The 144,179-nt window shown below is 37.6% G+C and overlaps 2 protein-coding genes across 2 annotated transcripts; both read right to left on the reverse strand.

Moving 5' to 3' along the window:
- Window positions 1–10,086: 10,086 nt before the first annotated feature.
- On the reverse strand, window positions 10,087–63,511 carry LOC129249364 (homeobox protein Hmx). Its single transcript, XM_054889156.1, has 3 exons — window positions 62,562–63,511; window positions 21,318–21,427; window positions 10,087–10,889 (listed from the first exon to the last, which is right to left on the reverse strand). The coding sequence occupies exons 1-3, from the start codon at window positions 63,389–63,391 to the stop codon at window positions 10,099–10,101; spliced, it is 1,731 nt and encodes a 576-aa protein (XP_054745131.1). The 5' UTR covers window positions 63,392–63,511; the 3' UTR covers window positions 10,087–10,098.
- A 72,821-nt stretch (window positions 63,512–136,332) lies between these two features.
- On the reverse strand, window positions 136,333–137,332 carry LOC129252879 (salivary glue protein Sgs-5-like). The gene is made up of 3 exons (XM_054891019.1): window positions 136,876–137,332; window positions 136,621–136,803; window positions 136,333–136,562 (listed from the first exon to the last, which is right to left on the reverse strand). Exons 1-3 carry the CDS (start codon window positions 137,120–137,122, stop codon window positions 136,528–136,530), a joined length of 465 nt encoding a protein of 154 aa, XP_054746994.1. The 5' UTR covers window positions 137,123–137,332; the 3' UTR covers window positions 136,333–136,527.
- Window positions 137,333–144,179: the final 6,847 nt, after the last annotated feature.

The following is a 144,179-nucleotide window of genomic DNA, read 5'->3' on the forward strand; positions in this document are numbered from 1 at the left end:
ACTACAATCGAACTTGCTGGTTCTGTAGGAAAGAAGCTGAGACAAACAAACCGCTGATATCCTGCTCAGCGCTAATGTATAAATAATACAAATACATACCTACTAAAATGTACATAAAGAGGAAGTTGGGCACAGAGAAATGTTATGAGATATGTAGGTACAACGTTGACGAATTAATCATCCAATTTTGTTTTTGAATAACTTTTTTGCTAAATAAAAGAAAATAACTTTGAGTGATGGAAATTTTTATTTTAATCTTTATGCTTGTCCATTGCTTACCTTTTTCTATAAGAGCTAAGAGCAAAACCATCTCTTGAACACATTCAAACCTTTTAATGCGTAATTCGTAATACGGTTTCCATACAAAGATTGCATATTCCAACTTGGCCCGATCGTAGAAAGTGCCGCATGTTCCAGGGGTAGCTTAATATCTAAAGGAACGCAAAACTGGTATGTAATCTCGCATCTTGTTTCATAAGCTACAGTTTAGAAGGATATGAATATTTTGACTGTTAAGTGAATAGGTTTTTTTTAACCCAAGCACGAAAATATTAATATGAATAATATTTATTTATTTTGAAAAAAAGCTTTGTTTTAGCCCAAATTTCTTACCATTTTAACGAAATCTTCAAAAACATAGTTACATTGCATCCTCTGAATTCCTATTACGAAGAAATATAAAAATTAGAAAAACAGAAAAGTGGTTCTCGACCGGTTCTTACGAATTGATTAAGCTTTAATTAAATTTGATTAATTCGATCGTACAAATGGTTGAAAAAAAGACCTTTGTTGATTGATGGTTTGAACTCAGCTGCCTAGTTTTCCTCACTTCTTCTCACGAACTACATATTTGAATATTTACGCACAGTGCGCGTGATATGTATCTCATTTGGGCCAAAATTTCTTTGCAATAATCATTCAATTGTGGCAACACAACACTCACTTTGGAACTAATATTCTATTTCTGGGCAAGAAAATAATCGTCCATGTGCCGGCCCGGCTTCACAATTGGACTATTACAGCGGCCCCATTTTCGACATCCATTTTACCAGAACCAAAACGTTCAACTTTTTTGGCTGCTTGCATCAACTTTTCATCTTTATTTAAGTTATAATGAAGATTTCCTCAAATTCTTTCTTTTCCTATCTATAATACCCAACTTGTCGATGGCGGATCGACATAAAATTTTCACGGCTAACTCATCTGACGATGTTCTTGATTTTATTAGGTGCCTTATGAAATGAACGTTTACTTCTCAGGGAAGAAAAGAAATGAAAGAGACGGCATAGGCATCGTAAAGAGGATAATTACCGAAACATTGAATTGTAGTCATTTTAAAGCATATTGGGGTCAGTTTTCAAATGTCTTGAAAGTTTTTAGAGACTATTAAAGTTATGCCATTGGCTAAAGAGAGGTCAATAATATTCTTATTCTGTTACTTAATTTAAAAATAGGCCCGGCGAATGGCAGCATTAGCAATATCATCGGCAGCGGTGTCAAAATACAATAATAAAAGCGGATTGACCCAACCCTGGGAAAAATATTTCAGAGCACCAAATGACTTAAGAACAAATGAATAATGACATATTGTGTTTAAAAATCAAATGACGGAGGAGCAAAGTTATATCATTTTGCCGGTTTTTAGAATGACCAAAAATAAATTACTTTTATAGTAGTACTTACGTGCCGTACCATAATGTGGACCACTACCTGTGCAAAGAAAAATTATTGGGAAGAGAAAACCTTCTACAGCCATCCAGTGCTGTTGATGTAGTGGAGGAGAGAAAAGGGATCTAGGCTAGGGAATTTCTTTAAGTCATCCCCAAAGGGCACGCTAAGGAATCTCAAGCGCCTAGCCGCCAGAGCCGGAAATTTGCAGAGAAAGGGTTCAACAGTCTCTTTCTCTGCAGGATCCCCACAGCTTCTGCAATAGGGGTTGTACGGAATTCCAAGCTTCTCCGCATCAGTACTGATCACCCAGTGGCCAGTGAACACCGCAATGGGTTTGGAAATTTAATGGCGGAGGGTTCCCATCACCCTAAGCGTTCTGTTTGTATCGTATTGGCGTCATAGTGTTTTCGAAATAGCACACGATGAAACAGACCTCCACCTGTCTTGCGCTTTTTTAGAAATAAAATGCTGAAACCAGTTCTGTCGACCCCTTCCTTCCAAGCTCGTTGGCAATTTCATTTCCCTCTATATTCCTGTGCCCAGGAATCCAGATAAGGGAGATGTTTACTGCTCGATCGAGATGTTCGAGTTCCTCCTTACAGGAGTTCACCAGAAGAGAGCTGCAATACGGCGACGACAGGGCCTTGATCGCAGCTTGGCTATCGGAAAAAATATTAATGTCTCCCTCCCCTCGCTAATTGGATTCTGGAAGAATCACCACTTAAAACAACCAACCAACCCTCCTAACAGCGATCCCGAAGCATTTTGCATGCCTGCAGGATTGGGAAGACCTCTGCTTGAAAAAGGCTGCTCGTTTCCGGCAGTTTAAAGGAGACCGAAATGCTTACTGATTTAGAGAAACCTCCCGCACCCACTCCAGATTCCATCTTGGCTTCGTCAGTGAAAAGAGAGGTACCTATATCCGTGCCGACTCTCCCCTCCTTCCAATCTCGCCTGCTCGGAAAGATAGCCCTAGCACAACCCTCAAACCCCAGTTTGCGGATGGAGAGGTCAGTGCGAAGAACAGAGAAGGAAGGGGATTTCTACTTCAAGATGCTACTATGTCCTACAGAAAATTTTCTCCTGAGGGAAAAGCTCCTTCAACCTAATAGCCCTCTGAGCAGCAATGGATTCAACTTGAAGATCTACAGGAAGTAAGTGCAGAATAACGTTGAGCGCAGCGATGGGACATGTTCTAACAAGCACCAGTGATGCCCCCACATGCAGCTTTCTGCACTCTCTCTAGTTTAATGGTGTTGTAGCCCTTCTAAAGAGCTACCCACCAAACTAGGCAACCATATTTGAAAATTGGGAGAACTACTAAGTTGTAGATCCAAAGTACGGCCGTGGCTTGAGACCCCATCTTTTGTCGAACATAGATTTACAGGCGTAGAAGGCTATACCGGTCAAGTATTACACCAAGATACCTGACTTCCGATGCCAGTATGAGATACTGGTTGTTTAGTCTTGGAAGCTTAAAAGGCGGAGGCTTGTATTTCCTCGTGAATAGCATCAAATCCGTTTTGGCAGAGTTTACTCTGAGACCGCAACTGGCAGCCCAACTACTGAGTGTAGCCAGTGCACCTTCCAAAATATCAGCCATTACTGAGCCCATTAGAACCAAGTAATGGGCGTATGCTACCACCTTTACTCCTCCCCTGTTTAAGCGAGATAAAGCTTCATCCATAGCTACTAGCCAAAGGAGAGCCGAGAGGACGCCGCGCTGTGGTGTACCTCTATGAACGAACCTAGTGATTCTAGCCCCTCCTGCCACAGCATTTATTTCCCTACCGCCAAGCAGGGACGAGATGCAGAGGTAGATAGGTCTTTCTACCCGAAGCCTATTTAGAGCAGTGACAATTGCCACAGTCGTAATATTATAAAAGGCGCCCTCTATGTCTGGGAATTGTTTTCCCTCCAGAGATTTCTCTACAGTCCCTACTACCTCATGTAAGGCTGTCTCGGTAGATTTCCCTTTCCCTTTTGACTAAGGCTGAGAACTTTAAGTTGGTGGACAAACACGGACAACAGTCACGGTAAAATCAAGCTACTCGTTTTCTTTGATTATCATGGTGTTGTGCTCTCGAAATGTATTCCAAATGGTTCTACGGTAAATAAAAAACATTATTTGGAAGTTATGTGACATAGAGCGAGTGTGCGTAGGAAATGGCCCAATTTATGGAAAGAAAACTCATACATCTTGCACCATAATAACGCGCCGTCTTACAAGGTTCATGTTGAGAACACTTTTTTGACCAAACTCTCGACAAATATCATCGAACAACCACCGTATTCACCGAATTAAGCCCCCTCACTGTGGGCCAGAAGACCAAAAAATTTGGCCAAAAGTCATTGAAAGATTTTTCAAAATGCAATATAGTATCATCATATAGATAAGTGAAAGTAGTTATTTTGTAAATGTTATAAGTTTTAATGAAATATTTAAGCTTGTATAATAAGTTAATATAAGTGTAAGGCTTAAATGATCACCATATAGCTATTGTTCTAAACTGTCACTGTTTTACTGAAATGTAGTATTTGTCATTAATTATATTGCATTTTCTCATTAGTTGCGATCATGTAGTATGTGAAAATAGTCAATAGCTGAAAAAATAAATCTGATGTTAGAAATATTGAGAATAATTGTGAAAAATTTTGTTTTTTTTACTACTTGTTAATACGCCGATTGAGCCTTGCGCAAAACTCCAGAAGCTATTAACAATTTCTTTACATTAACGTCTTCAGTAGTTCATGTGTAACAAGCTAAAGGTGCGATTTGCTGCGGTTTTTCATTTTCTTTAAAAAAAAAATTAAGTTTTACTGATCTATGCGTGAGTTGACTGTATATCAATCATTTGCCAATAGGGTGTAAAAAGTTAACCAAGTATTAAGAGTCACACAATTTTAACTTATTTAATTCATAATGACTTCATTGAAGAAAAAAGAGGTTCTTCAAATTATGTTAGGTAATAATGACATGAATATAACCGTTGATTCAATTTTAACTAAAATTGGTATCAATAAATCAGATGTAGGTTGTAAAGGATTGGAACGCTTGAAAAATTCTTTAAATAGTTTAAAGTCAAAAAGAAATGCAAAATATCAGCATTGCAGTAGAAAAATAGCTGTCTTTGAGTCACAAAATTCAGAGTGGTTAGATTCTGAATTTACTATTCCCGACTTAGACCTCACAGCTAAAATAAGTAAGACTGAAATACTTAAAAGAGGTCGTCCATCGCTCGATTTTGCAGAAAAATCTACTAGATCGAAAAGACGAGAAGTGTCTAAAATCAGTGAAGAACATGATAATGATCGTCAGAAACTATTAATGGCTACTAGTCATGCGGCACGAGTTTCAGGGGAAGCAGATTTGCGATCGGTACTTAACGAACTTTCAAAAAGCGAGGAACAGGCTATGAAAATTAGAAAAATAATGACAACACCTTTTCCTACAATAGAAAAGAAAAGCCCTGAAGTGGCTTTAGCATTTCTTTTCGATAATTCTATGTCTAAACAAGTCTATCAGAATATGCGATTAGCGACCAAATCTAGTGGAGCAGACATTTGGCCTGCGTATAATGCGATTAGAGAAGCCAAAGAAAAGTTAAGACCGTCGAAAGAGTCAATTAAAATTTCTGAAACGTTAGCTGAAGTATCACTTCAAGAACTTTTAAACCACACGGTGAATAGAATAATAGAACTACAAAGAGAAGTTTTACACTGTCTTATTCAAAAAAATAAAATTACTGAGCTCAAAACTGTTCTGATGTCTTCTTGGGGATTTGATGGGAGTAGTGGGCATTCGCCTTACAAACAAGGTTATGATAGTGTCAATGAGAAACAGACTCCTACAGATGAAAATCTGTTCATTACTACACTTATCCCCTTAAGGTTATCAAGTGAAGTGGATGTAATTTTGTGGAATAATGTTACATCTCAACCTCCAAGATTTTGTCGCCCTATTCATATTCGATACGCAAAGGAATCAACAGAAGTAATTCTTGCCCAAAAGAAGGCCATCGAAGAACAAATTCTGAAATTACAAGCCTTTGAAATTTTGATTGAAGGCTGACGTCTTAAAGTACAATATACATTATTAATGACTTTAATTGACGGTAAGGTATTAAATACGATCACCAACACGCCATCAATGAAAACTTGTGCTATCTGTCATGCTGTTCCTAAACAATTTAACGATCTATCTAATATAAAGAGTGTGAAATTTATGCCTCATGAGGAGTCACTGTTACATGGAATCAGCCCTTTGCATGCCTGGATAAGAATTTTCGAATTTTGCTTACACGTTTCTTATAAATTGGTTATCAAAAGATGGGATGCCAGAGGCGCTAAGAATAAAGAACAGGTAGCATTAAGAAAACAAGAGGTGCAATCAATTCTGTGGGGAAAAATGGGACTCAGAGTGGATAAACCAAAGCCTGGAGGAAGTGGTACCAGCAATGATGGAAACACAGCTCCCAGGGCATTTAAAGATAGTAAACTTTTGTCTGATTGCCTTGGTCTTAATCACGAATTGCTTCAACGTTTTAAGCTAATTTTAATTAGCCTCTCTTGTCATCTTCCTCTCGATTCAAGTCGATTTGAAGAATTTTGCACCTCTACTGCAAAACTGTATGTCTCGCTCTATTCGTGGTACCCTATGTCTCAAACGGTTCACAAAATTCTTATTCATAGCGGAGAAATAATAAAAAACAGCATCTTACCGGTAGGTATGCTCGGAGAAGAAGCATCTGAAGCGAGAAATAAGGACTACAAAAAATTTAGACTCCAGCATAGTAGAAAGCATAGTAGGATGGCAAATTTGGAAGACTTGTTTTGTAGAGCTATGGACACCTCTGATCCTCTTTTATCGAGTTTACGTTGAAAAGAACGCCTTCAACAAAAAGTTCAATTATCTCTTCCTAAAGAAGTGCAACTTTTATTGAAAGAGGTTGAAGTAGATTCTAATCAATCAGGAAGTACCAATTACGTACAGGTAAGTGAAGAACTAGACGAATATGAAATTGAGGAAATTGATTTTACAGAAAAAATCTTATATTTAGATGACATAGAATTATCCGAGGAAGAAGACTCACAATCTGATGTAAATGACGATATTTGACCTCGTAGAGCAAGCAATTAGTATTTACCTATTTTAAAAAAAAATTAATAAAAAAAAATAAAAACCAATAAAATAATATTTAAAAACTTAAAAAAAATTTAAAACAACAAAAAATTAAAAAAAAGAAGGAGTCTGAAGTCGCACTGTAACCTCCTCGTGGTAGATTCCGGAAACTACAACTTTTTATGTAGGCTAGCTGCAGGCGTGTCTCTTTATCTGACATATTGGATCCACCATTTTCAATTGTTTAAATCTAATTGCAGATTTGTCAACAGCGATACAAAAAAGCCCGAGTAACAAGTTTCAAATTAATCAGATAAAATTTAATAAAAAGATCCGCATAAGGGATTCGACATTTTTAATTTCTAAAATCTGGCAGCAGATTCGCCCCCAAAAACCCCTAAATACTAAGTTTGGTAAAAAATAATTAATTTTAAAAAATGTATGTCCGCCATATTGGATCCGCCATTTTGAATTGTTGAAATCTGACTTCATATTCGTAATCAGAGACCATCAAAACCCCTAAATACCAAATTTGGTGAAAAAAATCCAATTTTTTAAATTTCATGTCCGCCATATTGGATCCGCCATTTTGAATTGTTGAAATCTGACTTCATATTCGTAATCAGAGACCATCAAAACCCCTAAATACCAAATTTGGTGAAAAAAATCCAATTTTTTAAATTTCATGTCCGCCATATTGGATCCGCCATTTTGAATTGTTGAAATCTGACTTCATATTCGTAATCAGAGACCATCAAAACCCTAAATACCAAATTTGGTGAAAAAAATCAAATTTTTTAAACTTCATGTCCGCCACATTGGATCCGCCATTTTGAATTGTTGAAATCTGACTTCATATTCGTAATCAGAGACCCCAAAACCTGTACATAGCGGTATTAAAAGTTATAAATTGTTGGTGTTTTGGGAATTATGAATTTTGGCCACTTATAAGGGTCTCCTGGCCCACTGTGCCCCTGTGACATTTTCCTTTTCTCAAAGCTTAAAATGCCACTCCGCGCACGCCGCTTTGAGTCGATAGAAGCCATTAAGGAGAATTCGCTGAACGAGCTGAAGGTGCGTTGATGACTGGACTAATCGTTGGCATATGCGTATTGCTTCGAATGGAGCCTATTTTAAAGGCGACAAAATAAATTTTGATGATTAAACAATTATTTTACATTTTATTGAACAGTTCCCGTTACTTTTTTGACAGAATGTAGGCACAGACTCAGCACAGTAATCTCAGTTATAACGGGGCACTATATGTAGGCACGCCTAGAGAATAGGTTTTGTTTGCACCATGACTTATGCAGAGGCTGTCGAGATGAGGCAGAGGAAGAGACGACTTCGAACCTTCTGTGCCTTTTTGTGCTCCACCCAGTCGTAGGTTTACTATTCTATGTAGACAATTTTTTTGGTGCATTAGAAGATCTCAGTTCTGCAGAAATCAGGAATATTCTAAAATGCTAGAAAAGCACGCACTGGTTTTAGGAGAGGTAGGAACAATTTCCCACAGGACAACCACTTCAACATATCCTAATCTATTTTTGCACGAACTTTTCAAACGAACCTCGTACTGGAAGTTTGTGTGTAAGAAGCTGTCAGTGGCGAAACAAGCATGATTTATGGTAAATTTTATACTTCCACTCCTGCTTGTCCTCTCTCTCTGTATAAATTTCTTGAACTGTGTAAATTCCTCATACGATTTAATGAAAACACGATTAGTTATTTTTTTTTTAATTAAATACTTTACTTTTTCATAAATTAGTAATTAGTTATTTATTCTAGTATTTTTTATTAAATATTCTTTTAGATACGATATTAACATTTATTATGGCATAATTTAGCTACATGCTATCTGGGGTTGTTATAATTGTAAGTAATTCTCGTTAAGGTAATTAAGTACTTGTATTAATTAGGGGAGTATTTATGTATATATGTATATGTATGTATATATAGATGCATATATGTACATGTAAATATACCTAAGTTTATGTAACTACTACTTTTTGGCTTTGGACACGTATGTATGTACCTACATATGTATGTATGTGCATACGTAAATTATCGACGTTTAGGTGAATAACTACACAAAGCCTTACGCAACTAATTTGTTAGATTTAATGCTATGCGCTTCGTATCATATTGAACGAAGGATCTTTTTCTTAATAAAACATACATACGCACATATTTTACAAACACGAATTTGAGTATTTTGTTATATTTTTAACAAATTGCATACATTTTTTATAATATACAAAACCTATCTTTTATAAGAGTATTTTCAGATTTCTGTTTTCTGTTTTTTTTTTATTCTTTTGTTTTTTTTTTTTTGTTTATGGCTTTTATAAACTAGTTATCAGCGCAAATATTGAGCAAAGAGAATTGGAACGCCAACTTTTATTTACACATTTACATGCAGAATGCAGAAGAAGAAGGAGAAGTGGGCAGAGCAAGTATTTTTTACAAAGGAAAATTATTATTTTTCTAATATTCATTACTTTTATTTGACAGTTTTTATAACGTATATCGGAAACCTACACATTTGAACATTGATTACTATCTGTAGCTTACATTTATAAATATTTAATTAAAGAGATGTCCTGATTTCCAATTCTATTCTATATTGTACAAGTAATTACATCGCACTTTTGTGCACTTTTTAACGCCATTCTTGTTACATGAGTTTGTATGTACTTATATATACTCCATATACATATACTCTGCATCTAGCGAAATTCTTTGTTTGTGAAACCAATTTTTCTTTCTCTTCTCCGCTGCAAATTTTCACTTTTTGACACTATGACTTCGATAAAAATTTACAACACTTTTGGGAGTCTTGCTGTCGCATCGGAAGCCCACTGACGCCACTTCATTTCGTATGCCTTGTACGCTGTTATGATTATTTCAACACCCTACGTACTAACGCCACCAACGCTATTGGCATTCAGCTCCTTGCCTCCGGTACTGTTGTGCATCTCCAGGCAGTTGACACTTTTCGCCAACAACTCGAAAGGTGTCGTCTTCCGCATACTAACACCGCCACTACCACCACCAGCTATGCCGCCAATCGACTCTGCATTGCCATTTGCCGACGGCAGTTTAATTTCACGCAAATCTTCTTCATCCTCATTAGCCTCCACATCGATTGCGTCCTCCTCCTCTGCATCCGAATCATCCATGTCGTGTGTCGATGGTGGCGTCGGTGTTGGCGTTGAAGGTACGTGGTTGGTATACGGTGACTTCAATAGTGGAATGGGACCGCCGCAGTTGGATCCCACCGCGGCCGCCAGGCACCCCACACCCTATACCAGCGACGAAAGTGGCGGACGTGGCGGGCTTGTATTACGCGCTGCTGCTGCCGCATAGTACTGCATAGGATGATGGTGTGGCGGTGGTGGCGGCACAAATCCCGTGCCAGAGCCGTCGTGATAGAGCACTGGTACGCGTACTAAACGCTGCGCTGCGTGTGCCATATTTGCCATATTGGCTGCCTCCAATTCGGCCGCCAATTGGCGTTTCCATTTGTTGCGACGGTTTTGAAACCAAATTTTCACTTGTGTTTCGGTTAGACGCAATGAAGCAGCCAAACCGGCGCGCTCCGATGAGCTGAGGTAGCGTTTCAGATCGAATGTAGACTCTAACTGAAAGACTTGTGCACGCGAAAAAACGGTGCGTGTCTTCTTCTTGCGTTTCGTCTGATTTCCATCGCCGCCCTGCGGCGAGGAGCCGTCCGATGGACCATCATTGCCATCGTCCTCTTCGATGATCTCTTCACCATCGTCATCCGACTCGTTAGAGCTGCTGGGTAGCAAGTAGCTCGAGTTCGAATGTGAACTGTGATGACTAAGATGCGGATGTCCGGCACTGCCACCGCTACTACTAGTGGGCGTTACGGGTTGGTGCGGATGTGCCGAATGTGGATGCTGTTGTTGGTTGTGACTGTAACCATGTGGTGAAGGCGATTTGGTGCCATTGTTATTGCCATTGTTGCCACCGCTGCCGTGGTTGTTGCTACTATTATTGTTCCCAATATGATTTGGACTCAGCGATGTGGGCGAGGAGGGATTCTCCGTTGTGTTAGTGGAGGAACTATCTGTAAAGACAAAGAGAAGCCAGAGAAATATGTATAATTAGTGTGAGTGGCTATAGGTATTCCATTGCTATGAGAAAGTGATGATAAAATGAGTTGCAATTGAGAATGAGAGTTGTTGGTTAGCTTGGCTGGCTGCACAAAACCAAGCAGACCGAACCAGTAGCTGTATCTTCTGGGGTTGCTACTAACACATTTCTTATGTCTGCCCGTGTCAATATATCTTTTGCTGGCAAATTGAATTTGCAGCGCTTAACCTCACTCGCTGAACGCTTCTCCGCGAGTTCAGCGGGCATTCATTGCGCAGAAGCAGTGAGTGAACGCGCTCCAATGGGCATCCAGCACCGAGCATCGAGCGGCAAGTGGATGTACCAAAGGCGTTGGAAACCATATTGCACGCGAGCTCTATATATTTGGTGTAAAGGTAAGTTTATATTTATGTGTGTGTGTGCACATTTGTATTTTGTCTGTCAGCGTATCTTAGTGGTGGGAAATGCAATTAAGTTGCAGCCAGTGGGCGTTTGTTTTCCACTTCTTTTCATTTGTGCCGCCACTAAACTCAACGAGCCTCTGCGTACATACGACGCAAGTGTTGGTGTTGAATTACTTTTTAAAATGGCTGTCAGTCGGTCGATTTTTGCAACTTTAACTTGCAAGTTGAACAAAAGCAACTTAAACAGAAATTTTATTTTCAAGAATTTAAAACAGAATGATGAATGATTTCTTCGCCTAAATGTAAATGGAAGACTCAAATCAAACTGATGAACTCTTTGTTTTATTTATTAAAGACTTTAATGGGAATTATTTCATATTGGAGTGATTGCATCACTAACCCATTCTTATACCCGCAGAAGTATTAGAAGAGTCGAATTAGCCATGTCCATTTATCGGTCCATCTCGCCGGATGCATGTTAGCTCAAACAAAAATTAATATATTTGATTGAAACTTTATCGAAGGTTGGTTGGTTGGTTTTCAAAATGGTAGAAATCGGTAATTTTCAAAAAAAAAGTAGACAGATGTAAAATTTTAGATGATAGAACAACGAGCTAAAATTATTGAAACTTATTATCAAAAAGGTCGACCTTTAAGAACAACAGATCGCAAAATCCGTGATTTTGTGGTGGAAATAATCATCCGAACGAGTCAACATTTCAAAAGTTGGTAAACGAATTTGAAGAAACTGGTTCTGTCGAGGATATATATAAAAGAGTTGCCAGGATTGCCACATGAGTGTTTCACAAATAATACACACAACCGCCTGCTTTTCGCAAAGTATGCATAAGACCTTTTCCTTTATTTATGAAAGTTCGATTCTTTTTAAGAATACAAAAATGTGTAAGCAGCTGTTCGCAAGGGCCTCACTGACGTTAACATAGGCTCAAAAGTTTCGGCAGGTCTCAACTTTTCTGTAACAGTCACGTACCGTAACAAGCCAGTCTTTGGTTTTCTCGATTTAAAAGGTCTTCATCAGAGACATTGAATATTTAGTTCAACAAGGGTCATCATTATCTTATATGTTCCGCAATTGTTCCGCAACTTCTTTTTCTTCTAAGCGGTTTGCACATATTCGGGTTTCGTTATTATTAAAAATTGAATATTCCACAAGGTCTAGGTTTATGCCGCCTTCGAACAGCTTATGAGGAGTCTTTCAGGGCAGAAATACTGTTAGAAAAAACTTTTTCGATCATTTGGCGTTTCATGCGCACAGTGAGCTTCAAACTGAATGGTAATCATGCTCAAGCTCATTAGGTTAGAGGGGCCACCAGTATTAGGCGAAGTAAACAATTCTGAGGGTATTCCTGCTAGATTTCTCGAGTGAGCCGTTCCTTCCAATGTACTCATTGCATCGAATCAGACTGTATGGTTGTTTAAAGAAATTTTATTCAACGATTTTGTGCATGATATAGTCAGTTGTGTTTTACTGCGTTCTAAAAAAGATATAATTTTAGACATTATTCGTTACCACGCAATCAATGTAAAAACTCAGGGGAGGCGACTAAACAAATTTGTGCTATTTGTAACACCAATAAAGAATCGAGCCCAACAACGAAGTGGTGGTTTAAACTCTTCCGATCTGTTAATATGGATGTCCAAGATAAACACGCGCTACAAGCATCACAGCAAATCGTACAAGGAATCTATCAATACAAAATTACCAAAACAAACGAAAGTTATAAAGATATCCTTGACAGCCTTAAAAAAGAGCACAGCTTGCTCATGGCTCTTCTTATTACAATTGTTATAAAACTCTAACATGGAAGTAAGAGGAATAATTGATGTATTCTTTTGTATTCAACCGGCAAAAAGAGCACCCGAAAATCAGTTATTGTTCCATTTTGTCTCGTTTCATTTGTGTATCCAACAGTTTGCCGTTTAGATGAAATATCCCAAGCACTTTCTACCGGCCCATATACAACACATCTTTTTCTATTTTAAAACGCTACTAAGCAGGACGCATAAAGTTATGCGTTTTCAATTGGAATAAGTTGTACAGGGTGACCGATGTTAGAATTAAGAATTAAAGGCTAAATTAAAAAAAGAACTAGGAAGTAATGTTAAAAGTTTATTTCAATTACTATTTATTGCGTAAAGGGCAAGTGGTCAAGAAATATCACCGAATTGTGAAAACGAATCAGTTTGTTAAGGAAGGAATCACGCAATATCGCCATGGTCTATCTAGGCGTGTGCGGCGTTGGTGTGTATGGAAGAAAAGATGTTTCCTTATTATTGGCAGAAAATAATCATTCAGCTTGCTTGCTCTCGACGATGTTCAAAAAAAAAAGGTTCAATTATTCCACTGCTTGGTCATGCACATCAAACAGTCAATTTGGGACTGTGAAGTGACTGTTGATGTTTCAATAGTGGGCTCTATCCTGATGATGACCACTACGACATGACCAATACGATGACCAATACCGAATTTTTTTTTTTTTATTTACATTTCCATTTAAACGAAAATGGGCTTCATCAAGATAGTACACGAAATCGGTTCAACATTATCCCGTTCCAAATGTTTACACAAATTTTAATTATTAGGTTTCAGCGCTTGAACGATTTAAATTTTGAAAGAGTGAAGTTTAAGATACTTCCTGAGTATTTCATCCATAATAGTGTAAGGAAATCCCATGGCAGCCGGTGTCTTGTACACAGAGTGACGCGGATTATCGTATAAACTTTTAGCAACGAGTTCAATATTTTCATTTGTTCTCGATGTTCGGCTGAGCCTCGAACGTGGCCTATTTACTACAGAACTTGTTGCCTGTAACCTTTACGAACAAATCAAATCTGCACTTGGGGCATCACGTAAAAGCCGAACACTGTTAAAAAAAAATATATATAATTGGCGCGTACACTTCTGTTAGGTGTTTGGCCGAGCTCCTCCTCCTATTTGTGGTGTGCGTCTTAATGTTGTTCCACAAATGGAGGGACCTACAGTTTCACGCCGACTCCGAACGGCAGATATTTTTATGAAGAGCTTTTCATGGCAGAAATACACTCGGAGGTTTGCCATTACCTGCCGAGGGGCGACCGCTATTAGAAAAATGTTTTTATTAATTTTGCTTTCACCGAGATTCGAACCAACGACCTCTCGAACACTGTTAAGTGAGCAAAATCTACGAAGAACAGTTGCACACAAGCCATTGGCCTTGAAATACGCTTAGATTGCGAACGTACGTTGTTCACCCGTCACTGCGTCCACTGCGACATCATGACTAATTAGCCCGCTCAGATCACGAAGCGATTAGAGAGAAACTTTAAACTTAAAACCTAATTCTGCCACCAGACACCCTGTATTAAATCAAGTAGAAACTTTTGAGTTGTTGCTAAGTTCGGATGCAAAAAAAAAATACCGCTAGTGTGAAATGTGAGTGAACGACACCCAGAGTTAGTGACTAAAGTAAAGTAATTACTTGTGTGTTTGCAGAAAATATGCAAATTCTTACATTTCTGGTTATCTCAGTGTATGCGATGTGGGTTAATGTAATGTAGGGTTAATTTGAAATCACTTTGCACTTAAGTGCATAGTTTTTGGTCTCAATTAGTAATTAGCAAATGCAAATGTGTACACACTTACCCATGCATGTATGCATTTTGCACACACATTACCACACCCTCTAAGCGCTTAAAATTCGGAATGCTGAAACGCTTAAGTGTTACTATGCACGTAAGCATTTCCATAGGTAAATCTATACGAACGCATTTATATGTGAATGCCCTGCAGGAAAGTACGGTGGAACGTTTTTGTGCAGTAGTGAATTCATAAAGTTGGCTTACGAGTATTTCTCAATGCAGTATTCAAGTAGTGCAATCTATTACTCAATTACTGTACAGAGGAATTAGGTTGCGCCCATCTCATACCGCTATTATGATCTCAGTGAATTTGACAGAAGCGCTGCGTGGGTGAAGTCACACTGGCGCAATTTATTCGTGGGTTGTTTATGTAATTGCTTTTTCTTGTCGCGTTTTTGCTCGCATTTTAACATTTGCTCGCATTAACATTTCTCTTACGCAACTACACCAATGGTGAAGAGAAAGTAGATTTGTAAATCTATCATCCTTGGCTACATCAGTGTGACATAACGCAAAAATTACTCTCAAAAATCCGCTCGGATGGGCGCAATCTTGTATCCCACAAGTTTTGCTACAATACTTTATAAAGGGTGCTAGATCTAATGCTCCCTGCATTCTTTATTTGATGGCTTGACGCTCAACGGTAAGGGCTGTATTAAGTTCTGAGAAACCAAATACAAATAAGGAAATGAATTTTATTCTTGCGACAAAATAAATAAAGACTAGAAAAATCTTCGTCATTTCGAGCAGAATGTTAAATTAAAAAACTCTTATTTCACATACAGAGAAAAGTTGATTATTTTTCTTAATATTCTTTCATCGCAAAATTGAAAATATTGTGATATTTTATATATTACAATAGTTAACAATTAAATTCAAAAAGCTTAGCAATACAATAACTAAATGTCATCATAATTCGTTAATGTCATGATGGCAGATCACTTTCACTATTAGAGAATAAAATTCATTTAATAACTCTTTCAAGTAGTACTTTGTAGAAGAAAAATCTAGGTCAATATGATTTGAAAGCATATAAAATTCTCTGAAAGTTCTAGAAATCGGAGCATTGGAAGCATAATTAGTTCTGATCATCCATAATCAGATAAGCTAATATTTTTGAAAAGAGAATCTAGAGTCAAATACCACATCAAGATCAATAATCTTACTTGGATTGGAGAACCACCAATGCGGTAGGAAGTAGATGTAAGAGAACAAGATTTGGAATAAGAGACTTAAAATATTTAACATATTTCTTGTACACCAAGCAACGTCGTTATCTAAATCATACTGAAGATTTATAGAGTCTGATGTACTTGCCATCAACGAGTATATCTTTAAATTATCAGCATACAAAAGAAAATGTACGTTATTAAAACAACCCTAAATATCACTAACAAAAATAATAATAAGTAGGGGGCCCAGAATAGTTCCCTGAGATACACCAAAGAAAGCAATAAAAGAAATAGATGACGCACCATCAACATCAACAACTCATTTCCGTGAGGAGAGATAGAATGCAATCCATTTTAAAAGAGTGGAATAAAATCAGGCAGCACTCAATTTAGAAAATAAAATCATATAATTATCCTTATTAATTTGCGATATACCAGCTGGAAAAGAGTAAAAAACAAAATAATGTGAACGATTTTGTGTTGTGATTTTGTATTTGTAATAATTGAAATGCAGTTGTTTTTTGTGTGAAATCATACATTTCCCATAAATTTTTGAAAAATACTGCCTAGTCGGGTGTAAATCCGGGTTGTTCTGATAACATGGGCTTTAGTGTATTGTGAACGTGAAGTCCTTGTAATTTGTTGTTGCTTTTGGATTTAAGAAATAATTTTAATAGTTTTTAATGTCAGTTTTTTACGAAAACTCGGCTTCAACAACGCACAATATGCAAAATTAATTACCAAATTTTGTTTTGGAATAACTTTTTTACTAAATAAAAAGATTATTTTGAGTAAACATTTTTATTTTGACCCTTACGCGCTCCACTGATTGTCTATTCTATACTGCAACTGCTTTTTCACAAGTGTCAAATATGATGGATGTACAACGCCATTTGCAAAAATTATAAATCTGCCGAGAGGGAGCTTAATTTTGCCACACCATGATTAAGTAGAAAACTAAAAGCTGGTAATTTTGATGGTATCTTAATATGTTGACGCTTTAAGAACACCATGCACTAAAAGTTTTCTACGACTTAAGTCACGAGGAAATTATGTGCGAGGTTACTCGGAATGAATAGGCCAATAACTACGTGGACTTGGTGAATGCCACACTTATACCTACTTAAGTACTTAAAGATTTATGTTGTAATATGAGTATCAGGAGGCATAAGAGAAATTGGCCCACTGTTTTATTTTATTTTATTTTATTTTATTTTTTGATTATTTAAAAAAAATACCTCGGTTTTGAGATTTTCATAATTGCCATAGTTACAATCAGATAATCGCTTCATTGCACCAAATATCGCGCCCTTCTCCGTGCCCTTATACTCCGTATAATTGGCTTTTACATTTCTATAAATAGGCGACCTCCATAGCCGGATCATTTTGCGGGTAACTATCATTCACTTGGTCCGGGTCTGACGCCCATCGCGGACATGAAACACGAAATAAGAGAATAAGTTTTTTCTAATAGCGGTCGTCCCTCGGCGGACAATGGCAATCCTCCGAGTGTATTTATTTCATAAGAAAGCTCCTCATATGGCCAAATATATAACAGAAAGAAGAAAAAATATGTCTACACCACTTCGAAATAAATACCACAATTTTAGATTTATAAATTTTATTCATAAAATCGGCATTTATTTTCTTAATTTTTTTCCTAATTATAAACTAAAATTATCAATTCGTCAATCTGTGATATTATTGAATGTCTATATCCCACTGCACGCCTTAGCCGTAAAAACACTATTTATAAGTTTGAAATTTGTTGCATTACCTCAGGTTTTCCCTACAGGGCAACGAGAGTGCAAATAGGTATTTACATATGTGGGTGTGCCATTTGACTAAGTACATTCCAACGGCGATAATAACGTGCAAACTTAAGGCCAATTTACATGAACAAATTCAATTGCAATTGCATAGTTACTTAATTCAAAAGGCCAATTAAATAGGCTTAAACTATTGGTAATACGCGAATTTGCAGTGTGTTCCGCAAACCCCGTCGCTGTACACAAATTCCTTCACACACACACATACTCAAACACACGTAACTAGCATTCCACGCACAACACTTCGACCGGACAGACAGCCGATCCACCCACTCAACCGAACAGAGTTAGCCAGCTGTCCATTTTATGGGCGAAAAAACCTTAACCAATTCGATGTACTTAAGCAACGTAACTTAATCCCTGATACAAATTGCAATTAATTGAAAACCGAGTGAAGCACCGGGAGTGCAATACGAGAAGCAGGGGAAAGCGGAGCGCTGCGATATCAGGTGGTGGCTGAATGGGCTGAATGGGCTGAATGGGCATCTACCATAGTCGCTAATGAATTCGCGCGTACACACACAGCTACATACTTGTACATACTAACGTATTGGTATGTGTGCGTATAGCGTTTGTATGCTTCCAATTGCTAGCAATTGAAGAGCAAAGTGGCGAGCAAAGTGGCGAGCGCCTACCTACACAGTGGCGGTGGCGTTGAGTCGAAGGTGACACTCAAGAATGCCACAAAGAATTCGACGATTATGCAAAGCGGCGATTACGCATCGAATAGCGGCTATAAATGGATTTTCCAATACCATTTGAGAATAAAGTACCGTTACTTTGTGTCAATTCACCTGTCAAAGACATTGTGTGAATTCCTTAAAGTATTAAAGTGCACTGCATAATTGAAATGCAAGTAGATTTAGGGTAAACACGGAAAACGAGCATACAAATGAATTTCAACAATGTGCAGCGTTTGAAATTTCCCACACAAAAAAATACAAATACAACCAAGTCTTAATAACCAGCCAAAAAGCAAAATAACATTTCAGGTTAATGCAAAGTAATTCCGCTGAAAAGTTATGGCAAACCGAAAAGACTTTTTTAACGGCGTCTAAGTGCCGTGCTGTGCAACAGTACTGATAAAAGCAACAAACACTGTGTGTGCAGTTCAATGCATGCAGCTCGAGAGAAGGCAAAGAGTAGCAGTGGCCACATTGAGTGTACTGGGCTACGAAAAAATATAAATGTGTATGCGTAAGCGGATTTCAGGGCATTTTCGCCAAAGCTTTCACTCTTACACTTGCATACTCGTCTTGCTGTTTATTTGTGTTCTAGAACTTTTATTAAGTTTTACGTTTGTATTTGTAAATATTTGTTGTCCCTGCAAGTGAAAATTGTTTATTGACCGAGCAATGTGCTCGTACATATATACATTGAGCGCTTGGGATTTAGAGGGCTAATGAAGTCGCAATTATGAATTAAAAAGACATACAGTGGATACTAGGGCGATAGATAATATTTCAGTAGCAAATGTAATGAAGCAAGGCAATACGTAGTTAAATATTTTATTCGCCCCTCGGAAGATGATGTCAAAATCCTCAGGCCTTTTGTGATACGAAAAAATGTTAAAATGTATTTTTGGGAGATCTCGCCAAAAGAGAGAAATTCATATTTCAGAAAACAAATCATGCTGAGGTAGTATATTGGTAGACACCTCATAATAATCGCGACAAAAAGTACCGGGAATTGGTCACTAAAATATTTATTTATTATTCATTCAAATTTACGGTCTAAAGTACAGTCGTTGAGAAATTCTTAAGAAGAATGCGTTGGCAACCATATCTACCCAGCTTTTACCGAGTACTTTTTGCGCTTGAATATATTTTCTCGGTTCATATTCATTGAAATGCGTTCATTTAACACATGGGCTGAAAAGTCCCGGGCCTAACACATCCATGACACTAGTTTGACTGCATTTATCTCTTTTTCAGTTACTACTAACCATGAAACTACAGTTGCTAAAATTTCAAGATATTCCATTTATTAGTTCGTGAGTTATTGTGCTAAGGGTGAGGATACTTTTGTTATTTTCGAAACAAAGGTTCAAAAATAGTTCGTATTTTAATTTTATATTTTTGGGGAAAAATGCCGTTCAAGCGAAGCAGTGGCTTGAAAACTGTTATGGGGACTCCGCTCCATAAGAAACAACAATAAAACAGTGGTTTGCTGACTTCAAACGCGGTCGGTGCCATAGAGACACCGATGATGCACAACGCAGTCACGTCCAAATGAGGCGGTAACAACTGAAAAATCGAAAAAGTCCACAAAATCGTTTTGAATGATGGAGAAGTTAAGTTGCGTATGTTAGCTGACATCGTAAAGATATCAAAAGAATGATTGGCTTTATATTGCACGAGCATTTTTGACTATGACAAAGTTCTGTTCAAATTTGGTGCCGCGTTTGCTCACTCTTGACCAAAAACAAGAACGTCACAAGTCAATCAAAACAATGGCAAAAAAAATGAGTTTCTAATTGCTCCCACATCCACCGCATTCACCGGATTTGGCTCCCTATAACTGCTGGCTGTTCGCAGACCTAAATAAAAATGCTCGCCGGTAAGAAATTGCGCTCGAATGAAGAGGTTATCGCTGAATCTGAAGCCTATTTGGAGGCAAAAGATAAATCGTTCTACAAAAGTGGTAGTGAAGTGGATTGTTAGAGCGGCGCTGGAATGATTGCGATGTTCTAATTTTAAACAAAAAACGGGGTTTCTTTGCTAGATCCGGGGATTCTCAGTTCATGTGTTAATCGAACAGGTTTTGTAATTCACTTCCGAGTGAGTTTCAATGCATTTGCCAGAAAACCTCAATGAAATTCACTGTGAAGTGGATTACAGAAGCAGCCCGAACAATTCGATAATTTTTCGATGAAAAGCGAAATCTGTTATCACACAAAAAATTCTACAGTGTGTGAATAATAAACAAAAAGTGATGCCACATTATTAAAAAACTAGAAATAGATTAAGAAATGAAAAGGCGGAAATAGGAATATTAACATAAACTCTCGAATAAATTTTTAAATTCGGTTTATGAAAATCAAAACCACCACCCTAGTAGAAACGGTAAGTGCACTCAAAAAAAAAAAGTACAAAAAATTCTGGACCAATACGTTCCAGCGCATTAATTCGATTCATGCAAAAAAAATCAAACGACGTGATCTTGCAGGCTGCAGTACTTGGTTGTTGGTTTTTTCAATAAATAATAATTAAAAAAAAATTAATAATTTTATTAATTAAATATTAATGTTGGTCGAGCTGAAAATTTTATCTGGGACGTGTAATCTCCGGCAAGAGTCGAGGTGGATTAAACTCAAATAAAATAAAATGCATTTCCTATAGATATTCGAGTCACTTACCGTGTGTGGGACTGTGGAATGGCATACGTTGCGGCGCCCACGGCCAACCTGGAGGACATAGCGCTGCGTAACGGCCAGCTAAAGCGCCCCATTGTGAGATGAAACCCAATCTGCAATTAACAAAAATAAATGAATAGAGGTGATTAGTGAGCGGCAGGAAGTAAAACTGTTTCAGTAATTGATTAAGCAATGAAAAAGTGGAATAAAAGATTGCAAGCATAGCAAGGAGTAATAAAGGATATTCCAAAAGCCACGCCTGGATGTTGTTTTAAAATAAAACAAGTAAAAATTTATATTCTTTCAGGTTGCACTATTTTATTTGAAATGCGGCTCCTAACAATTTTATGTGAAAATTAACATCATTCAAATATTCACTATGAGCATTTCCACCTGTCCGCCAAACAGTAGATACATTATTGTCGAGAACGTCGCGATATCGATGCTGAAAATTGTTCAGCAACACTGTGCACTACAGCAGTAATATTATCAACAGTTGGTCTGCCAGTCTTTTTTCTTCTCGACAGAACCATTTTCTTGAATTTTTTTCCACCAACATTTGAATTGTCGACTTATTCGGTCGATTATTTCCACCAAAAAAATTACGAATTTTGCAATTTATTGTTCTTAAAGATCTACCATTTTCATAAAAAGTTGCAATAATTTTAACGCGTTGTTCTATCGTATAAAATTTTACACTATTGAACTACTTGACACATGTCAAAGATTACATAAAAAGGCATACTACGAATTATTCGGCGTCACTTTCGAAAGACTCTTTTAACACCCGTTGAAAAAGCAAACCCACGCACCCCTTACAAATTATACACTTTCAGTTTTAGTTTTTTTTTTCATATCATTTTAAGTAATTTTTAATAAAAATATAGTTCATTCTTTAACAAAATGCATACGAATCAAAGTGGTGACTTCTGTACAAAATTCAGAACAATTCGTAAAATTTTCACCTTTGATGGGTGTACATAAATATGAATAGGGGAGACCGGAGTAAGGCAATGAAAAAATGTGCTACAAATTTTCGCGATGAACTCCAAGATAATTTTGTATTATTATCAGGTTTTCGTATGTTGGTAGGCCTTGCGATAAACTTAAGGAGATTTTTAAAACAAAATATAGAAATAATTTTGCCATGACGAAATTTCAGATGAAATGTGAGGAAGGACTGCAAAAAAAGTAAGCAGTACTACAAAGTTAGGTTAGAATAATATAAACATGGAAGGAAATATGTAGAAAGAAAATAATTTTTTGTAAGCAAAAATGAATGTGAATAAAAGTCCCTTAATAAGCTCAAAAACTGATTCTGTGAAATTGCTGAGAGCTCAATAAGAAGCCATAAGATATGGTTGCTGCTTTTTTATTTTCTTTTTTTGTAAAGGTACAACATTGAGAAATGGAGTTTTAAATTAAATTGAGTTTATAAAAACCACCAAATATTATTTTAATATGATAACAATTTGAGAGTCTAGAGATATTCGGAATAATTTTAAATAATAAATATTTGCCCTTAATCATGGCAGAGGAGTGTATTTAAGCAATAAAATGTTACAAAAGTGGTTAAGAGGGACTATACAAAAGAATATCTATCTCAAATTTTCATGGCAGAAGGAGTTTTGGAATTTTAAGGAAAATTGCTGGCAACAAGCGAAAAGTGAAAAAAAAGTATGGATTTTTTTTTTCATGCAACTAACAACTAAATGCATTTATGTGTTCCATTGTGACTTGAATTTAATTTTTTTATTATAATTGTTTTTCGAATTTCGAGAGAATTTCATATAAATTACATCTACCTACCAAATAGAGTTAATTGCCAATAATTCCTAAAATTCTGATATACCTACGCGAAACTAAACTGCAGAAAACAAAATTTATAAAATTATAGAACGATAGTCATAGCTACTAGTGCCTTTCGTAATGTGATATAACTATTTAAATAAATATATTTCTAATAAATAAATAAATAAAATTAGTACAGAAAAGAAAGAAATACGTTTGTGTAAAATTTTTGTTAAACGGGCAGGCCTTTTTTAACTATGCGCATTTATTTCACAAACTACTGCCTCATACCTCATGAAAGGATTGAAGTTGGTTTTTTTTTAATATGATCTGAAAATATCAAGATTTTAAATAAAATTTTGTGCTCGCATTACATTTGGTCTCGTCTAATCAACATGGAGTGTAACCACTTTTATACGATATTTCAAAAAACTTTAAAATTATGAATATGATGTTGTATTTGTATAAGCCCTTGACTGTGTAATATCACTTCAAAATAAGCGCAACGGATTCGCCTCGAATTTGAGACGAACTCGATTTTTCTCACAATTTTATGGCAGCAATACTTTGCTACGATAGATCGAAGTATCCGAATTCTCAGACGAGTCATTTGTAGTTATCGATTCAAGTATTTTTACTTTCCCAGACCGTTGGCAATTCGAGACCTTTTCTCTTTGGCGATTCGAGTATTTTTACTTTCTTGCACCATTGGCAATTTGAGATTTTCAAGTACTTTTATTTTCTCAGATTCTCGACAATCGATTCTAGTATTCGAGACTTTCGCTCGTTGGCTATAAGTATTGATGTAAACCAAACTTTAATAATTTTTTATTTATTTTATTATTAATGTATTAACAGAAAAATGTATTAATGGAAACATTATCTAACACTAATTTTCAAATTTGACCATTATTATCATTAACGTTTTTAGTAGTCAACTTCATATAATTATATTTTTTTAACTCTGAAAGAGTTTTTATTTATTTTAATGAAATATGATTCGGAACTGAAATATCACAGAATCAAGTGTTAGTGCAAATTTAAAACAGGAGGCAGCGCTTAAGGTAAAACGTACCGATGGCATACAATTTTCTTTTATTGGCACTAAATCGATGTTGGACTAAACGGAAGTTTCCTTTAATCATTGAAATAATATTTGATATGATGATTTAATAATAATGACGCTTTTATTATTCAGCCTATGGAAATTTGAAATATGTGTATTGAATTTATGATAAAGCGTGCGCCTAGCCAAATGGAATGATTCTGAATACCATTCGGAAGTGCTTAGGGCCTGAAACACCAAAGTATAGAACCATTTTTTCTAATAGTGGTCGCCCCTCGGCAGGCAATAGCAAAACTCCGCGTGTATTTCTGCCATGAAAAAGCTCCTGCTAAAAAATATCTGCCGAAGAATATAAAATATATCGAAGACGGCTTAAAACTATAGGTCCCTCCAAACAATCAATAAAGAATGTAAGCGCCAACTAAATAAGGTCGGTTTCGAAGACAAATATAAGAAAATATGACATCCATAACAAAACTGATCATAAAAAGGCGATACTTGAAGAGTGGAACCAACGTAGTCCAGAATACACAGAAACATTGGTTGAATCCATCACTCGTAGACTTCAAGCTGTAATTGATGATAACATAAAGAATACCAAACAAAGTACTAAATATCTTGATTTTAAAATTTAGAAATAAATATTTGCTCTTTTTTAAAGGTATCGGTTAAGCTACGGAGGGAGTTATCTATATGCTTTTGTTCGTTTTCCATTACAATAAAATAAGTAGACACTTTTTTGTATTTTATGTTGTGAAATAAAATAAATAAAATACCTGCATACTCTGTTTTTCCATTTTTGCAAAATATTATGAAATGTAGAACACTTTACAAAAAAAAACGCGTCTATATCAAATAAGCTGTGAGTGACTGCTTTTATAAAGCATTACTACCGATAATTGTTCCTTTTCCAATTAAATTGTGAATGGCAAATTTCATAATTTAACATTCAAAACTATATAAACTGGTACACTTTTCACGAAATAACAAAAGTCTCTCAAGTAACTTTAAGTGAAAATATTTATTTTGTTCTGCTGCTGCAATAAATAAAGTTAACTAATTTCAAATATTTAATCTTTTGTTCTTTTCATATACATACATACGTATTTATTTTATTAAAAATGGATTTTCTCCCGCTTGCCTCGAATCCGACACGAGTTCGAAAAATTACCGTCGAGAAAGCCTACTTTTGTGAAACCGCCTCGAATTCGACACGATGCCAACCTCGTTTTTATGGTTGATGGGGTTAAACATGCAACGAGTATGCAAAACTCGATGCCGTCCGATTGTTTTTATTAGTAACAGAAATAAAGGGTGGTTTCAAGGGCCGATATTGAATGTGAACCACATCTAAACGTCAAGTTTTTTTCTGAATTTCCTTTGAAATTTTTCAATTTCAGACTAAGTCAATTTGAACCATGGAAAGACACAATCGGGCAACGCGTTAAAGTTATTCAGGCTTATTATGCAGAGATGAGGCACATTTTCACCTCAGTGGATTCGGCAATAAGCAGAATTGCCGAATTTGGGCGAATGATAATCCAAGAGTGATTGCCGAAAAACCAGTGCACCCACAAAGAGTGACTGTTTGGTGCGGTTTATGGGCCGGCAGCATCATTGGGGCGTATTTTTTCCAAAATGAGGCCGGTCAGGCAGTTACTGTGAATAGTGTTCGCTATCGCTGAGATGATAACGAACGTTTTATGGCCCGAATTGGAAGATATGGATGTGGACGATGTCTGGTTTCAACAGGACGGTGCCATTTGTCACACAGCTAACGAAACAATGGCTCTTTTGAGCGAAAAATTTGATGACCGAATAATCTCACGTCGCGGCGATGCCAATTGGCCGCGAAGATCATGTGATTTGACACCGTTGGACTTCTTTCTTTGCGGTTATTTGAAAGAAAAGGTGTAAGACGCTAAGCCAGCAACATTTCAATAGTTGAAGGATGAGATAATTTGGTCCATTAACGGCATAGAACCTCAATTATGCCTCAGCGTCATCGAAAATTTGGACTGTCGGATGGAGGTGCGCCGCCGAGGCCATTTGGCCAATATTTTGTTCCACACATAATTGAGCCATATCAATATTATCATAATAAAGAGAAATGACAATAATTTCCTAAAAAAATTGTATTTTATTCAAAATCAACACCGGCCCTTGAAACTTAACCACCCTTTATATCATGCCAGGAGTAACATATGTATGTAGACACACAATTTTGATGAGATATCAGGTGGATAGACTGGCAGACGGTCATCGATTTTTCTACCCCTTATTCTACACATCAAATTAATTGTGTACTGGATAGATAAGGAAACGATTTCCATATTTAAGATTTCTCATACTCACATACAAACATATTATCAATATAATATTTGTAAGTACCTTCTGCTCAACTTCTCCTAATGAGAGCATCTTATACCTCGCACACACATATATACATAAGTATGCAGTATACAAACTTTGCAATTAATAAATATGTAGGTATGCATACTCAAGAGTTCTCCTTTAACACATTTCGCCTGCGGCTTCTATACATTCAGTGCTTCGTTCATTCATATGTAGTTATACAATACAAAATCTGTGCGGTCTTAAAGGAGAACGAAAGCGAGGGATCTCTAACAATATTTTTACTGACATCTTCATCCCTTATACAAGTTGCTTAGACACTTATAAGTCCAAACTCATGCACACTTAATAGCTCCTCCCCAATGTGCCATGCTAACAAAACGAGTGCCTCACACTCGCTACTTTTGTGCATACATCCTTATTACCAACCACTTCCCCACGGTGCCTGCTCTGCCACACACTCATCGTGAACAGCTTCTTCGCATTATAACGCTTTTCCGTCCCCTTCCCGCGAACAAGAAAGCATCTTAATAAACACATTTTATTTATTTATATCATGTGCTAAATCAAACTTTCAACTTGAATCATTCAACACGCATACACAAGCGCACACAAACAAAGCAAGCAAGGCAGCTAAAGATTGTGCAGCAGTCAAAGTGGAGCAGAAGTGAATGTAAGTGGCTATGCTTGGGGTAATTGAGGGTTTGAAGGTTGTGCCGTAGATGAGAGTGAGGGTGAGTTTGGTTGGTTTTTGATTTCTAATGGCTGAGGCACTTAAGTGATTTCGTTAAAGCGAGCATACTTTGTAGGTGTGGGTGTGGGTGCTGGTGGTGAGCAAGACGTCTGCTCTCTGCTGGCAGCGAGGTTAGACGGTTTTATATGACAGCTAAGTATAAGTAGAATGTTGATTGAGATATTTATCTTATTTGCTTTGATTTCTTTTTTACTGTAGCTGAGCGTAGCTGTTCCGGAGGGGAGGAAAATACTGGTATAGCATACTTGGGAGGGTTCTATTATGTACACGCTATTGTTCATCGAACTGTAGGTTTGTATGTATATACCATATATGTATATGTATATGCATAAAACTATTTAATCTATGTGTATGTATATGCTTGTATATAAAAGCTATTTATGGCATAAGAATTTGCTTTCGCTATCAAAGGGTTACCTTTTCGCTGTTGCTATGGCAACTCACTCTTTATAGTATATTGCATACATATACATACACATGCATGTACATATGTATATCGTGTGCAGGTATTACTTTGGAAAAAGGTAAAAAAAAACCAAATGTAAGACATTTGCCTACATTTATAAGCAAACGTTTCACTTTTCTTTACTCGCTCACATTGATTGGCCATTTAGTATTTTTCGTGTTTTAATATTTTATGATTTTTTGTTCATTTTCGATTCTAAGGGATTGCCACACAATTGCGCATACAAAAAATCGATCCAATTGAGTTTGTAGTTTACTTATTGTATTTAAATATCCTTCCGAAGCAGCAGGTCGCACAGGTTTTAAATTTCCTTGATTGCATTGCTATGATACTTCCTTTATAAGCCAATTTTAATACGATAAGCTGTCACTTTTGACTTTGCATATTTTTATTGGTATTCGAATGTTAAACGTTTGACATTTATTGGGAAATATCCCACGAAAATGTAAAATAAAACACAAATGATTGTAACACCTGAAAAAAAGAAATAAATGTCTCACAACCCCCCAAAAAAACATAGCTGCTTATGTCTTGGCCAGAATTTACTTTGTGCTCGCAAATAATTTTCCCACAACCCTGTTTTATAATTTACTTATATATAAATAAGCACAAACTTTTAATTATTTTGCATTTTCAATTCTTTGCACCCTCCCCTTTTTTGTTTTGCCAAATACACCCTTTCATATTATCGCTGTTTCACACGTTTCTCAGTTGCCTCCTATTCCCCATGCACGAATGTAATTTTAATACTCGATTAAAGCCAACAAAAGTCAACGTTACAAAACGTTTTAAATTGCATTCCACGTCAGCCAAACCCCACAAACACTAGCGCTATCCCCTACGCCCACAGCAATTCCACCATACACGCCACGCACCCAACTTACCCGCACTCTTTAGCAGTCCAACTATTTTGCACAAGTCTGTTAACCTCTTTGACCACGTCGTTAGTGACCCGTACAGTCTGTCTCCTGCGACTGTGATTTTTTGTGTATTTCTTTGCAAACATCAACACCCCTCAATCCCCACGCTCCCCACACATGCAACCACCTACCCTATACCTGCATAGGTCAATGTGTTCACCACCACATTTTTGCTGTTTAGGTTTCACATTTTTTGTTTTATTTTATTTGTCTGTTGCAATTTGTCTGGCTCGCTAGCTTGGCTGGAGACATTCTAGCCAACCGAACTGTCCAGCTGAAAATTACGACATTCACATTGCCCTGACCTCTTTCGGTTTTGGCCAAGGTAACAAAAAACAGCAGCAACAAGAATGTATGCAATGAAATCAGAGCACTACAAAAAATAAATCACTAAATGTGTGCAACAATGCAAAAATAAAATACAACAATACCAATAAAATACCTTGCGGAAAAAGCTAAACTTAGCGTAAATAAATCAATACTTTTTCGTATCAATTTCCAATTGGCGGCCGGGGTGGAGGTGAAAATTTGTTATTATTGGAGCGGGAGGGGTTGTTTGCTGACGATGTCTTTCAACGGCAACTAAAAATACCTTTTGTTTTGGACAGAGAAGCGTTCGAGGGGTTTGCGCTTTCATCGCTGATTAAAATAGCAGACAATTGAGGCGTAGAAGAAAAGAAGAATCAGTCGCTATTTGTAGTTACCTACCCATTTAAGTATGTGCGTATGTATGTAAATGCATGCATTCACTTGTGTAAACAGAAGGCTTCATTCATTGTGTGAATGCTTAAACAGCAATTTAAAAACAATTGGCTTAGAAGCACGGAATTTAGAATCAAACCTATCAGAACTAGTCAATTTGATTAGCTATAAAATTCTTATACCTTTGAGTTTTTATGCCTTATGTGAATAACTCTGCGAAATCCAACATTTTTAGAATGGTCACTGTTGACCTCTCGTAGACAGTGAATGTATTGCAATTAATTACAACACGAGATGCGCAAAAACGCAAAACGAGCTTACCTATTAAAAACAAATCTTAAGTGAATTTAAGGGGAACATTTGCTTGAAGAGGAGAAAATATGTATTCCTTTTCATTTCAATCGATTGCTAATATATTTAAGAGTATATACAAAAAGTTATTAGGTTGAATTCTCAATATTTCCGTAGATACAAAACCAAAAGCAGAGGCGCGTCAGGTCAACTAATTTTCTCGGCTTTTCATGTTTGTGACTGCGCTGCATTGGCGGGTGTAATTGTAAAACAGAAAACGCTTAAATCATAGCTTGTTCGCTTGAGTACTAAATTATCTCCGTTTTTGAATTTCTTCCTCTTTTTTAGTTCACCCAGAACAAAAAATCGTAATAATTATAACTCTATTAGATTCCAGAGAAGAATAGTGCGTTGTATCTTTTGCACCATTGGAAAAGTCGTGCTGTTTGGCGTTCTACCAAATTTTATTAAATATTTTAACTAAAACCTTTGGTACCTTTTAGATATATTTGTGTTAAACACAAAACATATTTTTGTAGCACTCAAATAATTTTTTCTCTCCCAAAAAAAATCATCGAATAAAGGCTCTTTTGCGCACTCCTAAAGCACGCTGCCTCCTTAAATGACTATTTCTTATACTTCCGAAATTGTTGGCATAGTTTAAATTTATTTCAAAATAAGCATATAATAAATGGGATATAAAATTTAAGAGGCTTGGCATTATTTCGTCTTACATGAAACGTTTGGCGCTGGCCGTTATCTTGGCACAAAACTCAATATGGGTTTTGAAGTATTTTACACATACGAGACTTCCTTATTTAACTTAATTTTTTTTAATTATTAACGAAGATTTTTTACGCAAAATTTAAATTAGTCGTGAGGTGAACTAGCATCAACAGATTGGCTCATTTTGAACTACACCACTTATTACTGGTATATCTTGTGGGCTCACTGACCTTGAGTGATGCAGTGCAGACACACAGCCTGATGGTTGAGGCGATTATTACAACCGATTTAAACGACTTAAAGTTTCGTTCACATATCAGTTGGTTCTACGTTACAGGAACGACTGGAACTTATAACCGCCAAAGGATTGAAAATAAAACTTAAATGTGCGTTTGTACAGGATCTTCTACGCCTGCATTTCTTTACTAAATTCAAATTGAACACATATTGTGAATGTGAATTTAATATCTATTTATTGACATATAAACCTGAGGATCTATGATTCACGGCTCACAAATAATATATTTCAAAAGTCCCCGGTTTATAGATATCGAGTCCTTTAGTGAAATTTATAATAATATTCAGGTATAATTGGGGCGCGATCTCGACAATTTCGTGTTGAAGCAACAGCATTTTTTGGTTCATCGAAAAAACTGCATTTTGGAACAGAAAATAGTGCACAAGCAGTCAAATAGATCTAAGATATTGTGAAAGTACATACTATCCACCGGTCACTATTTACTGAATACCAGGACACAAGGGGATAGAAGGAAATGAGAGAGCCGATGAGTTTGCTAAGGCAAATATTCGCTTGCCGAGATTGAGCACATCAGACATAGGTATGCCCATCACTCTCCTTTCTGAAAACGGAACTAAATGAGGAACTAGCCAAAATTATGCTAAGGACTTAGAATACCAAAACTGTAAACTTTATTTTATCACTGTCTTGGAAATATTGCAAAATACTGCTTGGAGTACTGACGGGACACTATCTCTGCAGCCAAAATGGGATTAGTCCAGAGCGATGCGTGTAACGCATGCAACGAAGCGAATGCTAGGAGTACTTTGGAACACCTACTTTGCCACTGCCTTACTCTCTGTAGGACTCGACAAATGTGCCTAGGATCAACATATTTTCATCCTTCCAGAATATTCGTTGAACGACTTGTTAAATTTCGCTAAAACGTGCATTATGAATTATCGTATATAAAAGGATTTCTTCGACTTCAGATACATAGCACTGGCAACACAATGGACTCTAGGCGCCTAAGCGCAGTCTCTTTACAGATCAGCCAGCACTTCCTAACCTAACCTATTATCCAAAGGAATTTCATTTTCAAGGGTTAGTTGGTATTATTATTATGACTATTGTTATGGCTTTTAGTAATGCGACCTGAAATACCTATTGCGCCCCCTTCATGAATTCAAAGTATTTCTCTTAGCCCAACTTCCTCAATATATTTTAGTATTTGTCCTATTTTATTGAGTCTTATCAATATCAATATTATCACTATCCATTCCATCAAAGACCAAAAACCAAGCAACTTTTTAATATATCTCGGCATCGCAATCCGGTGGTGATAAGCGCACCAGATCACGATGAGCACGAATCAGTGACAAAGTCATCATCATTATCAGTATTAGGCAGCGTTACAGCTCGGGGTGAGATTTAACTCATCAACTGCCCTTCTCCAAATTACACGATTCAAGGCAACAGACCACCAGTTGAGTGGCAAAGTGTCAACTAAAATGTTTCGATGAACCAAAACTCTATTAGACGATTATTATGTCCAAAAAAAAATATTCAAAATTATCCGAAAACTAGTTTTCACAGATCCTCATGACATGACATTTAATTACAGTGGCATACAAAAAAAAAAGTTGTCTGTACACCGGGCGCCGGGTGCCCGTAGATGCATGTTTTTCGACCCGCTGAATACGAATTTCAAGTCAGTTTGGGCCGTCCAGCCTTCAATTTTGAGTAAATTGCAAAAAATCCCAAAAAATAGCGACAATTCAAATAAAATAGTAAAAAATGTATAAAATAGCAGATTATTATACCCGCGCGCACTTGTGCACAAGGGTATTGTCATTTTGCTCACATAGCGGTTGTACGTAACACAAAGAATCGACATAGGTATATATAGACGCATATTTACGTATTTCTTTCGCATTTTTATAGCTTAAATCAGGCTGCAAAGCGGACAAAAAATTTAAATCGTATTGCAAACTGTAAATATATTATTATTATATATTTTTCCAACTCTTTAACATCACTTTCCACAAAGGAAACCCACATAATTTATACCATCTATACATAAACACATACGAGTATAAGCGCCAAGCATATGCCAAGCCAAATATAGATAAACTTACATATTTACACTATAACATACTCACATATTTTCATACTTATATACATATTTTAGCAACTATTTCAGAAAGTAGTGCAAAAGTACGTGTCTTTGCTTCAATCATAAAGTGGATTGTTAAATGCCAACAATTACAACAACTGTAAAACAACAAACAGCTTAACTTCAAGTGGAAATTATGACATTTGTAGGGCTTCATGAAATGCTTTCAGGTGCTGAACGGGTTCATGTTTACATCGCCAATTTAAAAAGGGCTTATTGAGAAGCTTTTCTTTACTCTAATAGACACAAAGCAGAGACTAAAAAGCACATGCGGACATACAAATATACGCGGCAAGAAAAATAATAGTGGAATTTCCTAGATGCTACTTGAAATATTTGTATTCGTTTATGTGAATGAATAAAAGGCCGACCATTAAGGTGTCTATTTATATGGCAAGAGAAGCCGCCTTCTAGACGATTTTTGTAAATTTTACTATTTATTTATTTATTAATTATTTTGCGGTTAATTTGACCAACTTTTGTTTCACTTTATTGATGTTTTTATCAGTTATCGATGCCGATGACCGATATCTTCTGAAGCGCTCATACCTCTCAGAAATATCTGCTTCCTTTAGAGCATCATTACCGAATTTGGTTGGGTACGTCTGTAATTACTGTAAAGGACATACATATTTGCTCCGCCTGACTTCCCTCCCGATTGTATCCGCATACTTAGATGTTAGGCTCATTTTGGTTCCCGGTCACAGCGGCATGGAGGGAAACTTCTGAGCTAATGAGCTGGCTAAACAGGGGACCCTAGCGACGGTTTCATCGCAAAACGAGAGGATTGGGGTTCCCTTGAGAACCTGTGGTATACACCTCGAAAGATGGGTCTCGCATGAACTTCGCGAGCGCTGAATTAGTGTGCAAGCGTGCAAAGTCGCGAGATCCTTCTGACCACACGTAGATCGGGGGCGCTCGAGAGCACTAAGACTAACAAAACCGCAGTTCTCGAATTTGGTAAGTATCCTTAGGTGTTCATACAATGAGACTTGCGATTACTTGTAGTCCTTTCTGCAGAAGCTATTTGGAGGATGGAGTGGAATCATCTCAGCACCTTCTTCTCAACTGCCCTGCTCTCAGCAGCCCAAGAGTTAGACCTCTGGGCTCTCACCTCTCACTATTTTTCTTCGCTTGCGGATATTGAGGGTTTAAATATCACCCACCTGGTGAAATTCATCAGTTTGAAACTGTTATACGAACGTAATTAGCCATCGCTGGTCGGCACCCTCTAATACAGAGACCTTTTTCCTTCTTCCGACTATTTAGTTCTTTGCAATGTTAATCACAGATACGGCAACGTAACAAAAAAAGAGCAGAACTCAAATCAATTGACTTAGAGCGTTTCCTGGCGGTTGCCCCGAGAATTTTTAATCAAGGTGGTATACCTCGGCAACTTATTAAAAGGTTCCAAAAAACATAAGTATGTGCGCTAATATCTTTGCACAGAAGGCTTGGATTTGCAGGGTCTGTTTTAATTTGAAGCTTAACACTCCTTTGAGGTTTTCTCTGACATACTATAAATTGTACAAACCTACAAAATCGGCGTGTAAGCCATTCAAAATGTGTTAAAAATATAAAATTAATTTTCAAACCGCAACAAATCTAAAATGGCATACGCGATTGGGGTACAATTTGCTTACTATAAAGTTTTGAAATCTTTACTATCATTCCGCATTAATAAAATTTAGCAAATATTTCATATTTCTATTAAAATTGTTAAAAAACCAAGAACATATTTTCAATAAATTTCAATTCGCTTTGCGGCATACAAGGCTGTCCGCTCTCTCCAACCCTCTTTAACATTGACGTAGACGTCATTTCGCTCTAGTTAATCGGAGAGGCATCACATGGAGTCCAATTGGATCTTGAAATGTCCTCGATTACGTCGACGATATTTGCGGCCTTGTGCACAACTACGACGATATGGCACGGACACTCGAAGCAATAGCGACACTGCCATACAAAGTGGAACTCTACTTCAGTGTCTCTAACACCAAGGTCAGGCCCTTAAATACAAACAGCCTCACCCGTCCATCGCTACTAAAATCAACATCTATAGAGGAAGTTCAAAGTTTCTGCTACCTAGGCAGCTATGTAGGCATTATAATAATGCATTACTTCGGCCCTTAGCGGAGACATCGAAAACAGAATAAATAAGTCGCAGCAAGCATTCGGGCAATTGAAAAACAACTGGAGCTCCTGGCATTAAATTAAGAATATTTAATTCCAACGTCATATCCCTTTTACTATACGGATGCGATACATGGAATGCTGCACCATGGCTAATACAACGCAATCTTTTACAATTCGTTGCCTTATTGCATACTAAAGGTAAGGTGACCAGAAATAATAATATATATAACGACAGGCTGTGGGAATTGACTAAGACTGAAAAGAAAATGGAGTTATATCGTCCATATGGTTAGAAAAAAAGGCACAAATATTACACGGCAAGCCGTCGAATGGAACCAACGGGGCTCACGCAGACCCGCGCATACTTGGAGAAGGCAGCTAGAGAAGGAAATAATATTAAATGAATTGAACTGGAACGAAATAAACGGAATGTCATTGGAGAGGTATAGATTCAAGAGTTCTGTTGTGACCCTATGCGTCACTGTGGAACGGAAGAAATAAGATACTTATATGTGCCAAACTCCAATAGGAGGTATTTTTTATTTTTATTTTTTTTTTGCACGTATGTCAAAAAACTGTGTTACTGTACCCACAATTTTATGCCATACTGTATTATAAGTACTTACTCTTATTTATACACTCCAAATATGAAACTCAAAGAAACAAAAAAAACTAAAATCTTCACTACAAAACTACTCGAAAATATTCTAATATTTTCAGCCGTTGTGCCATTATTTTGCTAGCTCAGTGATCCCAAACAAATGTGCCACTAATGACCGAATAATAGCTAATACCGGAGAATCCTTTCAAAATCACAACAATACAGTCGAAATGCGTCGAAAAAAGACCAAATGAAAATGTTGCCAAATGTCAACGCAATATTTACACTGCACAAACACACACGCACACACACATTCATGCACACCCAAACAAACAAAAAGTGTGTTGCTGCAAGGGATTCCCATATTAAGACACAATAGTTCAGGTAAGTAATAAATGTTTTTGAATGCTATTTATAAGCATATAGCCCATACACGTGTGTGTATGTATGTGTCCGTTTCTGATACACAAATACACAAGCTGTAATCCTGCTTAATGACGCCAGCTTTTGTGCCAGCGGCAACAAAGTCACTGAAGAGGAAAAAGTGTAGCGCTTAAGCCGCTGCTAATATTTTGATATGCTGCGGTTAATGGAGGACCGCCACTCAAGTGCTACTGCATGCAGGCACTTAAACACACACACATACCAACATCCATATATGCATACAAGCAGTTGGCCTGCTGATTAACCCGCAACTTGATGGTAACGCAGCCTGTTGACATTTGAAAAAAGAAAAATTTGAAAATATCAAATATGTACTCGTATTTGTGGATGAGCGACGACACAGACCATCGTGCGCAAGTGTGCTGGCCTCTGCTTATAAGTAGGTACGTACATATGTATGTATGTATGTATGGCCCTTAAGGCGTTAATCGATGCAACCAATTACATTTAAATCTTGCACACATGAATGATCTGGGCAATTTGAATAAGTTTCTTATTTTAATTTTTGCCTTGTGTGCCCGCATTCACTCTACAACCGTTGCCACATGCATACACACATGCATTTATGCGTGCAAATTTAATACTTTCTATGATTGCTTTTAAGCGTACACAATTGATTGCATTTGTAATAATACCCGACTGAGTGAGTGTCGCATTGAGTTAATTATAATATACATAGATACTTATATACATATGAATATATATGTATATGCGTATATGTGTAATGTATATGCAAACACACACACACAACGATTAGAGCTTTATTTTAAATTTTAGTAAAATATTAGTGTATCATTTATTAAGAGAAATATTTGATCGGGTAATTTTAAACAGTTTCCCGTGTCGAATTGCAATACGATTTAAAGTAAACGTCTAATTTAAAACAATAAAAATAGCAATGATACTCGTATATGCACTAAAAGTGAATGCAAAAATAATCGCAACGACCAACATTCTTTCAACCAAACGTGTGCATATCGCTCAATCATTTCAATAGTAGGGCTCTTCTTTTCTTTTCAAGTGGTATAAATAAACATATCTTGGCAGCGCTGGAATAGAGCTGCCTAAAATTACATTTGTTTGGAAAATAGTGAATTATACCAGTTTTATGAGGCTTAACCAAAGCGAATTGAGTACTATAGGTGGCGCCTTCCCAAAGCAGTTACTTTATTTTTCGCGATTTTGACAAGTCTAACTTCAGATCTTTTTCCAATGCAAAGAAAACAAAAGGAGGAGAAATTACATGTTTGTGCAAATTCAATGAATGGCTTGACAATATTGTGATTTATGAGATTTAAACTAAACAATCTATAATAATAAAAACGAAGTGTCGCGTATTAGATTGGAACAGCAGAAATTAAATAAAGACTCCAAAACAGTTTTTTTTATCGTTTTCATACGAAAGACGCCGTGGTAAGAATGTGTGTTTATAATTTCTTGTGTTTGGTATTTTCTATTGCTTTCGCCTACTCTTCCTCTTCACAAACAAATAATTCCCCTTCCTTTTGTTCATGGGTTCTGACAACACAGCGAATTCGGAGACCGCAACCGTGTACTCTATCCTCTTTGAGGCATAACCATGCTCGCTACTCGGCGAATCCTCCTCAATAGCTTTGCTGTAGCCTTCACATACAAATTTTGCATCAAGTGCGCCGAGCAGAGAAGTGACAAATAGAATAGGCCTAGTCTCAAAATCCTAAAAACGAGAATTCTTTTAGATAACACATGGACTGAAAAGTCCCGGATCTAACACATAGGTGGTACTAGTTTTGTTGCATTCATCTCTTTTTCAGTTAATACTAACTTCAAAAAACAGCTATTAAAATTTCTTAGCATTCTGTTCATTAGCTCGTGAGTTACTGGCGGACCTAAAAAAATGCTGGCTGGTAAGCGATTTCGCTGGAATGAAGAGGTTATCGCTGAAACTAAAGCCTGTTTTGAAATGTTAGAGCGGCGCTGAAATGATTGTGTTGTTCTTGATAGAAATTACGTTGATAAATAAAACTAACTTTGAACAAAAAAATGTGTTTTCTTTGTTAGGTTAGTGTAAACTTTTGTCAGCAATATCCTGCAGAGATAAAAAGTATACTGATCCCAGCCGAGTTCGGCTTAGAGCAGAACAGTGGCAAAGCAGGTGTTCTAATGTACCCCTTTCTTCTTCGCATAAACTACATGCGTCGTTCCGGACCAACCTTGTTGCAGCTGCGTAATATGGAATGAGACAATATCCCATCGGTACTCCAACCAATATTTTACATTCATTCCTCGGAAGTGTTAGAACAAAGTTGTTTCTTTTTGTGTTGCAAGTTCGTAGCATTATTTTGGCAAATATGTTAGACGTCGAGGTTAAATATGTAGGAGGACATATAGACTGTTCCTCGTGTAGTTCTGTCTTCAAAACTGAGAGTGAGGGAGGACTTACTAATTCACTCCAGCACTACTGATGAAAATGTTTATGCGAGTAGCGTGGGGAGTAAATTTCAACGCTGATCCAGCTGCTTTGGTTACAGCATAGATCTCAGCTTGAAATGTGCTAGGATAATTAGGAAGCCTAAAAGGCTTGGTAAAGAACAACATCAATATGCACACCAAAAAGCGGAAACACCAAATAAAGGATGCAAATGCCAATTTTTTATGAAGTACCTTTTATACCTATATAAAAATGATTATTTTTTTGTTTGTACGTATTTTAAAAGCTCCCAAGCCAATCATCGGATTGCACTGAAACTTCGTCACTTTATAGCTTGCCATTGCCGGAAGGACATAGGCATAGTAAAATTAGCTTAACATAACGGGAACTGGCATCTCCCATACAAACCAGTTTTTTTTTTAATATTACATATTTCCTGAACCATTCGTGCCTCAATACTGAAAGTTAGTAAAAAGGCATAAAATATTAATACCTTAAAAATTCAGAAAAGTGGGCGGAATTGTTAAAGATTACTTATTTTAGTATAGTTGTTGGATCACCCTTTATGCTTAAATAACTTACACCTAATTAACACTCAATATGTACAAATAAACATCCACTCATTGTAAATTTGCATACGTACACACACACACACACATAGTCAATATTACTTATTATTGCTCTCTAATTCTCTTTTAGTCTGATAAATCTTTCGCTTGTAAATAATTAGCATGAATTTCAATAAATCATTCTGGTCTTATCGCTCACCAAGCAGTTCACTACATTCTTTTTGGTTCGCAAGTGATTTCGCAAGTTTTGCATAGACACATACATTTTGGATTTCCTTACTCTTTTTGTTTTCGCTGCGCAAGATATACACCCCCAATTTTCTCGTTTTTTTCGTCATCCAAGAAAAAGGCTTCTTGGAACAAACAATAGTTTCGAAACTATTGGTGGTAGAGTAGTTGGATTTGGCACAGACGTGTAATATATCAATGCCTTAAAAATTATGAAAAGTGGGCTGTATTGGTAAAGAAGAAAGGCAACTCCCATATATATATTTTTCTACGTAGTGGTGTGGAAGTGCACAGGCTCGAAACACCGGGCATGAAACAAAAATTGATAGGCTGGCAATGGCAAACCTGGGTGTATATTTCTGCCATGAAAAAGCTTCTCATAAAAACCCATTTGCCGTTCGGATTCGGAGTACGTCTGTAGGTACATCCATTTGTGCAAAAACGCCAAGACGCACAACCAAATTGGACTAACTCTATTTTAACTTGGCAGTAATGGAATATATGGAAAAAAATACTCTACGCTTGTGAAAAAATGGAGGTTTCTAAGTCGTGCGCCAAATAATTTTGAAATAGGTTTGAAATAATTGAAGTACTTAAATAACTTTTTATTTCAAAAATTCTTGTGCATGAAAGTATTACAGCACTTTAGCCTCCAGTATACCAAAACAATACCTCTTTATAAAACTTCTCTCCCTACATCTATAAAAACAACAATAAATCATATTCCAAACACTACAAATTCCCCTTACCCCTCAAAACAAAAAAGAAAAGCATGAATTTCGTTAAACCCAAAACCTTTCAAACCACAAAACTCCACAAAACAATTCATTAAAAATTACCAGCACTTTGTGAGTGGGGAGAACTCGAGCCAACGATATTTAAATCCACCAAACGTCAGTTTACATGGATACTACAACAGCAAAGAGGGTGGCACGTGGTCAGTGCAGCCAAACAATACGAAAAACCAAATTAAAGGAAGTTGGGGAAAACAAAAACATTGACTGCACAGCTTGTTAACAGGCCCTTGTTGTTGTAGTTGTTTTCGTTTAACGCTTGAAGCAACCTGCTGGTTAGCTGCTATTTCGTTCTACCGTTAAGGGGCTGTTCCATATTAATAGCTGAATATCAACATGGCCACCACAGCATTTCCGTCTCAAATGTCACTCAGCGAGTTGCGGACGCAGTAAAATTCATTCGTATATGTATATGTGTGTGTATGCGATAGCGCATCGCCGCAGGTGAGCAAACAAATGCGCGCGTCAGTCACTAGATTTATTTCTCATCTTTTTATGGACGGTTTTAGGCAGAATTAATGGCGACTAGCGCCTACTTTGTCAGTACTGCCAGTTTATTTTAAATTGTTGGGGTCGAGGTATTTCAGTTTTGGCCGAGGGGGGGGCGCCACAAGCAATATTTCTATAATTTACTGCGCAATTTTGGTTGACATTCGTTAACTTAACTGAACGTAATTAGCACAACAAATAGCTACAAGCTGTACTGCTAATAAAATAAACCACTCGGGCGGTGGTGACACGGCAGCTGGTGTAGGATATCCCGTAGAGTAGAAGATAAAATAGAGAGGAAAAAATGGAACATATAAATACTTAATAACCGCGATTTAAGTGAGCATTACTATTATGCTTGTTGTTGTTGCTCTTATTGTTCGAATTTAAAGCCCTAAATTAATCATCCGCAAATTATCACAATTGTCATGGTGCACACAATTTTGAGATTATCTTTACGAAGCTTGCAATATTAATTTATCAGTTGCACGTGCCATCAGTGACACGCCTACCTCCCATCGGGCCATTTCGCTGGCTGGCAAACCACACAAAACAATAGCAGTAGGTACTTTAGTAACACGCTTCTGAAGTAGATTGCGATCGGTATGTTCTTGTGAGAAGAATATATTTTTTAAATTAAATTGTAAGCGTATTTCAGCAACAAAGAAACAAAACAACAAAGCAAGCAGTACGCGCGTCATCCGCGATAAGTATCGCGAGTCAATTCACAAATTGTCCTCAGATGGCGGAAGGCTGCCAGACTGCTATTCTGCTCTAGAGCAGCTAGTCATTTAGCCGATATTCAGTAGGGAATTGGGCCAAGCTGAGCGAAATCAAGATCAGTGTTTGATTTCCTTAAGCGAAATACAATATTTCCCTTAAAATTGCTATATGAGGGAACATGCACACACTTGAATACAAACATATATATCTACCTACAGTGCTTGTGTTGTATGGTATACAAAAGTAGGTATGTATGTACTATGTGTTCGAAAAGGATCCCCGACACTGCAGCGAGTGCTAGTCCATTCTGAATGATAAGATTATTTTGGCTTGTGCGCTACATAGAATTTGAAATATGCGCAAACACTTCACTCTCTACCCTCTGCTAGAGGGTGTATGTGTACACCGTTAGGTACAATATATGAAATAAAGTAACGCATAGAACAACAATTGGATTGTAATTATGCGATAATTACAAATGTAAGCGAACAAAAATTTTATAATACCTATAATACGCGCACACACTTGCGTGCGTAAGTAAAAGGCAAACAGTAGCCTATATAACTGCATGTGCTTTAGCATTCAGCTAAAGGTGGAAGGTAGGCAAAAGCATATGCTCACATAAGAAGCGAAAACTTACAGTAATGTGTAGAGAAATAGCACTCTTTAAAAAATGTATATTATAAAAACCATTATTTGTTTGTTCCACAACATAATCGTATAAATACAAGGTGATCCAAATAGGGTTTTCTTTAAGAAAAAAATTAAAACAAATATATATATATATATATTACTAGCATATTCGCGACAGAAGTATTCCCATTACTTATGGAACTCGATTGCTTTATGTACGAGTACGCTAGCGCATTCTGTTCAAGGGTTAGGGGTAGTCAAAATTTTCAAAAAATTTGTTTTTTTCTTTTTTTTGCATTTTCTTAAACTGTGATACCCTAAAAATATTGTGTGAAAGTTTGAAGTGAATCTGACAAAGAGCGCTCGGTCCTTCCTGAAACGAAAAATTAAGCAATTCCATGTCTTCAATTTCTGGCCTCAAGAAATCATTTATCATGCCACTGTAGCGGTCAAAGTTTACCGAAATGGCATTTCCAGCAGCATTTTCAAAGAAAAAATGGGCCAATGATGCCCCCAAGCCAAAAGCTACACAAAACTGGCATACTATGAAGATGCAACGGCTTCTCGACGATCACGTGCGGATTGTTCATCCGTGATGAAAATGCGCGTCGTCAGAAAAGATGATTTCAACTTCTTTCCAAAAAACCCAATGTTGAGACTTAAGAAATAAGTGTGCAATATTTGCGAATGCAGCTTAAGCGTAAAGCGATTCATTTCATTTCGCGGAGATAAGTTCTTTAAAAATTTTTTGGTAATACAGATAGTGCAATCAGTCGATTTTCATATAATAAATTTAGAGTTTGAAAACATTTTCCTAAAATTTCATTGCACCCAAGAACCATACCATACAAATTATGTGTACAATCAGTAACTGGGTTATGCAGTTTTCGTGATAAAGCCTTAGATAGATTTTTTATCAAAAAAAAAGGGTAGATCATAAAACTGTTTAATATCTGAGAATGCATTAATGGTTAATCGATCAAAAGGGAGTGCTCTTTTTCTGCACACAGCTGTATGTGCTTTACACCCTTCCGATATATATACTCGCTGCCGAGATTCATTTACGTTTTTGGCAGATTTTCAATGTTCGCACACATACACGAAGAGTTGAGTGCGTGCCCTCAGTTTGCGCCCAACACCCTTCGCAACACACACATGCACACACACACACTGTTGCTGGTTATTTAGGCGTTCCATCTATGGAACTCTTGCTGCCTGAAGTCGTTGGTGTTTCATTTACCCAAACTTCTGCTCACCACAACTCATCTCGTCTCATTTTATTTGAGGGGCAGATATCCAATATAACTACATATTTTTTATCCATAACTATGCATTTATGTATGTATGTGTACAGAAGTACTGGCAGTGATTAAATACGCGTCGAAATGTGCATTTGTGGAAGTTGTTGCAAATTCTCAACAATATTAAATTACATACAGATAAAGACTGGTGTGCTGCATTTTAAGGATTCCTTATTCTATTTTACTGCTGCCCAGGTTGTAGCTCCTGCACGCTTGTTCCTTGCATTTCAGCTTTATTTTTTATTTTCATTTTTTTTTTACATGAAAATTTTCACACCCGAACGTATTGAGTAAAATACAATGGATGAATTTCAATGTTTTTGAAATTCTTTTATTTACGGTAAATTTTTCATTTTTATTTTTTTGTATTTCATCTACATATTAAGTATTAGACAATATAGGCTGAATATGTTATACGAGGGTTGTTATTCATATTTGTGGCCTTCGACACTTCTAGTGCTATCAGACGCCAACTGACGCTTCCATTGGAAAGTTTGGGATATTTTACCATATATTTTGAGACTTTTTTTTTTTTTTGAAACCAGCCTCTGGGTAAAAGAAAGGGTTTTCAGCATACTTCGTTTGTATTTCACACTTGTAACTGTGGATAAAATTTGCTTACTTAACTTTAAAAAGGAAAAAAAATCTTAAAAAGAATTAACTTTGCTTTTAGTTTTTGCTTAGTTAGCTTAGCTAAATATCATCGATGATCATCAACTACAATTTGTTGTATTGGGTACGGGAATAAGTTTCCGCTCTCGTAAAAGAGGTGTCGCTATTGATACTATTTTGGTGTTCGCTCTAGTAATATGCTGGTGATCTGAAGGTGTATATGTGAGGTCTCGATCGCAGTAGTTGACATTCCTTTGAAGCGTAAAGATCTTTTTTTATCTGACACGTTGCTAAATCGGTCCAGAAATATTTGGAGGAACCTTCGGTTTACCATCTGTTCCGATCAATGCAGTCAGTTCTTATTGGAGAGCGGTTCATTTCTTATGAGAGCATCGCAAACTGGCTCAATGAATGAATCAAGACAATAGAACTCTAATTTTTCATCAGAGGAATCCGTATGCTGCCTGAAAGATAGAGTAAAGTGATAGCTTCCAATGGCACATTGTTTAAATAATACGTAACTTTGGCTAAGAAAGAACGCAAACTTATTCCATACCCCATAATTATCAATCACAGTTATGTATCGGAATATTTTTCATTTGTGTGCCATTTTAGTGTTGTTTGCAGTGGCTTTGAAAATTCATCTCGGCAAAGAAATTAAATAAAACCGGCAACTTTTTCGTCCGATTACTTTTCACAATTTTTGACGTGAACTAATATAACAAGACAAGAAAGCATCGATGAGCTGAAATTTTTATGCTGCGAACAAACAACTTCATTAAGCACCACCAAATAGTGATAAAATGAATTTTCTTGTGGTCGCTGTTTTAGTAATGATTTAACTACTTAAGATAAAGTGTTTGCTATTGAAATAAATATCCTGACAATTCATTAAATAGTTCAACGGGCTTATGACCTATTCTCCATAGCAAAACGAACAACGAATTGAACAGCAGAAAAATCTGCTCTGATTTGGAGATGAAATATAATTTCAATGAATATAATTTCAGGCGCACACGTACACACATTTCTCTATCATAAAAAAAACCTCTATACTATTTTAAAGTTCCATTTCTCACATTACTAGAATATAAAGTTCTATTTTGATATTTTTTGGAAATTTCTTAATTGGCAAAAGAGAATTTAGTAGTAGATTCTACGAAAAAGGCATCACTTAGTTGAAATGAGTGAGTTTGAATTTTATAGAGTGGCACTATTGAGTTCATTCGTAGAGACCATTTCGTAAGCCATTTTCAAGGAATTTATTACGACGTGTTATACTTGTCGGAGAAAAGTTTCACAATAAAATTCAGAGGGAAGAAGAACTTTTATTTTACAAATTTATGAAAATAAGGTGGATTAGTTAAATGTTACTTTGAAATTTAATAAAAATGTTGTTTTTATAAAGAAATGATTGATTGCAAAAAATCTTAGCATCGAAGTCAGTTTCTCTGCATATCGAAAAATGATCTCAAAGTCAGGCTTTACAACAACCAAAATGTGCATGATCTCACACCAAAGCAGCAACAAGTCAGACTTGAGAGAGCGAAGGAGTTGGTTCGCTTGGCTTAAAGCGATCAATTTCCGAACATTGTATTTTCTGACGAGAAAATTTTTCAAATTGAGCAATTCGTAAACTCCTAAAACGATAGGGTTTATTTGATCGATCGTTCATACGAGAATTTGAGTTATCGCATGGCCACCAGCAGGCAGCACACGCCACAGGTAATGGTTTGGGCCGCTGTAACCGCAGATGGGTGCTCTCCAATCGTTTTCATCGATCCTGACGTCAAGATAAATGCGAAATATTATCGGAAAAGTATTCTGGAGATTGCTTTGAAGCCGTGGGCAGATAAACATTTCAGTGGCAGACCATGGACGTTTAAACAGGACTCGGCACCGTCTCACAAAGCTCGAGTGAACCAAGAATTGCTAGAAAACAACGTTCCGAAATTCATACCGTCCATACAATGGCTCTCAAATTCACCAGACGCGAATCCGATGAATTATTCTCTTTGGGCCATTTTGGGGAGAAAGATCCGAACTAAAAGATTCACCAGTCTTGAGGCGCTGAAAAAAGCCATTGTTCGCGAATGGGCCAAAATACCAGCAAGTCACATTCGAGCAGCTTGCGATCCATTTCTGGACCGTCTCAAGGCCATAGTCAAGGCAAAGGATGGTCATATCGAGCAAAAGTAAATTGATTCTCAACTTTGTATTATTTTCAGACATTTTTTACTTTGAAATGAATAAAAGTTATTTTTTCAACCAAACGTATGGCCTTTTTAATTGGTTACACTATGAATGCCGAACCCTGTACATATGTCATCCATTGGCGGCGACCACGCAACTTTTGAGCTGTCTTATTTTAGCGCCTCAAGCAGAGGCATAAATGTTGATTTGCCCACGCGGAAATTTTTAAGAAATCTGCTAGTTATAACTTATGAAATTATAAGTTTTAGCAATCAAGAATTTCCCCTACAAAGTGCCAGCCATTTCCGAAAGAATGAAAGCATCTCTCAATGGAAATGAGAATGAAATACCGCCTTAACCATAACCAGCTGGTTTTTGATTTGCTGCATTGTGGTTATATAGTATAAGTTCTTAGTACTGCCATAAGTTCTGTTACAAATTAAGTCCGTTATAGATATGAAATTATAATGCTTTTTCTTAATAAAGTCAGTTTTATTAAATCATGTAAATATTAGGAAACAAAGTTTCAATTTTCATTCGCAATGGTCACCATTTGCTTTTACACAAGCCTTCAAACGATTAGGCCATTCGGGTAATGCAGCACGCACGGTTTGCATGGACATTGACGTAAAGTCTGTTAAGGTCTGTAAGGTCTTCAATAGGCCATGTTATCAAATTCTGACCGCAAACTGTATTCCAATGGATTCAGATCTGGATTCCCAGATAGCCAAATTTCAGCGGCAATAAACCCAGCAATATTGTTTTTTAGCCACTGCTGGGTGGTTTTTGCCTTATGAGCTGAAGCGATAGAAGATCCAAAATGGAGAGCCCATTGAAGAGAGTACTGCTCAACTGCTTCACCACGCCTTCTAAGACATCGTCCTGATACACTTTTGCCCCGATCTTAACCCCCTTTTCACAGAAATGAAGAGATGTAATGCCTTTACCCGACACTCCCCACCAAACCATTACGGAGGCTAGATGGTGGCCACGCTGAACTCTTGGAACAACATTTTTTGCCTCTTTAGAAGCATAGGATAGTTTTTATCATTTTCTCATCTGTGAAAGGAATATTTTTATGGCCGTTGACCGCGGTGCCACCGAAGAAGTTGCTGTCGAGTTGTCAAAAGATAGCCAGTTGAGCGACGGAAGGCTGTCATGTGGAGAGCATCTCTAATTGTTGTTGTTGAAGTGGTGGATCATTTCTACTGAAATAATCTTCATTAGCAACTACCGCCGTTTTACTACCATTTTTTTCAGATCCATTTCGTGAGATCCAAATATCCAATCGTGATAACGTGCTGAGTAACAACCTCTAAGTTTCTACGAAAACTAAGTAAAATATAAGCCTTGGCTAACAAAGCTGTTAGAGGAAGTTCGTACAGCGCGATTTTTTGAAAAAAGTTGCTTAAGTTTTAAAAATATAATGAAAGAATTTAATGGTAATAGGAAATAATTGATGAATTTTGTTAGTGTAGAAGAATAGTATGCATTTCAAAGCTTTATAGCAAAAACAGCGTACTCCAATAGCTTAAGCCATTTTTGATTTGTTGCAGTTTATTATCTTTTTTTAATTTTATTTATTTATGTATTATTTTTTGTAATTTTATTTTAGGATTTCCTAACACATTTTAAATCATTGGGACGCCTCTTTTACATGTTAACTACTGCGGGCAAAAAGTAAGGTGAATTTGGTTGTAAAATGAAAAATCTTTATTTATTCTTGTAAATCAATTTCAGCCCCTTCAAAATAGTCCCCTCTCGATGAAATACACTTATGCCAACGATTTTTCCAATCCCCTAAACATGCCAAATAGTCTATTTCCGGTATATCCATCAGCACCTTCTTCGATTCACCTTTTATCTCCTCAATCGACTCGAAACGCGTTCCCCGGAGTGGTCTCTTGAGTTTTGGGAATAGGCAAAAGTCACACGGAGCCAAATAAAGCGAATACGGTGGTTGCGGAACAATATGCATGGAATTTTTGGCGAAATGGTCACGAAGAACGAGTGCAGTGTGAGACGGTGCATTATCGTGATGCAAAAACCAAGAGTTGTTGGCCCATAATTCTGGTATTTTTAGACGAATTGAAATCGAGAAAAACTGTCATCATGACCTTTATTTTTGAACGACTTTAACGTGCTCTTTTCGGTCTGGCCTCGCCTTTAGCACGATATTCGCTTGATTGGTCGGTTGTTTCAGGGTCGTAAGCATAAATCCAAGTCTCATCTCCCGTAATGATGCATTTGAGCTTGTCCTGATAGTCTGAAGGCATTGTTTCACACACATCAACGCGACGACTTTTTTCCAAGAAATTGAGAGTTTTCGGTACCAAACGAGATTTGACTTTTCGTAGGCCCAAATGGTCTGGCAAAATGGTTTTCACATATCCTTCTGATATTCCGATCATATCAGTAAGATCTTTAACAGTCAACCGACGATTTTTAAGCACTAACTCCTTCACTGTATTGACATGTTGGTCATCTGTTGACGTCGATGGTCGTCCGGAGCGCTCCAAGTCATCAACATGTTCTCGACCCTTTTTGAAGTCTTTGTACCACTTATACACATTTTTCTGCGACATGGTCGAATAACCAAATGCCTTCTGCAACATGCTAAACGTTTCCGCAGCCGAAATTTCATTCCGCAAACAAAATTTGATGGCACTTCTCTGCTCAATCAAATCAGACATTGTAAAAATCGAAAAATGCACTCTTGGTCGTTTGATAAACACAAGCGTAAATATATTACTGATAATGACATTCAAATGAAAGTTGGTCCAGATGTTATTAACAGTGCTGCCAACTCATGAAAAAAATAACTAGAGCGAAATTTTAATCCCGCGAAGTTTGACAATTAAATTCACCTTACTTTTTGCCCACAGTAGTATACAATTTATGGTATGTGGAATAAGAGCCATTTATGAGAGATTAGCTTCGAAATACGAAAAAACGCTTTGGAGATCGAAACATTTTGCGCATACTTATCAGCGTACACACATATTTGTGGGCCTTATTTTATGAAATGTAGCGATTAGAGCGTTGACAATATTCTTTCTCTTTCAGCGACTATTTCGTGATTTTTCTATCTACGAATTTAACAAAGAACTCGAACAATTTCTATAAAAATAAAAAAAAATAAATAATTGGCGCGTACACTTCTGTTAGGTGTTTGACCGAGCTCCTCCTCCTATTTGTGGTGTGCGTCTTGATGTTGTTCCACAAATGGAGGGACCTACAGTTTCAAGCCGACTCCGAACGGCAGATATTTTTATGAGGAGCTTTTTCATAACAGAAATACACTCGGAAGTTTGCCATTGCCTGCCGAGGGGCGACCGCTATTAGAAAAATGTTTTTATTAATTTTGCTTTCACCGAGATTCGAACCAACGACCTCTCAGTGAATTCCGAATGGTAATCACGCACCAACCCATTCGGCTACGGCGGCCTAAGTTTAATTTTGGAAACATAAAAAGCGAGGCGCTTTTTATTAACGATCCCTTTTCATCTCATTAACTTCAGCCATTAGTTTTCCAACCGTTCGTCATCAACTTCCCAATAGCTTATCAAAATATTTTGCAAGCTGTCATAACATAATAAACATCTCCCTTTATGCACATTAATGAATCCATTTAAGAAAAATTGCATGGCTGATAAATTAACTAAACGTTAACTCAACGACTTTTTTGCGCTTAAATTAATCATATCATCAACATTAAATTGCCAAAGAAGCACAATTCATTTTCACCCAATATATGTATGTGCATATGCATGCGTGTATGTACATACAAGCAACATAAAAAATATTTACCACATTCCACCAAAGGTAAACCCGCCTACTAAACAAAAAGGAAGAAAATAAATCAACAAGCACACCGCACGAGCAGCTCGCAGAAAAGAGAAAAGAAGAAAAAAAAACAGTTTCGAGATAATAAAATGATAAAAATTTCATTGCGCAGCCACACGTCAAGCGAAGCGCCAAACGAGTCACGCATGCGCCGTGCCGAGCAGCCAAACAAAAAGCAAGGGAATGTGCAACGTTTACACCTAGCAGAGTGCTGCCCTCCAGCTCTAATTGGCATTACGCTTTTTCAACAACTAACTATCCGCAATCCGCCCGCGAGTCGTTCGTAAAAAAAACTGGAAAAAAGAGAAAAAACAATAGCCAAGTCAGGACCGATATTGACTCGTACGCGAGCGCGCGGCAAAGTCGACTACTTCCACCGTCACTGCTGCGTCTGTCTGACAGGCTGATTGTTATCTACCCACGCGCACTGCAAAGTACTCACAAATGCTAAGAAGTCAGTGTTAAAGGGGCGCGTGCGCATACATACGTTTAATGAAATGAAAATGATCATTATTAAAGCCTCAAATGTCAAAATGCCAGTTGTGCATGGCCCATGGCCGATGTCTGATGACCAGGCGCTCGCTTCCCTTTTAATTCATTTATACTTTTTCTGTTTTATTTTTCTTATCGAAATCGCATTGTTGTTATTGCATTTAAATGAGTGAATGGTGGAGTGAATAACAGGATTACCAAAGGATCAGCATGTAGATGGATATACAAGTACCTACACATGAGCACACACACATATGAACATACATATCTAAATATTCGAGTGCTTAAAAATGTGTATGTATGTAAATAAGCGGAGTAGTTCGCTTTTTTCGAGGGGTGATAATTCAAGTGCAACATTTTTTTAATTCAACACATTCGTTAATCGCTTGACGTAATTTGATCTTTGATTACGAAATGTTTTATTTGTCCTTCTCTTCCTCTTACTTTCTTATGTTTAACTTTTCATATGGGTATATGGAATTTATTAATGAACTCAACTGGCAGTTGCTGGCTCTTAATAGGTGCGTACGTTTCCCTTGTTGTTGTTGTTCATGATTACCTGCAGCCTTCATGGATGGGTATATGGCGCAGAGCTTAAGGGTATTTAAACTCATGCACATAAATAATTTGTTACTTTCATTAAATATTGATCAGATGGTCATTAAATTTTTGGTAATTTAATACCTTCAGTGAGGCCCACTTCAGGTTTTCATGCACATTTTAACTTGTGACCCACTAATTTACGTATCGGTCTGGAATTCAACAACAAAAACAAAATTGAGTGAGTAAACTTTAATTTCGCGAACAGAGATATAAAAAACTTTAGCTTTTTCATGAGATTAGCTTTTCATGTCATGAAAACGCGGTCACAAATGAGTAAAAAAATAAAAATAGTAAGCAAAAATGCGTCAAAAAACGGTTAAGCTGCAATTAGTTGTGCCGTAGCCATAACGACATAGCCGTAGTCATATCCATAGCGCAACATTGCAACATTTGTCGATTAGTCATACCGTAACCATAAACAGCTGGCGACCGCAGTAGCCGAATTTGTTGGTGCGTGACTACCATTCGGGAGTGCGAAGGTTCAAATGTCCATGCATAAACATCAAATAATAGAAAAAGTGTTTCTAAGAGCGGTCGCCCCTCGGCAGGCAATGGCAAGCCTCCCAGTGTGTTTCTGCCTAAAAACGCTCCTCAAAAAAACCCTTTGCCGTTGGGAGTCGGCTTAAAGTTGTAGGTCTCTCCATTTGTGGCACATCATCAAAACGCATAGGAGGAGTAGCTCGACCTAACACCCAACAGAAGTGTATACGCGAATGTGTTTTATAGTTAAAACAAATAATAAAAAATAATTTTAAATAATTTTGCACTATGGTAAATCAATTAATTTTGCGTCGTTCATTTCTAACATTCAAATTTTTATCTCAAAATTCAAAACAAATGTAAAATATTTCACAGCTGCTTATCAATAGCTACATACGGCTGCGGTTATGGTTACGGCGTTGTGGTGCAGCACCTATAATCGTTTACAGTAATGCCCATTATTTGATCCGAACGGCTGGTTGCTATGGTTACGGTTATAGCCAAGGCACGGCACCACCAATCGCAGCTTTAGGTTAGGTTGAACTGGTTGATTTGCAGTCACGCATAGACCGGTTCGGTAGCGATACCAATTGGAGTTCATTGGTTATGCCTTTTTTTAAATAGTCCACCCGCATAGTGCCTGTTTCTATTGCAAATTGAATGAGATGTTTCCAAGCCACTGCTGAGATGTCTTCCAATCCACCAAACTGTGGTGCCCCCAATATATTACGTGTGTTTTGAATAATGCAGGATATCCGCAAAAGAGATGCTCTATAATTTCCCTTGAGCCTTGCTCCCTACTTTCTCTGCATTTCTCACAGTTCGAGATTCCTATCTTATAAGCTTACGCTTACGCTGGTTAGTAATAGATAATATAAATTGAGTATCGTCTTGTTTACAAATAATCTTTGCATTTCTGCAAGTGAACAGCCTCTCCCATCTTGTTCTAAATTTTCTGAACATGTTTTCCTCTAGTTCGTTGTATAATGTTCGTATTGACTTTAGTATTTCGTTAACAATATTTGACGATAGAAATAGCCTAGTTTTTCATATATCGTCTACTATCTCGTTCCCTTGAATGCCCTTATGGCCTGGAACCCAATAGAAATGTAGCTTATAATTCGCTGCCAAACTTTCCACTGCATCCCTGCTCTGAATAACGAACTTAGCCGTTATACTAAGGGATTTAATTGTTTTAATGACTACCTGACTATCTATGCAAGTATACTTGGGGTTGGTCCCAGTAGTAACACCAACTAGGTGTGCAGTTAGGAAGCTGGGTCGACGATTCAAAGGTTGGCGAAAACATTTCAAAAAACTGTTTTAGTCGAAGATTAAAAACAAACTGGCAGATCAGTTCTGTTGATCTGGACGTTCTGTTGAGAATACTGCTGCTGTATCGCAAAGTCCTGCTGAACAACTTTCAACGTCAGTATCTCGACGTTCTCAACAATTAGGCATTCGTGAATCGTCTGTTTGGCTATAGACAACTGATTGAAGATTTTGTGTGGCCTCAGCTTGATGGAAAAGAACATAGCTTGAATCTTTATTTTCAACAGGCTGGAGCCACAAGCCACACAACATAGGAAAACATTGCATCCACAAAACCATTTCTTATGGGTTTTTCTGAAAAAGAAAGTCTGAAACACAACATTCGAATAGAGATTGCTGAGCTCAATGCGATATTGTGCGAGCGGGTCCTTGAAAATTTTATTTCTCGTATGAGAGCTTGTAGGCGAGCTCATGGTGAGCATTTAAATGTTATTTTTCACATAGAACTGTTTGATGCCGTATTTTGAATAAAAAATAGAGAAACCTGTAAGAATTAAATTTTTTGCATTTTTTATTAGCCACATCTAGGCGCGTCTTTTGAAAGACCCTTTATAAATTAAAGAGGTTTTTATTTCTATAATTTTTAACATAACTCTGATTAACATAAGCTGAACTCTCTCTTCGCTATTAACTTCAATTATCGCTCTCATGATGTACAAAATGCAGAGGTGTGGCCAGCATCTGGCCGTTAACTGGCTCTCAGCGATTTAGGAGCAATCAGCTGATTTGTTGACGTAACCGTGGATGCCACAGTGATATATTGACGACAAAATTATTATTGTGTTAGTGAGATAGGAAAATATCAAAGGAGCTACCGCCCATTTCATTTCGTTGTCATCTGAGTAACGACGGAATACGTCTGAAATGAGAGAATACAATTCTGCTACCGAATCTCCGATAGTGAAGACTGTACTCATTTTTTTTGTATATCACCACCACAATCACAAACCGTTGTCATGACCCCGGTTAGGTCAGCCCATCAGCCGATTCTTTTAAATTCGCTGCGAGCGGTCTGATCTTGACCAAACCGCAAAAATCTTTCAGCATTATTGCAACAGTAAGCGATGTTGTATGCTCACAATATTCGCTAGTTGGAAGAGATCAGAGATCAGATCCGTTTAATATGAACGACCAGCAATTATTTCCGTTTAACTTACATATGTAAAAGGCAACGGAATATCAATTATACATAGTTTTCCGATTACTATTTTTCAGCGGCTGCCAAAGTTACCAAAGACATCTAGCTATTAAAATATTCAGTAAGGTTTGCCATTTCATCGTAAATCGCTTGACGCTTGCGGAACGTATGGAACTCATAATATTGTATTATTGAAATTTCGGCTTAGTGCTCAGTACGCAGATTCGGATTTTGTGCAAAAATCTCAATCATCTTGTCGAAAAAGACCGAGTTTTGGCTCAACAACTATGTCAACAAGCAAACTTGCCGTTATAGGAGCGAACACAATTCACAAGTGTTCGGTTAAACGTCCACAAAGACTCAGGCAGTCTTTGACATAGCGGTATCATTGAAATTTCTTTGTTTCGAAATTAAAAGGAGGCTCCCTTGCCGTCCATGGTTTTCGGTATAAGGCGCCGTTAATTGGTTTTCTGTGACCAGAGCTCGATAACATCGATATAACTGAGCTTTCGTCCCAACAAGGCGGCGGTTCAATGCCATACAAGCGACGCAACGCTCAGAGTTGTAAAGGACGTTCATAAATTGGCCGCCGCGATCATGCGATGTGACACCCGTCGATTATTTTCTCCGAGGCGCTCCATCAAGTTCTCAGTCTACGCTAACTGCTTTTCTCAGATGTCGTTTCGAATGTGACACTTTTATTTGAACACCACACGAGGTTGCCTACATGAATTGAATTGAGAGGTTAGTTGGTTGAAATGGTGATTTACCAAGATTCCAATTAGCGCTTCCGCGTTGAAAGTTTTCCTTTATCAGTTTATTCAGTATAGGCCACCATCTCTTTCGCAGCTTCAAGAAACACTAATTTTGCTTCTTTTAATACAGACTTCATATTGAAGAATACATAGATGTCGGACGACGCAAGATTTGGCGAATGAGTTGGATAGTCTAATACTGGGTTGATTTACCAGGCTAAAAATTTCTTAAAGGCCATTCCTCTTCCTTTCACGAAACGTGTAATTTTTGCGTTTTTCCTGGTTTATTTATGTAGCGCAGTAAAAAGGCAGTAATGTTGATTAAAATTTGACTTTCAGGAACCCAGTGAAGGTATACAAACCCATGAATGTCGAAAAATAATCATGACATCTTTGAATTTTGATTTGCTCATTCGAGCAGAATCGTAATTAAAAAATCAGGATCCACCCACACCTTATTATCCATTCTACTAAAGTTAAGTAATTTTTAATAGCATTGAATGTATCGATAAAAAAGTTTTTTCGGCAATCTCGAAAAAGAATTCCTCCATTTTCCACTGCAACGACGGGACGCCTGAAGACTAACGGCAGTCATAACTGGCCTTTGGTCTGTCTGAGAACAAGCAAAAATAGGAGAAAAAGGAAACAATCTTCCACTTCCTCTGCGAATGCCCTGCCCTATGGAAGGTCAGAATGTTAACCCTAGGCAAACTGCAAATCTAATAAGGTTCTTAACCGCACAGACTGGATATAGTCATGCCGTAAATAACTGGTAAACAAGTTGGTAACGAGGATGTGGCAACAAAATGGTGCGGAAGCGGTAGTTGTATTCTGGACGAATCACAACTCTAACCAACAAATCAACTGCAAAATCAAGAATTTTCACGAAAAACTGTAAACTAACTTTTAATAGGTTGCTATAAAGTACGAAATGAAAAAAATAGAATTATGGCTCTAGGACTTATCGACAAGTTTTGCCAATTTGTTCTATTTTTTCTCATCTAAATCCAAGTTTGAAGTTAAGCGGCCGCCGTAGCCGAATGGGTTGGTGCGTGATTACCATTCGGAGTTCACAGAGAGAACGTTGGTTCGAATCTCGGTGAAACACATTTTTCTAATAGCGGTCGCCCCTCGGCAGGCAATGGCAAACTTCCGAGTGTATTTCTGCCACGAAAAAGCTCCTCATAAAAAAAATATCTGCCGTTCGGAGTCGGCTTGAAACTGTAGGTCCCTCCATTTGTGGAGCAACATCAAGACGCACGCCACAAATAGGAGGAGGAGATTGGCCAAACACCTAAAAAGAGTGTGCGCGCCAATTATATATTATATATATATATATATTAGGCCGGGTCGATTTGTGGGGAGGCAAAAAAATCGCCCATTGCTCTGTGAAAATCATATTCTAGGGATCAAAATAATAAACTTTGCCCAAGGAACCATACCTCTAAAACGAATTCTGATGTTCCCCTATAAAACGATTTTCACAGAGCAATGAGCGATTTTTAAATCGACCCGCCCTAATATATATACCTATAATCCAAGTTTCGAGCTTAGTACAAATTAGAAAAAAATTAAGAATTCTTCGTCAAAACTTTGCACTTTTTAGTTACATTTTTTTGAAAAATTTCGGATCAGCAGTTTTATAGCATTTTAGATTTTAGTATAAAGAAATGCTAGTTGAAATTAGCTAATTGTGTTTTTTTATAATTCTTTTCTTAGACGGCTTTGCGCATTTTCTCCATAAAAAAAGATCACTACGCATTTTTTATTTCTTTTATTGCTTTTTTTTATATGTGGAAAATACACAACACCATCAGGGATGAACAATTATCAAAAATCAAATTTTCACTTTATTATATTAAATTTTTTTTACAAATTCTGATTAAAAAGTTTGAAATTTTGATGGAAATTTGGGAGTAACATGGAAGGTCTGTAGATTATTTTCTATGGAGATGTGTGCTGTGGAAACGACTCGTGGAGTCATTGAACCACTTGAGAGCCAAAATGTGCTCAGTTATTGCCAATAATCGGTCTCAACTGCTAAAAAATTTATTCCAAATTTGGATTGAATAGTGTTTCATTTGAGACTGCCACGGCTCACATATCTATGCCCGAAATCATATAATAAAGAACAATGATAATATTTTTATTCAGACATTTTGATGGCCATGTTTTACAAAGTTTTTAAACATTTTAATTCATACACAGAGTTACCGTATACGTCGAACGTCGACCTGGATATCTAAGGGCATTAATATTTAGGTTATTGATTTGATTATGCGATATGATGACCAAAACCCAACCCTTTTCAAAATTCAGTTTTAAAGATATTTCAAATAAATATTGTTTTTCTGAATATACAACCACATTTTTCAAATATTAGTTGAAGAATTCAATTTTTTCTGTTTTTTCTTTACGGATATGCCAGTTAATAAAAGTCAAAAATAAAATTTGGGCCAAGCTCCCGCAGGTTCAAATGGCTGCTTGATAAAGTTTTGAGTTACCGATTTTTCAATAAATGTTTCTTATTTCGCATCCCAAAAAAAAAAATTTTTGGGGGGGGAGGGGGTCGAGTCAAATCTCATCTAATCTTACGTTGGAGAGAGGGGGGGTCTCGGCAAATATCACGCAATTTTAAAGAACATGACAGAAAGTCATTTGCTCCATTTCTAATACGCCTACCGGTTCAACCGCTGAATGCCTTTATCAGCACGCCTTATGATCTCTATTGCCCAAGTATACGTGAGGATTTAGAGAAAAGATGCTGCAGTACATGCGGTATTTACTTCGCATCTATCACCAGAGCTGCAGAGCACAGGCGAGCAGCTCACATTGCACCAGCTAAGCAAGCGCGTATGTTCCGCAAAGTGCGACCCTCACGGATTATCACAAGACGAGCTAATGAGTTACTGTGCGCAAGCGTCAACGGCTTAGAGTGGATAGATCAGAACGAAGTTGAAGGAGCAGATGATTTTACTTAAGATCATATGGACATGTTGATCCCAATAGTCTCTCTTGAAACCGCGCATGATTCTCCATGGACTGAATTAGAGTAGATATTCTTTTTTTAATCGCAGTAGTTACGATTTAAGTCTTCTATTGTTAACTTTTTATTACACTTATAACTGTCAGCAATATTGATTACTAGTCTTAACTAGTCGTAAATAAAAGCACGAAGCAAATTGTTTTTCTTTTTGCAATAACAATCCAACGCGTTTACATAAGAAACCCACATTTTGAAAAATCTCACGTGAGATTGGGGGATGGGGGAGGGGGTTGAATAAAATCTCACGACATCTCACTAGGTGGGGAGGGGGGTACAGAAAATTAAAAAAAGCACCTCACGTAATTTATGGACGCCCCCAAACCATTCCTCAGATTGTTTTAAAAACTATTATAATATGTATTTTTAGCTATCCAAATTATTCAGAAATTACATAAAACCTCTTAGATTTTACCCATCACCTGAGGACTTTAACATTGCTTGGGTTTGCGCCGTGTTGCTGCAAAGTAGGTCGGTGATGCCAAAGGACCTGAATTTCATGCAAGAAAGGCGCCTCGTTAATGTAGCCAAATACATGATTTCCAAGCCTGAATCCGCCCCAACGCATCACTACTGGAGAGGTGACGTAAGTTTATGAGCACGACACTGAGCTCTGCCCTCACTCGCTTGACGTCTGAATCAGAACCAAAAAACAAAAGCGATGCTCACGGGTTTTTGTAGATTGCAACGATATTGCACATAGTCCGCCAGAAAGTCCGACAGTTAATAAAGAATATTTTGAGAAATAAATTTTCTGAATATATTCTCGGAACTTTTTGATCAAAGTGGTAGCGCGCCACATCGTGTGCGACTAATACATGGGACATGTTTCAAAATTTTTATGAAATTGAGTATTTATTTTCAAAACACACACCAGAAAGGGCCTGCTAGGCTCAGGGAGAGAGAAAAAACCGACGATTAACCCTTTGAGGACGGAGCCGCTCGACGGGCGAGCATCGCTGAGGACTAGAGATATAGGAGGGCGCCGTAGAGAAAATAAATACGTTGAACGTTATAAAAACTAAGGCTTTATTTAACACAAGAAAAATTTTTCATAAAATCAAAAAATAATTATAAAAAAACTGCTATCACTGCTAATGTTAAAATACCTGAGTGGACTCCTTCTTGCACGTATTTCGCTTCCACTTGACGAAGTAATGCTGTCATCTTCCGTCGTATCAGATTTAAAGTAATATTCGTCGGAGCTATCACTATCTAATCACTACCTAACAACAGATGTCGCAAGCCTTGCAGCTACGAGTTAATTTGGGCGGCTATATGCCGGCACTCGTCCCCAAAGGGTTAAAGGAATGTTACCTAAACTTTTGGCTGATCTCCTTCACGTTTATTTGAGCTTCTTAGATCGTAAGGTTTACTAGAGCAATCCAGTACTGTGCGACTAATCTGTTTTTGATAAATTTATTAGGCCTTTTGACTCGTGGAACTCTTGGAATAAGTCGTTCTTATGGTCAGAGCTTGATGCTACGATAAGATGCAATGAATGGCTGTGGCGTGAATACAAAAGTGGCGCCCATTTCGTAACGCTATTTTATTCTCAGCAAATTTGAAAGAATCACTGTGTATGTGACATCACACTTTTACACTTTACTTTTGTGTTGTTTGTGTAATTTCTTAAACTTCTTTTTTGCATTTTCACCATCTCGCACGCAACTACTCCAGTGTGGTGTCACGCCTCTCTGATAGGCGCATTCTTGCATTCTATAATTCTAGCGGGCAGTGTGCGCTTTAAATTTGCCATTTCATAAGCCCGTTGAGAAATACAGTGAACTACTCGGAAAATGAAATGCTAAAGAAAAGCACATACTTAGAAGCGTAAGGGCCAAGCAAGGATGTCCCCAAGGGGGTGTTCGTTCTCCGCTGCTATGGTGCTTCGTCGTAGACTCTCTATTAGTGGAGATGCAGGAACTCGGTTTTCACGTCCAAGCATATGCGGACGACGTCTGTGCGCTAACATCGGATAAATCCTTAAGGAGGCTTTGCACGAAAGTGCAGATGATTCTTGACAAAATCGATGACTGGTACATGAGACAAGGTCTTTCCGTTAATCCGAACAAAACAACCATACTCTTGTTTACGAGAAAACGGAAATTGGATGGACTCAGTCTTCCAACACTGAAAGGTGTGACACTTGGTCTTTCCAACGAAGTTAAATATCTAGGAGTAATCTTGGATAAGAAGCTGACTTGGGAGACACACGTTTCACTGAAGGTGAATCGTGCACTGAAGATTTTTCAGCAATGCCGTAGAGCCTTTGGGAAAACCTGGGGTCTGAAACCTGCTGTGGTCCTATGGATATACACAGCACTTATCAGACCAATCATCACTTACGCTTCTGTGGTCTGGTGGCGACGGAGTATGGTTAAGTCCACAATCCGGGAACAATACAGGCTGAAAAGAAGTGTATGTTTATGCATCACGGGTGCCATGAGTACAACCTCTGGTGATGCTCTAAATGCTATGCTTGATTTGCTCCCCCTGGATCTTAAGATACAACAGGAAGCAATAAAAGCAATGTGTAGACTCCATAAATATGGTTTCTGGCACGAAGATGGAACTTCGGGACACAGAGAAATCTTTAAGTTGCTGTCGGACCAGTATCCACTGTTTTTGGCACTTAAAGATGACCTGATACCCACAGTTTCATTTGGAAGGAAATTTGATGTCAGATTTCCATTGCGAGAGCAATGAAGCAATCCAGAATGCATGCAGGGACGTTTGACGGACATTTTCTTTACCGATGAGTACAAGAATGAAATAGGGTCTGGAGCCGGATAGTACTTAAACGATAGTAATAAGTATCACTATGCTATGGGGGGAATGGTAACTGTTTTCCAAAAAGAAGTTTTTGCCATCCTAAAAGTAGCCGAATGGATAATCGAGAGGAGATGGAGCGGGAAACAGATTGGAGTCTTCAGTGACAGTCAGGCTGCATTGAAGGCCCTGGAGAACGCGAAGCAAACCTCAAAGATTGTTCAAGAATGTAAGAAGAAGCTTAATTCTGTCGCAAGACAAAACAGGCTTGTACTTATATGGGTTCCGGGACACTCCGGTGTTCAAGGAAACGAAATTGCCGACGAATTGGCCAACCATGGATCAGCGGTGCCGCCACAGGGGCCAGAGCTAATAATCGGAATCAGTCCCGCAGGAATCAAGAATTGGATCAGCGATTATGTAGGCAATCTACATAAAGGGTGATGGTCCGGTCTGGAACGCTGCAGAACTGCAAAGTGTTTTGTGACAAGTCCGAACAGAAAACTATCAAACTTTCTACTAAAACTTAGAAGGAAAGACATTCGGTTGATGGTCGTCATCATTACAGGACACAACCCATGTGGTCAGCATATGACCACCATTGGAATCATCGAGGACCCGGTAAGCCTGTCATGCTTGGAGGAGGCGGATAGCACTGAGCACTTTCTCTGTGAGTGTCCTGCCTTTGCTAGAGCACGGCTACGAGTATTGGGTTCCGATGTCATGAGAATGAGTAGTATTCGTTCTCTAAAACTGGAGGATATTTATAGATTTGCCAAAGAATCAGGAAAATTCTCACAGGACTAACTATCTCTATCTCTGTCTCTATTCTTTCCTATCTCTACTTTTCTCCCTCCCTCCTTGACTATCTACCCCCTTTCCAGAGCTTTAAATACAATGGGCTCTTTAGCCTGAGTGTTTTTGGAGCCACCAAATCTCCTGGTGCTCCTTGGCTCGACCTTTTCAAATTCATTAGAGGCGTAAGTATACAGGCGAGAAGAAAATTAAGCGTAAGTCGCTTAACAATAACTAAATTGAGCACTTTATATCTTAACTTCGTTTACGACAAAGGATTTGAAGAAACAGCTCAAATCTTTGAAAGCAACATCCATGAATTTTGCTCTATAAAAATAGTCGCACAAAGCGATCATTCGTATGCAGTTTGTATTGAAGACACAAAATCTAATTCCGCTCTAGGAAAATCTCTATAGATTTAATCATAGGTGCTTTCGATTCCCCAACTTCTTAGTGAGTAGTGAATAAAACAAGAAATATTCCTTGAATTCAGCAGCCCTTGCATTATTTTCATTTTAGCAAACTGTTATGCAATGCATTGCTTTTCTAAGCACATCGCCTGTAAGTATGCAAAGTATAAGAAAGAATATCCCTACTTGTAAAAGGTGGCGCAAAATTAGTCACCCATCAATTTTGATTTCGAAAATAACTTGTTTACTAAATAAGGGGAAATGATTTTGAGCGATGGAAATGTTTGTTTGAATCATCACGCGTTCCACTGCTTGTCTGTTTGTATACCGCAGCTGTCTGGTTCACAATTCCAAATATAATTGAGGTACGACACCATTTGCCAAAATTATAGATCTTCCGATAGGGCAATTGATTTTGCGTCTCCTTGTACCTGGAAGCACAGGCTTAACCATATCACTTGTGAGCTAAGCGGCAATAAATAAAGTTGGTTGATCAATGCTAAATTGTAGTTGCTCTCACATGAAGATTTTTCGCTTGGCGAGCAGCGGAATTAATTAGCGAACAAAGACGTGGTGAATCGAAAGCCGCAAATATTAGAAGTAATTGGAGATTTATATTTAATAAGTCTAGGAAATGTGGGTGAATCTAGTTCGGTCACCCTAAATCCAGCAGTGCCAACCGATTATAAAAATTAGCAACAAACGAGAATTTATTAGTGCTTTATAATAGGAGAAAATCTGTAAAATAAGCATAACTACGCACTTTTGTTAAAATAATTTATATTTTCAAGTAACAAAAAAATATTATTTCTTAAACGAAATGTTCTTCAAAAGCAAACTAATACTTGAACACTCTTAGGCTACCCCCTAGATGATCTCCCTTTTGTGCTTTGCTTCTTTCACGGCTTTCTGGCATTTGCGCTAATTACGAATGTTTGTGTATTTATGCCCCAGCGTACATACCTCGAAAGCATTGCCGCATCCTGTGGTCCACCGGCGCCCGGTTGTGGCAGCTGTGGTATCGGTGTGATTAACGTTGGCCCATTATGGCCACAGCCACTCTTTTTAGTCGGTTCACTGCGACTGAGGATGCTCGATATAGAGAAACTTGTAAAACCATTGCCCGTTGTCACCTTGCCATTACCGCCGGCCGCACCACAACCGTTGCTCGTCTCAACGCGACCCAGCGCCATATTCTGACTGCTGCCATTACTGTCGCTATTGTTGTTGTGATTGAAAAGCTTACTATTATTGTTATTGTTATTATTATTATTGTTGTTATTGCTGCATGTCAGCGAGGTAAGATCATCGCCGCCATTGCGTTCGGGCGAGTGTGGCGCCATGGCAGCCATAGCTGGTGGACTAAGTCGATCCACCGCCGCTGAGACCATTGCCAGTTGACCAGGTGTCGGTGTGACCGCCGCATGTTGCAGCAACTGCTGGTGCGCCGGGTAGGCAGGATGCGCTGGATGCAGGTGGCCGAAACTGTGGAGTGCATGATGTAACGCCACCGGATGACCGCTCAGACTACTTAAGTGATGCTGTAGGTGATGGTGCAGCACCGTAGGCGGTACGGCGGCCAGCGCTGTGGTGGTCGGGCTGTGGAAGTGTGAACTGGATGTGGGTGTGCCGGCGGCTGTGGTTGGCGTTGATGTAGTGGTTGGTGTGCTGCCGTTGGAGGGCGCCGGCGAAGCGGAACGCAAGGGTGTGTCGCGGCCATTCCCACAACCGGCCGGACTGGGTTCGGGGCTGGACACCACGCTGATGTCGACTTCAGCCTCAGAGGAAGACATTGACTTTGGTGTGATAAGCGTTGTTAGTTGGATTTTGGTGAATGCGTGAATGGGCAGCACTGTTTTGCGCGTTTTACGCTTATTTACACAATTTTTGTTTTCCTAACTCAAAAGTTGAAAGTTTATTCGAAGAACTTCAGATTTTGTTGCACAAACACTTGATAAAAATTGTTAAGCGTTAATGTGCGACTGACTATGAACTTTCATTTTGTTGGATTTAGCTTTAGTTTCATTAATTTTATTTGTATACACTTTTCATTGTTACTTCTGTTTTGTCATTCGTCAGTTCCGGAAACGTTAACAAACGTCACATAAAGGACCCACTTGGAGTTCACTTCAGTTAAGCACAAATATTTAGACGCGCTCGTACTCGTACACCCGCAACTTTACCGTAGGACGTCTTTACCGCTTCATCTACGCTTCGCATTTAAATTGAAATTTTGAATTCAAAACATCACCGTCCTCGACACAACTCGGAAAAAGTGTTCTGTTTCACTGAACGCATTCGACCGCCTGTCTACTCTGCTACTATTGTCTCTATGACTGTATGTCTGTCTGTCTGCTGGTTGGCTTGTTTGTTTCTTCTTAGGCGATCGTTTAGTTTTATTGTTTTCCACGATTTAACCCCCGGTCGTTTGAGTCGTGCTGCAAATCTAACTGTATACTTTGTCGCCACGCTGCACAACTAAAACTAAGGTGGTTGGTCGAAATTCTTTTGGTCTTAGCGCTAAAATGGTTTTCCACAATTTCGCAGCACACTCACGCACCTACCTATATACATATACAGACATACACATGCACGGACACACACAACTATAGCATCTAAAATTGTTCTACCCAACAGAACCCTTGACATGCCGCATTGCGTTAGGAGGGTTGTTCGGAAATTGCAAATTGTTCGCTCACTCAAAAAAGAACACCGCGCCTCCTTCCATGCAGCCTCTCTGCCGTACTCTGCTCACTGAGTATGCACGAAAGAGCGAAGTATATCGTGCTCAGCTCGTCGTGTGCTGCCTTGCAAGGGGTTGGTCGATTCGTTCGCTATATTTGAATTCCAACCTTCAAATTGCTGCCTCTTACAGGGACTCCTTCACTTTGTTCCTCTCCCGCTGCTGCTGTTTATGACTGGGGTTTTTTTCCCTGCTACAGTAATTGCGCTGCAACCGCATCAACACTTTTTAACATTTAATTGTTGCTACTGAAAATATCAAATCGTCTGCTTTCCTTACAATTTTCAATAGGTAAGACTTGATTTCCTTGCCTGTTCTCCTTAATCGCCATCCTTGCCCTCTCCGTTGGTTACATTTCACAAAATTCACAATTATAGTTTCATTTCCCGGGTGTACCATAGGTACGTAGTGGCCGATAAAACGTTTCGTTTTGCAAGCTAATGGTTTGGATAGGAACTATTGGCTTGGAGGCACAAGCCAACAAGGCAGTCAGCCAGCGAATCAATCAATTCACACACAAAGGTCAAGTGTGACACTATTAAAATATACACAAAAGATAGTTTGAGCATTCCGGTGATAAGTGAGGAGCACAAGTAAAGGGGTCAAAAGGGGAGTATGCAGAAGTGTATGTAATGGAATGAAATTAAAATGTGGGATATGTTTAGTGATAGGAGAAGTGGGGAAGAGATGTGGAGCCGTACACTTTTTTCAACAATTAATAGAATTCCGCATTAGAAGCTCGCTTGGGATCAGGTGGCTCTTAATTGAATTTATGTATACGCATATAAATCAGTGTATACTAACCAGACTAAGTGAAATACGCACACGAAGTTTGATTATTTATATATAGGTATTTGTATCGCCACAAACACCCCCCAACGTGAGATTCCCAAGATACCTTCACTTAACCTAATAAAAGCTAAAAGGACTTTAGTAGACGGACTCCGAGCGCCTAGATGTCATCCGAGGCTTTGTTTTCGTTTTCATTACCGGGGGATTTTTACGTTTCGGGTCCCAAACCCAGCTCACAAACAGATATTCTGGCTTTCTTCGCTTTCTTACATTAGCTCGCTTTCGAACGGTTGTAAGGAAGCTTATAAGAGAATACTTGGTCGAAGTCCGGAAGTTGTGTGCTGCTTATCCTGAGCATTCTGATTATCCTGACCACTCCCTAGTGAATGACAATCAGGGACTTTCACCACTTGCATACACTGCTTCATATTCGATGCTTTGCTAGCTAGTTGTAGCAGAGGAAGAGGGAGGCCTGCTCTGCGTTGGAAAGATCAGGTGGAGAAGAACTTGACTTCACTTGATGTGTCCAACTGGCGCCGGTTAGCACGAGAAAGAAAACACTGGCGCGCTTTGTTAAACTCGGCCGAAATCGCGTAAGCGGTTATTGCGCCTATCAAGAAGAAGAAGTTGAAGTATTCAACCTCTATCTGGTCAGACGTTTTCAATCTCTTTTTGTGTCACAGCGGACACCCAACTACCAAACCGGTAGTAGATTGTGAACGGATAGCTAGCGTTGATTAGATTATGGTCGTTCATACTCTCCATTATGGTGTAGACGAACCCCACTTAGGCATAGAAACGGTTTCTAGATACACCTACGTTGATCTCAAGTAACTCCTATAATTCCCAACGTCGTGAAAATGGTCAGGGAACCAGTGAGCCACCCAATGTGAGACTTAATTTATTTTTCACCGAATGCTTTACCTAAATGATCTCCCTTATTCTTTAGTACTTCACTCTCTCTGTAGTTGTAAATCTGCAGCAGAAAATAACCAGCAATAAGCCACAGAATGGTTCCGGTCCTATAAAGACGTTTACTAAACTTCTCTTGCCAACTCATCGGCAATTCCTTAACTAGCTGGACATAAGCACTCGTTTGGGAAAATACAATCCCTTGGATACCTGAAATGTACCCTTTAGTGCTTTGTCGAGGATTAGTGCTGGAGCAGGTCAACACTTCAGCCAAAAACACGGTGGGTCTCTACTACTATTCTCTCAGCAATGTTTAACGCGTTTGTGAACTGTGTGTACATATCTGGAAGTAATTAAAGTCAAGCGCCCGGGCACAGCGCCAAGCTGACAACGAAGTCAAGTACTTGGTCCTTGAGACCGATATATAACATAAATACATATAAAGAAAACCTCCTCCGGCTTCTTACCACACTGATACTTTCTTAAGTAACAAAAAATAAACTAAAAATATTCTACGTTGTCAAAACTAAAATGTAGTTGACTTGTTCATCATTTAGAGCACGGCCGAAGTGTTGCGCGGAGCTCTCCAAAAACTTTAGATTATCAGCGCAGGTACCTTTTTGCCAGACAACTTATTAATATTCCAGATGCCAGGTTCCTCAACTGCCTTTGGTATATGCACAAAGATATTGAGTAATACTCTAAGTAAATGTCTCAATATATAGTAAAGTTAAGCTCACTGAGAGTGAAACTCGATATCATTCGAGAGGTTTCTGCCTTGACGATGAGAAATATTTTAGAGTAGCAAAATTAATAAGGTTGATTTAATTCCGTACACCTGCTTTGGTCAGCAAAATAGGCAGTGAAAAAACAATGAGCGTATTTTTACAAAAATAGCTCAAACTATCTTCTTTGACCTTTTTAGGGAATCAATCATTCAATCTATCATACCGAATGCGTCTCAAAGTAAACGGCCTTTTTATAAGAAGGTTCGTTTTTTGGCACTACAAATTTTATTTATTCAAAATAGCCCCTACTGGATATATCATAGCTTATTGGACGATATTAAGGATGATAGAATGCAAGATTGCGGCCATTAACGAGGCGTAACGTCACACTGGCGCAGTTGTGTGAGAGAAAAGCGAAAATTTAATCCAGAATATAAGAAGAAGAAATTACACACACAACATACGAATAAATTGATGAAGTGTGACGTCACACCTACAGCGTTTCTGTCAAATTCAGTGAGAACGAAATGGACGCCATCTTTGAATTCTGTTCATCGTAGGACGATATAAAATCTTTTCGAACAAGTTTATTAAATTAATTAAATACGCTTTTCCTTTCGTCGTCAAATTAATTTTTTCATTAGAAGCTAATATCCCCCGGAAAAAAATTTAGTGATAGGGACATTTAGCCAAAAAAACCTACCACAAGTGTCGATAGCTGAAATGCTCATTAATAAAGCCAAAAATATGATTTAGGGGCGCCCAATTCGAGTTCTACAGATGAGCTTTAAAAAATTTCTGAATTTTAGTTCAGTTAGAATCAGCAGTGATTATGGATCTTAATGCTACTCACCATTTATGTTCTCAGAATCATTTTTAAGGGGCATTAAAGGTGGTGGCACTAGACCAACAACAACGTTTTGTATATTAGAAATGTCACGACAAAAAAGTAGAAAAGTAAAGGGCGAATCATGTTGCGCAGCCGAGATGAAGTTGAAGCTAGATGGTGTGAATAGAACGGCTTTTTACGGCATTTTAAGCTGACCTCCGAATGCACACGGCGAAAGAAAAAAAAAAAAATCAGCTGGTCTACCGATGCTTCTTTAGTAGATTCGCCTTGCCTCGAATTAATAAACTCTGTATACAACACAATGCACTGAGAGAGAGAAAAAATAAATAATTGGCGCGTACACTTCTGCTGGGTATTTGGCCGAGCTCCTACTCCCATTTATGGAGTGCGTCTTGATGTAATGTTCTTCCACAAACGCAGGGGCCTACAGTTTTAAGCCGACTCCGAATGGCAAATGGTTTTTATGAGATTTCTCGGAGATTCGCCATTGCCTGCCGAGGGGCGATCGCTAATAGAAAAAAATGATTCTATAATTTTGGTGTTTCATGCAAGGAGATTCGAACCTACACACTCCCGAATGGTAGCCACGCACCAACCCATCTGGCCACCGTATTTTCAATTAGAACAAAAAATAACTTTTGTAGAGCCCAATCGTATAATTCTCGGTGTTTCAAACAACAGAGATGTTTAATTTCTTCATCTTTTCTTGAAATTTTCTAAAATGTGGGCTAAGAGATTACCAATTTTTCTGATTGGCGTTGAATCAACTAATTTGGTTCATTCTGAACTTAAGCACTTACGGCTACGCTATAGTCCGTTCATCGACCCGTGCTCCTGTTAATTTTAATGGCACAGAAACGGTCAATAGGAATATGTGCATCGAATTTATTCACTATAGCAAGCGCAGACTGTCTGATGGGATGACTATTGAGACCGAAAGTTGGGGCAAGTGCTCTAAGTTGCTACCACCCACTTAGAATTTTGATAGCAATTTTTCAAACGCGGCTCGCTCGCTAACTTCATTATGATAAAAATGTAGCATGAATAAAATTTTTGTAATTTATTTCTTAGTAAACCTCCTGCAATTTATTGCCTATATAAACTCTTGCAATATTAATACAATACATTTTTTGCGACAGTGGCACCAGAAATAGGCATATATGTACATCTTGGCATATGTTTGTATGTACATAACTATTGTATAAATCCAGTTAAAATGTCACTCCGAATTTCAGTTGCACTTACACTGAGTCAACTCTTCTTATAAAATACCATTCCAATTTCATTTCGTATCCGCAAAGAAACTATGCGTAGATACGTGGAAATAGAACAGGGGCGAGTCGCGCACTCACGCATTGAGAGCGCATTTCACCCCTCCTCACAACTGGTAAGCGCTGCTACAGCCTTCGCGCTACCACAGCTCAACTGGCAGCTGCAATGCTGTTTTCCACACTCATCCCTATTTCTCGCTGCGTGTCTCTCTGCTGAGAGCCGGAAATTCAAATTAGCATTTTTCAGCCTCACCCCAGAGCATTTGCAAATCGAAACAATCAACAAACAAAAGTGTCAGCAAAACACAAGCAAGAGAAATAAAACAAAAGCAAACCAGCCATTGTGAGAGCCACTCGCCTTGTTAAACTGTTCAGCTGAGCGCAATAGGCGTGTCCCGTTGCAAAATACGTGTACATCCAAAGCTATCCAATCAGCGCAAACAACCGATTGGGTTCCGGGGAAAAGAGTTATGAACACTTGTGGAGGTTGGAAAAGGGGGGCGAGAACAAATGCTTTCTAAGTTAAAATGCTGAGGCGGCGACCAACTAGCGCTCATACCAGCGCCATTTTTTATCTCTTCCTCCCTTTGAGCAGTTCCACTTCCGACTCCAGACTGCGCGGAGTGTAGGCTATAAGGGCTGTGCACTATGCCCGCTGTGGGTGGCAGCAAATGTGAATAGGCGAACATTTTGTTGTATCACACTGAATGTATTAACGGCCATTCAAAGCCACCGCAGCAGCAATAGCAACAGCAGCGTCACTTAACGGTATAGCAGAGGCGATGGGAGGAAAAATGCGTAGAAATTCATGCGCAATTACATTTATCCTGTTTAGGATATTGCTTTGGTAAGTGCGTTTCAGAGTGCAAACATTCGAAAGTGCTGCCTGTGTAGGGGAATAGGTAGAAGGTGAATAAAACCACAGTATTTGAAGCATTAGTGGATGTTGGTGATTGCGTGACGTGTGCGTGTACGTGTGCGTATATCTGCATTCGTAAAAAGAGAATGAAGTTGTACGATGGCTATAACAACAATAATGATAACAGCAACACCCCCTAAAACGGTTTTTAATGACTCTTTCTTAATACCAAATCTGTGCAAGAACATATCCTATAACAAGTTACATATGCATAGATATATATGTATGTGTGTATATATGATGCATGTACCTATGTGTGTGTAAATTACGTGAGCAACATACATAAATTCTTATAAACGAACGTACTCATATACATACCTGTAAATAAGTATGTATAAGTGCATACGTACATATGTAAGTGTATATCTATGTATATACGTTCGAAAAAATCGCTCATGTGCCACAAAAATGTTTGTGTGGATATGCAAGAAACTTCGGACTCTCGTTTGCCCCTCCTCTGACATTTCACATTCTACCCAAATCTTATCCTTTCCAAGGTGTCGCGAAAGCTTGCGAATTGTTTTCGGCTCACTTTATTTTTAACTGAAAGTATAAATGGAATTTTTGTCGAAAATATGCACAGTGTTTAAAGACTACGAAAAAAATAATCAAACATTTACGATATATGTAAATGCATATTCAGGTAGAATTCGATACTTATACTCGTAGTAAAACGTAGATTCTTTCGAACAATTCCATAATCAGTGTCAAAATAATCCATAATTACGAACTTTTATTTAATAAAATATTGAAAAATAAATTTCACTCCATTGGGCTATCAAAATTTTTCATATGCGCGGTTTGACTTTAAGCAAGGAGACTGATGATGTAAAACATTTTATTTTGATTGCCTGTATACAATTTTTTTTATTTATTTATAAAAATCAGAGGACATAAAATCCAGTGAATAAGGCGATTGTTCTAACACAGGAATGGTAAACCTAACTAGAAGCTCTTAGTAGGGAACCAATCTCTTGTCCTTCCACAATTCGAATCCCTCTTTAGTTCCTATTTCACGGCCGCCGTAAACGAATGAATTTGTGCGTGATAACCATTCGGTAGGGCCCGGGTTCGCAACCCATTATGGGTATGAAATTTAAAGTGCTAGAAAAGGAAAACTATAGCAAACCTCCGAACGCATTTACGCTGAGAAAAAGCTCCTCATAAAAAACCACCTGCCGCTCGGAAGTGGCATAAAACTGAAGATATCCCCATTTGTTATACAACATTGTACGTATATATGTATTAATCGGAGATCAAAGAGAACTGGGAAGTAGTTATGTTTGACTAATAGTCCGATCTTCAGCAATACTTAACCGACGGTTAAACTGAACCAGAATACCTTTTCTCGGTATTGTCATCCATTATACCTATGGGGCTAAGGTGAATGACTGCTCGATTTTTTTTTATGTGGCAGAAAGTGTCCAACAGCATTTAAACTTGCATAATTTTATATCAAAATTGCATAGGCTTTTAAAAATGTTTACTAAGGAGTTTGAGGAAAACTTTACTTAAAACTGTACAAAGTTTAAAGTCTAAGTTAAGTAGTTTTTGTAGCAATACGAATTATATTTTTATAAAAAATAAATAAATGGTCCAACTCTGCAATATGTCAGACTGCTATTATTTGACCGCTACTGCATATAAAATTTAACCTTCCTTTGGGCACCCCGGCCCTTAACATATTTATAAAGAGTGGTTAAGTTTTAAGGGCCGATGTTGATTTTGAATAAAATACAACTTTTTAGAAAACTATTGTCATTTCTCTTTATTATGATAATACTGGTATGGCTCAATTACGTGTAGATCAAAATATCGGCCACATGACGGCCGCGGCCTCGATGGTCCAAATTTTCGATGGCGCTGAGGCATAATTGAGGTTCCATGCCGTTAATGTGTCGAATTATCTCATCCTTTAGTTCTTGAATTGTTGCTGGCTTATCGTCTTACACCTTTTCTTTTAAATAACCCCAAAGAAAGAAGTCCAACGGTGTCAAATCACATGATCTTCGCGGCCAATTGACATCGCCCCGACGTGAGAGTATTCGGCCTTCAAATTTTTCGCGCAAAAGAGCCATTGTTTCGTTAGCTGGGTGACAAGTGGCACCATCCTGTTGAAACCACATAACGTCCACATCCATATCTTCCAATTGGGGCCATAAAAAGTTCGTTATCATCTCACGATAGTGAACACTATTCACAGTAACTGCCTGACCGGCCTCATTTTGGAAAAAATACGGCTCTTTGTGGGTGCATTGGTTTTTCGGCAATCACTCTTGGATTATCATTCACCCAAATTCGGCAATTCTGCTTATTGACGAATCCACTGAGGTGAAAATGTGCCTCATCACTGAAGATGGTTTTCTTCACGTGCGCGATATGCATTTGGATTTGAACGCCCGTTTTCATAATAACCCTGAACAACTTTAACGCGTTGCTCGACTATGTATCTTTCCATGGTTCAAATTGCGTTAGTCCGAAATTGAAAAAGTTAAATGAAAACGCAAAAACATTTGACGTATAGGTGTGGTCCACATTCAGTATCGGCCCTTGAAATTTAACCACCCTTTATTATAGCCAACGACTTGAGCTTACAGGTAGCTTCCTAGTATTTAATTTTTTTATCGATTTAAAAAAGATCCTCCTACTTAAATTATCCGAACTGTTTATTAAAGAAAAAACATAAAATAAACTCTCCATGCTAACACTTGGTATCAATATGATTCAAATATGGTTCAAAGTATATGCGATCTAGAGGATCAACCAAGTCTAACCCAACCTAACCTACGGCAAGACGAACAAAAACTTTTCAAATATTCAAAAATTTTCAATTCAATTATTAAGTTTGATTACATTTTGCCCTTGAGCCATTTATTGAAAACAATGGACAAATTTCAATAAAACTCCTATTATGGCCGCTGAAAAATTGTTTGTGATTTTAAGATAGACGTCCTAATTGGAAACGTTTACTTATTTGATCACTGCTTTTGAGGTAGTTGGCGAAAGGGAAGAGGTGTAACACCTTAAACCACATAGAAGCACAATCTAAACTTTAAGAAAAGTAACTCTTTTTCTAAAGGGACGTCCGGGGACCAATTTGAAAATGGATGGAAACCCATTCGCAGCATCCAAGACAGTTTGTTTTAATTCATTACAATGTGAGAAATAAGTTTTTAAAAGTAATTCGCTTTTACTTCACAGTTCCAAGCAATTAAATGAACTGAAATAATTCACTACAGCGAGTGAATCGTCTTTATCAGTACCGCAGAGTTTCATGCTGAGCGCTCGCTCAACGTCCTCATCTTCATCTTCGTTTGCACTGTGATCACTTTCATATGTTTGCTAATGCACTGTTTTTCGTCTTCAGCTCCGCCTTCATCTTCGTCTTCGCTTCTTATCTGTCGGCAAGCTTAAACCTTTCGAACTCCACTGACCTGGGCTCCAAAATGAAATGAAAATATTTCAGCAGAGATAAGAGTATACCCGAGGGCATAATAGCTCTGCTAGTTCTGGCTTGATAAATTTTTCAATACTAAAAAATGTAAAGGGTTTTCCAATAACAGGTGTTACAGGTGGATGGACTGCGCTTTTGAGAGATGATTAACGATTTTTTATGGTCGGAATTGGATGGTATTGATCTGGGCAGCGTTTATTTTCAACAAGACAGCGCTACGTGCCACACAAGCAACGAAACCATTGATCTTTTACGGGAAAAGTTTCCGGACCGTGTTATCTCTCGAACAGGTGATCACAATTGGCCACTGTGGTCTTGTGATTTAACACCTTGTGACTTTTTTCTTTGGGGCCACGTGAAAGAGAAGGTCTACGCCAACAGCCTAGGGTCGATTCAAGACCTCAAAGATGAAATTCGTGAAAATTTCATGAAAAGGATATTCTCCTGTAAGTGTGGTCGTGGTGGTCATTTGCCTGATGTTACTTTCCACTATTAACGGCATACCTTCCTCTTTATAATGAAATAAACATCCGATCATTTATATTAAAAAATATTATGTTTCTTTGAATATTAAAATAAGACCTCTTATTAAAAACCCCTTAATGGCCTTTAGCATTCATGGAGTTAGGCATTTTTAAAACTCATTCGGGCAGGTTTTTTAATGCATTTCCGAGTGAATTTCAATGCTGAAATTTCAAGGAAATCGCTTTGAAAATGAGGTACAGAACCAGCCTGAATATCTTGAGAAAAATACATAGAAAGGTATTAGGGAAAACTCAACGGCATACGAATGTTAAAAACTTATATTTTAAAAAGTTGTGTATGTTTAAAAAAAAAGAAAGAAAAGAAAATTGCGATGCTGCATAACCTCGAATATGGCTTTTTGCACTTTTGGATTAAAATATTGTACCTCAGAAACCTGAGCCATCATGACCACGGATTTGGATTTAATACGTCGAAATTTTTTTTTTTTTTTTGTACAACAATTTTGGTAAAATTTCCTGTCATCCTGTGTATTCAAAGATTAGCATTTATTTAGGTACGATTTATTTATATACAATATTAGAAGGCTTCCACCAGCGTTTATTCTTTATTCTCAAATGTTTTACCCATTTTGATTTTTAAGTGCCCCACTGTTCCGCACTGTCTGCATTTACGTATTCCGCTTGCTGTTTACCTTTCCTCCAGCAGGTTTTCTCTTCCGCCTTTCACCCCTCAGTTTGTTATCACTTCTTTGACTTGTCGTCGGAAATAACATTTTCCACTTTGGAGCTGTGAATTGTATTCGCTTTGTAAGCGCAAAAGCTTCCTACTCTCACCTACAGCTACAAATGTACATACGTACATACATACATACACAATCTGCTCACATCTTTGTACCAAATCAATTCAATTTGGTTTTGCAAATTTTCTTGCCCCCTTCTCGCCAAAGTTCTTTGAAGTTCCCCTTTTTCAATCCGCTGTGGGGCTGACGCTGTCAAGTACCAAAGCTAACGTTATTTACATCGATGTTCTCTATATCGGCCATCATGTTGTAAGCCATAGTTCGATATGTTACTGCAATGTGGCACGATTGAGATACATATTTACCATATGCAGCTGCATACACACAGTTGCCTATATCGAGAATATATAAAATATGTGTGCGTGCATTCGCCAACTCATTTATATGTATGTGCATGTGTGTGTGTCTTACAGAATTCGTATTTGCATTTATCCGAAGTGTCAGCACTCAATTCACCATAAATAACATCACAGTCCGAAGTTTGCATACTCACTCATACAAACATACATACCCTGTAAGAAAATTTACTGCTTGCGAACGAGTGCGCTTGCATTTTATTTGGGTTTAGTATTGTTCATATGCTTATATAGTTTGTCTTTAATATTTACTACTTTGTATGCCTTCCGTTTTTTACTCAATCGAATGTTCGGCCTCTGAATCTATGTCCAATTATGAAAATTAAAAAAACGAAGTAAGTAGAAAATGCAATTTAGAGAAACTGTTATGCAGTGTTCGATTTTCTGAGGTTCTTATTACGTCACGTTAATGTTTGATTTTGCAAAAATTGGCAGCAACTCTAAGAAAGTGTTTTTAGAGTAAAAAGCCGATTGACAATTAGTTAAAGGAAATTAACTTCTTTTTTCATGATAATTACTCCAATTGTGCAGTTCTTTTGTAAAGGGTAATCGATCAGAGGTTTCGGATTTTAGATTGAAATAAGAGAACGACAATTCAAATTTATTGAGTCATCTTTATTTTTTGTGTACAATCATTCACGACATTTATTTTTGTGAGATAATCCTTTTCAAATGTTGGCTGCAACTACGCCGTCATTCGGACAACCGTAAACACTAATTTTGAATGATTCGCTGGAGGACTTTGGCCGGTATCTCGTGAATAACTTCAGTTATGTTGGCTTCCAAAGCCTCAATCGAAGCTGGTTTATCCACAAAGCCTTACATACCTCCACAAATAATTGTCCGAAGGTGTGATAACACACGATTTTGGTGGCCAATCCACTAGTTCGGAATGAGAGATCAATTTCACGACGCCGTATATCCATTGTTTCACAGGCTGTAAGGTAAGTAGCGCCGTATTGTTGGAACCAAATGCTGTAGAGATCAGGGGCTTCAATTTCTGGAATAAAATAAACGTTTATTATGACGCGATAGCGTTCGCTATTCACAGTTACAATGGCGCCAGTCTCGTCTTTGAAGAAATAGAGGGGGCGTTTGATAATGCCACTTTTGATAGTATGTGTAGCTCTGCTAGTAGGCACGGAGTAGACCGGGTGCTAGTAAATTGGATTCGTGCGATGCTGGCCCAAAGAATCGTTTCGGTACGAGCAGAAGAAGATCTGCTGGTGTCATCCGGGTCTAATAGAGGCTGCCCCCCAAGGCGGTGTGCTGTCTCCATTGCTCTGGTGCATGGTAATCGATCCTCTACTCACCACCTTAAACAATTCGGGAGTCTACGCACAAGCATATGCGGACGATGTTGCTTGTTTGGTAACAGGCCCTTCGTTTATGAACATCTACAGGAAAGTGCAGAAAACTCTGGATCGGATTGACACTTGGTGTTGTGCGAATGGGCTATCGGCAAATCCCGCCAAGACTGGTATTGTCCTCTTCACCAGAAGGAGGAAGCTTGATGGACTCATTCTGCCTAAGGTAAAAGGGGTCACAATCCAGCTATCCAAGGAAATTAAATATTTTGGAGTAATCCTCGATAGTAAGCTCCTATGGAAATCACACATTGAAACAAAGACATCCAAAGCACTGACGGCCTTCTGGTAGTGCAAAGGTGTCTTTGGGAAAACGTGGGGTCTTTCTCCTAACAAGGTCCTATGGTTCTACACGGCTATGATAAGACCTATCATCACCTACGCATCAGTGGTCTGGAAGAGTAGACTCTCTCTAGTGGGAGTCAGGAGGACCTTATCGAGACTACAACGCACTGTGACCATCTGTTGCACCGGAGCTTTTCCGATTATTTCAGGCCCGGCATTAGATGCTTTGATTGGTTTACCACCACTTGATGCTTTCATCCAAGGAGAGGCCTGGCCTTGAAGGCCATCTGCAGACTGAGACACAATGGGAACTGGTACGGCCCCTGTCCGGCATTGGAACACAAAGAAGGCATGTATGTCGATCCAACGATTCTCTCCATGTCCCGTGAATGAAAAAAGATACAGTGTAGTGCTACCAGAGGCTCAGTTGTGGGAAGACTGCAAACACTGTTTTCGCATTTTTACGGATGGCTCCAGGACCGAGCATGGCTCCTACGTGGAATCCAGCGGGACAAAACTGCACTTTGCTCTTGGAATGCATGCATCTGTGTTTCAAGCGGAGGTGTATGCAGTTCAAGAAGCGATGAACTTTGTTGTGGAAAAGCGATGGAGAGGCAGATCAATGTGTGTCTACAGCGACAACCAAGCTGCGCTTATGGCCTTAGACAGCTCTCAGGGGTAGTCAAGTCCTGTAAATCCAGGCTGAACTATGTCGGTAGACATAATAGCCTGATGCTAACATAGGCTCCGGGACACGTGGTTATCGCGGGTAATGAAACCTCTGACTCCTTAGCTAAGGTGGGCTCTAAGGCCAACTTCTTTGGCCCAAATCCCGTTTTGCCACTTCCTTCTGCGGCCATCACAGCCACGGTTAGCAAATGGGTAACTACCATCCACAAGCGAGAGGCTGCAGATGGACTAAAGTGATGTTACCTGTCATGTCCGATCGACTGTCGCAAACCCTTCTGTCATTAAGCAGAGGGGAGTGCAGACGGCTGGTTGGACTGATGACGGGCCACTTTCTGTGGGCGAAGCACATGGGAAGGTTGGGCATCTCAGACAGTGTACTCTGCCCAGCTTGTGAAGAGGAGGATGAGACGGCGGACCACTTCCTGTGTGTCTGCCCCGCCTTCGCTCGAATCAGGTTTGAGGTCTTTGGCACTTGAGATCTACTCAGATTTCTTCGGAGATCGGGTAGATTTAAAGAAAACTAAAAGGGAATCCAAGTGTAGTATAATGGACTTAATTAATGTCTGTACTGCACTTGCTAGTTGTCCCGACAAAAAAAAACAAAAAACAAAAAAAGGTAAATGCTACATTAGTTCACGTTTTCTCTGCAGGGTGTGCACTGAACATACTCGTACATACATGTAGATGTAGTTGTACTCGTACTTACAGATGCATATGTGTGGGGTTTATTTTATTTATCGAAAAAACTGCATAAAATGGTTACAAAATGCATTCGGCCAAAACAGATATTTTTATAAATGGATGGTACAGATTATTTCTTAAAGTCTTGCAAGCTATTTAAGCGAAAATGCAAAATATAAAAATTCCCTTTTGTATTTAGATAGAATTTATATTTACATATATAATTAGTGGTTAACCACTTTGTTGAGAGTATGATTTTGATGTTTTCCACACCTACAGTTTTATGCCCCCTCAGCAGATGGCTTTTTATGAATTTTTCATAGCATCAATGCACGCGGAGTTTTGCCATTGCCTGCCGAGAGGCGACTGCCATTAGAAAAACTTGTTCCTATAATTTGATGTTTCATGCCCATGTTTTGAACCCGTTGACTACCGAATGGTAGTCATGCACCAACCCATTTGGCTACGGTGGCCGGTACAACAACCATCCAATGATAATCAAGTTTCGGTTCAACAAATTTTGAGCTCGCACCCAAACTCACTGGAGACACTTTTGAAGATACAGGCTCAGTTACTTGAACACAGCACATAAATAAGAACAATAGCCGTTGCTCAGACAGCACAGAAATAAAAGTTGGAATAGAATCTATGAAATATGAAGCTGCAGGCATTGATGGTACTATGGTTGAAATGTTTAAGGCTCATAAATTTTCGAAGCTGTTTGGGAAACCGTCTGATGGGTTACATACAATACTAAAACAATAATCGCCAACTGATTGGCATAACTGGAGAGGAATCATGCTACTTAGCTCAACATTGAAAGTCTTCTGCAAAATCTTGCTTAACCACACACAAGACAAGGTTGAAAAAATACTCCGGAAGGAACAAGCTAGTTTCCGTGCCGCGCATTCATGCATTGATTATATTGTTTCCCTTAGAATTGATATTGAGTAAATTAGTGAAATACAACAATTTTTCTAAATGACATTTGCAGATTTTGCAAAGCATTCGACTATATGAAGCACGAAAGCATATTCAATACACTGGATGGAAAATGCATACCCGAGAAACTCTGTAATCTGATAAAATCACAGCAATGCTTTCAGACCCAATCAAAGTATATGTGGGCGTCAGACAAGGATGCTTCCTTTCTTCTTCACTGTTCCTGAGTGTAATTGACGCAATTTTACAAAATGCAAATCACGGAAATTCCCGAGGAAATATCGTAACTGTTAAACGATTTGGATTTAGCTGACGACATCGTTCTTTTCTCAAGTAAACACTCTCATCTGCAGTCCAAACTGGGTGATTTGCAAATATTAATGAAACGAAATCAATTAATATAAATGCTAACCAGCCTAATAATATTACCATTCCTGGCCCACAGATTGAGGAAGTTGAAGAGTTCACGTAACTTGGGAGCAAAATTAATGCCAACGGTGGCGCTTTTGTTGATATAACAGCCATATTAAACAAACCAAAAGTAGCCATTGCGATACTCAAAAAAATGTGGTATTCCAAGCAGTTTACGGAGAAAACAAAAATGGGCATATTTAATTCTAACATGAAATCGGTCTTATTATATGGTTGTGAATCCTGGCCCACATCAGCGGATATTGTGTCTAAAGTACAAACGATTGTACTATAATCGATGCCTTCGCGCAATAATACGCCGTGGACCGTAAACCTGGATAGCAAATGCTGAATAGCTTAGAATATGAAATCAAATTACAATTGGCGTTGAAAGAAGAAGTGGGCATGGATTGACACATCCTCAGAAAACTAGCCTAAGAAATGCCAACGATGGCTTGGAGTGGAACACAAGAGTATAGGCGCAGGGCTAAATTAAAAGGATCCTGGTGATGCAGCCTACACTCAATTGGGGCACAACGCCAATGATAGAAATAAGTGGAAATCATTAACTTTTAATTAGTTTACCTTTAAGTATTCTAATAGGTGCAAAAAACTTCATTGGGATATATATTTTTACTTACAAAATTTAGTTAGTTAATTTTTTTATAATACAATACTCGTTTTCGCTATATTTTCCATAGCAAATATTTTTCGTTAATTTTTTACCAAAATATGTTTCAATGTATAATAAAAACCTTATAAACAAAAGTTCCCAACTTTGCACAAAATTTACAAAAACTTTAAAAATTTTTAAAAATGTCGTAAAAATGTTGAACTTTGTAGTCAGAATGTTTAAAAACTTTTCAGGTACGCAGTTTTGTAGCCTATTTGATTGTAATATAACAAAGTGCAAGTTTGAAGTCGCTTAAAATTGGCGTAGATTTTTGAAAATTTTCTTGCATACAATTTGAGCATTTTCTTCCATATAAAAACCTTTCTGAAAGGTAAAAAATTGAAAGGCTCTAGAATTTAGGCTACGCTGATGACATCTGCCTTTTAAGTAACATAGCTGTAGTCAAGCTTTTAGCGTCCTTAGCCCAGTGTGGAACTCGCACGTCATTTCCCGCCGTGCAAAACTAAAAATCTTGGAAACACTTCTCACGGATGCGAAACATGGAATGCAGCACCAAAAGGCATACAGAAAGTACAAGTGTTAGTCAATAAGCGCATACGCCAAATCATCAACATCTGCTGGTCAGTACAACAACAAATGACAACCTGTGGCACCTGATTCATCAGCAACTGATCAGTCTAGAAATTGTAAACATTAAGTGGAATTATATTGGACATACGCTACGCAAACCAGCCGACAAAATCGCTAGACGAACCATTACATGGAGCCCACAAGGCAGCAGATGTAGCGGAAGACCAGCTCATACCTGGAGAAGGCAGCTAAAAATCGAAATGCAGCTAAATTCGAACGAAACTAAAACTCATGGAAATGACAGAACCGCTTTGAAAAAACTTGTTACGGCCCCTTGCTCCTTAATGGAACATCAGGAACTTATACAAGTCTAAATATCTAAATATCTACATAAAAATCTTTCGAATTATGTACTGATTTTTGAAGTTTTCATTACACAACTTAGCACGTAAACTATTACGAATATTGTAAGCGCTTAATTATTTGGGCCTTATGAGATGTTTATGAGAAGCACTTCGCCAAAAAAGAAAGATTTGGTGGGAAAACAACTCATGGATTTTGCACCATGATAACGTACCGTCACACACAATGCCACCATTAATTGTGAATTTTTGACGAAGAACGAAGCGAATGCTACTCAACAGTCGTCGAAATCACCTAATAGGGTTCCGCGCATCTTTTTTCAGTTTGACCGAATCAAAAAAACGCTGTGGTGAACCACTTTGGAGTTTCAACAGCCGAAAGGAAGTATACCGGCTATACCAAAAAGAGAGTTCCAGAAATATTTCGAGAGATGGGGAGTACTTTGAAGGCGATAATCACTTTTGGAGAGTAAATTTGTGCTTTGAATTTTCTAAATATATTCCCGAAACTTTTTGATAAAAGTAGTATAAGATATTAGAAGATCTGCAGCAATTTTGTGGTGCGAGCCTTGATTTTATTCTGCAAATGGAACGACTTAAAATTTGCAATTCCCTGCCAAGAGACGAACGCTATTAAAAAATCATTTGATGTGTCAATATCCCTAAAAACCTCCCACACAGTCATACGAAGACCACAGCAATTATAAGTGAGGATGAATTTCATTTTAAGTAGTCTGGCAACTTTTCTAGGGCATTGTGTACAGTTATTACTTCCAAACTGGACTTTGAGTAACTTGACATGCCTGGGGAAAATAAGAAAACGTTCGCAATGTGGTAGGTATTCGAAAAACTGGACTGGATACATTCTCGCACACAGATGTACATATACATATTACTTGTAGATATTTATATTCAAGCACAGAGTCGAGTTGTGGGAAGACTAGCGTTCACCTAACAACTGGCAACACCTAGGAAAAAAATTGGGAAAACACTCTGAGTGCGAGAAGAGATTAATATGTTTATAAAGGGTGGTTAAATTTCAAGAGCCGATATTGAATGTGAACCACACCTAAATGTCAAGTCTTTTTCTGCATTTCAATTTGACATTTTTCAATTTCAGACTAACTCAATTTGAACCATGGAAAGATACATAGTCGAGGAACGCGTTAAAGTTATTCAGGGTTATTATGAAAACGGGCGTTCAAATCAAAATGCATATCGCGCACGTGAAGAAAATCATCTTCAGTGATGAGGCACATTTTCACCTCAGTGGGTTCGGCAAATGCGGCAATTTGGGTGAATGATAATCCAAGAGTGATTGCCGAAAAACCAATGCACCCACAAAGAGTGACTGTTTGGTGCGGTTTATGGGCCGGCGGTATCATTGGGCCGTATTTTTTCCAAAATGAGGCCGGTTAGCCAGTTACTGTGAATGGTGTTCGCTATCGTAAGATGATAACGAACTTTGTATGGCCCGAATTGGAAGATATGGATGTGGACGTTATGTGGTTTCAACAGGACGGTGCCACTTGTCACACAGCTAACGAAACAATGGCTCTTTTGCGCGAAAAATTTGAAGGCCGAATACTCTCACGTCGCGGCGATGTCAATTGGCCGTCAAGATCATGTGATTTGACACCGTTGGACTTCTTTCTTTGGGGTTATTTTGAAGAAAAGGTGTACGTCGATAAGCCAGCATCAATTCAAGAGCTAAAGGATGAGATAATTCGGCACATTAACGGCATAGAACCTCAATTATGCCTCAGCGTCATCGAAAATTTGGACCATCGGATGGAGGTGTACCGCCGAGGCCGCGGTGGCCACTTGGCCGATATTTTGATCTACACGTAATTGAGCCATACCAGTATTATCATAGTAAAGATAAATCATAATAATTTCCTAAAAAAATTGTATTTTATTCAAAATCAACACCGGTCCTTGAAACTTAACCACCCTTTATATAAAAAATATGTTCTCTTAAAAGGTTATCCAATACAGGCGCCTTGCCAAAATTTGTTCACGAAGTTTATAGGGCACTGACGCCATCATCGGCTCTTATTCCTTTCTATTTGAGGAAGGTGCTGCCGTTACGGTAATTGGCAACCGCTATCCAGCCATGTTGACTAAATTTTTGTTTCCGAAAATTAATCAGCTAAGCTTAGACGACAATAGAGACGGTGCGCTCATCAATCGATTTATTGCAATATTGATGCCGTACGGCCAGATTTATTGGAAAAAGTAGTCAAAACCTGGACTGATCGAATGGATCATGTAACTCGTAGCCGCATCGGATATATGCCGGATGTCATATGTAAAAAAAAATAAATGCCGTGAAATTATCTACCAGATATCTACCCCTCGGCAGGCAATGAAAAACCTCGAAGTAGATTTCTGCCATTCGGAATCGGCTTGAAACTGTAGGCTCCATTTGTGGAACAACAACAAGACGCACGCCACAAATAGAAAGAGAAGCTCGGCTAAACACCTAGCAAAAGTGTAGATGCCAACTATTTTTTTAATATAATTTTAAGTTCTAAAGCTGTAAAAAATAACACCCTATATAAGCGAAGTGGTAACATACGATTGGATTGGAGTGTGGATGGTGAGTAACGTCGGTTTTAGTGGTCAATAGATGCTAAAAGCAACTGACAGATGAAACGATTCTCCAGCAAATTGCTTTGCAATAAAAGTGGAAAAGTGAAAACACAAAGAAGGCCGAAATTAGTGTCAAATAAGAATATTGATACAGACGTAGATATGTATGTACGTATTTCTCTTGTAAAAGCATACATACGATAAAAGCAAAGAGAAGCTTCTGGCCGATAGTAACAACAACTTTATGAAATGGGTGGCAATGACTGGCAAACGAATACAGCTAAATGACGTACGACCACTCAGGGAGTTGCAACTTTCATCGACTCCACTTTAGCTTGCGTCGTCCATAAGGATTCCGCTAGTCGAAGCAAGCGTAGTGGCAATGAACACATTCATGCATATGTATATGTATGTGTACTTGTATTATGAGAGTACACAATTTTAGCAAATCTGCACTCGGATGTATTTGTTGTACATAGGTATGTATTTGTTACTGTGCGAAAGTGTGGATTGTAGCATTCATTGGTTTTAGTAATGATGTTAGTACAGAGCTGCTTGAATGTGTGAGTGTTTCGACATTAGTTTAATGGCTTTCAAGCAGTATTTTGTGCTGAGTTTGTTTTTTGTTTTTTGCTTTGCTGTTATCGCTTTATTCCCAACTAAAATGGCTGCGAAAAATTGTGCTGCTGCACGAGTTTCACAATTCCATGGTTTTAGTTGTATGTTCTTGCTGCGCTCTCCGCTTTCTACATTTATTTGTTTATTTGTTTGTTTGTTTTTCTGCTGTTTTAGTTCATAACTTTTGGTCGACTTAACTTCAATTAGTTTGCAATTTGAGAATTTCGGATTAGTACATAACTACTAACATATGTATGTATGTATGTAGTATGTGTGTATGTATGCGTTTGCATTTGTGTTCATACATTTACTTATGCACTTGTTTCACTTCGTATGTATGTGTGCATGTGTCTGGCTATACCGATATCAAAACCAATTCAACGTGGCTGACAAATCTATTTAGTCGCCAGCGAAAAGGGCAAGAAGCGTTTGCGGCAATCGAAAGTGGTTGTTGCCAAGACAAGCAATTTTCAATTTCTCAAGTATTTATTGATAAGTGTTTATCAATTAATAGCTGCAATTTGTAAAAGTGTTGGATGATAATTTTATAACTGTTTAAGGTCTCAGCTTAGCTGAGATGATTGCTTTCTAAAAATGGGCTTAATTGCTTGAGTTATTACAAACATCAAATATTGCTCAAAATTAAGTGCTTTTGTGCGAGATAAAAAGTGAACGAATGGCTGGTTTTCTGTTGAAAAACAAAGGCTTAACAATATATTTTACATATTTTTTCATAAATTTTGCTTTATTAAAAAGCGTTAACTTTTTGCCTTTGATATCAGGTATATGAGGCGTGACAATTATGTAAGCTCCAGAAATTCATTATTGACTCGGGAGCTGTCTAACACAGACATACGTGGGTCTCGAAATAGGACACTTCCGTGTAGTTGCAGTCGTAGTTTGAATTCGATAGCGCTTTGGTTAGTGTTTCATGCGTGCTTCAAAAAGTCAAGAAAATGAAAGGGAAAAGAAAAGAGTAGAAACACATTCGAAAATCAATGTGCAAGGATTTGTTGTTCGACCTTTAGGGCAGAGGTCGGCAAAGATTACTTGTGCGAGCGGTACACTCTACATACGTACTCTTTCCCTCTTAAATCAGTCGTTGTTCCAACGCAAATGAAGCAACATATGGGGCGGTTTCCTATGTTACAGTAGACATACTTGGATATGTGAATAAAATTATTAAAAAAACACATATTCAATAATTTCAACTGCGTTTGGAGATATGCAGTGCCTTCTGTGTGACTTTGAAATTCCAGTAGAAATAATAATCTTACAAAGCGAAATACATTTTTATAATGGAAGCAGTCTAATTGTGTTCTGGAGAAATTTAGATGACATTTTGTACCCTCAACTCGAAGAATTTTCTTATAAAACATTGTTCCAAGCAAATAAATGAATTAAATACAGGTCATTTAAAAAATATACTTGTAACCAGAAATTCTCCCAAAAATATAAATATTAATATTAAATAAACACCGTTTTGAAGTGAATGTATGGTTTTTTGTCATCAACTTAATTTCTGTTAAAATAAACTAGGATTAAGTGCAAAGTAAATGCACTGAAGCAATCCAATTTCTCATTTTTTTAATGCAGTTAGACTCAGCATTTTTTTTTTATTTTATCATATATATATCGCACCCTAAATACAAAAGGGTCACAACTCAAAATTTTCCACACTCGAGCTTGACTAGTTTACAGTAGCACAGAAAACAAACTATGTGACATATAACGCTGAAATTTGCCATGTAAGCTTATAACAGTCCTACCAAAAAACAAAAAAATTATTTTTGCCATATGTCATCCGCGGACCGTTTTATTGATAACGTCTCGTTCATATTTGAGCAGAAGTACATTTTGAGTTGTGACTCTTTTGTATTTAGGGTGCGATATATTAGGGCGGGTCGATTTAAAAATCGCTCATTGCTCTGTGAAAATCGTATTCTAGGGATCAAAATAAGAAACTTTGCCGAAGGAACCATACCTCTAAAACGAATTCTGATGTCCCCCAATTTGGGTCGAACGAAAAATCCCACTTTGACCTATTTAGAGTGCTCCAATCGAGTCCAAATGTATGACCGACCCCCACTAACTTTGGACGGCCGATCCACCCATGCCAGTGGCACACCCCTCTCCTCCTCTCCTCCTCCTCTCCTCTGCGGGGTTCCCCATACAATCATTTCAAAATATCACAATTTTTGGCCTTTACATGAGAAAAGAAACTAAAAAGTTCGACCCAAATTGAGGGACATCAGAATTTGTTTTAGAGGTATGGTTCCTTCAGCAAAGTTTCTTATTTTGATCCCTAGAATAGGATTTTCACAGAGCAATGGCCGATTTTTTTCCTCCCCACAAAAGACACTAAAAGTTCGACCCAAATTGGGAGACATCAGAATTCGTTTTAGAGGTATGGTTCCTTCGGCAAAGTTTCTTATTTTGATCCCTAGAATATGATTTTCACAGAGCAATTGGCGATTTTTAGGCCTCCCCGGCCTAATATATATATATATATATTGGCGCGTACACCATTTTTGGGGGTTTGGCCGAGCTCCTCCTCCTATTTGTACGTGCGTCTTAATGTTATTCCACAAATGGAGCGACCTATGAACAGTTTCAAGCCGAATCCGAACGGAAGATATTTTTTTTATTTTTATGAGGAGCTTTTTCATGGCAGAAATACACTCGGAGGTTGCCATTGCCTGCCGAGGGGCAACCGCTGTTAGAAAAAGCTTTTTCTTAATTTTGGTATTCCATCGAGAATTTCGTTCTACGTTCTCTCTGAATTCCGAATGGTAGTCACGTAGTTGTATTGGTAGCTGTATTTTATTATACAAATGTATAAATTATAATTTTAAACGCATATATATCATAGTGGTGAACAACAGTATAAATTTTTCATTGTTGCCACATTTCTTCTTTAAATCTTACTCTTTTCACCACTGTGACTCTCTGCTCACCAATACACTCGCAAAGCCAATTTTACCGGCCTCTACTGTAGAGAGATATTCGGTGAGGCGGGTAGTCACTGGAGGTTAGTGCCGAATATATATTTGAAAGCGCATCAAAAAATATGGGCTTAGAAATAAATGAAACCAAAACTAAAGCGCTTTCTTTAACTTCATCGGACTCTGTCAGACACAATACTCAAATACTCCAAATCGGTGATTATAGTTTTGAAGTAGTGAAAGAATTTAAATACCTAGGAATAACCACTCAACATGACAACGAAATTTCTGCAAAAATTGATCACAAAATCCTTATGGCGAAGCGCTGCTATTTCTCTTTGAGCAATCACCTAAAGAGCCGCGAAGATTTCACTGTACGCTCAATTTTTTATTCCCAACTACCTCTGTACGATGGTGAAACCTGGTCACTCAGACATGCGGATAAACAAAAGCTGCTGATCTTTAAGAGGAAAGTTCTGCGAAAAATCTTTGGCGCGATATGTGATAATGGCGGAAGCGCTAGAACCATGAATTTGAAAAACTATTTAGTATTGAATGAATTTATAAATGTATCGACCAAATCCATTAGAGATGAAGAAGAAAAAAATTAGACACGGCAGATGCAAACAGCTTCTTCGGTGGCACGCGGTCAACGGCCATGGTAATGGTAATGGTGCGACCAGATTGATCTATTGTGCACCCCTAATTACTTAATTATGATTATTTAGTAAGCCCAGGAATCCAACCAGCTTCTTAGAAGGGAGCAATTGTAGATCTTCCTCCTCTAGTAGGTACGAGCGCAGTATTCTCTGTCTCCTTTGGCCTAATGCCTCACAGTTGGTGATTAAGTGTTCCATAGACTCCTCTTCTTCACAGCAGAACCCGCATGATCTTTTACTAATAACCCGATTAAAGTGCTTATTACAGACAAGGTTACCTGTAAGTGCTCCACAGAGAAATCTGAGGACCTTTTTATCTAGGGTTAGAGCCGATTTTACTCTGTTGGCATTGAAGTTCAAAAACTTTTTGGAGTGATTAAGGCCGCTTGTACAGTTCCAATGTTCCCTGATTTTTTTTTTTTTTTTGGATCCATTTTTCGGTTTCCTGTTTCATATTATTTTTGTTAAAGCCGAAAAATGGAGTTAATGCAATAAATAGCCCTTCTGCTTCTTTTTTGACATAAAAGTCTGCCTCCTCGTTCCGTCAACGGCTATGGAAATATTCTTTTCACAGATGAGACAATTTTCACTGTTTAAGAAGTTTTTAATAAGCAAAACGACAAAATCTATGCTAAAACGTCTAAAGATGCAAAAAATGTTGTATCAAGACCACCATCCATCAGCGTTGCCAACATCCAGACTCCGTAATGGTTTGGTGCGGAGTGTCTTGTAGAGGCGTTATACCTCTCTCTCTCTCTTCATTTCTGCGCAAAAGGGATTACGACCGGGGCAAACGTGTAGCAGGAGGGTGTCTTAGAAGATGTGGTGAGACAGTTGAACAGTACTCTCTTCAATGGAGAGAGTTGGATCTTACAGCAAGATTCCACTCCAGTCCATAAGGCTAAAACCATCCAGCTGTGGCTAAAACACAATATGTCTAGGATCAAAGCCGCCGGATCTAAATCCATTTGACTACAGTTTGTGGAGTTAGAGTTGGAGAACATGGCCTGTCGAAGACCTCACAGAAATTTTGAGATTCTCAAACAATCTTTGGTTCGAGCAGCAACGTCAATATCGATGGTAACTGTGCGTGCTGAATGGTCATATCGTGTGAAGCCTTGTGTAAAAGCAAATGGTGACCAATTGGAATGAAAATTAAATTTTTTTTTCTAATATTTACATGATTAAATAAAACTAGCTTCATTAATAAAAGTATTATATTTTCATATGTATCTATAACGGACTTAACTTGTAACAGAACTTATGGCAGGGCAAAGTATATGGTCACCCGTCTGTAAAATAATGGTGAACAAACTGAGATGAGCAGGTCACATAGTACAGGCTAAAGTGTAAAAGTGGCAAGTTTGAAAGCTCAAAATAAAGATTTCCATCACTTAAAATCATTTTTTTTTTCTAATATAATTAAAAAAAAAGTTATTCAAAATCGTAATTAACTGATTAGTTTTGCACCCCCTTGTATAAATGATTCTTCAAATCCTCGCGGTGCGGTCTTTATATCCTAAATTGTGGGAATTCTCCATACTTTCATGAATCTTTCCAGTATCAGGGAGGCAAGTGCGATGAATACGTTGGGTCTTTAATCAATATTTTTCTATAGTTAGTTTTTCTAATGTTAAATAAAACTAAACAGCTGTTTTCTTCTATTTATTCAACCTAATAGAAAATGGCATCTCTGTAAAATCATTTTGATATTTGATTAGCTAATAACGAAAAACGACTTCTTCTTCCTCTTATTAATTGGCGCGATAACCGCTTACGCGGTTTGGGCCGAGTTTAACAAAGCGCGCCAGTCGTTTCTTTCTCGTGCTAACTGGCGTAAATTGGACAACCAAGTGAAACCAAGTCCTTCTCCACCTGATCTTTCCAACGCAGAGAAGGCCTTCCTCTTTCTCTACTACCACCAGTTGGTACCGTATCGAATACTTTCAGAGCCGGAGCGTTTGTATCCATTCGGACGACATGACCCATCCAACGTAGCCGCTGGATCTTTATTCGCTGCGCTATGTCTATTTCGTCATAAAGCTCATCGTTCCATCGCCTACGATATTCGCCGTTGCCAACTTGCAAAGGTCCAAAAATCTTTCGCAGAATCCTTCCCTCAAACACTTCAGGCGTCGCTTCATCGAATATTGTCACATCCACGCTTCTGCGCCATACGTTAGGGAGCCTTGTAGAGTGTTAGTTTTGTTCGCCAAAAGAGGACTTTACTGCTCAGTTGCCTACTTAGTCCAAAGTAACACTTATTGGCAAGAGAGATTCTACGTTGGATTTCAAGGCTGACATTGTTATCGGTGTTAATGCTGGTTCCTAAATAAACGAAGTCCTTTACAACCTCGAAATTATAACTGGATGTCGATACGCGAGTGCGCCGACTGTTTGTTTGCAGGCAGGAGGTACTTCGTTTTGTCCTCGTTCATCACCAGACTCATTCGCTTTGCTCTTTATCCAGTTTGGAAAAGCCAGAACTAATAGAGCGGTTGTTAAGGCCGATGATGTCAATATCATCAGCATACGCCACCAATTGTACGCTCCCTAAAAAAATTGTTCCTGTGCGATTAAGTTCTGCGTTTCGTACGATGCTCTCCAACATCAGGTTAAAGAAGTCACACGACAGCGAGTCAGCCTGTCTGAAACCTCGTTTGGTATCAAACGGCTCGGAGAGGTCCTTCCCAATTCTGACGGCGCTGCTGGTGTTGAGCAACGTCATCTTACATAGCCGTATTAGTTTTGTGGGGATACCAAACTCAGACGTCGCGACATACAGGAAACCCCTTTCCGTACTGTCGAATGCAGCTTTGAAACCGACGAAAAGATGGTGTGTGTCGATTCTCCTTTCATGGGTATTTTCCAAGATTTGGCGTATTGAAAATATTTGGTCGATGGTAGACTTTCCAAGTCTAAAGCCATAGTGATAAGGTCCAATCAGTTGGTTGACGGATGGCTTCCGCCATTCACACAATACGCTCGCTAGAGCCTTGTAGGTGATATTTAAATCCCGCGATAATTGGCAAATGCAGGCATGCTTTCATCCGACCATATTTTGCATAGAAGCTGATGCATGCACCTTCCCAGCTCCTCACCGCCATGTTTGAATAGCTCAACCGGCAGTCCGTCGGCACCCGCGGCTTTGTTGTTTTTTAGCCGCGTTATTGCTACTGTTTTACAGCTTCGAGAAGAGTTCCCTCCATAATTTAAGAATGCTCTGGATGTCAATCACCACTTCGCCGTCTTTGTTCTTACAGGAAAACGAAAAACGACTAGCTTATGTATTTTCTCCAATTTTTCTATATTACAAATTCAGCGAAGAGCTTTTCGGTGGCATTATTATATGAGGACAGGGACCCTCTTAATTAAGAATGATATTGAAATGAAAATTTGAAATAAAAAATCATATATTTTACTGCTACTACCTGTTCATTGTGCCTTGGTCCTATCTATCAGAACACCAGAAGAGCTTTTCTGATCATTTCATTTTATTTCATTTATTTTATGAAGTCTACAATAACAATGTGTTTGCAACTAACTTTACAAGATTTCAGACATTAATTTTACCATATTTTAACAGGTGGTAACATTGTTTGTTTTTATTTTGTCCAGCAAATTAGAGATACCATTAATGGCTAATGCCACTTTGATCAAAAAGTTCCCGGAATATATACAGAAAATTCAAAATACGATTTATTTCTCAAAAGTGATATTATCGCCTTCAAAGTACTGCCCATCATCGGCCACGCACTTATGTCAGCGGAACTTTATTTTCGGCCGCCTCCGATTTTTCCATTCAACTTCGGCTGTTAAAACGTAGACGTGACTCGGTCAAACTGAAAAAATCGCAGAGAGCCATATCAGATGAATTCGATGGCTTTTGGAGGCTATTCGTTTCGTTTAGTCAGCAACTCATGACCAATGATGGCACTGCGCTACGGTACGTTATCATAGCACAAAATCCATGAATTATTTTTCCAAAAATCCTTTCTTTTTTGGCGAATTTCTGAATTTCAGTACGTAAACGTCTCATAACGCCCAAATAATAGTCCTTATTAACTTTCTGGTAAAAATTCGTGGTGCACAATACCGCTGTAATCCATGAAAACCGTGAATACCGCTTTCTTTTTTGACTGTAAACGACGAGGTTTTTTGGTCTTGGTGCATTCGGAGCTCCACTCACTCAGCTGATGTCTGAACTGCGGTTCGTATTCATAAACCAACGTCTAGTCTCCAGTAAAGATGCGTTTGATTAATATTGTGTCGGATTCAGCCTTGGAAATGATGTCTTTGGTAATATCAACGCGGTCCCTTTTTTTAATAAATTCAGGTCCTTTGGGAGCAACTCGACTCAAACCCCAATTATTAACTGCAATGTCTTGAACGGATTCATAAGCAATGCTCAAGACCTCTGCCAACTCTCTGATGGTTAATTTGCATTATGGATCAACTTTTCTTCCTCGAGGCTTTCATCAGTTTTCAATGTCAATGGCCTGCCATTACGTTCGTCATCCTCAATGGACTCACGATCTCTTCTGAAGGGTTCGTACCGGCTATTTTCTTTAGAGTATAATTACCAAAACAATTTCCCAAAATTTCTAAGGCTTTTGCTCCATTTAATCCATTTTTAACGTAAAATTTAATAGAAACCCGTTGTTGCAAACAATTTCCCAAAATTTCTAAGGCTTTTGCTCCATTTAATCCATTTTTAACGTAAAATTTAATAGAAGCCCGTTGTTGCAAATTCACATTCACTTTTCGAATTTTAAAAAATCGAAAATATGTGCGGAGTTGGATTTACTCAAGACGGCCACCTTTTACAAATGAAAAGCAATGACATAAAAATATTCGTAGGAATGTTAATCACAGATGTGACAATCTAACAAAAAAGTCCAGAGCTCAAATCAGTTGACTTAGATCGTCACCTGGTGGTTGTTCCGGAAACTTTTTGATCAAGGTGGTATTGCCTCGCTTTGGCAAGAGTTTATCTTTTATGTGAAACTGGCAACACTAATTTATTTCTTCTTCTAAAATACGACTATGGAAGTTTATAACAAAAAAATTAATGAAGGGATGCTCAAAGTTTCATTGATACCACTTTTTTTAAATTGCCACAATTTAACTTTAGACGAAAACTGTGAATACGCTAATTGACTACTTAAATTACCAGCTTAATTGAATGCAATTTAATTAAATCGACTTACAAGCTTACAATTTTAGTTATTAGCTCAAAGGAAAAAACGGGCACATATAACAATTACATATGTATATGCATACAAACTAAAGATCCAAAACGAAGCATAAAATAGTGTTGAGAGTATTGAAAAAATTAAAAAGCGAAAAAAAGAAATATCAAAATCAAAAGCGAAACTAGATAATCCTGTGTACAAATTAGAAATAACAAGAATAATATTAAGTTCGCCTTTGATGTTGGATTCCGTAGTTTTGTAAGCCGCTTTCATTTAAAATACTTGAACGGTTGTATATGTATGTATGTGTGTGTCCATTGTGCAGGTGTATATGAGCACTTGAGCACTGCTTTTAATCAAAAGCATTTTGTAGCACTTCATATGATATACAGGCCACCCGCATACAAGCACAATACCAAATATGTTTGTCTGCGAAAGTATGTGTGCACTTATAAGTGCATTCGCTCGACTTAACTTGCAAGGATATTCATATCCTTTTTTGAGCGCAGCAAATTTAACAGTTGTAAACAATGTCGGTTTTATCAGTTCACCGTTTTAATTTAAACAACTATTGTGTGCAATAGAAATCAAGATATTGCCCACCACCAGCAGCAATCAACAGTCATTCACCGGTGAGCCATTCAATGCCACCACAATTACCACCATCAGAGCAGCCATCGCCGCCACCGCCAACTATATAGAATTACCAATTTGCAATAAAAAGCAAAATTCAACAAAAAGCGAAAATTGCACAAAAATAAAAGGAAACAATCTCGATTTGGCAGACAAAATTGAGCCAAAGAACTACAACAGTAGCGACTGGATTAGCAAGTACAAATATAAAATAACAGAAGAATGCACTGTAGTGTCTACGTATGAAAGTACAAGTATGTAGAATATGAATGTGTAGAGACGAAAAAATAGTACTGGGCGAAAGTGGACCGTCTAAGCTACGTTTTATTATGGGCATTGAAATATACACTTAATTTCTTAAGTCTACGATCGTTTGTGGGTAGTTCAAAAAGTCACACGAAAACAGTTTATAAGTTTTTGAAATAAAATTTTTTTAAAGGGGAATCAGTTTCGAGGTACTTTTACTTATAGGGATTTTTTGATAGACCACGCGTGACTCCTCTCTAACTAAATACGTAAATTTTTTCAGTAACCATTGACATTTCATCATGGAAAGACTTACGTCTCAAATCGAAAATCGACGCTCTGTGAAAAGCGTCCATCGCGCGCTCAGGCCAACTTATGGTGTTCAGCGATGAGGCTCATTTTTGGCTTAATGACTACGTCAATAAGGAAAATTGCCGCATTTAGGCTGAAGAGCAACCCAAAGCCATTCAAAAAGAGTAATTACATTCATTCAAAACAACCGATGAGGCCTGTGGGCTGAAGGAACCATCGGCCATCAGCCCATATTTCTTCAAAGACGAGACTGGCGCCAATGTATCAGTGAATGGCGAACACTATAGCACCGTAATAAACGACACTTTGATGCCGAAAATTGAAGCCCATGATCTCTACAACAGCAACAAGTTGGTCCCAACAAGACGGCACCACTCGCCATACAGCCCGTGAAACAATGATTTACTGCGTCATCGTTTCGTTGGGCAATTTATCTCATCTCGGACCATTAGATTAGCCACCAAGATCGTGTGATGTAAAGTCTAAATGCTTAGAATAAATCAGCTTCGACTGAGACATTGGAAGTCAGCATTACTAAAATTATTCACGAGATACCGACGGAAGTTCTCCTGCGAGTCATTCAAAATTAGTGTTTACAGATGGCCGAATTATGGCGTAGTTGCGGCCAACATTTGAAAGAGATTATCTTCAAAAAATAAATTTCATGAATGGTTCTACCCAAAAATAATAAAAATTGCCCAATCAAATTGAAGTTTCCTTTTTTTATTTCAGTTTCAATCCGATACCTCTGAATTGATCACACTTTATTTCTAATTATATTATATAACGACATTCATCATCAGTCAGCTTTGCCTTGCTCTATCATTTGCTACCGACCGCCAGTTTCCCAGTCCAATTGTTTTCGGAACATCTTCGACGCAGTTGTCCATCTTTTGCGCGATTTTCCCCCTTTTCTCACCGCTATCGACATGTAGTCCATTAAGTTTTTTTGGGCGTAAGTGCTTTCCATTCTTATCCTCTGCGATTTAATAAACCTGACTATATCTTCTCCCTTCATTAGATTGAGCACTTCCTAGTTGCTTGCAGCATAAACTCGCCTCTCTCATTTCGCTTCGGGCTGAAGATTTGGCGCTGTATTTTCTTTTCGAATATGTTGAGTAACTCTTCTACTAAATTCGTTCTGCACCGTACTTCGGAGCCGTAGATAAACTTATTAAATCAAATGCATAATTCATTTTAGATCATACCACTTAGCAAGTAACTAATAGATTTTTTTTTAAACGCAAAAATGAAAAATAAAAAAAATTTAATTTGCTTGTAATTTGGTCTTTCATTAGATTTCTTTCCAGAAGCGCCCATATAAGTTCAATTCAAACCCTCTGGCGATTGTGGAGATGTTGGTAAAAGCTTGGGGATATTATAGAGAAACCGTGGCTTTGAGGAGAGAAACCTTATATGAGTCGTATGCTTGGGGTAGTTGTCTTTTTGAAAGTATTATTTATTTGCATCTTATATCCAGCATCTCAGCGCGTTGCTTAAAATATTCGTGAACCAATAAACTGCAATTTTCCCACGCCACAAGCTGCCAAACACCCTCTTCCACCGCACCACCACCATGCTTCATTGTTGGTAATAAGATACATTTTCTCTATTTAGCGTTGTACAGATTTCTTCCACACAATTTTTGTTTCTTTGATAGCAAAAATGCAAAACTTACATTCATCCGAAAAAATTTCCTTTTTCCAAAATTGTGGAGGCTTCGGTATATGCTCATTTGCGCAGGCAACGCGTTTTTGTCTCTTTATTAGGGATATAACTGGTTTCTTCCTACCAACTTCCCGATGATAGCCGCCTTTTCTTGGTCGATAGTCTATCTTTTCGTCTGTGGAGGGCGTCTCGAAATGGAGGAACCTACAGTTTATGCCGCCTTCGAACGGCATATGGGTTTTTATGGGGAAGGATGGGTTTTTATGGGGCTTGCCATTGTCTACCATTCGAAATTTCAACAAAAAGAGGTTGTCTGTAAAGTCGGTTTACTGACGATAGTTTAACGTGACAACGTCATAAGAAAATATTGATGGAATGGTTGCAATTTTCAAAACAAAATTTTAATTTATTTGTTTGATAGATATTTTGTATGGATATAGAGGAGGAGGTAAATGGAATTGCAATGGAATAGGTCAAGTTACATTTACACAAACGTGCAAAATGACGAAACATTTATCAAATTCATGAAAGATATCTTCAATTTCGATTGTGCATCAGACGTTAATAAGTCAACAACACTAAGAGGCACCATCATCGATTTGCCTTCTTCAAGACACTTTACACTCGAAACACTCCCTTTCATTTCCTACTTTTTCTATCATCGTCCTATTCTCAACAGAGAAATGGTTCATTACCATGCACACAGAAAGAAGGCATATGCAAATACAAATCTATGAGAGAGCCAGATGTCGAACGTTGCCGAACGCGGGGGCCGATTGTGCTCTTTGTCGTTCGTTCCGCGCTCTCGCTTGCAGTTCAAGCACATTAGCTTACATTTGCTTGCGTACGGAATAGATTCGTATATTTGATATGTCCATATGACTTGTATGCATCTTTACATATAGATTTGTTCTTTTTGAAAATTGCGCGAAATTGTATATGTATATGCATGTTTATATACATATATTAGCATACAACATATCTTATAAGGTATATGGTAAATATTATAATACCATAAATTTTTTCCTTCATATACAATATAATAAAAAATTAATAATAATAACATTAAAACAACAGGTATTATTAACAGACTTGGTTTTATTTTAAATTCTTCAAGTAAATCAAATTAATAATAATCAATAAGAAGGCATATGCAAATACAAATACGTGAATTTATATATGTACATATGCGCATATACATACATATATACGCTCACTTAAGTAGGAGAGAGCAAGATGTCGAACGTTGCCGTTCGTTTGCTTTGTCGTTCGTTCCGCGCTTTCGCTTGCAGTTCATTCAAGGTAACGGCAATGAGCAAGGTAACTACAAATGTGCAAGGTAACGGCAATGAGCAAGGTAACACTAATGAGCACGGTAACGACACATTTTTTCGTGCGTGCAGCCTGTTAAATCGAATTATAAGACGTTATCACGTCAAAAATAATAAGTTTTGGATGACCAAAATTATTTTCCTCTCAACAAATGGTAGGTAACTGGAAATGCTCGACTTTATAGAAATTGCGTTTCAAAATGTGGCTTTAATATGAAGTTGTAGTCTCCTATATCCGAAAAAGGAAATTCAAGTCCTTAGTTCAAGCCAAATAGACTTGTAGTGAACAAAGAAGGGAATGTTTGGACAAAATGTGCTTCCCTTTCTAGAAAAATACCATTTTGATGGCTACTATCATACATATACATATCTTCTGGGCTGACAAAGCGTCGCCTTATTATGCTATTAAGCCGCAGGAATTTTCAAATAAGCGAAAATTATTTTTATACTAAAAAAATGGAATTCCACAAGCTTGCTCCAATGTTTTCCGATAGAGCATTTCTTTGGTAATTTTTTATTCCAGCTGGAAAGTTAGAAATTGTGAAGAACTCAGAAAAAGAATACGTGCAAGTGTGCGTAAAGTAGACAAAAATGTAGTCCAGCGGTCATTCGTGTCCCCGCAAGACTCCGACGTACGGCTGATCAGTAGCCCTTTTTAACTATACAATAACTTTGCTTAATACTCTACCATAAGCAAATAATAACTTTCTGTGAAGAAATAAATAAATAATAAATAAATAACTCCTTTTTACAACATTTTTAAAAAAGTAGAATTTTTTATCAAGTGGCTTCTCAGTAGTAAAACCTGCTAATCTCAACTTGCACAAAGTTATTAACGGTTTTTCATACATATACTTATATAATTGTCGCTTATATCCATTTTGAGTGTTTGGCCGAGCTCCTCCTCCCATTTGATTTTGACCACACAAATGGCTCGGCTGATTCGACTGAATCATTTCTGGGTTGAGCAGCCAATAGTAATTTCCAAGATACTCGATAAAGATAGATAAGTCCTGCTGGTTTTACGGACATTGAAGAATGTAAATATAGTCTCACACAACAAAAAATCTTAATACCCAAACACCTGGCAGCATTTCTTGAGTTATCAATGAAAATATCCAAGCAAAATATCCCTGTATCCTTAGCGTCCCTGAGCAAACTCATTAACAGAAACCAAAAAGTTAAAAGCAAAACAAGAGATAAAACAGAACGAAATTGGAAAACGCACTGTATGAATGAAACTAATAAATTCGATGTCATTGTGTTCGAAGGATGCAAAAAAGTATGTCATAATGCGCGCTCACACAAATACACTAAACTCTCAACACACATTACTATATACACACTAATAGGCGATGGCGGTAAGTTTTGCTTTTATGTATTTCACATTTATGCGTTTCATTTCACTCCAATTTTGGTCAATAAAAAGTCAGTTCTTGTTGTTTCTGCAGATCTGATCATCGTCAAGTGGTAATTACACCGAGAGATAACATTACATTAACACGATACATTTCATTCGACGTCCCTCCAATATATCTACAGAGTGTTGGGGAGTCTACAAATATAGAGCCCAATGTGCTTCCATATCAAGCAGTGAACTAAGCCATGCTGGGCAGGCGCATAAATTCAATCATTAGTCGCTAGTCCATCATCAAGAAATAAAAAATCAACAACAATATATATATATATATATATATACATATGTATATATATTTTCCCATAGCTCCTAGATGAAACATAGGGCCCCAATAAACAAGTTATAATTTCGTTAGTTTAGAGCTAAATGTTTAATTTGGCTCCACGAGCGGCTTGCTCTGTCCGCCTCTGCTGCTACTTGTCGCCTTCATGTGTTGGCTGGTCTCCCGCACCTACGGCTTCCTTGGGGATTCCAGTCTAGTGCTGTCCTTGCGATGTTATCCCGTGGTTTGCGCAATGTGTGTCCGATCCATTTCCACTTGCGACGCATAATCTATGTGAACTGGTGTTTGTCCGATAGCCGCCCAAAGATCATCGTTGCTTACAATATCAGGCCAGAATATACGCATTTTTAATTGGAATGATTGTGATATGCTTGTTATTAAGTTTCATGTTTCACATCCATACAAAACGACCGACTACACGTTGACATCAAATATTTTCAGTTTTGTGTGCCTGGAGATGTGGGTTGATCTCCATACCTTGTCTAGTATGCCAAATGCAACGCGTCCCTTAGATATTCGGTTGCGTAGTCAGTTGCTGATCCGCCGTTTTTTGAAATGATGCTCCCAAGGTAGCAAAATTCATCTACATCTTCAAGCGGCGTGTCGGCAATTTGAAGAGCTTGCGTTTCGGTGGTGTTAATCCGCATTACTTTAGTATTTGCTATGTTAGTTCTTAGACCTGTTTGTGCTACTGCATGGCATACCCCTTGTAGTTTAGCTGACTAGGAGAAAAACAAAAATCAATAATGACCACCGCAGGATGCCCGCGAAGGAGTATATGCGAACGATTTAGTGATCTGCATCTCATGGAAGCATAAGAAAACAGTATCGAACCTCGTGCAGCAAACTATGTGCATCACCTAACAATAAAGGACTTTCAATATATCTAAAAACGACAATCCATCGCAAGAAGGATGGAACAATGAGCTGTATGAGCCTTACGACGATATAGACATAGCTCAGCGTCATATCGTCCGAATGGATACAAACGCTCCAGTACTCGATGCGGTACCAGGTGGTGGTAGAAGAGCAAGAGAAAGAGGAAGGCCTTCGTTGGAAAGATCAGATGGAGAAGGCCTTGTCTTCACTTGGTGTGACCAACCGGCACCAGTTAGCACGTAAGCAGTTATCGCGCCAGTCAAGTAAATAAGACTGCTGAGTTGTATGCCAGTGCGTTTTCACTCGCAAATGATGTAGTTTTTGTTTCAAATTGGTGTTGAATCTGTCTAGAAGTTCTGTATAATTAAATGTTTTGCCTTTTTCAAGGTAATCAATGTGAATTAGTGAAAAGTCGCAATGTGTTCGAGGGCACTAAGGTAGTGTGAGTAAAGAAGTCGCCTTTGTGCAAGCTAACCTCATTCTGAATATCTATTGATCTCCGAAGATGGCTGATCCTCATTAAAAGCCTTTGGTATTAAGGTGTCCAGGTGGTCTAGAATTTTCAAAAAATCGTTTTTTTTTTTTGATATTTCGAAAGTATAGGATTTTAAGAATATACTGTCAAATTTTTCAAAGGATATTCCTAGTAGCCACTCTCAAAACTTTAAACTTAATCATCTTAAAACTCCTTTTTTCGGCCTGGTGTTGTCAAAAGAAAACAAAAAAAAACTATTCAACCGAATCGTCTGAAATTTTAATATGTTGTTCACAACATCAATGGCTATCGCCCGTACCAGTATCATATTAATTTCAATTATTTCCTATTTTTGATTAAAAAGCTGAAAACCCCCCGATTTTTAGAGTGTCAAATTTAAAACCGCGCCATTTTGTCAATTTACTCTAGAAGCGGGACATAGCTACAGTCATATACATATACAGGGTTGGCCATATTAAACTGACCCATGTGATTATTAAAAAAATATGGAAAAAGAAACATTTTTTTGTGTTTCATTGTGAAAAACATTTAATTTAGTTCAAGGAGATTCGTTTACATCACTTTTTGAATATGATATCGCGCAAGTGGTCGCCCTTAGCTCGTATAGCGTAATGTGCCCGTTTTTCGGCGTTTTCCATAGTTTTGGCCAGCGTCTCGGCCGATATGGCGGCTATTTCCCGTCGGATATTGGCCTTAAGTGCGCCTAGTGTCTTTGGCTTGTTGACGTAAACCTTAGATTTCAAATAGCCCCAAAGAAAAAAGTCCGGTGGCGTCAAATCCGGTGATCGTGGCGGCCAGTCAAAATCGCCGCTTTTTGATATCAAACGGCCAGGGAACAAAGTCTTCAATAAGTTGACGGTGGCTCGTGCTGTGTGTGGTGGTGCGCCATCTTGCTGAAACTAGAAGTGCTCCATACCATTTTCACGAACAATCGGCATCACAAAATCGGTTATCATGGCCCGATAGCGCTCTTGATTGACGGACAATGGTTGGTGTTGACCATTTTCAAAGAAGAACGGCCCAATGACCATATCAGCGCAAATGCCACAACAGACTGTAACTTTTTGGTCGTGGAGAGGTACCTCTTCAATAATTTGAGGGTTTTCAGTGGCGTAGAAACGGCAATTTTGTTTATTTACGGTTCCGTTCAAGGAGAAATGGGCCTCATCACTCATAATGATTTGATGCCAAAAATCCTCATCAGTTTGGGCCATTCGGACGACAAAATTGGCATATTCCAAGCGACGAGGCTTATCGGCCGGCAACAGTTGTTGATTTAGTTGTATTTTGTACGGGAATATCCCCAAATCCAAACGAATGATACGTCGTAGAGTGGTCCGAGGGATGTCCAACTGAGCAGAACGACGATTACCTGACGTTCGCGGCGATGACTCGATACTGGCTCGTACGGCCGCGATATTTTCGTTAGATCGTCTTGGCCGCTTTTTATTTGGACGTCGGGTATTAGCCACAGTGCCGGAAGACAAAAATCTTTTGTGCATTTGCTTGATTGCGTTCTTTGACGGCGCACTTTTCACTTTATTTTTTTTTCTCCACGCACGTTGCGTTTTTACAATCGAGAAGGAATTTTGAATGTACAGCTGAACAATTTCAGCGCGTTCTATTGGGGTGTACTGTTTCATGGTATAAATCTCCTTCGACTGACGCTTCCAACGCGGTATGTCATTAGCTGATCTGAAATTACAGTAAAAAGTTATAGGGTTACTCAATGGGTCAGTTTAATATGGCCAACCCTGTATATATTTACGTGTGTTTTTTTGAAAAACTTAAAAAATCACCCTTTATAATTGGTACACCACTTTCGGGTGCTTGGCCGAGCTCCCATTCTGTTCATTTGCTTGGGCCATCGTTTTAAAATGCTCCAAAAAATTATTTTCATATTTTAATTCAAAACTTAAAATACATTTTTATTTATACATAGCTTTATCTTATGCATAAAGATGTGTAAAACAAGGTGTGGGTAGCTAGTACATGTATATATGTATGTATATCAATCATATTCTGCGCGAGGAGGGAAATAAATGTTTGGACATTCAGAAAAAAAATTCTCAAAATTGTTGGAGTCCCTTGACTCAGACTTTCTCTCTCAGTATAAACCATATAAATCATATTATTTTTAGCATTATCTGCAGATTGCTGAAAAATTATTTAATTTAAAGATCTGTTGGGATCCAAATCCCTGGTGCTTCCACATATACACTGTGAATCATCTCTTCAGATTATTTCAACTCTTTACTCATCCGCATTTTTGTTTGATTTTAAACCAATGCGCAGATCCCCTCGCTGCACAGCTATTAAATTTAGAAAAATTTTAATTTTCCAGTTCATTCGCCAAACAAAAAGCAATAACTTTTCGTTGATTACCTCCGAAATTAACTCTACACCATTTCAAAATGTACCCATACATATAAAATGCGCGGCAATTTTCCTTTGTGTGTCAGGCTCGTTACGATGGACAGGTATGTGTCTACTCAATGGAAAAATTTGGCAGCCAATAAAAGTGTGCAAAACACTCGATCAAGGGATAAAGCAAATTAGAGCGAAAGTAAAATTCATATTGAGTTTCTTAACAAAACAAAAAAAAGTTAAAAATAAATGCGCAGAAAGGAATAATATGTCTACTCCATATTGACAGCAGTTAATGCCTTTGATGGTCTTATGTCGCAGGCCAAACCAAAGCAAGGATAATCGTGAACGAGGGCATCACAGCGACACGCCGACAAAGAAGAAAGAAACTCATTATTTAATAAAAGTTTATAATTTGTTTAACGCTACTTTTGAAACGTTAGTGGAAAACAACAGCACCGCGGGATCACAAAGAAGCGCATAGTACCACCACAAATCGCACTATCAACAACGTAGACCTCCCGTTGTGGCATTGATGCCGCTCACTACTCGCAGTAATAATGCAGACACTTGTGTGAATCTGAAACTAATGCAACTGCAAAAACAAACAACACAAACACACACATACACGTACGCGGTAGCGGTAGTTAAGAAGAAAATGTTGCTAAGCGCGCTTAAGTCATAGCGTCGCTGCTGGTATTCTATTCCTCCTGCTGCCAAATCCGCTTTTAACACAACACTATTTATTTATTTTTCTAATTTTTAGCTAAATCGCATAATCACTAACAGCCAGACCTTATTTACGCCGCATGGAAATGTTTGAAGTATTGTTAAATAAATATGTAGGCACTCGTGAGATGTGCGCTGGTGTATGATGAAAGGAAAATCAATTTGTCGCTACAACATAAAAACCGCAATAAAATTACCTTTGTCGGGCTTAATGGCAAATCCCACATTCAATTTCAGCATACTGCCAAATTCGTGGGCGAAGAAATCCCAGAAGCTATATAGTAGCCAAACCAACCACCAAATTGAGTGCTATAAATGCTGGAGGCTGGGGGAAAACAGTCATAAGACGACTGCAAAAACGGCAATAAAATTACGAGTGCGCCAATGAAACATGAACTTTCACATTTCAGCTGTAAATACATACAAACATCCCTGCACATGAACTTAAATGTAATTCGCGCTTTTATGACCCCATCAAAGAGAGACAACAAAACAAAAACAAAATGTAATCATAAAAGCCAAGAGCTCTGCAAGTTTCAAACTAAATAAGTTACTAGCGTTTGCACAAGACAAAATGGCAATAACGAACCCAAGAATTTATTTAAGTAGTGGGAGGAAATGTATTACTATGTGAAATCAACACGGAATTATTTTTGATAAGTTTTATTTGACGAGAAAAATATAAATACAATGGGTGCTAAATATGTACATACATACTCTCTTGCATATATACCGATCTGCAATAAAAACCACTTAATACTCGTGGAAATCATTTAGGCACAGAGAGTTAAGACCGATAACAATGCCAGCCTTGAAATCCAACGAAGAATCTCTCTGGTCAACTACAGGGTGGGCCATGTAAAATTTTCTTTTTGAATCAGCTATAAAAAAAAAACTAATCAATATTTTTTCAAACTTTTTTTTTTATTTTGAAGATTGAACATTGTCATTTATGAATGAAGCATAATATCGTTCAAATGACTACCACGACTGGCTTTACAGTAGGCCATTCGATCAACCAAATTTTTAAGCACATTTTCGATTGTTTGGGCTCCAATTTCATGAATAGCAACTTCGATTTCGTGTTTTAAAGCATCAATCGTCTCTGGATGGTTCGCATAGCATTTGTTTTTAACGGCTCCCCACAAAAAATAGTCCAACGGGCTTAAATCACAGCTCCGAGGCGGCCAATTGATATCGGAATTTTTTTTTTTTATTCGGTTTTCAAAAACGGTAGCCAAAAGTTCGAGTGTAACTTTGGCAGTGTGACAAGTCCATCCGCTCGTCATTTACTGTAACCGCGGCTCTTCGCTCATTTTCGAAAAAAATGGCCCGATGATGCCGCCAGACCAAAGATCGCACAAAGCAATGACTCGTTGTGGATGCATTTGCTTCTCTACAGTAACGTTTGGATTTTCTGAGCCCCAAATCCGAAAATTTTGCTTATTGAAATCTGAAAATCAGAAAAGAAGAAGAAGACTCCCCACTTTGGAAATAGGTTTTCAATGTTTCCCAATTTTGTTCAAGTGTATAGCGTCCCATTTCGTAAATGTCAAACCTTTAAGTAAATTATGAACACATTTGACATGTCATTTGTGTTACCATTCTCCAAAAAATAGGTGGTTCAAAAAGCAAACGCTATATGGCCCAGCCTGTAGTACCACTTCGGACTAAGTAGGCAATTGTGCGGTAAAGTCCTCTGTCGAACAAAGCTAACACTCTACAAGACTCTCATCATGCCCGTCCTAACGTATGGCGCAGAAGCTTGGCCGATGAGACGTCCCTTGGAGTGTTTGAGAGAAAGATTCTGCGAACATTTTTTGGACACCTGGACAGACAAAGGGGGCAAAGACAAGGAAATGTTGCTATCGACTTTCAAGGCAATAGGCCGACCGGTTCTAAACTATGCAGCGCCTGCTTCAGACCTGCCAAAACACTGCATTAAGGACAGCGACAGGATGTCTCATGATGTCCCCGATACAACACCTACACGACGAGGCCCACATGCTGCCTGTCAAGGAGAATAACAAACTGCTCACCTAGCAGTTTCTGCTAGGGTGTTACCGTAGGTTGAGCCAGAGCCGCCTCCTAGGCACGTCAGGAGACACCTTTTAAACTATGCCAACGAGATTCAAGACAAAACTGACAGATAGCTACTTGATTGGACAGACAGAGCATAAACGACATTCATCGGGAGACCATTACCACCTTCTTAAGGGGTTATATACCTTGTGGTCCGGTGAAATTAGCGAAAGTTGGGTTTTTTTTAAAGATATGTAGCAATAATTTTATTGTATAAAAGTTTTTATTATTGGATATTACAATGTTTAAAGAAAAAAAAAGGCTTTGTTTGTGTAAAAATATTTAAAAATGGCGGAGTTATGGCGTTTTCCCCCAAGACCCTTTTTTTGGAAGAGGCTTGCGGTGGACGCGATTCAAGTCCACCAAGTCCACTGAAATCAAAAAATCGAAAAGATTTCATTAGTATAGGGTTATATCTTCTTAGTGAACGATCAATATATTAAATATTTTGATTTTTGTGAAAATAGGAACATGTTTTTAAAAAACTCCACTTCTACAGTCCTAAAATTGGCATTAAAAAATTCATATCTGCATAATAAAAATTTATACATAAAAAGTTGATCGTTCACTAAGAGGCGACATCAATTACGAACAATTTAAAAAAAAAATTATAAAAATCGGTTGAATACTTTTTTTGCAATCGCGTCCACCGCAAAAGCATTTTTGGAAAAACACGTTTTTGAGATAATCGCGTTTAAAGTTTCAAGCGCCGCATGAGGCCGTACGCTCAGGACGTGACGACGCACAATTTAAAACGCTGTAACTTTCGATCTATTGCTCAGATCTCTATGAAATTTTTGGAAAATGTTCTCAAGGGATTGTACTTTACGATAAAGAAATAAAATTTATTTTGATTTTTTTGAAAAACACAAGGTATATAACCCCTTAAGCTCCCAACCCCCGAATGCCGTTATCGGAGTCCAACCACCACCTATCACAGACGAAGAGCTCCAACTTCCCCGAGAGTCCCGCGTAACATTGGCACAATTACGTTCTGGATACTGTAGCAGGTTAAACTCCTACTTATCCAGAATCGACCCCGACATACTAAACATATGTCCGACATGTGAAGGCACCACGCACGACACTAACCACCTTTTCACATGCCCCATCAAACCCACTCATCTAACACCCCTCTCCCTCCGGACGCAACCTGTCGAAACAGCAAGTTTCCCGGGCCTACCGTTAGATGAGCTAGACGAAGACAACCGGTGATTACACTACGCTGACAGCGCAAAGTTACTGCTACGACAACAACAACAACCAGCCACTCTGAAAGTATTCGATACCATCCCAGCTGGTGATAGCAGAGGAAGCGGAAGCCTCCTCTGCGTTGGAAAGATCAGGTGGAGAAGGACTTAGCTTCATTTGGTGTGTCCAATTGTCGCCGGTTTGCACGAGAAACGACTAGCGCGCTCTGTTAAACTCGGCCAAAATCGCGTAAGCAGTTATCCCGCCAATCGAGAAGAAGACAAGGAAAATGCTTTTTCGACCAGCGAACAATTTCAGAAATTTGAACTTGCATTGTCGAACTGCAATCACATATCAGAAAGCGATACACTTGCGGAAGTTAGAATGTAATGGAAGAAAAGCCACAAAGTTAGACATTCACACAAAATATATTCAACTCTTTCTTCTTCACGCCTATAGCTTCTGCAGCATCATTGTGGGTTCTACACAGCCCTCTGGCATGGATGCCAATAGAACAATAAGCCTCGCAACGCTTACTGAGGTTCGCATATTTCCTAATACTACATATGTTAAAGCCATTTGAGTTTAGTTTTCATCTGCCGGACATCGTTCGCCACCTAAGACCTGATCCTTGAAAGTATTGAGTAAATGTAAATACATACTTGCACTACTGCTTTTTAGTCCTTTCATTTCGATTCGGAATATGTTTCGAATACCAGAAATATAAACTAAGTCTACTGAGAACTGGTTTCAGACGTTATATGAAAGTGTTCAGCCAAAATAGCGTTCCAACTGTCTGAAGAAATTACGATTACATTTTTAAGCGCGACAGTCTTCAACGATCACAATCTCCAATTAAAAAAGCAAATAACCCTCAAGTTTAAACAAAAAGCGATATCGAGAAGACTGAAATTTTCGCGCAACATATTGAAAGGATATTTGAACCCCATTAAATAATTGATAGCTTTATCACACCTCCTGTTGTCCTCCTGCGAAATTGAACCATTTACGCTCTCGGAAATAATTTCTCAAATCTCAACAGCTAAAGTTCTAAAAAATCTAATCCCACAGCGTTGGGTAAATCAACAATGATCATGAATGCATGCATTCGTGGAAATTGCGTGCATTGCAATGGAAATTCTTGGAAATTATAATGGTTCCTAAACCATAAAAAAATGTAAATGGTGCAGCCTCTTATCGCGCAATTTCATTACTTCCATTGTTGGGGAAACTTTTTGAGAAGTTATTTGACACCCGCTTAAAAAAACTATCGCTCTCAAATTAGCCATACCTACTCACCAATTTAGGCTTAGAGAATATAGTTTTACAAAATCTGGCACGAGAAGCTAATCCACAAACTTAAATCAATACTTCCGATGCTATTTGCAGATCTACTAGAAGCCTATACCAATGTTCGGTAATTTCGAATAAAGCATGTACAGGCACGGTATAAATAAATAAAACTATTGTAGGCGTCTCTCAAGGCAGCATATTCGGGTCTATGTTTTACCTGTTTTACGCTTCAGATATTCCCATTCCCGAATACAGCAAAATTGCTACATTTACGGATGATGCGGGCATACACTCCGTTGTTGAAGACGAGCGTGTATCAACTGAAAGACAACAAACATCGATTGATAAAATAATCAAACTAAATGAAACAAAATCAATTCACGTAAACTTTACAAATAAAAAAATTATCATCAGCCCGTCCTTATCTTTTACGCATGCAGCGCAAAGTACTTGGGCATGGCGCTAGACGCCGAGCTGAAATGGAAGCAACATATTAAAATTAAAACAGCCGAGCTAATTCTATCACACAGCCAAGCTGCCCTACAAGCCCTGGATGCATTCCAAAAAAACATCAAAGAGTGTCTTACATTGTCGCTGATCGCGAACAATATCGTATTACCTTATGCTGGGTTCCAGGCCACAGAGATATATCAGGGAACTGTAGGGCTGACTAACTTGCAAGAGAAGGTACCTGTATGCCAAACATAAATAATTTTATGGGGGTGCCTCTGGCAACTTGTAGGCTTCTTGTTATGGACACACTAATCACTTCTGTAAATCAAAGATTGATAAGAGCCAATACCTGTGAAATTGCTAGGCAAAAATGGCCAAGGTTAAGTCTACGTCTGTCCAAGGAATGAGGAAGAGTTGGAAACAATTCCACCCTTTTTTTGCACATGCCCGGCTCTAGGCAGAAGCAGGAATCGATATTTAAGATAGATTAAGATAACCAATACACTTTAGGTATCAACAACATTTTACGCTTTGTCAAAAGCTCAGAATGGTTCAATATGGAAGGGGAAATGTAGCCCAGCCCCTGCGGCTCACAACGGACCGATTTCGTCGCTTTCTCTACGTGCGATGCGGCTGCCAAACCTAACATAACCTAACCTAATATCAAATACAGTAAACTTAATTGACTTACGGCAGAAACTCCAAGCTGGGTCTCGAAAACAAACTCTTAATTTAATTTCAAACTCATTTCTTTTTTTAGTAAAAAAGCTATTCAAAAACACTATTGAATGATTAATTTTGCCACTTTTACTTTGTATTAATATTTTTATATTTATTTTTTTAAGAAACGAGGCTGTTTTTTATTTAAAAAAATTTAAGATTTACTCAATTTTATTAACAAACTACTTACATACCTATATATGTGAGCTCTGCCTTGCGACACTATTTGCGACACTATTTCTAGAAGAACAGGGCGGTTTTTGCGGCAGCTACGCAAGTCGAAAGTTTTCTCAGCCCATACCTCAATTAGCGCCCTTTCGTTGGGCATATACCATCTGCTGGCACTTCTAATTACTGGAAGTTGGAAATAATAAATTAATAGAATTTTCTTTATATAAAGAAATTTTGAATAAATAAATAAATAATCAAAAATCACAGTAAGGAAAAGCAAAGACTTTGGTTATGTAAACAGAGATAATTCGCCATTTGTAAGTGAGAAAGCGAATAACGTCACAGGACGTCCTGTGAAACGTTACAACAATTTTGTTATTTTGGGAGGAATAACTATAACCATAACAATTTTACAGTTGGAATATTCAATTACGCCTTAATTGCAATATTTATAAAATAGGCACATTTAACAATTTGATCACAGCTAAAAAAAAACCAAATTGAAAGGTCGCAACTCAAAAATATTTTTTTTCTTTCTAATAAGCACATTACGTATGTAAATGAGCTCGAAACTCCTGAGAAAAACAATACATGCGTGTGTACATTATGGTGGGGTGATTTTTTTTTATTTATTTATTATAAGTATTATTATTATTTTTTTTGTAATTACTTCTGGCAGTTCTGCAGAATGTTGGGTTTCTAACTTAGAAATTAAGGTGCATAATATAAACTGTTGTCGTATGTTAAGAGGTGTGTCGGATTATAAATTAAAAGAAAATTATAAAAAAATAGATTAAAAAAAAAACGTAAAATTCAACATTTTCATTTTCATTCCCTAAATTTATTTATTCACTTTTGGTTGTTATTAGCGTTTAGATTGATTTCAAATCGTTTTAGTGTTACTGATGTATTTTGTGACACAAAATGACTTTCAGTGCTGAGCTTACATTATGGGTGATTATTTATTATTTAACTTATCTTCATCACACGAAAATATTTAAACCTTTTTTTTTGGGATTACCTTTGAGCCCAATTTTAATGAAACCTCCACAGGGCAGAAAAGGAAGCAACTTCCTTCATTGCAGAAATGTTAGCCCCGATATTTTGGGGTTGTGCCATATATACCAAAATGTGAAACCCCATATAGATATCTGTAAAACCAATTAAGCTAAAGAACTGAAACTTTACACGCTGCATGCATAAATTGTAAGTGTTGTACATATGGTGAAAAGTGATAGTTATTAGAAAAGAGAGCGTGGCACCTCCCATACAAATTTAAATATCATATCGTGAGTAGAAAATTAATGAATCAACAGAAATTTCAAAATCTTAAAACAATTTTTATGTATCGCGACCGGGGTTTGAAAAAATTGTACATTGTGTGGTTCAATTGAAATTGGATAAAACCTACTACTTACAGTTACAATAGTTATGGGGTGGGGGGTAGTCAGAATTTTCAAAAAATTTTATTCATATTTTTTGCATTTTCTTAAAGTATAATATCTTAGAAATGTTTTGTGAAAATTTTAAGTGAATCCGACAAATACTTCTCGAGTTATTCAACAATTAACAAAGGGCGCTCGGACTGCACGTATGAAAGTGGCAGATAAGCGCGCTAACGATAACACTCGAGAAGGTAGAATGCTACGCAGGCAACAGCAAATCGATATTTTGGAAGCTGCTATGACGGCTGAAGAACTATTATATGGCCCAGGAATAGTTGAAACAGTGTAAGTAATTAAATAATTCGTATAACTCTACATAAATCTACATATAGCAAAACTTTAAATGCGTTTTTCTCAAATCTATGTTTTTTGAACTGGTGATCACTGTAACTTAAAAACCGCTTGGTAGATTTGAATAAAATTTATACTGCTTTTAAAAACCAAAAAGAACTCGTACCTGATCGAAGATTTTTTTTTTTTTTTTTTTAATTTCGATTTTTTTAAACCATTAATTGTCGCTTTTTTTCTCGAAAATCTGAAAAATATTTCCTGAAGCCGCCATATTGTTAATTTTGAAAAAAGCTTCGATCAGGCACAAGTTTATCTATTAATAAATCTAATTTCTCTTGTTCGATTGATTTTAGATGAATCGCCAAGGACTTATGATGACCACCGCAATGGGCTTCTGGAGAAACGGGCTCCACACAAACAGCGATAACTTTTCCAATTATTATTTTCTATTTATTCTTTTTTTTTGTTGAAATTTTGCTACAGTCAAGTCGAAACGCGGTATATTAATGCTATGTTTTTATTTGTGTAAAATAAAGCAATTGACTAGCAAAAAAATTATTGAAAATCATCTTTTTTTCGGGCATCTGACTACCCCTAACCCCTTATTTGTCGAGTTTTCGACCAGGGGCTAGTTATTATTATTATTGTTATATTACTTTATTATTGCAGTCAAAAATAGGTAGCAAACATAAAATTGTAAATCTTTCAAAAATGAAGTTTATTAATAGCTGGGTATTTCGTTCATTTTTGGAAATTTGATTAGGCAGTAAGAACCTCAAAATGTTATACTAAGAAGGAAATACTTTCAGATTTATACTAAGCCTTATAAAGGCAGCATTTCAGGGGTATACCATTAAAAAACTATAAAAAAAGTTGCAACATACCATCGCTCCGCCTTAATGTACATATAAACATGTATGTGCATACTCATATGCATATCTTCAACGCCACACTTACGAGCCCATCATAAAAGCCACATAACAAGTAAACAACTTTTACATGGCAGGGCATGGCTTTGGTTAATGGTTGCTCGGCAATTTGCATGTAAACGGCGAGGTGGAAGCTTTGGAAATCCATCAAAACTACAGCCAACATATGCGCCTGTAATTCATACACTTCAATAACTTTATTGTCCGCATAATGAGGACTATTTAACAACAACAACAAGAGCCAAAAAGCGGATAAACAAGTAGTTTTTCCGCGCTGCCAACCAGAATTCATTGTAGAAGCGACATACGTACGGACATATATACTTATGCACGAGTACATGCAATATTTCGGTAGCAAAGGGTGCAGCAAAGGGTGCGTGCTAATAGTTAGTTGAAGGGTGTATTGTCATAAGTATATTTGTATGTATGAGTGTATGCATTCATTAAACCAAGCACGAATATGGCGCATAAATTTGTTTGTGTGTGTGTGTATTATACAATAAACAAATTTACACCCATTTAAATCACAGCGATCTCAATCAGTAGGTACTCTAATTTATTTATGTTCGTCCAATTTTTGGTGTATGCGCTATAGATGGAAGCGGGTAAAAGTATTCAACCGCGAGGAAGCACATGTTATGTTAAGTTTTTGCTATCGAGAATTTACTCTCGTCAATAAATTTAAAAAATATCAATTTAAAATGTACATAAAATAAATAGCGCACTTACTTCAATAGTGATGTATTATTCGACGTATACGGAAGCGTACGGCAAGGTTGTTCCCTATCGCCCATTCTCTGCGCCATTGTCCTTGACGACGTCATGAGTCAATTGACGCTGCACAAAAGAGGTATCGCACGAAGTTTCACCAGACATCTTGAGGGCCTGGGCTTCGCCGATGACATCTGCCTCCTCTCACACAAACGCACTGACATGCAAGCGAAGGTGGACAGACTAGTCACGCTGGTACGCACTGTCGGACTGGAAGTTAACATTATCAAGTCGAAGGCTATGAAGCCAACCAAAATATAGCAAGGCAAATAATGGTTAACTGGTGATCGGTGGAATTTGTCGGCTGTACTATCTCGCGGCAGAGCAGATGACAATGTCAACTGCAGGCTAAACAAAAAAAGGGCGGCGTTCAGGGGAATGCATACAGTATGGACGAGTTCGCGAATCTCCAAATGCACTAAACTGCGAATATTCAGCTCATGTGTGAAGTATGTACTGTTGTACGGAAGTGAAACATGGCTAGTCTCTAACATCATCGCACAGAGCCTGCAATTTTTCGTCAACAAATGCTTCCAATCTATGGCAAATCAAATGCAAAAAGTAGCGATGGATAGGCTACTTGCTTAGAAAACCACCAGATAGCCAAAAACATCGGCGAAAACACACTTGAGGAAGGTCGATGTTGCGCGAGCTAACAGATACCGACATTTCACGGGGTAGGGCAAAAACAACAGCCCAGAAGTGTGTACGATTGAAGAATCTGATCGAATACCTATATTCCCGAGTGGAGTAAAGAAGAAAAAAAAAACAATTATTAACAATATTTCATTACATGAAAATATTTATTTACTTTTTCTTCGCCCTTTACTTATGTAGCTTTGGAGTCGTTGTTCTCGACATTTTGACGCATAATCGTAGTCAAAATAGAGCCGAGTCTTAATTTGTTAAACTGAGGTTTAAGGAAAACTGTAGTTTATTTTCATCATAGTCATACTGTAAATTTAAGTTCACCTAATGTTGCTTATAAGAATATTAAAATCAAAAGAAATGTACGAATGTCCGTGGAACTATATATGGAAAACTAATAAAAATGTTAAATTTTCAAGGCATTGAAAGGGATTTTAATGTAATAAATGCTGAAAGATTGTTAAGACACTCTTGGATGAAAATACTTTTTATTAACAAAAAAACAAATACCAAAAATAAACACAAATCTTGAGCCCATTTAAATTGGCATCTTATTATATCGAAATGTAATGGAAGTCCATTATAGTATAAGTATGCATTACTGATTTTTTTCTAAAAAGCTTGCATTTTTTACATTTTTTTTTTTATTTTTATACAAATTTTGGAATTTTATGTTATATACGTGTTATAATATATGTTTTTGTTGTAGTATGAACTATACTTTTATGAAAAGAATTAGAAACTAAATAAATAAAAACTAAATAAATATTCAATTGTTCGCGATGCTAGTATTGTTAATACAGGTCACAAGTCAATATCAAAGGTGGCGCAAAATCAATCTCCCTACAGTAAAATTTATAATTTTTGCAAAAAAAATATTATTTCATAAAAATTATAAATCTTCCGGTAGAGTGATTAATTTTGCACAACCGTGTATTATCAAATACATAAATTTATTTGTATTTGACTTTTTACTTTTTTTCAATTTTCAGATTTAACCGGAAGACCAAAATATTATATTTAAATGTAATTTCATAAACATGCATTTATTAGATACATACATCAGAATGCATATTATATCGATCCTAGTCAGAACATAGGGCGGAAACAAATATTCTTAAACGATTTTTGTCAGCTGCTATGTGCCTGATTTAGTTTCAGCAGGCAGTGGTAGGACTCTCATGAGCGATTGTGCGCATTCAAGTTTGACGTGGACGACCTCTGCGTCGACTTCCTTGCGGATTCCATTGGCAACATTATCGTATTCTCTACGGAGAGTATGTCCAACCCAATTCCATTTTCGTCTTTTTATATCGGAATTAATGCGGCACCTTTGAGAAGCAGAAGAAGGGCCATATAAATAATAGTACTAAATTAACTTTGCTAGTAAAGAAAACAAACCCATTTCTTAATATTTAGTCAAAGTTTAAATAAACCTGAGTTTAACGCAAGTCTAATCAAAATCAAAACACACGACACAAATAGGAGGGGGAGCTCGGTGAAACACACAAAAACGGTGTAAGCGTCAATTATATAAGTTTACTCGTATACATTTTTTGAATTGTGACACTATTGAAGTGAAGCGATATTTATGCATGTATTTCTAATTGATTCGGGTGTTGAGCTGCCGTAATTGTTGTTGTTGTTGTTTTTGTTGAGGTGGTTGAATATTTCTGAGGTGAAATGCTCCTAATTAGTGACCAGCCCCGTTTTACTACCACTATCTCATGTGATGAAGATGTAGTTTTTTTTTTCTGTTTTGTTTTTTTTTTTTTTTGTTTCCAAGTCAGATCCATTTCGTCAGGTCCAAGTATAGCAGCCGTAATTGTAGTCTTATTAAAATTTTTAAGTTTATAAACAATTCTTGTCTATCCTTTTTCTAACCTAACTTTGAATATAATGGATGTTTTTTAGCTCCATCAGAACTATCGATATCGATAACTATGGTTTGATAACTGAGAATGGCAAACTGTGTTGACATTTCTGTCCAGTAGGGCTTAGCAAATCTTCACGAATCGTTTGTGCCCATTTACACGAGGAGACATCTGGAAGGGAGACACTGAAAATTCTCTTTTCATGTCTCATTCGCGGCCACACGGGCAAAATTGTTTTCGGCAACATTTTGACATTTAATGCTTTAGCATCGTCTGGTTCGGATGTATTCTCGCACGCGCTTACATGTAAAGCGGAAAACGTTCGTCAACAGTTTCTTAAATATATGAATGAAAAATGCAAACTGGTTAAATAATAAATAATTTGTTGTTTTTTTATTTAAATATATTTATAAATTGTTGTACTTGAATAAAAAAAATTAAATTAAAAATACTTCATACATAAATAATTAACTTAAATTAACTTGAGTATCTCGAAATGGGGGGAAAATTAGAATTCAACATAAACATGCCCCATAATATTTTAAATTATACCTACTTTACCAGCAAAAATAATCGTGCATTTCCCAAGCAGTGTTCGGATGTTTGTCATCTTTGTTATCTTCCGTTTGCTTGAAAACCAACACATAACTCAGAACCTTCTCCCACAAAACAAGAAAACAAATGAAGCAACTGTCAAAAATTGCTTTAAGATTGGAAATACGAATAAGAAGAGCAAAGCGTGTCGCCAGTACAGGAGACGAATTCCCTTCTCTCTTCCGCGGCCGTCCTTCACCCCCGAACAAAATGTTTCCCTTTCAGATGTCTCCTCGTGTAAATGGGCACTTTAACGCTTCCAAATTGTGGAAATTTACTTTGAAAAAAAAAAATAATAAAAATAAATAAATAAATCTGTGCGCGAAGATCATAGAGCACTGGCGGCATTATCGGTTCTTATTTCTTTCGAAATGAGGAAGGAGCTGCCGTTACGGCGAATGGCGAGCGCTATCGAGGCATTTTAACAAGACGGCGCAACTTGCCCTACAGTGTTTTTACCAATCAATTTATTGCAATTTTCCCGCCAATATTTATAGGAAAAAGTAGTCAAAAATTGAACTGTAACTTGTAACCGCAGCAGACATATGGCGGATATCATATTGAAAAAATAAATGCCATGAAATTATTTAGGAACGTTCAACAAAGAATTTAGTCCAACAATATTTCTGTTCTGTAAATGGTAATACAGTTAAGTTCTCAAGCTCCTAAAAAACACCCGATATGTATTTGTCTTCCAAATATTCTAGGATTCAAAACTTTTCGAAATTTTATTATATTCTTCAATACTTTGGAAGCAACAAAAACAATTGCGCGTGTAACAAGTGGCTCATGTAGCAGTTTCAATTTTGATTATTCACTTTAACCACGGTCCTCGCATTTAACCTTGTAACTTCAGAACTTCATTAGCGACATGACTCTGTTGACCGACCCAACTTGACCTTTTTCAACTTTGTTTCACCGCGAGAAATCCATTGTTCCGACTGTTCTCTGATTTCTGGTGGATTTAATTTCGTCAAATACTGATGGAATTATCAAGCGATTGAGTTTGCTAGCAGCTGTGATCAAACACGGAGCCCACATTGCGTGTACCTTTTTAATACCCCAATATTTAAACAAAATTGCAATCACTAGCCCATGTGAAAAGTCCCTAAATCTGTAAGCGTTAAATCAAATACAGGGGTACTTAAATTTTGATATGGGCAAGTCAAAATAAATATTTATAATCTTTAACGGCTGTACGGGTATTATTTTTCAAAATATTTTCCCTGAAGAACAGTATACATTTACAAAGTTCGAAACAATTTTTAACATTTCTTTGCATCAAAATTGACCATCCTTTTTTGAACGATGGTTTGCGGTATCCAAGGCGAACAAATTCTTTTTATGATCAAACGTTAATGCAATATTGAATATTGTTGATCCCACTAAGCGATACCTCTATCAGTATTGATTTTTTCCAGCATGTCCACCGATATTGAATGGACTTCACGAAATTCATCCTGCAGAAAAGTGCAACCACGATTGAATTCGAAAAAAATTGTAAAACATCATTACTCGAGATTATGCTTTAATTCGAATCGATATTCACGATGTTAATGGTTTAATCTACGTGGACGTCATAGAAAATCATTACACACAAATATTCGTGATTTAATTCCATTATTCGCCCAGAGGATATTTCAAGTACCTGTAGGCAACTCATACCGGGGAATGCCTTTTATATTTTACGCCTTTGCAATATTACAAGAGACGAGCTGTAGTAGTTCGATATTTTTATCGGAAAGTGTTGTATTTTTTAGCATAGACTTAAATATAACGTTTTCACTTACGAACTTAGTTTGTTCCTTTTTCAATGAGTGGAAAAATTCATTTCGCCCAAAAGACAAAAATAACTCGGGAAAATTTTCATATCATGATTTAAAACGATTTTCGACGTGAACTATCGAGACAGTAGTGCATTGATCAAATTACTTCGACTTTTGGCGTTGAAGCAGCAGACTTAGCCGCTGTGAAACGCTGATACAATGAGTCCCAACTTAGCCTTCGATCCTTGCAGGATGGATTTCGCAAAGACGTCCAAAAACGGTTAATGCGCCAAAAACATTCGATGCTGCGCGTCAATTAATAACGCAAGATAGTCATGTGACATATCGCGAGATAGAGGCATTCTTTTTGCCCAAAAGAGAACTAGTGTCGATTGGGGCAAAAAAATGTTGACGAAATTCAGTCGCGGTGGTTCAAAGTACATCTATGACATCGTAACAAGATCTATACGGATGAGCCGGAAACAAAACATCAATCTGCACAGTGTGGGTGTTCCAAGACGAGCTTAATTCAAAGAAATTTGATCGCAAATGATCACCTGTTTTTTTCGAAAAATCTGATCTAGTCGCAACTGTACCACTAGAGAAACCGTAAACCGAAAACAGTCAATTCTCAAACCCTATTTGTTTGCCAAAAGTTTTCGGAGAATTAAGGAAAACCAACCGCCGAAGACGAATCATTCATTCTTCACCATGAATCGGTTCACACAAGAAAGTTTTTGTGCACTACAAAACCAAATCAAATTAATGGGTCATTCGCGTTATAGCTCTGTTTTGGTACCTAATGATTTCTTCGTGTTTCCTAACACTAAAAATAAAATACTCGTTCAACGTTTTTCAACGCCTGTTGAAGCATTAGCAGTTCGTTTTGGAGGTATCCACTTCTGAGTTTATTGACTTCGAAGGAGAATATTTTTAAAAACAAAAACATATTAATTATTATTTTACTGGGTTTTCATTATTGGGTGCAAAATATGAAAGGTAACCCTGTATGGCACACGTATGACAAAACGTGCTGTGTATGATTACTATGAAAAATGTCACACTTTACGATGGCAATGTGAGATTTGACATGCCCACAGTGCTGTTGTTATATCTTAGAACAAATTTAGCAATTTTTTGGAATTAATTCCAATAAATCTTGATAAGTTACGAATTTTTCAGAGATTCTAAAATATTGAAAAATATCGATTCCTTTTTTACAACGATACCTTTTTTAAAGCATCGATTATTCATCACACGGATTCATAAATTTTACACTGCAAGTTTGCATATCCCACCACAGGTACTGTGACTTTCAAGGGTGTTTGTAGACGTACATACATATGTATGCCCGTCTGTAACCTATGAAACACACACGCTGGGTATCCTTGAGAATGGGTGTATCCGTTTGATAAGTGTATAATGGCTAAAAGCGTGCAACATTTGTTTATTGCAATTATTCCCATCCACTTACCACTCATTTGAGAGCCCGCGAATTAATCCCCCCTCATGCAGTGAGAGTGCGTTAAATGTTGAAATGATTTTATTTTAATTTGTTTGTACTGCTGAAATAGAATTTATCGAGTCTCCCTTTAATTACGAGCGTTCACGGCTATACATACGTATGCGTATGTATGTAGGCTCTTGAAAGTGAAATGAATTTTTTTGCTTGAAATTTCGAAATCAAAATGAACATTTGCAGAGATCTTATCAAGTTGGAAAAATATTTACCAAACAGAAAATTAAAGGCACCGCCTTTGTAATGGGTTTAAATTACCTTACCTAAAAAGCACCAATTTACATGCGTACATACATACATACGTACGTACATATGTACTGCCTATAGTGATGCCGCTGATAGGCATCTCTCAAATCAACAAATAAAATAACAAGCTACTAATTTTAAGCGCATAATTGATGGCTCTAAAAAATAACGTACTTTACTCCTGTATATCCATTTATCATCATCGCCGTGCTCATATTTAAAATTTTTGCGCTGGCCTACATTCAAGATTGGCCGAAAGAAATTGGCTTAACGCACAAACTAATCAACAACTTGCGTAGCTGGGATTTTCTTATCCGTAAATCACATGCCACTGGTTTTGTGTTTTCAAAATTTCCATTTGACTTATTTGGCGCCAGGCGACGGCGAACTGTATTAGCCGCTGCAAGCCGGCCGAAGAAGCGAGTGTGTGCGTTCTTATTGCACACCCTGCGCAGACATTTTCGATCGGCCGCAATGCCTTTCAGCTACCCTGCAGTATGTACGAACTATTTCACGAACATCTCAACTATTCCCGTCCACATATTCTCTATGCATATTTTCATTTTCCTTTTTGCTTCACCTCACTGATTTACATCTCCGGTTAATCCAATTTGTCGGCAACAGGATCATAATTTTATGCGGTGCTACTGTTGAAAATTAGATTGCTATTAATTCATATTTAAATCTTTTGAGCTCTATTGTTACATTTGTTATTACCTGAATTTATGCACGCACATACAAATGTTGTACCTACATACAAACATGCATGTAAATATGTTAGGTTTATGAACAACTTCAGGCAATTCGTGATCGTTTGAATTAAAATGTGCATGCACATGCACATACATATGTGTATGTGTACAAGTATATAAGACATATTTACAGCGTATGTACTTACCTAACTGGTGGAAAAGAAATCAGGAATGGAGAGTCAAATCAAAAATTTTAAATTGCCTGCCGCTATTAATAAAATATTAACTAAAACTAAGATAAATAAATGTTAGAAAATATAAAATACAAAAGTTCGGTAAGTCGATGGTATTTCTTATTATTTTTTTTTAATTTTTAAATGCCAATAGTTTTGCTATAGTCTTACGATTTTTCATTTAAAATTTCAGAAAAATCGGTTTTAATAGCTATAGTCTTGGTTTTGCTATAGTCTTACGATTTTTCATTTAAAATTTCAGAAAAATCGGTTTTAATAGAAGAGGAACCGTAAATTAAGTGATGCAATGTCAGTAGAAATTCCACTATCGACGCAGGAGGATATTCATTACTCAATACTCAATACCTTACGGCTTTCGACATCAACTCAACCCTGCGAAAATTTTCAGTGTTCCAAACTGCAGTTCCAAACTGCATATAAAACGGACACTCCATTCCTTAAGACTATTTGTAAGTGGTATCAAAAATCCCAGACTGTACATTTTTCTGTGGAGGACGAGCCTCGAGAAGAACGACAAAAATCGTTGACCGACGAGATAAATGTGGCCCTGGTTAAACGGAAAATTGGCGGAGACCCACGAGTGATACAAGAAATGAAATGTAGTGAATCAGGCTTGAATACTATAGCAGTATTGCGTATATTGCATACTGATTTCTAATACGCAAAGAAACCTGCTCGCTGGGTTTCACGAATTTTTGTATCAGAGCCCAAAAGAGGCTAGAGTAAATTTTGTTGCATATTTTATAGGAAGATTCGAAAACAGAGAGTCTAGCGACCTTAATATGATCGTAATGAACTGGAAATTAAATAGCAGTTCATCAGTTGCGTAACAATAGGGTGGCATGGGTGGCAAAATGCCACGGGCTCAAGAGGCCTCGAGCTCAAGAATTTTTTTATATTGTACATGAGTAATTTATTTTATGTGAAAAGTATATTTTTATAAATTCTGCTTAAAATCCAATCAATAAATCGTTAAGCATTTCAACCGAGCTTAACAAAAAGATGTTTATTCATTTTTAGAGAAGCACGCGTGACGAGTAATTTTACTTACTTATGACCGTCAAAAACCCGTCAATCAAAATACCGATAGTTACAGGTTCTCACTACTGCGGGGGTGAGTTGGCCACATTATGTTAGAGGAATCCCGTATTTGATATTTTTTTATGAGGGCCTCACTGACTGCGTATTCTTTGTGCGAGTATTTTAACGATTGGTGATTTGTATGTTTGATTTTGATATTTTATTGAATATGAAAATAGTGGCAAAGTAAAGTTTATTGTGAAAGTTAAATATTAAAAAGTCTAGCTCCAGAAAATATTTAAGTGGGAGCGAAAAACGAAAGGGGAAGAAGGAAACTGAAAAAAAAAATAAAAAGCTACCTAAAATTACTCAGTACTTGAAAAATGATGACTTAAATAATAAAAAATCGATAGCGCAGTGCTCCAGAAGTGAAGAATCGGAGCTTACTAAAAGTACAGCAGTGTTATCAGATGCAGCACCCAACATCAGTTAATATCCAGATCCAGAACAACCACAACAAGGTACCGGCAAAAATCAAAGTGAATTATATTCTAGGATGAAAAATATTCTATCTTCGCCATATGTTACTGATAAGGGTAATTTTGAAGAGGAAAGGTTCGTGAAAGTGAAAAGGTTCGTGATTGAAAACGGACATTGCAAACCTAATGGCCCTTTCTTAGAAGATAGTAACAATAGATATTTTATAGAAAAACATTACTATATTGTTTCCAAGTGTGGTGTCAAGCTTGAACGTACATGGCTTTCTTATTCTTTAATACTTCAGAGTGCGTATTGTGAACCGTGTTGGTTATTCGCAAATCGGGCAAATTCGAGGGCTATGACGACTGGAAATATATTGTAGATGGCATACAAAGACACGAGACATCAAAAATTCATCTGGATTCCTGTCTTACGTATCAACAGTGGCGACTACATGGAACAATCGATGAAGAGCAAGAGTCTATGATCAAAAAAGAAAAATCCTTTTGGCGATAAGTACTTTCTAGGCTCCTTGATGTTACTCTGACACTTTCAACATGTAATTTAGCCTTTCCTGGCCACAGAGAAAACGCAGATAGCAGTGATCCAAGCTCCAAAGGAAGCTTTTTGAGTATTGTTGAGTTATTAGGAAAATACGATCCGATTTTGCGAGAGTTGTTAAATAAACCAAAGGGCCAAATAAAATACTTAAGTCCGAAAATACAAAATGAGCTAATTTCTGTCCTGGTTTTAAAAATAGAAAGTGCACTTATAAATTAAATAAATGAAGCACCATTCTACTCTATCATATTCGATACAACGCAAGATATTTCAAAAATTTATCAAATCTGTGAATTTTACCATTATTGTATGATCGAAAAAGATTGTAATGCGATCCCTAAGGCACTTGTCATTAAAGAAACATTTTTGGAATTTCATGAAGTAAAGGATCAAACTGCCTTAGCAATGTCCAAGCAAATTATTAAATCCATAAATGACAAAAACATTCCTCTAAATAAGTGTCGAGGACAAGGATATGATGGTGCTAACACAATGAAAGGGACTTATGGTGGAGTTCAAAAAATCATAAAAGATGTTGAGCCAAATGCCGTATATGTTCACTGTGCTGCTCATAATTTAAATCTAGTACTCAATGATGCAGTGAGAGAGGCTATTGATATGCAAAATTTTTTTGAAACAATTCAACAAATTTATAATTTTTTTGGGCATACTATCAAAAGATGGAATATTTTATCAAGTTTGATATCTAATGAAGAAAGTGAGTCTTCAAATTCAATAACATTGAAAACATTAAACCCTACCAGATGGGCAGAACGTTATGATGCCGTTTTTGCTTTAAAAGTTCCGTTTGTCGAAGTGCAAAAAGCGCTAACGAAAACAATTTTGTTAAATGGCAAATCAGATGAAAGAAATGAAGCTGTTTCACTCAAAAAGAAGATCGAAACTACAATTTTGTTATGTTACTGGTTTTCTATACTAGATCCTACTTACTATCGATGCAGCCTCTAAAGCACTTCAGTCTGAAGCCACCGATCTTTCAAATGCCGTAAAACGTTTGAAAATCTGCCTAGAAGTATTGAAAAGGTATCGACATGAATTTGAAAATTTGAAGATGGAAGCAAATAGTGTAGCTGAAAAATGGTCCATCACCCCTGAATTTTCTAATACTCGTCAGAGGAAGGTAAAACGCCATTTCGACGAGCTCTGCGAAGATGAGCGCCTCCAAGATCCGGAAAGTTTGTTCCGAGTGAATATATATTATTTTATCGAGTATTGGACATCATTAAAAACCAACTGAAATCGCGTTTCATTCCAATGAATGAAATTGTTACAAATTTTAAGGTTTTACAGCCTTCCACGTTAAAAGTTTTAAATGGCACTGATATATTAAAAAATGCTCTAGAATTTGTTGAGATTTATAAAAAAGGCATATCTGAATCATTTGGCAGAGAAATTCTAAGTTTTCGATCCACCTTCAGAGACGAAATAGAAAAATTGTCGTGTATTAGACACCTTGCTGATTTATTAATAATAAAAAATTATTTTGTCTTGCAGCTTTCCTGAAGTATGCATTGCATTAATGTTATTTCTCACAATTCCTGTGACTACAGCTAGTGCTGAACGATCATTTTCAAAACTAAAATTGATAAAGACTTATTTAAGAAACCCTATGAGGCAAGACAGGTTATGTAACTTGGCTATTCTGTCTATTGAAAATTCTATGGCCCGATTTCTAAACTTCGATGATGTTATAAACACTTTTGCGGAACAGAAATCTCAAAAAAAAGATTTTTCTTAATAAGTAACTTATTGAAATTAAATTGTTGTTTTATTTATTAAAATCATCTGTTGAAATAAAATTTGTTTCTTTTAATCAAACTGAGTACAACGTGACGATTTTTATTGATAGGGCCCCATCATAAGAATTTGCTACGAGCCCCAGATGTGGTAGTTACGCCACTGCAGTCCATGATATAGGGCGGGCAAATCCGCTTATGAAAGCGAGGCAGCAAATGTCAGCATCAAAAGTAATGCTCTCGGTTTGCTCCACCAGAACAAAAATAGTTGGGTCTATTCCATTATATTCTTCTCAGATAGTAACTGCCGAATAAAATACTGAAAACTGCTTACCGAAAGTGTTCAAATATTTCCTTGGAAATAGGAAAAAAGAGGAACAGCGTCGCTACTTCTTACACCCCGATAATGCACCAGCTCACACTGCTGAAAGGATAAGTAACTTCATTGCGCTTTTTGGCATTGAAGAAATTCGTCCATCGCCATATCCTCCGGATCTCGTGCCGTGTAATTTCTGGATATTTTCAAAAATTAAGAACAATTTTAGAGGGAATGTCGCGATTTTGAGGACTGCCTCCGGCAGTGATTTTACAGATTAAAAAAATGTATTGAAATTAATGGTGATTATGTGAAGCAGATAAAAAATAATGAAGATTAAAAATAAAAAATGAAAGGAAGTATCCTTTTTTTCTATTCAATTTACCAAACTTTTGTTAGTCCCCTCGAATATGCAATGACTCATAGTTTATTTCGAACAGCATCTATCAAACATTGTAACCACCAATGAAAACTAAATTAGGAAAGATAACATTTTTTTAACGCAGTTTATTAGTATAGCATATTGCTTGAAATTATTTGAATATTTATGAATTTAATCATTTAATATAATATATTTTTTCAATAATAAAAAAAACTTCAATCAAGCGACAAGTGACGTCACATAATTTCTCCAACTTGTGCAGTTTCCCGCATAGATCTAAGCTCACTGAAAAATTTTTGTCGTTTCATTGCTGACTGTACGAGGCCGTGTGTTTCTCGGTCTCCGGCCCCTTCTGCGTCTGCCTTAGGGATTCCAATGTAGCGCAGCATGTGGTACTTCACAAACACCTTTCCTGACCGATCCAACTATAATTAAATTTCTACATATCAACTTCAACGCCATTTTGCCCACATACATATACTGGGTTGCCCATATTCGACGGACCTGACGAATTTCGATGACTCTTTGGGCCCATTCCAATCGACGAGGCTTGTCGCAACAATCTTTGCGTCAATTGAATCTTATGCGGGAATAAATGCAAAACAATGCGGATAATTCGTTGTAAAGTGGTCCGATCAATGCTCAGCTGCTGAGCAGTACAAAAGTAATATTCTCATCCGATCGCCTTGGTCGGTTTTGATTTGGCCTCTTTGGATTAGAAAGAGCATCACCAGTCGAAAACCTTTCGTACAAACGTTTAATGATGTTCTTAGAAGGTGCACTTTTCACATTATTTAATTTTTTATACCCACGGTGAGTTTTCACAATTGACTTCTTTTGTTGAATGTAAATTTCAACAATTTGGGAGCGCTCGCGTGGCGTGTACTGTTCCATGGTAAAAATTTGCTTGGACTGACGCTTTCAACGCAGTATGTCATTAAGCGATCTGCCGTCTTTGTCAAAAGATATAGGGTTGAGTCCGTCGAATATGGGCAACCCTGTATGTATGCCACAGCCTCCCGTTACTTATTGTTCGTGGTACAGCGGCTCAATAAAGAACTCGGACACCCAAGTGATGTAGTTTTAAATAAAAAAATATATATTAAAATGTAACTTATTGCATTTATAGGTCACATTTATTTTCGATCTTCAAGCATATTTTTCAAAACTACAAACAACATAAGCAAACTTCAACTCATTCGTACATAGAAAACACAGACAACAAAAACTTAGCAAAATACATGAAAGAAGAACTCGGACATTTATATAAAGTAAAGTTCGGCAAATAATATTTAAGAAAAAAACAATATAATTAATATTTCGTCGGCAGGCCTTACTTTTTCTCACAGCATTCAGCCTTCTTGGCATGGATTTGACCAGCTTCTTGACTGTTAAAGGTTCCATTTTCCCCCACTTTTGTTTAATAGCATCTTCTAGGTCTTTCTTGTTCCTAATAGCATACTTTTTCAGTTGGTTTTGCAAATGAGCCCACAGATGTTTAATTACATTGATGTCTGGAGATTGTAGAAGTGTTTCAAGTACTTTAGGGAAGTTGTACATAAGCCCTAGACGAACATCAAGTGACTTATGCTTGGGATCGTTGTCTTGATAGTACTGCAAATTGTCCTTAATTTCCAACTTTTCAGCACTTTGGACCAAATTTTCTCTCATAATTGTTAGGTGTTGTTTGTGGTCCATATTGACGTTAATGAAGCCCATATTTCCAGTACGTGCTGCGGGCATACAACCTCATACCACTACCGACCCACCCCCATGTTCAACTGTCGGACGTAAGTTTTCTTCCAACAACTCTTCATTCGGTCTTCTCCACACATATGTTTGTTCATCTGGCCTAAATATGTTAAATTTGCTTTCATCTGCATATAAAACGTGCTTCCAGCACTCGAAATCCTTATACTCCTGACGCTTTGCAAATTTTATTCTCTTGTGTCGTTTAATCTCGTTGATGAAAGGTTTTTTTCGTGCAACTCTTCCATTATAATTATACTTACGCAACACTATACGTATACTTTCGGCGTTACAGTTAATTTAAGGCGAGCTTAGGAGCACTTAAATTTAAATTTTTCCTAATTTGTTGCACTATCCGCCGTTCATCTGCATCAGAAAATAGTTTTGGTCGTCCTGATTTCTTTTTATTTTATTCAACAAAACGCGACTGAAATTTTATTTTAATCCATTACGCTTGGTTCTTTCTTTGCACTGTTCTAACGAACGAGAGCAAATTAATTGCGGGATTCCCCGTTTTAAGGTGCCAAACAATCGCAATAATTCCAGATCTTTTTTGCCACCAATTTTGCGAATGCTGCATGATACGTTTTTTATAACAAGGAGGTAATGGATTTGTAAATTATGATTACTATTTTTTTAATTCTATTTGAATACCCCATAGAAAAATACAGAAATAAAAATATTTAACTCACATTTCTTACAAAAATTTTGAATTTGAAGCTGCATACGATGTATGTCCGAGTCACTGTAGACGAAATGGGGGCGGGTTGCCAGAAATAAGGCATCAAAAATAACTGACGAAAACAGTACCTTTTTACCTTATTGCCGGTAAAAGAAGCAGTGTACTTCTGCTATAAAAACACTTCTCATAAAAACCTTCGTTTTGTAAAACAACATGAAGGCTCACACCAAAATTTTGAAGAGAAGCTCGGCCAAGCACTCAACAATGGATGCACTTGCCAATTACATATATAAAGTAATGTATAAAAAAAGTATGAATATATGAATATTTACATTTCAAGATAACGTGCAGCAGAGCGCAGAGGTTTTCTTTTACCTTCTTTTACATTTTTATCGAAACTATATTTTTCCAAACGGTAAGCATAATAACTCAAACAGTTTTTTTCTTTTTTACTTTATGTATTTGAAGTTCTTTGTATGTAATAAACGTAAATAAATATAAAAAGTTCTACGTCTAATTTCATGGTCTGTCTAATTTTATACGTCTAAATTCATGCCATCAATGTGGTCTCACTCCTTAAATAAGCGCTAAGTTCACACACCAGTGTAATGAGAAAGTCCCCAAATGTCCTTATAGTCAAATGTACTATAACAGTTAGAAAAAAGCTCACAACTAGTATGAGTCGTAAACCCAACTAGTCACGCAACTGTCTTTTTCCGTACAAGCAACTGAAATTCTTTACATTGCAATGTCCGAGGAGATGTTAATTGGCAGATTTCGATCAGAAATATACCAGTCTCATACTCAAAATAGACAAAAAATGATTAGTCCAATTATGAACCAAAGTCACTAATTTGAAATTAAAAAGCGTAATTAAAAAATAAAATCGATTCATGAGTGCACAACAAAATCTTTTTATTAAGTAATATTTAAAATATAACAAAATTTTATTTAGCAGCCTTCAATTTGTTAATAGTCTTTTCTTTCTTTTAATTTGTTAATATAGGGTAGGCCATGTAAAATTTGCTTTTTGAATCGGCTATAAAAAAACCAATCAATATTTTTTCAATTTTTTTTTTTTTTTAAATTGAACATATTCATTTATGAATGCAAAATCATATCGTTCAAATGACTGCCACGACTGGCTTTACAGTAGGCCATTCGATCAACCCAATTTTTAAGCACATTTTCGATTTCATGAATGGCAACTTCGATTTCGTGTTTTAAAGCATCAATCGTCTCTGGATGGTTCGCATAGCATTTGTCCTCCCACAAAAAATAGTTCAACGGGCTTAAATCACAGCTCCGAGGCGGCCAATTGATATCGGAATTTCGGCTGAGTATTCGGTTTTCAAAAACGGTAGCCAAAAGTTCGAGTGTAACTTTGGCAGTGTGACAAGTTGCACCGTCCTGTTGAAACCAAATGTCGTCCATGTCATCCTCTTTAATTTTTTTAAACAAAAACTCGTTAAGCATGTCACGATAGCGCTCGCCATTTACTGTAACCGCGGAAGAAGAAGAAGACTCACCACTTTGGAAATAGGTTTTCAATATTTCCCAATTTTGTTCAAGCGTATAGCGTCCCATTTCGTAAATGTCAAACCTTTAAATAAATTATAAACACATTTGACATGTCATTTGTGATACCATTCTCAAAACAATAGGTGGTTCAAAAAGCAAACGCTATATGGCCCACCCTGTAGTTACATCTTTGAGGTATTTATAGAAAGGAGAAATATAGTAAATACATAAATATTTCAAAATTGGTATCATTCCAAAGGTTAAATACAACATTTTCCACTACATGTTATCAAAAGTAAAACATTTCAAGTAAAATAAATAGTATTTTTTATCTTTTCCCAAAATATTTTTACGAATTTGTTAGGTTTTTCTTCTTCTTCATCTTTCTCCACCTGATCTTTCCAACGCAGAGGAGGCCTTCCTCTTCTACCACCAGCTGGTACCGCACCGAATACATTCAGAACCGGAGCGTTTGCATCCATTCGATCGACATGACCTAGCCAACATAACCGCTGGACCTTTATTCGCTGCGTAATGTCTATGACGTCATAAAGCTCAACGTTCCATCGCCTGCAATATTCGCCGTTGCCAACGTGCAAAGGTCCAAAAATCTTTCTCGCAAACACTCCAAGCGTCGCTTCATCGGATATTGTCATCGTCCACGCTTCTGCACGATACATAGTTATGTTCTTACCCAAATAAAATGTCTCACAAAAATTCCTCTGAGTTCGATCACTGGATAGCTAAATAAAAATCACAACTAATAGTAACACAACTTGCTTTATTAAATTCCAACACTTAATCCCCATATTTTCTGTTTTCACGTTCACACGATGAGCTTACGAGTGAATAAACGCTGCTTAAAAGAAGAAGGTTTTTAGAATAATGCTAGGATGTTTGGTCATAGTGTTATCTTAGACAGCCAAGGGCTTACTAACAACTCACCAGATTTTACTATCGCTATCCCAGCCTTTAGAATAGAGTTTAGGGTCAAATTCCCCATCCCAAAGGAATGGGATTTGAATTCAGTAGTCAAAGAGAATGCAATTGCGCTTCACACTAATTTACACTATTACAGATCGATTGCGACGTCGGCGCCGGTGTATATGCCGAAACTTCGAAGTCTTTTTGCCAGGGGAATTGGAATAGTGTTTTTCAAATAGCAGTTCTCGGGATAACAAAATTTTGCAGGATTATTATAAATCATTTGCAACAACTATAGGAAGCAGCCATCTTAGCTTTAAAGTCACCTACCACCAATTCAAAACTCGTCAGACAATGCAAAGAAAAATTTAGGAAGGAAATGAGAAAGCTGGTTAACTGGCAAGACAGAGGCATTCTATAACGAATCCGAAGCGGTAGAAATAAGCTGTCCCCAAGGCGTACATAAAAGGGAGATCTTCTAGGTATTCCAGAAGCAGGCCATTGACAGATGGACCAACACGGATACCTGTAAAATAACTAAACAAACATGGCCCAATTTCAACAAATCCAAAACTGCCGAGTTCTTAAGAGCAGACATATTCAGAATTATTTTCACAATAACCGGCACTGGCCTTTAGGAGACCGTGCCAGGAAGATGAGGTGGCCGTACAAAGATAGATGAAGAAGCTACAATCAAGAAGAATCTAAAGAAATAGTCTTCCACTCTCTGTGTGAGTGGTGAACTTAAAAAAAATTGCCGAAAAGAAAGTACACGGCATAGGCAGATTCATAGTCAAATCAAGATGATTCGACAAATAAAAAGTAGTGGTTCTATAAGTGATGCATCAAAATGCCATTGTTTGTGATAATTGGGTCTGGGTTGTGTCACTCAGACATTACCTCCACCACCATTACCACCGAAAGTTCATAAAAAGGTTGAAGTAGAATAAAATAGGCCTGAATAAATCGTTTTGTAATCGATACAGATAAGACCATTTTCGGACTAGTTTGATTTCAGCCAAGAAATTATAGTTGTAACTAGTATTTTTTCTCACTAGGTTGATGTTACACTGCAGCGTAAGTGACGTGTATGCATGTGTTTGTGCATAAGCTATCACGCATATAATGTATTCATTGATCGATTTAAATGCAGAAATTTGCATAGCAAAAGGTCCGATTTTCCCAATAAAATTATTGGACTATCTGTATGGAGAAAATTTTCCACACAATATAAATTTCCCTAGAGTAATTCAACAAAAACAACTGCATCGACTTGTGGCATTGCATATGCAGTGTTATACGAGTATGCGTGCCTGTAAACCGCTTGCAACATTTGCTGTTGCCGCTGGAGTTCCCATTGGTATACCAGTATCTACTTGTATTTTAACAGCAAATTGCAATTTTAGCAGCAACAATTTATTTAATTGCAAAATGCTATTAATGCCATAGCGTAATAATCATGTATTGCAGCATCAACTTGCGTGTGTGTGTGTGTGTGCGCGCGCGCGCGCGCGTATGTGTGTGTGTGTGTGGGTGCTCCTACATTTGCATTAAGGATGTGTGTTTGCTCATTTATTTTATGCGACTGTATTCAATTGTGGTTAACACTTTCAACGTGCGAAACTGTGTAATTTTAGTAAAAAAATATATATATCATTATTCATAATGTAAAAATAAATCACATCAATATGGAGCAGACAGGCACTGCCACAATTACATACAAGTATATTTATCATAAATTAAAAATATCACTGTTGTATTGGCATTTCCCAACAACTTCAATAATATTTTAAATACTCAAATTACAAGTGCGGTTAAAAGTCGGTAAAATGTTCCCCTTAAAACGCAACTGCTTTCGCCGACGCACAGACCTACATATATATATATATATATGTACATATGTACATATGTACATATGTACATATATACAGTAAGTACATACAAACAAGGTACATACGCATTTAAATCGTACTTGGAATTTGTACATATTGGTATTATTGCATTGGCAATATCCAAAGGCTCTTAAAATTACTACAAAAACCGAAGCTGCACTTTACGTACACGGACTTACATAAATGTGTATGTATGTATGAGCATTCATATCCCTGCAAAAAATGCGGTTTGTCCCGATTGTGTCCGGGATCAGTCTCGTAAAGAAACATGCGACTGCTGCCACTGTTAATCTCTTTTATGGAATGAACTGTTACCTTTTATTTGGGGAGACTGATTGTACCCTTTTGTATCCTAAGGAGTATGAAGTGAAACTAGTCGATCTTGAAATTCGAAATTTACTATATATCTGTGATTCACCCATCTGCTCGTAAAGCCGTAGGCGGTGGGTTATAGCATTGAATGACCACACTTGAGGTGCAGACGTCAAATCTTGACATAAACGACAAAATATGGTATTATTTTCTCGGTTTTTTGTAAATCTTGTCATTTTTTCCTTTTGTTTTGTGATTATAAAAGATGATCAATTTAGAGTTATCGGATTTTAAATTGAAATAAAACAATGAAAATTCAACTTGATTGGGCAATATTTTTTAATTTTGTATAGAACCATTCTTGACATTAATTTTTAAAGATAATCCGTTTAAAATGTTCACCGCAACTGCGCCGTAATTCGGCCAACCGTAAACACCAATTTTAAATGACTCGCGACTCTCTGGAGGTCTTCAGTCGGTATCTCGTGAAAAACTTGTGTAATGTTGGACTCCAATTTGTCAATCGAAGCTGATTTACCCACAAGCAATTAAACTTTACACACCCCACAAATAAAAGTCCAAAAGTGTGATATCACATGATCTTGGTAACAAATCCACTAGTCCGAGACGAGAGATAAACTGATCACCGAAACGACGACGCAGTAAATCAATTGTTTCACGGGTTGTATGGGAAGTGGCGCCGTCTTGTTGGAACCAAATGTTGTGGGGATCATGAGCTTCAATTTTTGGTATCAAAAAGTCGTTTATCATGTGGCGATAGCGTTCGGCATTCAATGTGACATTGGCGCCACCCTCACCTTTGAAGAAATATGGGCCGATTGCCGGTGATTCCTCCAGCCCCTGGGCCGCACCAAACGTTTGTTTTCAATGGATTTAATTGCTGTTCTTGAATGGCTCCGGACTGCTCTTCAGCCCAAATTCGGCAATTTTGCTTATTGGAGTAGCCATTAAGCCATAAGTGGGCCTCATCGCTGAACACCATACGTTGGATTGAACGCGCGATGAACACTTTTCACAGAGTTTCGATTTTACTATCATATTTGCAAACGTTGTTGAGGTATAAATCGTTTCATGATGAAATGCCAATGAACACTGAAAAAAATTATGTATTTAGTTTGACAGTAGTCACTCGTCATCTGTTTTTTGGAAAAAGTACCTCCAATCTGATCACCCTTATTTATCATTGAAATAATACAAGTAGCTTAATTTTTTAATTAAAAAATTCACATGACTGAAGGCGGACTCGAACCAGAGCCTTCAGAATCCCAAGCTGTAGTCTGCCCATTACGCCATTGTAGTCGTACGTGAGCCCATTGGTAATTTATGTTTTCATCTCAGCCTTGTTTGTTTCAAACCTCGAAAAAGTGTTTCGGAATTGTCGAATGAATACCCAATTATATACCGTGGAGACTAGTCCCGGAATACTCGTTTTAGAGATAAGACGAAAAATTTTTTGCAGGGAGAGGAGTTCATAATTAAGCAAGTAAGGAAGCGCCTAATTTGGTCCGTACCGAACTTTATATCCATCTGAAAACGAGAAAAACAATTTCCCACTCGCCTTGCACAGACCCCTAATTTTGAGACCTAGTCAATGAGCATATGAAGCATGGACTTTGCAAACTGTTAAGCGACGAACTTCTTCAGTCTGGCGATGGATGGCGTTGAAAAAAGAATAAGTGAAGGTATCACTGGTGATACCAGAGGCCTCTGAAGCATATACCCACATTTTAATTAAATGTAAATAATTCGGGCCGGTATTTAGTTTTTTTGAATCAAACAAACTCATAGACAATGAGAGTTATTGCTTTTATCGTCAGGCGAACGGACGGGAAATCCCTCTTAACATACAAAAAGTGGACATGGTTTGTGTCCGAATTCAATTATATTTAACCGGGATCCATCTGAGAGGGAGACGAATCACGGCCCATTTTCCAAAATATTTCTTTCATCATATTTCGTTTTTTATATTTATGTATATTTTTTACCGACTTTCAAAAAATTTAGTGTCATTCATAGCATGTCTCTCTTTTTCCTTTTTTGAAAACTACATAAGAAGTGGGCGTGGTATTTGACCGATTCCACCCATCTTCAATACCAACCTATCTGGGACAAAGAGTACTAAGTTTCATTAAAATATATTAATTTTTGTTGTCTAAATTGACTCCTCTCCTCATTCTGAGCCTTTTTGCATATTTTAATTTGCCGTTCAGGCATTTTTTATGTTAAAGAAAATGTCGATAATGTCAAAAATGTCGATAAACTCACAGATATAATCGAAGTTGACCGGCATGTTAGTAGTCATAGCATCACCCAAGAGCTGAAGTTCGGCCATAAAACAGTTTTATACCATTTGCGCAAAAACTTTACGCAAAAATATTGGATTTCTTTTCCCAAATGTCTATAAGTATCTCAATTCCTTTATGGTGTTGCATGCAACTGTTATGTGGAACACATTTTAATACCCTTCTGCACAACTACGTTGGGTATAAAAAGAGTTGGCGGTTTTTGGCCGTTAATAACAATTGCTCTTACTTAAAATTTAATGGCAATCAGTGGCTGGCGTTCGCTGCGTTTGCGGCCTCAGTGTCTGTCCACATACACGTACATAGATACATGCATACAGAAGTGCACAAATAATTATGCTTGCAGATTAATACCAAACGTACGTGGCTGTATGTGGTTATGTCCGTAAGTGAATTTGCATAACATTTAATGCTTATTTATTGATTGGAGAATAATTCACACTTCTCTGACCAAATGTGTTAGTTGTAATTTACTAGCAAAATGCATTTATGGTCTATAGATGGAGTTCGGCTTGAAGTTTTACAAATGTAATTTTTCAGCTCCTTTGTTCGTTCGCAGTGGTCGTCATCAGAGTAGGCAATTCTCATCCGAGGCTTTGTTAGCTTTTCCATTGGGGGAAGATTTTAACATGGCGGGTCCCAAACTCAGCGCGAAACCAGATATAGTTGGTTGTTTCACCTTCTCATTTTAGCTCGATCTCGAACTGATGTTTGAAAGCTACTTACTTATACTTGGGCGAAGCGCGGAAGTTGCGGGCTGTTTGGACGTTATGCGGAAGAATCGCCCTGGCCATTCCCAAGTGAATGGGGATCGTAATATATGGCGCATAATGTATGGCGCACAAGCTTGGACGATGACAATATTCGATTAAGCTACGCTTGGAGTGTTTAAGAGAAAGATTTTGCGGAAGATTTTTGGACCTTTGAAAGTTGGCGACGGCGAGTATCGCATTCGATGGAACGATGAGTTGTATGAGCTTTACGACAACATAGACATAGCGCAGCGAATAAAGAAAGAGGCTTCCTCTGCATTTGAAAGATCAGGTGAAGCAGGACTTGACTTCACTTGGTGTTTCCAACTGGCGCCGTTTAACACGAAAAAGAAGCGACTGGCACGCATTGTTAAAATCGGCAAAAATCGCTTAAGCGGTTATAGTGCCAATTAACAAGAAGAAGGAGAATATAGACGAATGGATTTGTGCGAAACACTACCGCTTGGGAGTGTCCGGGTTCGAACTCCGGCGTGAAACACCAATATGATAGACCAGGTGTTTTTCTAATAACGGTCGCCACTCGACAGGCAGTGGCAAACCACCAAACGTATTTCTTCCATGAAAAATCTACTTATAAAAAAACATCTGTCTTTGGGAGGTGGCGCAAAACTATAATGTCCTTCATTTGGGGAAAAATACCAAGACGCACTCCACAAATAGGATGAGGAACTCTGCCAAACACCCAACAAAGTGCCAATTATATACATAAATATGAAACACTGCAGCCTTAGAATCATTTTATCTCCTTCTAGAATTTAGATAATGTCCTTTAATCCCACTTCCGATTGGAGCTCTACTATGGACTCTTATTCCTTGGAATCCATCGTGCCGCTCATTTTTAGATGGTAATCTAGTATTTTTTCCAATTAAGAGCATCACTCTAGAGCAATAGTATTCAAGAATGTGCCCTGCAGTTCATTCTCTACATTGTAAAATTTCCAGATTTCTCAGTTTTTGCAGTAGCGTCTTGATGTTGTCCTTCAGGTTCAAGTCGACTCTGAACAGCAGATATTTTTTTTTATTTTTAAGAGGAGCTTTTTCATGGCAGAAATACACTCGGAGGCTTGCCATTGCCTGCCGAGGGGTGACCGCTATTAGAAAAAAACTTTTTCTTCATTTTGGTGTTTCACCGAGATTCGAACCAACATTCTCTCTTGATTCCGAATGGTAGTCACGCACCAACACATTCGGCTTCGGTGACCGTCTATCTCCTTCACCTATCTACCTACCTAAAAAAGTTATTATTAAAAACAAAATTGATTTATTTTGCACCACCCAGTAAATTATAATTTGAATTGATAAAAATACTATTTTTCGAAATCGAAATCAGACCAGATATTTGGGTGATAGTGCCACCTCTGGAGCAATATTTTTAGTTTAACAGAAAACAGTTCAGAAAACTCCTCGCCCTATCAATGTTCCGTCAAATTCAGTCCATCCTTTCCAAAGATAAAATTGAAATAGATAAACAAAGAGATACACTTTTTAAAAATAGTCGTATTATACATATTTTATTACTCTCTGTACATCATCCAAATCAAACGTCCAACAGTTTACAATCACATTTCATCAAACTTATCATTTTAATCAAGACTACAGAAAAATTTCCTACAAAAAATAATTACATATTAAAAAGTATAATTTTAAATCCAGATGTGTCTATCAAAGTATTTTAAAAGCAAGGACCCTCGATAACTTGCAGATAAGCTGTATAAAAAATCAAGAACTCATACAAAAATTCGCAAGAAGTTAATGCCATCCATACCTTTGGAATTCCAGCAAGACCACTTGTCCAGCTCGCATTGATTTCGAAAGGTTATCATACCATCATTGCGATCGCCATGCACTGTCACATAAGGAAAAGCAGCGCAAACCGGTTTACTCGGTACATTCTCGCACTCATCCATGCACTTTGCTTGGCATATTTGCTGAAATGTTGTAGTCAATCCTTGAGGAAATAAATGAAATGAATGAAAGTAAGAAGAATAGAAAAATAGAAAAAAGCGACAATTCCACGCACTTGGCTTGCATTCATTTTGACGTTGACAATTCACGGTGGCGAAAAGGCAGTCCGTTTTGAAAAGTTTGCACACATCATCCACAATTACCCACACGGGTGGCCCACTGTAGTAGGGATCACAGTTGAATTGAAAATTGCATCGCTCCGGACAAACACGCTCCTTCATGTTAGCCAAGTGCGAATCGGCAACTATAGCGAAATAGCTCAGTGAGAGCAAAAGTACTGACGTTTTGCGATAGGTGCACATTTTTATTTTATTTTACTTTTCTTTTTTTTTTTTTTTGAAGAACTACAAGAATTCTAACTGATGAACTACCAACTAACAGTTAATCACCAACACTGAACTATCTCTTATCATTAAAATGAAAAATAAGTTAGAAAATATAAGCCGCTTTCAATTCGCTACTTCACTGCTCGCTCAGTGAAAAATTTGTATGGAAAAGCAACAGCAAATTAAGTAAACAGAAGCTATCCTAACGGTGCATTTACACGTTCAAGTACTCTTAGTGTTACCGCTGTGTGACTAAAGCTACAACTCCATATCCTGCGTTACTGACGTTAGGGCATTCAGCGCTTGATTCAGCTATACGATTTGTCAGCTGAATGAAGTGTTGAAAGACACAACTGCAGAAAACTGTTGAAAGCCAAAACTAAAGTTGTATGTGCAGATCTAGCTTTAAGTCGCAATCTGGCCATATTTGAGAGCCAATGCTATTACAACAAACTTTTGAGAAATCGGAGCAATTTGGCCCCTTTTTGTTTTTTGGGAGGAATCGCTAATGTCTTCAAAACTAATAATTATTAAATTGGGTTATAGAGAGCCTGAAGGAAATCTGCTTGTAGTTGACAAGTAAAGTAAAGTTTAGACAAAGGAATTGGGGACTGTTGTAAATAAATGGTCTTTCAAAAGTGATGTTTAGATATCAGTAGTAAATAATTCCTAGACGGTATCTTTGTTTTAAATCAGCTTTGACTTTTTTTCAAGTAGACAGGTGTACAATTTTCCACGAGAGAACAACGCGTTAAAATTATTGAAACTTATTATCAAAATGGTCGATCTTCAAGAAAAACATATCGCGAAATTTGTGAGAAAATAATCATACGAATGAGTCGACAATTCAAAGATTGACGAAGAACTTTGAAAAACTGGTTCTGTTCAGCATAGAAAATAGAATGGCAGACCAAAAACTTTCAACATCGATATCTCGATGTTCTCAAGAATTAGTCATTCATGAATTGACTATTTGGCGGATTTTATCTGTAGACGGTGGTGAACATTTAAGTGATGTCATTTTTCACATATAGATAATTGTTAAGAGCTGTGTTTTGAATAAAAATAGTGAAATTTTTACTTGTTTTATTTTAAACGAACATCTAGTCGCGTCTTATGTAGGTAAGTTTGTGCTGTGTAATGCAAATATTTCTTACGCAGGTACAGTTTTAGATATAGACAGCAAAATTAGAGGCGTGTTCACAACTGTGAATTAATTTTTTAAGACTTTGTCTCATGACTTTAACTTTATGTGGCTAAGTGAATCCCCTTATTGTTTCTTAATTAATAGTACGCGATATGGCTAAGAGCGAGCACGAGATCTTTTAGTCGATTGTATTCACTTCGATGTTACTTTAACTAACGTTTGACTATTTGTGATTGGCCATTCGTGTATGAGAGAAATATGGAGAACCATCGAGTTGTTGAACAATCGACTAAAACATCTCGATATTGGTAATCACTAAACCTACAGCGGCACTATAGGGGCAGTCGTCAGTTATCTTGAGCAGTTATTTGCATAAAAAGCAACTTAAAATTTCAAACTACTTTCCGTTTAATTAATGTGAATATGTGAATTTTTCAATATTTTTTTACAATAACTTGGATTTAAAAAAAACAATTGGGTTCTCGTAATCATTATTGTTTTATTATTAAATTCACTTTGATTTCATTGTGGGTCCCATTATCGCGAAAATTAAAACCACAAATACAGTTCGTGCTTTTAATTAGTCGTGAAAATCGAGCTTCTACTGTAAACAAAGAACTAACTGAACTAAAACAAATGTTTATATAGGGTTTTTCAGTAAGAGCGCTTCAACTTTTGAACTTTTTTGAATAAAACACAAACGGTTTGACTTTTTTAACTAATTTTTTTTTTTATTATCGAGTTTGAACATATACATTTAAGTATGAAATTCGATTTCTTTTGCATGACCACCGCGTGCACGTTTTACGAAGTCCAATCATTGAACCCAATTCTCGACCACTCTTTTGCATAAATCGGCCGAAATTCCAGCAAATTTCGCGTTCAATATTGGCTCTGAGCTCACAAATCGTCGCCGGCTTGTTACTGTAGACCAATGACTTCACATAACCCCAAAACGGGACGGCTTGTTAAATGGACCGTAAAATGGCCGTAATGCTCTTAAAGTAGTAGCAACAGAACGATTATTTTCATAAAAAATTTGCACAATTTGCAATCGTTGCTTAATTTCTACCAGGAGAATCTATAACCCCGCTTCCCAGGTAATTTAGTCTGCGTCGTGCCACTGCTGGGAGTTGCATAGAACATGTTCTGCCGTTTCTTGTACCTTTTCACCGAGTCTACAAGAATCATTTTCCGCTACATCAATTTTATTCATGTGGTAATTGAGTTTGCAATGTCCTGTAAGTAGTACAGTGTGGAGTTTCATGTCTTGCTGAGGATTGACTCTACCTTTAAACGTTCTGAGTCTATAAGTCTTGTCGATTGCCGCATGCTCGTTTGGGTTCTCCAGTATTCGATTAAGTCTCTTTGTTCCCGCTCACATAAAAATACCCTTTTGAAGCTGTTTTTTACCCCGCAAACAGGTTCAGAACCAATGAAGGGAGTATTTGCACCCTTTTTCGCTAAAGTATCAGCCATTGCATTCCCTTCGTGCCTCCCATGCCCCAGTAGCCACATCAGAGAAACAAAGTTTCTTGATACTAGAGTTTCGAGAAATTTAAAACATTCCCAAACCAGCCTTGATTGAAATGAGAAGCTATTTAGCGATTTTAGAGCTGCTTGACTGTCAGAGAGAATGCTGATATTGACACCACGCGAGTTACATATGCACATAGACAGGTAAAGGAAAATGATAAGTTTGACTGATAGTCAAATAAGTCAAACAACAGGAAATCAATAGAAAGTAATATGATATCATTTCCGTTGATTTCCCAATATTTCATCGAACTCAAAAAATAAGCATTTTTAATAAGAAATATAATATGTTGAGTAAACATTTATGTACAATTGTAAAATTTACTAAATAAGCAATTATGTACACAGTTTTAAGCTTTCATTAAACCTAAAGTCAATTAATAAAGTTAGTCTGTGACTGAAAGCTTCTGGTCAAGCAGCTGCTGTGTGTTTTTTTTTAAATCCTTTTGCATTAATCAAATATATATAAAATTCGCGCGCCTCCACGAAGACATTCCCTGGCACATAGCTCCGCCTGAAAAATGGAAGTCGTTTATCCCATTGGGCTTGCCTTCTTGAAGTGTGGTCCGACAACTCCAGCCTTGGCACCGCCGCCTTCCATTTTGGTCCCACCAGTAAACCACACCTGTACACACTGTTTTAAAGATATTTCTTTGTTTATCTATGCTCAGCGATCACTTATGACCACCTTGAAATTCTTGGACAATTCTAATTTTCTTTCCATCTTATCACAGACCGTCAGGCACGAAGAGTTCAGGATTGAACCCAAAATTCTTACATGCCCTGTAAGCTTGCCTTCTTTAAGATGAAATAGAGAAGAAGGACTGCACCAGCCGACTATTTTGCTACAAGGTGGAGTGGAGTGAGTCCAGTGACCATTCCTTTTTTTTTTTAAGGTGTAAAAGCTATCGAAAGCCTTAGTCAGTGTGGGACTTTAACGCCACTAAAAGCACCTCAAGTCCGACGGTTCATCCTACAGGGATACCGTTTTGGTAATTACGTCTGGAAGCCGTCATGAGCAATAAGCTCAATCGTCAGTTATATTCGTCTAATGTTCGTCTTGCTGCTTTTTATCAATGCGACAGTTGTGGTTGCTGCCGCGTTCGTCTCGAGTCGATCCTTCGCCTCCAATCAATGTTGCGAAGTTCCACGATAATTTGAGTTGCAAAAACGTGCACTGCCCTCCATTTTTCATTCAACTCAAACATTTGTGGAACTAGGTTAATGGGCGTCAGAAACACACCAGTTGTTTTTGCTAGGTTCTCGTGTTCCTTAACGAACCTGCTACAATAGAAGGCCACATGCTCGACCCTCTCCTCTTCGTCCAAGCATTCTGGACAATAAGGGCTGCCAGCTAAGTCTAGGCGATGCAGATATTTTTGGAAACATCCGTATCCACTTAATAGCTGCGCTAGGAAGAAATCAACCTCTCCGTGTTTCCGACAGATCCACTCGTTAATCCGAGGAATCATCCTATGCGTCCACCGGCCTTTTGATGACTGGTCCCACTTTGATTGCCAGTCAGCTATCGAGGTAGAACGTTCTGCTCGTTTGAATTCGTCTGTCGGCTTCATACCTTGCGAGCAGTACAACTCTTCTGTAAGTTTGCCCGGATGTTTATAGGCATTTTGCTAGCTATGACGCAGATTGCATCGTCCGATCTATAGGCACATGCGGTCCTCAACGCACTTGTTCTACTGACCTGCAGTAGTTCTATTCCAAAAGCCGTTGTGGGGCAAGTTCGCATTGCTCCCATACCGCTCAGCATGGCTATTCTGTATACCTTGATAAGTGCTATCTGAATCTTAATTTGGTCTACTTTTGGCCGCCATACCAATTATGTATTATGTAATTATGTAATCATTGGCGGCCGCCTTAGCCGACTACCATTCGGAATTCTGAGAGAACGTAGGTTTGAATCATGGTGAAAGGCCAAAACGAAAAAAACGTTTTTTCTAAAAGCGATCGCCCCTCAGCAGGCAATGGCAACCGTCCCAGTGTATTTCTGCCATGAAAAAGCTCCTCATAAAAAATATCTGCCGTTCGGAGTCGGCTTGAAACTGTAGGTCCCTCCATTTGTGGAACAACATCAAGACGCACGCCACTAATAGAAGTAGGAGCTCGGCCAAACACCCAAAAAGGGTATAAGCGTCAATTATGTATATATGTAAGTATGTATTTAGTTTGAGAGTAGTCACGCGTAATCTGTCAAAAAACCGCTATTGTAAAAAGTTCCTCCAATCTGATCACCCTGTACTAACGAATAGCAAAGAGAGAATGGAGAGAGACATCATTAAAATTAAAGACATGCTGTCTGATTTGCTTACAAACTGCTTACAAACAGTCGGCATAAATTCCTCTGTTACACACAAATATTTAGCCATTTAAAACTATTTAGAACAGTTATCAAGGTAATACCAGCATCTACACTCCTACTTTCATTATGCCTTACGAGTGTTTGACAAGAGAGTACTAGAGATTTTTAAGTGTAATAACAAATAAGGCTCATGCGCTCAGATATAAATAGTATATGTATGTATAAACGTAAACTCTCATAGAAAAAAATACCAAGTCCATGCGATTTACCAGCATTCAAAAGCAGCTCAACCATAAATACCCATAACAGCAGACAAGTAGGCACTCAAAAGTGGAACGCTTTCCAATCAGTTGTCGCAAAGTGTGTGCATACCTACATACATACATTTGTCATTAAGCGCGTGATCGCATGTGATCCTCCTCCGCTACTGTTTACGCTTGGCGAATGCCCTAGAAACGCCTTGTTACGTATTAGACCCAAATCTGCTTATGCGGATAAAAGGATTTGCCAGCACAAACCTCACATTACCTTCTCCACCTTGAGTGGAACAATTGTCACAATGTCTTTCTTTCATTCTTTCTTTCTTTGAGATCGTGCAGATATATTTCAATTGTACAAATTGGGTTGTAGTTGTACCGACTTATGTCATTTGTTTGTTGTGTGTTTTAACATTTGCCGCTCTTTTATAAAAATTTGCACATTGGTTGCATTTTGCTAAAGAAATGTGGAGTGTTAAGAATGTCACCGATCGGGTGAGAGATCAGCCGCTTGAAGATCTGTGCTAATGGTGATAATGTGATGGATATCTGGTATATTCTCATGCATGGTTCTTAAGTAGTTTTTTAAGCTCATAGGTTTTTTTCTTCTGTAGAGTTTTCATTTGAAATTTGAGATTTTGATTTGTACTACGAGTTAATTAATGAAGTGTTGAAAAATGAAATGTACAACAGCTGAGGATATGAAAATAATGAGTGCATATTGCATTTGACGCCTTCTTTATATGTATTTCTCATGTAAAATATGTTACTTGATACACGTGCGAAATTTTCAATGGCATTGCCCAGTAATATAAATTGCTTCGAAATTGGAATTAAGTAGTTCGGCCTTTTCACTCGCAGATGAGTCCGACTTAAATTTTTTTCGCGAGACACTTTCACTGAAATTTTTTGCGTTACTGGCTGCAAAAAATACAATTTTCAATGAAAAATTTTTAAAATTATTTGAGATTGCAGGATAACTATTTAGAAAAAAATTATCGACACTTAACTCTAATCTAACAACTAAATTTTACGATTTGTTTACAAAAAAAGTTTCAGGTAGGCAGATAGCTAGCCCCCTACCCCAGCTTGGTTACTTTTCAGATGATGCCATAGCAGTCATATCGAAGACAATCCCTTTAGAACTCTCGATCGAGAGAAATACCGCTCGGTATTAATAAAGGAAAGAGAGACAGCGAACCATCAGAGAGTGGTAGCAACGCTGGGACCATCCAAAAAATTGTCGTTGGACGCACCAACTGAAACCAGATATAAAGAAATGGTATCAAAAGAAGTACGGGGAAGTTCACTTCTACGTGACGCCACTGCTGAGCGGTCACGGATGTTTTAAAGAGTATCTACAACGCTTTAATTTGGAAAACGACCCCTTTTGCCCGGTCGGCCCTGGCGAAGCAGAAAGTGAAAGGAATGTGCTATTCCGGTGTCCGCGTTTCGACACCGAAAGAGAAAACCTTTGCAGGGTTTATGGTGAGCATCCCACAGAGGCAAACCTTACGATGCAAGTGTGCGATAATCCTGGAAAACGGCGAGCATTAAGTTGTGTAGCAGCTCGTATCATGAAAACGCTGCATGTTGAAGAATGGGTCCAAAAGACGAACCTTCGTCAACTACAGCTTGATCTCCAAGCTGATATAAATGCTGAAAAGTCATAGCAAGACGAACACCGACAGATTCTCGTACTGACAGAGACTGACTGATTTGAGTTTAAAAACTCCATAACGGCCTCCCAACCTATTCCTTAACGACAAAGTTCCA

The sequence above is a fragment of the Anastrepha obliqua genome, chromosome 1 (genome assembly GCF_027943255.1).
Source record: "Anastrepha obliqua isolate idAnaObli1 chromosome 1, idAnaObli1_1.0, whole genome shotgun sequence".
In the NCBI taxonomy this organism is placed as follows: domain Eukaryota; kingdom Metazoa; phylum Arthropoda; class Insecta; order Diptera; family Tephritidae; genus Anastrepha; species Anastrepha obliqua.

Excerpts from the sequence above, each read along its gene's own strand:
- LOC129249364 (XM_054889156.1), bottom strand. The coding sequence starts at position 63,391 with ATGTCTTCCTCTGAGGCTGAAGTCGACATCAGCGTGGTGTCCAGCCCC. Across the intron at positions 21,428-62,561 it reads GATGCGGCAATGCTTTCGAG|ATTGGGTTTCATCTCACAAT; the intron begins GTATGTACGCTG and ends TGTTAATTGCAG. Across the intron at positions 10,890-21,317 it reads ATTCCACAGTCCCACACACG|ATAGTTCCTCCACTAACACA; the intron begins GTAAGTGACTCG and ends TTGTCTTTACAG.
- LOC129252879 (XM_054891019.1), bottom strand. The coding sequence starts at position 137,122 with ATGTGCACCTATCGCAAAACGTCAGTACTTTTGCTCTCACTGAGCTAT. Across the intron at positions 136,804-136,875 it reads TCAAAATGAATGCAAGCCAA|GATTGACTACAACATTTCAG; the intron begins GTGCGTGGAATT and ends TATTTCCTCAAG. Across the intron at positions 136,563-136,620 it reads GTCTTGCTGGAATTCCAAAG|CTTATCTGCAAGTTATCGAG; the intron begins GTATGGATGGCA and ends TTTTTTATACAG.